Source organism: Mesoplodon densirostris, chromosome 5 (assembly GCF_025265405.1).
Source record: "Mesoplodon densirostris isolate mMesDen1 chromosome 5, mMesDen1 primary haplotype, whole genome shotgun sequence".
Classification (NCBI taxonomy): domain Eukaryota; kingdom Metazoa; phylum Chordata; class Mammalia; order Artiodactyla; family Ziphiidae; genus Mesoplodon; species Mesoplodon densirostris.
In genome coordinates, this window is record NC_082665.1 from 101,780,288 (window position 1) to 101,921,020 (window position 140,733).

The window sequence follows — 140,733 nt, forward strand, 5'->3', positions numbered from 1 at the left end:
GGATTCTTGAAAAAGATAAATAAACTCCCAGGGAAAAGGAGGACAATGGCAAATGATATCAGCAAATTTTGGGAAGATGGAAAACAAATAGAAATGATAACAGAAGAGAAGAGGATGCAATAAGGTAAGCTGCCTATCAAAGAGAAGCATGTTGATTTACCTCACTGAATCCCTGACAAGCTCAAAATATGGATGGGTCAAACCCTAGTTGCAAGGATGAGAGGCAGGGATGAAAATAGAGAAATTCGTCAAAAGTTTGTATGCAAAATGACTGGAATAACAGGTTCTCTCCTCAATTCAGCACAGCCAAATCACTATCCTCTTTGAAGAAACTGAAATCAGAAAGGCTCTATGCTTAGACAAAACAGGCACAGCAAAGAGTAGGAGAGAAAGTACGTTGTAAAAACCTGAATTCTGAGTAGTGACGAGCTAGGATCCTCCCTTCATCCTAGGAATCCCAATGATCAGACACATATCTCACAAGCAGAAGACTAGAGGATCATTTTTTAAAAAGAAACTGAGCGGCTCTGGGACAATTACTTACTAGCATCTAATACTAATGTCTAGGCATTCTAACAGCTGAATCACCCTACCGTGAAGCCTACCACTCAGCCTTTTTAGTACCTCATTCTAAAATATAAATGGATAGTCTGGGTCACCAAACATTTGAGGAAAGTCTCTAACATGTAATACTGAAACAAACAAAACAGGGGTGGAGAGTGAGTGAGGGGGAAGGAACCCCAATCCAGAAGCAAGAAAATATACAAATGAAAACATCCAGACATTTTGTTATGCTCATTGGCTGGGTACAGGGACAACATTTTTTTTAAGGACAGGATTTTATTTTAAGTAACAATCAGAGAATAAGAAATAGCTCTGGAAATTTTGGAACATAATCATAAAAACTAAAAATTCAATAGAGGGATCAGATTGATATGTTCCATATGGTACAGCAAAGGAAAGGTTAAAGAGACAGACTATAGTGCAGATAATATTAACAAAAACCAAAAGAAGAATGGTACAGGAGGTATAAATATATGACTAAAAAGAATTCCAAAAGAAGAAAATGGAAGAAAGAAAACAATCAAAATAAGTTTTTCCAAAAGACAAGAATTCCCAGATTAAAAGAATCTACTGAGTATCCAGGAATATGAATAAAGAAAAACTACACCAGTATCATTAAACCCTAGTACCAAAAATCATAAAATTATGGTACACTTAGAATAGAGAGTTTAGAACTCTCAGAGAGAAAAACAGATCACTTAAAACTAAATGTGGACTTCCCTGGAGGTGCAGTGGTTAAGAATCCACCTGCCAATGCAGGGGACACGGGTTCGAGCCCTGGTCCAGGAAGATCCCACATGCCGCAGAGCAACTAAGCCCGTGTGCCACAACTACTGAAGCCCACGCACCTAGAGCCTGTGAGCCACAACAAGAGAAGCCACTGCAATAAGAAGCCCATGTACCGCAACAGAGTAGCCCCCACTCTCCATAACTGGAGAAAGCCCGCGTGCAGCAACAAGTCCCAACTCAGCCAAAAGTTAATTAATTAATTAATTAATTTTTTTAAAGTAAATGCAACAATTAATTTAGATCATTTTAAAATGGTGACAATTGAGCCAGGCAAGAATCGACAAAAATTCTAAAACTGGTAGGTGAAGTAGTTTGAGAACAGAATAATTATATAGTCAAGAATTTCCACATATTTATTTATTAATTATAAAAGGAAAAATAGTAAGTTATAGTGGAGCAATTTGACAGATACCATTCTAACCAAGTGATCAAAGTTAGTATTACATGGTGGTTGCCAAGGGGAGGCGGGGGTTGGGGGAGGGATGGAGTGGGAGGCTGGGGTTAGCAGATGTGAGCTTTTATATAGAGAATGGATAATCAACAAGGTCCTACTGTATAGCACAGAGAACTATACTCAATATCCTATGATAAACCATAATGGAAAAGAATATAAAAAAAGAATGTGTATATATATGTATGTATGTATAACTGAATCACTGCTGTTCAGCAGTAATTAACACAACATTGTAGATCAACTATACTTCAATAAAAAAGTTAATATCACAAATAATAGGGCAAATTGACATCATGTACCTCCTGATAAAATGTATTGAAAAGAACACAACAACATTTATGCAGTATTCCTGCCAAAAATGTATAACCTGAATCTAAGCATGACAAAACATCAGACAACCCCAAATTGAGGCACATTCTACAAAATAACTGGCCTGTTTTTTTCAAAAATGTCAATGTCATAAAAGACAAAGAAAGTCTGAGGAACTGTTCAATATTACAGAGACATAAAAACTTGGAAACTGAATGCAGTGCGTGACCCTGGATTGGATCCTGGTCATTTTTTAAATGTTACAAAGGACATTATTAGGATAAATGGTGAACTTTTAATAAAATCTGTGGATAAAAGTATTATAACAAAGTTAAATTTCCAGATTTTTATAATTTCACTGTTGTTATTTAAGTGGATGTCTCTGTTCTTATGAAATACACACTTGAATATTTAATGGTAAAGGGATGTGTTCTGTGAAATTTACTCACAAATGGCTCCAAAAAGATGGGGATTAGAATGGTATCTTATTTCATGATAGCAACATAGTTACAAGCCAATGGAGCAATGCTCCTAAAGTTTATAGGGAACATGATTTCCCTCCCAGAATACTATACTCAGCTGTATTATCAGTTTTCTATTGCTATAGAGCAAATTACCATAATCTCAGTCACCCATTTATTATCTCATAGTTTCTGTGGGTTAGAAGTCTGAGCACAGAGTAGCTGGGTTTCTTGTTCAGGGTCTTACAAAGCTACAGTGTCAGCTGAAGCTGTGCTGTCATCTGGAACTTAAAGTCCTCTTCCGATCTCATCTGAGTTGTTGGCAGAAGTCAGTTCCTTGAAGCAATATGACAGAAGACCTTGTTTTCTTGCTGTCAGCCTGAGACTGCTCTCAGCTCCTAATGGCTTCCCCTCATGTCATTGCCATATGGCTCCCTCCTCTCCCAACATAGCAATTTGCTTCGTCTTCAAGGCCAACAGGAGAACATCTCTCTGATGTTTTACCTTCTCTTGAAGGATTCACCTAATAACATTAAGAGCCAGTCAGGATAATCCCTCTTTTTATTAACTCAGAGTCAACTTATTAGTAAGTTATTCATGGAATAATACCCCATCATATGTACTAGTACCATCCACACTTAACAGAAGTGTATTATGCATCAGGGAAAGGAAATCTTGAGGACCATGTTAGAATTTGGCCTGCCACATCCAGCTAAACCTTCATTTCGAGTTTGAGAAAATCTGGTTTTCAACCCCAGCATCACATTAGAATCTCCTGGAGAACTATTAAATCCTGGTATCAGAATTCTCATTTAGTTGGTTTAAGGCAGGATCTGAGAAGATTTTGCTTTTGTTTTTGCTTTTAAGGCTCTCCCATGTAATTCCAATATGCAACCAGGGTTGAAAACCACTAGAATACAATGAAAACCTTTTCAGATATACAAGATCTCAAAGAATTTACTTCTCATTCACCCTTTCTCAGGAAGCTACTGGAGGAGTACTCCTCTGAAATGAGGAGGTAATCAAGGAAGAGGAAAGCACAGGATCCGGAAAACGACTCTAGAATAGGGAATAGCAGAGGGATGTCCCAGATGACAGACTGCAGGAGCTGAGGAAGTAACCATTCTGGACTGGAACAGGAGGATAAAGGGCTCCAGGATGAGGGTCTCTGAGAAAAAGCAAGTGGAATTAATAGACTAGCTGATATTTCTGAGCATTGGATGAAGAGAACTAGTATTAGGCACATGACAGAATTGATATGTAATTGGAAAAAATAGTAAGAATAGGTACATAGAAAAATACACATTTGATACATGATGCAATTATTTTCTTAAGGAAAATTAAAAGCTCTTCAAGACAGAAAAGCACACACTACTTGGCTATGAAGTTAACAATATTAATATAGTCATAACGTAAGTACTGATCCTTAACTGAAAATTATAATTACACTGAGTCTATAAAAGGAGGGGAAGCAAGGGTGTATATGTGTCTATGTAAAAGAGCTAAATCAATAAATTGCAAAATAGAGCTTTAATACAAATTATAGGATAGAAGGAATGGGGAACTACTGTTTTCTATATAATCTTTTCAGTATTATATTTTTTAACTATGTGCATGTATTAACTGTGTTAAAATTTTAAAAAAAGAGCAAAAGGAAGCTCATGAGTAATACTGTTAAAAGAAAATAAATTGATAACGGAATGTCAGGTTTTTTTTTTTACCAAATATTCATTTTTATTTATTTATTTATGGCTGTGTTGGGTCTTCGTTTCTGTGCGAGGGCTTTCTCCAGTTGCGGCAAGCGGGGGCCACTCTTCATCACGGTGCGCGGGCCTCTCACTATCGTGGCCTCTCTTGTTGCGGTGCACAGGCTCCAGACGCGCAGGCTCAGTAGTTGTGGCTCAGGGGCCTAGTTGCTCCGCAGCATGTGGGATCTTCCCAGACCAGGGCTCAAACCCGTGTCCCCTGCATCGGAAGGCAGATTCTCAACCACTGCACCACCAGGGAAGCCCGGAATGTCAGTTTTTACTCAACAGATTAGAAAAGTTAAAAATTCTTACATGATAAATTGCTACAAAAGATAAGGGGAAACTCACAACTAGTAGGATGGTAAATTGGAATAGCAACTGGGGAAAGCAATTTAGCAGTTCAACAAAATTGAAAACATGGGCACGCTACTACCTAGAAATTCACATTCATGCATGAGCCATACAAGGATATCCAATGCAGTATTGCTTGTAATCTGGAAAAATTGAAAATAACCTGACCATTGATTGGCATATCACTAAAATGCATTGGTTCATTCAATAAATATTTATTGACTGGCTGCTATGTGCCAAGCACTGTTCTGACAACTGGAAACATAGCAGTTACTAATACACACAAAAATCCTTGCCTTCATGTAGTTTACATTCTTGTAGAAGGAGATATATAATAAACAAACAAAGAAGTACACAGTATGTTTGATGGTAATAGGAGCTATGGAGAAAAACAAAGCTGGGAAGGGCTAATAGGAGCCCTGGGAGAGAGTGTGTGTGTGTGATTTTTAAAGGATGGTCAGGGGGCTTCCCTGGTGGCGCAGTGGTTGAGAGTCTGCCTGCCGATGCAGGGGACACGGGTTCGTGCCCCAGTCCGGGAAGATCCCACATGCCGCGGAGCGGCTGGGCCCGTGAGCCATGGCTGCTGGGCCTGCATGTCCAAAGCCTGTGCTCCGCAACGGGAGAGGCCACAACAGTGAGAGGCCCATGTACCGCTAAATAAATAAATAAATAAATAAAAGGATGGTCAGGGAAATCCATACTGACATTTGAATAAAGACTTGAAAGAAGTAAGCAAGCAAGCCAAGTGAATACAGGAGTTGGGAGTGGAGAGAAGAGTGTGCCAGGCCTTTAAAATAAATAAACTAGATCAACATATACCAACATAGATAGATCTCAAAAAGATAAAGTTGAGTAAAAAAAGGCTAAAAATGTACCAAAACACTATTTTTAAAAATAATTTTAAAATACTACTACTACTTCTTGTTCCTAGATATAGGTAGGTAAAGTATGAAAATGCAGAACTTTAGAATAAAACTAAGAAGGAAAAATACCAAATTAAAAATAGTGGTTGGTTCTGGGGAAGAAAGAATTAGAATGCAGCTTGGGTATGGGGTCAGATAATACTTAGCTTTACTGTAGTATTTTATTTATTTGATGTGAAACAATAAGTGTCACTCAGACATAACAGACTGCTAGATAATTGTTAATTCTGGGTAGAAGGAAAATGGGTGTTATATAATTTTTTGTACTTTTCTGAATTTAAAATTTCTCAAAAAGATTAGCCGATACATTTTTAAAAAATTATTTATTTATTTATTTGGTTGTGCCAGGTCTTAGTTGTGGCAGATGGGCTCCTTAGTTGCGGCATGCATGTGGGATCTAGTTCCCTGACCAGGGATCAAACCCAGCCCCCTGCATTGGGAGCACGGAGTCTTAACCACTGTGACACCGGGGAAGTCCCTAGCCAATACATTTCTGAAGAGAATAATGGGAGCAAAATTGATCTATCAGATATCAAAATGAATAATAAAGCTACCATGATTCAAATACTGCCATGCTAGCATAGTCAGAGAGATTAATGGAACCGAGTAAAGTTCAGAAATAGATTCAGAGGTAAATAGGAATTTATTACGTGATAAATATGGCATTTCAAGTAAGTGAAGAGACTAGAAACATGGCAAAGAGGTAGAATAAGTCATTTACTAAAGAAGATGAATCTCAATCTTCATCCAAGTTGTGTGTATCAGCAGTTTGTCCTTTTTTACTGCTGAGTAGTATTACATGTCATGGGTGTACCAGTTTCTTTAACTATTCATTTATTGAAGGACATCTAAGGTAGTTGTAATTATTGACTATTTTGTAAAATAATTTTTGTGTGTATATATATCAGGGAAAAAAGACTAGAAGATGTATACCAAAGTAAAAATAACCATCTTTTACCTTTTGGGAGACTTTATTTTTTTCCTTTAAACATTTCTTTAATGTCATTTTTGTTTGTTTGTTTGTTTGTTTTTTGGCCATGCCACACGGCAGGCATGTGGGATCTTAGTTCCCAGACCAGGGATCAAACCCGTGCCCCCTGCAGTGGAAGTGCAGAGTCTTAACCACTGGACCGCCAGGGAAGTCCTATTGTCATGTATTATTTTTAAAGAGTAAAAATAACATTTGAGTGAAGCAGCTTTTATAAAATTACATTTGCCAACATTTAAATGAGAACAGTGGTTTTTGCCTTATTATCATATAACACCCACTAACTATTAGGATGATGTCATTGAAATGGATACTCTTACTACAAAATCAAATCTCCTTCTACAATTTGTCTTTATTGCAGCACAAAGTAAAATTTTTGTTTCACATGAGAATCGTACACCAAAGTGAAGAAGAAAATGAACTGCATGTTTTTCAACATTCAGGTATCCCTGAGCTAGGGTGCACTGAAAATCACTTAGCTATATTAAAAGATTTGTTTTACCCAACATTGAAATGTCCCTTCTATTAGAACCTCATGATCCTACCCTTCTAACACCCTGATATTTAACTAATATAAGGGGTTCCAAACACAAATATTCCTGTTGTTTCTTAGGCAGAAATATTTGAACAAAATGGTATGTAAATCCTTAGACTATACAATGGCACTGAAAATATATTTGGCAACCATAGAATTAGTTTTAACCATAGCTACTGAGTATAAGAAAATGGTTCTTTCTTGTGGTCTACATGCAAAATTTTTTTAACAATGTTGAATTTTTTAAAATGCAGTAAAACTGATTATTTTTCCCTTAAGAGCTGTTTCTCCCAATTGAACTTCATAAAAATACCTGCAAGGTATATTAGTAGCTATGCTTCCTGAGGTATGGAAATGAATGGGAAAATACAGGTTCTTAGCAGAGAACTAGAAACCATAAAAAAGAGCCAATTAGAAAATTACAAATTGAAAAATACAATATCTGAAATTTTAAAATTCCCTTGGTGGGCTCAAAAGCAGAAACGGATAAAAAAGATAAAAGTAAGTGAACTGGAAGACAGATCAATAGAAATTATCCAATACAAACAAGAGAGAGAAAAAAGATAGAAACAATGAACAGAGCCTTAGAGAGATGGAGTACAATATCAAAATGTCTTAACATTCTTGTCGTTGGATTCCCAGAAAAGGAGAAGGAAATTGGGCAGGAAAATATATGAAGAAACAACTGCTGAAAACTTCCCAAATTTAGTGAATTACATAAGTTTTCAAATTCAGGCCCTCAGCAAACCCAAACAGAATAAACTCAAAGAAAAACAAAACAAACAAACAAAAAACCCTCAACACATAATCAAACCATTCAAACAAAAAATGTCAAAATTTGAAATAATCTAGAGAGAATTTTCAAGACAAATTACATACAGGGAAAAAACTATTTGAATGATCATAGATAGGGAAGAGAGTAGAACAACATCTTTAAAGCCATAGGGGAAAAACCCTGTTAACTCAGAATTCTATGACCAATGAATATATCCCTTAGGAATAAAAACAAAATAAAAATATTCTCAAATGAAGGAAAACTAAGAGAACGTGTCAACAGCAGACTTGCTCTAAAAGAAATACTAATTGAAATTCTTTAGGCTAAAAGGAAATGATACCAGAATGAAACATGGGTTTTCAGGTATGAAAGTAGAGAAATGGAAATGGAAAATGGATGAGTATATTTAAAAGATTAGTTTTTTCCACTTAGGTTCTCTAAAATATGTACAGGAATACCTTAGAGATATTGCAGATTCAGTTACAGACCACCTCAATAAAGCAAATATCACAATAAAGCAAGTCAAATAATTTTGTTGGTTTCCCAGTGCATATAAAAGTTATGTTTACACTATATTGTAGTCTATTAAATGTGCAATAGCATTATGTCAAAAAATGTAATTAACTTAATTTTAAAATACTTTATTGCTAAAAAATGCTAACCATTATCTGAGCCTTCAACAAGTCATAGTAGCAACAAGAAAGATCACTTATTACAGATCACCAGAGCAAATATAATAATATTGAAAAGTTTGAAATATCATGAGAATTACCAAATGGGACACAGAGACATGAAGTAAGCAAATGCTGTTGTAAAAATGGCACCAATATACGTGTTTGACTCAGGGTTGTCACAAACCTTCCATCTGCAAAAAGAATGAAATGTCTGCAAAGTGCAATAAAGTGAAACATGATAAAATAAGGTATGCCTGTATAACTGTTGAAAGCAAAAATTATAAAATTGTCTAATGGGGATTCCATATATATCAATATAATACATATACTAACTATACCATAAAGGTCAGTGTGTGGTGGGGAGAGGGACCTATATGGCTGCAAGGTGTCTTTCCACATTTTACTTGAAGTGATGTAATACACTCAGTAGCCTGTGAAAGTTTATGTATATATATTGTAAGCCATAGAGGAACTATAAAAAAATAGAAAGATATAACCAAAAAGATAATACATAAATTAATTAAAATGTAATATTAAAATACTCAAATAATCTGCAAGAAGGCAGGAAAGTAGGAACAAAAAAATTTTTTTTTAAACATAGGGAACAGAAAATAAATAATAAAATAGTAGGCCTAAAGGCAATCATATCAATAATTACATTAAAAGTAAATAATCTAAACACAGTGATTAAAAAAAGAGAACATCAGATTGGATTAAAAAAGAGAGACCTTGGACTTCCCCGGTGGTCCAGTGGTTAGGAATTCGCCTTCCAATACCGGGGAAGTGGGTTTGATCCCTGGTCAGGGAACTAAGATCCCACATGCAGCAGGGCAACCAAGCCCACGCGCTGCAACTACGGAGTCTGCACACCACAACTACAGAGAAGCACGCATGCTGCTATGAAGAGCCTATGCACCACAACTAAGACCCGATGCAGCCAAAAATAAATAAATAAGTAAATAAACATTTAAAAATAAAAAAGACAGACCTATGTATTGTCTACAAGTAACCCATTTTTAGTATAACAATATAGATAGATAAATAAAAAGATAGGAAAATATATATCATACAAATACTAATTAAAGAAAGGTGGAGTAACTACATTAATATTAGAAAAAATAGATTTCAGAACAGGGATATTACAAGGGACAAAGACAGTCCATAATGATAAAAAGAGGCAATTCATCAAAAACACATAACTCTAAATGTGTTTACAGCTAACAAGAGAGCTTCAAGATACATAAAGCAAAACTACACAGGAATGAAAGGAAATATAGACAAGTCCACAATTATAGTTGGAGACACCAATGCTCCTCTCCCAGAAATGGACAGAACTACTGGAGAAAACCAGTAAGGATATAGAAGATCTAACATTATCAACCAAATTCATATGATTAACATAAAACATTCCACCCAATAACACACATGAAATGTTCTATTATAGGGGCACATAGGACATTTACCAAGATATTCTGGGGCAAAATAAACCTTAACAAATGGAAAAGAACTGAAATCTTAAAAGTATGTTTCCTGGGACTTCCGTGGTGGCACAGTGGTTAAGAATCTGTCTGCCATGAATTCTATCAAACATTTAGAGAAGAGCTAACACCTATCCTTCTCAAACTCTTCCAAAATATAGAAGAGGGAGGAATACTCCCAAACTCATTCTACAAGGCCAGAATCCCCGATACCAAAACCAGACAAAGATGTCACAAAAAAAGAAAACTACAGACCAACATCACTGAAGAACATAGACGCAAGAATCCTCAACAAAATACTAGCAAACAGAATCCACCAGCACATTAAAAGGATCATAAAACATGATCAAGTGGGGTTTATCCCAGGAATGCAAGGATTCTTCAAAATATGCAAATCATCAATGTGATAAACTATATTAACAAATTGAAAGAGAAAAACCATATGATCATCTCAATAGATGCAGAAAAAGCTTTTTTTAAAAAACATCTTTATTGGAGTATAACTGTTTTACAATGATGTGTTAGTTTCTGCAAAACTAAGAAAGTGAATCAACTACACATATACATATATCCCCATATCGCCTCCCTCTTGCGTCTCCCTCCCACCAGAAGAAGCTTTTGACAAAATTCAACACCCATTTATGATAAAAACTATCCAGAAATTAGGCATAGAGGGAACTTACCTCAACATAATAAAGGCCAAATATGACAAACCCACAGATAACATCACTGCCAATGGTGAAAAACTGAAAACATTTCCTCTAAAATCAGGAACAGGAAAAGGATGTCCACTCTCACCCATATTATTCAACATAGCTTTGGAAGTTTTAGCCACAGCAATCAGAGAAGAAAAAGAAATGAAAGGAATCCAGATCGGAAAAGAAGTAAAGCTGTCACTGTTTGCAGATGACATGCTACTACACATACAGTATCCTAAAGATACTACCAGAAAACTACTAGAGCTAATCAATGAATTTGGTAAAGTAACAGGATACAAAATTAATGCACAGAAATCTCTTGCATTCCTACACACTAACGATGAAAAATCTGAAAGAGAAATTAAGGAAACACTCCCATTTACCATTGTAACAAATAGAATAAAATATCTAGGAATAAACCTGCCTAAGGAGACAAAAGACCTGTATGCAGAACACTATAAGACACTGATGAAAGAAATTAAAGATGATACACACAGATGGAGAGATACACCATGTTCTTGGATTGGAAGAATTAACATTGTGAAAATGACTATACTACCCAAAGCAATCTTCAGATTCAATGCAATCCCTATCAAACTACCAATAGCATTTTTCACAGACCTAGAACAAAAACTTTCACAATTTGTATGGAAACACAAAAGACCCCGAGTAGTCAAAGCAATCTTGAGAAACAAAAACGGAGCTGGAGGTCAGGCTCCCTGACTTCAGACTATACTACAAAGCTACAGTAGTCAAGAGAATATGGGACCGGCATAAAAACAGAAATATAGATCAATGGAACAGGATAGAAAGCCCAGAAATAAACCCACACACATACGGTCACCTTATCTTTGATAAAAGAGGCAAGAATATACAATGGAGAAAAGACAACCTCTTCAATAAGTGGTGCTGGGAAAAGTGGACAGCTACATGTAAAAGAATGAAATTAGAACACTTCAAACACCATACACAAAAATAAACTGAAAATGGATTAAAGACCTAAATGTAAGGCCAGACACTATCAAACTCTTAGAGGAAGACATACGCAGAACACTCTATGACATAAATCACAGCAAGATCCTTTTTGACCCACCTCCTAAAGAAATGGAAATAAAACCAAAAATAAACAAATGGGACCTAATGAAACTTAAAAGCTTTTGCACAGCAAAGGAAACCATAAACAAGACGAAAGGACAACCCTTAGAATGGGAGAAAATATTTGCAAATGAAGCAACTGACAAGGGATTAATCTCTAAGATTTACAAGCAGCTCATGCAGCTCAATATCAAACAAACAAACAAACAAACAACCCAATCCACAAAAGGGCAGAAGATCTAAATAGACATTTCTCCAAAGAAGATATACAGATTTCCAACAAACACATGAAAGGATGCTCAACATCACTAATCATTAGAGAAATGCAAATCAAAACTACAATGAGGTATCACCTCACAGCAGTCAGAATGGCCATCATCAAAAAATCTACAAACAATAAATGCTGGAAAGGGTGTGGAGAAAAGGGAACCCTCTTGCACTGTTGGTGGGAATGTGAATTGGTACAGCCACTATGGAGAACAGTATGGAGGTTCCATTAAAAACTAAAAACAGAACTACCATATGACCCAGCAATCCCACTACTGGGCATATACCCTGAAAAAACTATAATTCAAAAAGAGGCAGGTACCACAATTGTCATTGCAGCTCTATTTACAATAGCCAGGACATGGAAGCAACCTAAGTGTCCATCGACAGATGAATGGATAAAGAAGATGTGGCACATATATACAATGGAATATTACTCAGCCATAAAAAGAAACGAAATTGAGTTATTTGTAGTGAGGTGGATGGACCCAGAGACTGTCATATAGAGCGAAGTAAGTCGGAGAGAGAAAAACAAATACTGTATGCTAACCCATATATATGGAATCTAAAAAAAAAAAAGGTTCTGAAGAACATAGGGGCAGGACAGGAATAAAGATGCAGACATAGAGAATGCACTTGAGGACACGGGGAGGGGGAAGGGTAAGCTGGGACGAAGTGAGAGAGTGGTGTGGTCTTATTACACTACAAAATGTAAAATAGATAGCTAATGGGAAGCAGCCGCATAACACAGGGAGATCAGCTCGGTGCTTTGTGACCACTTGGGGGGGGGCTAGGGAGGGTGGAAGGGAGACGCAAGAGGGAGGAGATATGGGGATATATGTATATGTATAGCTGATTCACTTTGTTATACAGCAGAAACTAACACACCATTGTAAAGCAATTATACTCCAATAAAGATGTAAAAAAAAAAAGTATGTTTGAGACAACTTCAAATTTCCATACTTTCTGGATTAAAGTCAAGGCAGAATAGCCTGAGACTGCCTGAAAAGCCTGATTCCATTTCCAACATCCTATCTTTGTGAAACAGGGTTTTCTGCAGTGACAGCAACCAAAACGAGATTATGGGGTTGACTGGACATAAGCAGCACACTTCGGGTGTCACTGTCTCCCATCACCCCCAGATGGGACCATCTAGTTGCAAGAAAACAAGCTCAGGGCCTCCCACTGATTCTGCATTATGGTGAGTTGTATAATTATTTCATTATATATTGCAATGTAATACTAATAAAAATAAAGTGCACAGTAAATGTTATGTGCTTGAATCACCCTGAAACCATCCCCCTCGCCCTGGTCCATGGAAAAATTGTCTTCCATGAAACCCATCCCTGGTACCAAAAAGGTTGGGGACTGCTGATACAGATGCCTAACATAGTCTAAACACTGCATTACAGGGTAAACACCTTCGGAAGCAAGATAAAACACATGACAGATCAATGGTCACCAAATAAACCAAATACACCAATCGTGAATTGGGCAGTAAATGCTAATCCTGCATCTCTGAGTAATCATACATTCAAGTACCAGTTATGGCATTTTCTGCTGTGACACATGGTTTCTTAAAGGCAGATTATCACATAACAAAAATCATATAATTAGCATTTTTCTATTAAAAATTAATTTTAGGAAAATTATATACCTAGCATAATTTTTCCTCACTAAGGACTATCTATTAATATCTCACTAAACTCTGGGCCTGGAAACACAATATGGGAAATGCTGCCTTACGCTTGCTTTTTTTTTTTTTTTTTTAAATTCCCTGCTCTTGAGTAACACAGTGTTTTGAAAGTGCTGAAAAACACTGGTTCAAGAAAAATATTTATAAACTTAGACCCCTGAAATGTGAGATGAAAACCAGAGCTTAAGAAAAGAGAGAAAGCACAGGAAATACAGAAATACAGTCAAATGAAACTATGACCACATATAGGAATGGATCTTATTTAAGATTGGGTATGGATGTGTGCTCCAGCAAAAACTGGTTATTGGTTAGCTTTTGCTCTGGATGACAAGTTGGACTGTAACATCTCTAGAGTGGGTCACTTCCAAGCCCTCTGCTCCTTAAAATTCAAGGGAGAGCCCTAGTTTGAGGACTTGTATCACAGATTTCTACTAATCACCGTTCCTACGCCTTTTCAATACAGTGAAAGGCCACTAGGGGGAGAAACACGCAGAAAAGCGCATCCTTATCAGTAGTGCTCTCAAAAGGCAACAGATCCTATTACTCTCAAGCAAAGAGAGGTTTCTATGGTACGCAGTACCAAAACACCTTGCATCTAATCTGCAACCGAAATGGCTTTTCTGCAGTCTCCGTGGGCGCTACGCGAAAAAAGCACGTATTCTGAATAGTCAGAAATGAATCCTACAAGCTGACTCAAATCTGAAAAAAAGGACATTGCAAAAGGTCTCCCCGAGTGAGTCAAAGAATTGCAGTGGGATGTGGCAGTGCATTCCTCTTTCCGGATGGGCTATAACTTAACCTTACGTTGGCAGAAGGACGCGTAGCAACGTTTTGTAAAAGACCTTGTTTCTAGTATTGATATCCAATTCTGGTTAGCCACTGACAGAGGCGGTTAGCCACCACATCCCCTTCCCTCGCCCCTAAACGAGAGGAAAAGTGAATGGACCCGCTTCCTCCCAATACTCCTTTCTGTATCTCTCGCTCGTAGAAACAGATGTACGACACATATGCCGCCATAGGATGACGAAACAGCCTCAATACTGCAAAAGACAACAGCATTAAATACCAGCGCGCCAGAAAAGCACCCATAACGCCACCCCAACTTCAGGAACACCACCAAAGCGCAAGCGCACTGGCACACTGTTACCCGATTTGCCCACTTCCCACTCCTGGTCTCCTCAGTTTCACTTCCCCTCATTTGCACATCTGCTTCCGGGGCATAGTAGCCTCGGCCCCTCCTCAGCTCTTACCCTCCTCTGCCCGAGGAGGGGGGAGTCGAGGGGGTGGGGAAGAGTTCGTTGTTTGTTTACACGATGTGAGCGGAAAAAGAGACCAATAAAGTTTATTCTGGAAACAAAAGGAAAAAAACAGGGGTGACAGAGAAAGGAGACGGGGGCGGGGGCGTGTGGCTGGGGCTAGCGAGGAGAGGCAACGAGAAGGAGAAAGCAGCAGTTCCGGTGCCGCCGCTGCGGCCGCTGAGGTCTCGGGCTGCTGCCGCCGGGCCGCTGGGGCTGGGGCCGCCGGCGAGGCAGGGCTCGGGCCCGGCCGGGCAGCTCCGGAGCGGCGGGGGAGAGGGGCCGGGAGGCGGGGGCTGTGCCGCCCGCTCTCCTCTCCCTCGGCGCCGCCGCCGCCGCCGCCGCCCGCGGGGCTGGGACCCGATGCGGTTAGAGCCGCGGAGCCTCGAGGAGCCCCAAGCGTGAGTAGAACGCGGACTGGCCGGGAGCGGGCGCGGTCGGGACGGGGCCGGGTGGGTGCTTGTCTTGGGCGGGGGCTGCCTGCCGGTCGTTTCTCCGAGCGTCGGCCCGCATCGGAGTTCGCCTGCGATCGCCGCTCCCTCTCCCCCGCCTGCTGCTGGCCTCACCCTGATGGAGAGGCGAGGGTTCGCCGCTCCCTCTTTTCTCCCTCTGGCCGCCGCCTCGCTCCTCGTTTCCTTCCTCTCCCATTTTTGGGGATGGGGCGGCTAGGACTGAGGAAGTGCGCCCAGGGCCGCCGCCCCGGCCGCGGTGGCTCGGTCCCCCTCGCCCTTGCACATCCACCCGGCCCGCGAGCACCGCGGCGTGAGGGATCCCGGCGCCGAGCCGCGAGCTGTTCCTGAGGGGCTGTCACGCCCGAGGACTCCGGCCCCGCCAGCCCGGCGACCCTGCGTTTGCCTCATACTGGGTTTAAATCGCCCGGCTGGGGCTTGGAAGGAAAACCTCCCCCCACCCTGCACTTCTCCTCCCACCCTTCCTCTCGAAGTTGTTGTTTTCGTCTTAACCGAGACAGTCAAACGTATTGGATCTTTCATTCATAGACCTGAGACGTTGTCTCGTGATTTGTGCCTTTACCAATTCTATTATGTGGTGCCTGCTTCATAGCTCCTAAGTGGCTCGGAAAGGTAGGGTAGCGCCCAGGATTGGGCTGTGTCAACACCAGACGTTCGTCCAGTGTGTTTTGATCGCGGCTTGAGGGGTTTATTTTAGGATGCAAAAGGAATAATGGTGATGGTGGCTAGTTACCAGACTTAGGAATCGAAAGCTCTTTTCTTGGATGTCAGTAATTGGGGAGCTGTTTACGTAGTTATATAAAGGGTAAGGGGAGCGCAACAAGAGGGGGCTCTGTAAAAACAGCCTACATATTCTTTAGTGAAGTAGAGTTGTGATTTTGTTTGGTGAAGCTTCCTCATTCCAGCACTGCGCCTTTGTGCACATGCAGGGCATGGGTTTGCGAGATGATGTTTTGAATCGTAGTTTGTGAGGCCTGGGAGAACCCCTAGAAAACTTGGGTAGGTGAACTCCTGGTAACTCAAGTCGTCGGTAGTTACTGCGGCCACATTTGAACCACTGTGGGCAGTACTGATCGCATGTTTTCCTGCTCAGAAGATGGGTTCTCTGGGTATTTGCTTACATTGCACTGTACAAAATTTGTTTATTTGCTGGATTGCGTGTTGTTAAGGAAAGACCTGCAAAATACTTAAGATACCATGTTGCTAATTTAATTTGTATAAATCAGAACACGTCTTTATTAATGGACTCCAGAAGCAATTGCAGTGTAAGAATTTGTTAATATGTCTATGTATTCAAGTTTTAACATTTTTTAACTGAAGCATTGAATTCTGGCTGACAGCATAGATCTCTATCTAACCATCACATGTTCTGGAAAATTTTAATTATCAGATTAACTGTTCTGCAGTGTCATCAGCCAAAATTATCTGAAGAGGGCCCAGTGTTTGTGTGTGTGTGTGCGTGTGCGTGTGCATGTGTGTGTGTGTGTGTGTTGGTGTTTTGTTTGGTTTTCTAAGTTTTCTCATTTCACGTTTTGGATAAAATTAAATTTCATCCATAACTTTTTTCAGAAGTTTCTTGTGGGTTTTTCATCATTGTAAGATGGAGTGTTTTCCTATTAAAATCACAAAATAGGTCATTGAAAGAAGTGATAGCACATCGTAATAGTAATAGCATCATGAAATGCAAGTGAATGAATACTAACTTAATAGTTTATCATTGACTATGAATATAAAGTTTGAAAGGCATTCCTATCAGTTTCAGTTGAAGAGTTAAAAATGAACCACATATAAATGCAGAACAGTGTTTTTATATGTCTAAAGTTTTTGTTTTTCAATTTTAAGTAAATTGGGTAGAAAATTAAAGAGATATCACTAAATACAAATGCTGTACTTAAACCCAAAAATTACCACGTGAAAGTGTATATTATCATGGGCAAGATATATGTGAAAGTGAGACTATAAAAGAGCAGTGGCTTTGCCTGGCTCTGAATGGAACAACCCTTCTTGAGGCAGAGCTTCCTTCCTGTCAGGGGAAGATCCTCTCCATCCCAAATAAGTATTCCCTTAAAAAAAAAAAGTAAATTTATAAATTAAATACATATATGATAAGGTAGATCATACGTTTCCTAAAACAGTTTACTTTGTGTATAGCTTTCCTTATTAGTGCCCTTTAGTGAATAAAGAATTTTTAACATTAGCTATTACCATTTAAAGGGCATTTGCTCTGTTGATCTGTTTATTTGAAAAGGGCTAGCTTAATCCCGTTTGATCTCTTTAGAAACTAAAATAGTATTAAAAGGATCAGTTCTCTATTTTATTATTTAAATATCTTGAACTTCAAGGTAGGGGTGATTCTTTAAATGAAATGTGTTTCTTAAGCATCATAAAAGATTTTATCTCTGGTGAAAATATTTGTAATCTTTAAAATTGTGCAACTTTAGAAGCATAAATCTTGGAAAACTATGGTTTATATTTTATTAGCATAGTTATTGAGCTATTTTATTAAATATATTTATCTTGAGCTACACAACAGCCCTGTAGAGAAGGCAGTATTACTGTCTCTGAGAAATGACATTTTAATCTAAGGTCAGACAGGTGTCAGGTGACAACTCATTGACAAAACTAATGCTTTGTGACTCCTTTCATTTTATCATGCTACCTCTAACCTGCTCCAGCCTGCTTTTTAATAGGTAAAGAAACTAGGGCCCAGAGATACTAAGATCACCTTTTCCCTTATTTACAGTAATAATGTATATATTTAATTCCCCATATAGCTTAAACAGTGGTTTTTGATCCTGGCCACATATTAGAATCATCTAGTTAGCTTTTTAAAAATATCAGTGCCGGGGTCTCATTCCTAGAGATTCTGATTTAATTGGTCTGAGAGGGAGCCCAGACATGTGTTTATTTGTTTTTAAGTTCCCCAGGTAATTCTAATAGACACAATTGTAAAGCCCTTGCTTTCTAAGACTTATATGATTTGTTTCTTGCTTCTCTCTCTAGGTTCATCTCTTCCTCCTCCTCCTACAGCTCCCTTGGCCTTTTCCTGCTTCATGTGCAAATGCTGTTTGCTTTTCCTGAAACATTTGCATATTTCATACCCTTTCCTTAACTGGCTGACTCCTACTCATCTTTCATATCAACTCCTTTGAAAAGTCTAGTCTGGGTTAGGTGCCCTTGCTTCCTGTTCCCATAATATCTTGTACTCCTCTGTCATAGCATTGACTCACTGCATTGGTAATTGCCAATTTATTTGTTGGTATCCTCCACCAAGATGTAAATCATGAGAAGGATAGGGGCTCTATCTTATATACAGTTGTATTCTCATTGCCAAGCACAGTAGCCAGTACATAATAGGCAGTTATTCACTGAATAAATAAATATATTGACAACAGACTTCTTTACAACATGTAATAATTTATAAATGCCAATTAAGCTTTTATTCTTGCCAAACACATTTATTATTTTTGGTCACTATGTACATCCCTGCACCTGCCACACATATGAATTTTATTTGGAGACAGTTGAGATGTTCTAAATTACATATAAATTATATCAAGAGTGATACTCAACCCCAAACACACACACACACACACACAAATAATTATACACAGAACTGTACTGGAAATCAGGAGATATGAATTCAAGTCCCAGCCTCGCCACAAGTGTGTCCCTTGGGCAAGTCTCAGTCTTTTGGGGCCTCAGTTTCCTCATCTGTAACATAGAGGAATTGTACTGAATGTTCTACATGGTAGAACATGGTGATCGTGCCTTAAAATCCTATGAGTACTAAAAATATTGACTTTGGAAAATCTGAACCTGCTTGGATCAAAACCTGGCTTCTATACTTACTGGCAGGATTACTTTGGACAGATTTCCTAATGTGTATAATGGGAGTAATTACTACTCAACAGAGTTGTTGTTGTTTTTGTTTTTGTTGAATTAAATGAGATAATGTAGATCCAAGAAAGTTTTTGTCCTGGATCAGATGTTTAATACATGTTCATTTCCTTTCCCCTTAAAAGGTGTTAGACCTCATGATTGGACTTATCTGAGATAAGAAAAAAGACACAGTTTATGTAATAAATCCTGTTTTCCACTTTGCTGACTGCTAGCTTTACAGATGTGACTAGGGACCAAAAACCACGTGGCTTTTAGTTTCATTTTCTTAGAACCTATTCCACTGTCAAACATCCAGGTGTTAGTCAACCTGCTTGGGAAAGAATTATACCTAGAAGTTTGAACCATGACAGGATAGCAAGTGTCAAGCTATCTATACATCCATAATACATAATATGGAGGAAGGGAGAATCTAAACTGATGACCTGATGCCATCTCCAAAGAGAAGTAAAATCAGACTTGACCATTCCAGAAGAATGGGCAGATTAAAACTAAGGATGATTTACAAAAGAAGACCCAGAGATTTTGGTGAAATCTCTGTTTGCCAGACCTTAAAATTCAGGAACATTTATTTAGTAATTTCTAGGAGATACAGGGAATATACCTCTGGTCAGGACCAATTTCAGAATATTGTTCTCAATATCAGAAGTGGTTACAGATATCAGTTAGCAGACTGAAGTTATTGATATCTTTCTCCATTTGGAAGCCATGTATCTTAATTTTATATGGTTATTTTAACCTTCATTTATTTGGTAATAGAGTTACCTTACACACAATGTAAAAGTATCTCTGCTGAAGTTTCTGGATACCAGTCTTATTTATTTATTTATTTATTTTTGCGGTACGCGGGCCTCTCACTGCTGTGGCCCCTGCGGAGCACAGGCTCCGGACGCGCAGGCCCAGCAGCCATGGCTCACGGGCCCAGCCGCTTCGCGGCGTGTGGGATCCTCCCGGACCGGACCGGGGCACGAACCCATGTCCCCTGCATCAGCAGGCGGACTCTCAACCACTGCACCACCAGGGAAGCCCGACCAGTCTTATTTTTGTATAAAGCAAATTGACTTGTCTGAGTTCTCCCTTAAGTTTATATTTAAAGTGAAGTTTATTATCTTTTTAGAAAAAGTACTGTAATAAAAATTTAAAATAGCGGGTAGGAGAAACTGAAGTCTTAAGGGTGTAAAAAAAGAAGCATGAGGCAACACACAGTGGAGTCTGAGGATTCGACTTAAAGGCTGGAGATTTCCATCATTCATAAAGGTTATTCAACCTTAGATATACTGATAACGTTTTATAGACATTTATATTATTCACATTTAATCCTTTATTAACATGAATCAATTGATGCTGGTTAAGGAAGTTTTAGATGTTCTCTCTCCCTCTCCTCAACTATACAGTTTGGGGAGTTTAAAATTAAAATGCTTCAACAGAAAGTTTATAAATTTATAGTAAGAGTGGTGGCTTAGAGTTTTTTCTTCAAGTTTAATATTTCTTACAGTGAAACTGTATTTAGTATAGATTATGGTGCTGTGGTCTGGATGGCTGAAAAGACTAAATTCCAATCCCAAACTGCTACTTTGTATTAGTGTAAGGGGGAGAGGAGGCAGACTGTATCACATCTTTGCCTCTCTTTCTGCAATGATACAATAGGAATTATAATATGTTGCTTGCTAATAATTCATATAATTAATGATGTAATTTAAATGATCCAAATTGCATAAAATTATTTATGGGAAAATGTATACATATTAATCATTATTTTAAATTTATACCTAGTACAAGAATAACATGTTTCATATTTGATCTGACAATTAAACACTCATTTCTTCTGTATCATTTTGCTAGTTAGCTTGATAGTTTATCTAAATTGCACTCATTTATAAGAGGTTAAGTTTTAGTAACTTTTAGTATATAATTGGAATTGTTACAAAGGAGTCTCTGTATCAGGGCCAGCATTGCCATTTGAAATAAGTGTGGGATTTAAAAAGAAAAAAAAAGTAAGAATTTTTACAGGCCATACTTATCTGCTACACTTCAGATTTTAAATATTTGTGTAGTGGAAGCCAAAGAAGTCAGTGTTGTGATGTGAAAAAAGCTACATTAGGATAGAATCATTCTGTTCTGATCATAACTCTCTTGCCAAACTCACCAAGAGTTAGTAAGATTCAGTGGAGAGATACATCTTATAAAGTACTGTAGAGATTTAAAGCAATATTATGAAGATAATTTTAAGCATAAATTTTTTAACAGGAGGAGACCATGTTTGTGTTCATTCTTATATCCTCAGCACATAGCATAGTACCCAAAAGTAGGTGATCAGTAAGTGATATTTTTGCAGTAGAATCATAATTGGGAATCAAAACACTTTTCTTATCTTTCTATCAATTAGTAGCTATATATTTTAAACTATCTGAAAAGTATATAAATTGCTGTGCCAGTCTTAGTTGATCATTTACTGAGTATACATTTGAAGTAGATAGGAAACACATTTCTATAAGTTGTTAACTAGTGCATATTTCTACTGATGTTTGTAGACATTTTAAACAAAGATTGATAGATTAGGAGAAGCTGTGTCCTAAAAGAACATTGGGTCAAGAGTCTGAAAATCTAGTTTCTATATTGAACTATTAACTAACTCTTTGGCGTTAGATCTTTACCTTTTAGCACTTTTCTTTACCTGAAAAATTTCTAAGGTTCTTTACAATTCCAAAATGCTATGAGATTCCTAGCATTTTAAAGTCTCTTTTTTTTTACTTTAATTAATTAATTAATTAATTTTTTTGGCTGTGTGGGGTCTTTGTTGCTGCACGTGGGCTTTCTCTAGTTGCAGAGAGCGGGGGCTACTCTTTGTTGCAGTGCACGGGCTTCTCATTGCAGTGGCTTCTTTTGTTGTGGAGCACGGGCCCTAGGCGCACGGGCTTCAGTAGTTGCGGCACGTGGGCTCGGTAGGTGTGGATTGCGGGCTCTAGAGCGCAGGCTCAGTAGATGTGGCGCACGGGCTTAGTTGCTCCGCGGCATGTGGGATCTTCCCGGACCAGGGATTGAACCCGTGTCCCCTGCATTGGCAGGCAGATTCTTAACCACTGCGCCACCAGGGAAGTCCTAAAGCCTATTTCTTATTTCAGGGAAGAGTAAGTTAAGCCACTCCCTAGAGGGAAGATGGTCCTATCTCAGTTTGTTGTATCTTCAGAAGCAAAAATCTTTTTTTTCTGCCTTTTTATAAATTTGCACATATTTGAAGGCCCTTTGTGAAATTCTGTGACAGAGAAAAGCTGCCATCAGAAAAGAATGGACTGGGGGCTTCCCTGGTGGCACAGTGGTTGAGAGTCCGCCTGCCGATGCAGGGGACACGGGTTCGTGCCCCGGTCCGGGAAGATCCCACATGCCGCGGAGTGGCTGGGCCCGTGAGCCATGGCCGCTGAGCCTGCGCGTCCGGAGCCTGTGCTCCACAATGGGAGAGGCCACAACAGTGAGAGGCCTGCGTACCGCAAAAAAAAAAAAAAAAAAAAAAAAAAAAAGAAAAGAATGGACTGGAAAGATTTTCTTTCTTTCTTTCTGAAACCTTCAGTGACTTTGGAGGATCAGAGTTGTACAGGCATGGCCATTTTGGTTACTGGCAAAGGCATTGCCAGTAAGCGACTGACAGACATTGAGAGTAGATCATCCATTGCACACCAGTTGCCAGGGTTATGAAGGCCAGAAAACCTGTCACAGCACCCTTAATAGCCATTGGCAACCATCTTTACTTTAGTTAAAGACTTCTAGGAAAATATGTTCCATACTTTCCTTTGGTAACCCATCCCACTAGATGGTTTTCAGAAAATATGTTCTAATCTTAGAAACATAATTCCAGAGGCATAGTAACCCTCTTTTTTCTAGATGTATCCTCTGTTGTGCAGACAGATATATGAAAAGATGACAAAAATAATTGTCCTTGTCAGAAAGCAATGGTGTGTATGCTATTGATTTGTTGTTTCTATGAGAATGTTCAAATTACCTTCAACTTTTGAATAGTTTTTAACCAGCAAACTGTTCAGGTAATGAGATATTATTTAGAGTTATTTTGAGTATGTACTCATTTTTCAACAAGCTAAGCAGATTTCTGTGGCTTTTCTTTGACAGATCATGCTTTTCCAAGTACTTTTCTGATGGACTTACTGCAGGTCTAGACCTGAAAGTACTATTGCATTTTGAAACAATTGACTGCCTTTAGCCTAAAAGCAAGTGAATTGTGTGTGTGTGTTTTGGGTTTTTCCTTAGGAGGTTAACTTCTTGACAAGTACAAAAACCTTGGAGTTTTCTGCTAAATAAGCTGCTTTTCTGGAATATAGATTTATGGGGCATGTCATCAAAAGTAAAGCAGCATTAATGGGAAAAATTGTCAGGAAAAAGATTGAAAGTAGACACAACTATAAAGTCAATCTGAAATCAAATCATATATGACAGCAAAGAAAGGAAAAATTGTATTTTCACACTGTTGTTTTTATACTTATTGTAAATATTAGCAGTAGCATCATTTTAAAGTTATTTTTCCTATGAAGATTTCCTTAAAATCTAATGGCTATTATTTGCAGTTGAGACCTTGATAGGCAGCATCTTAAAGTATTTGTGAAAGTGATATTCGTACTCTTTTTCTCTAAGTATATACCAGTTGTAAAAGTTGAACATGACTTTATCAAAGCAGTTTCTGTACTAGTCTTGATCATTACAATGGTAGTAAAATCCAAAGCAATTTATAATATTAGTGATTTTATGGTTCGGAGACTGGTAGTTTGTTTTCACTAGAAGTGACCAACTTTCAAATTTCTTAGTGATATTGTAGGACTTAAGATTTCCTCAAAATCACTGTGAATAATTTTGACTATTTCTATGCAGTGAAATGGCTCTTTTTAGAGCCATGTGTTGTTCACAGACACTACTAATATACAGCTAAATGATTACTAATGAACAACGACTGAAGCACAGCTAAATGTATCATGCGATGGTGTTTTGTTAGAGTTTAAATATCAGATATATAAATTTGTTATGTACATTCCTCCTGCAAATAATTTTTTTCCCCAGCCAAAATGGGAGCAAGTAATCTGACAACGGTTGGAATATTTGAAGTCAGAACAGTCTTAGAAAATACACAAAATATGGTCAGTATATGTAGGCTTCTTTAATTTTTCTTTTCCTAAATGTATGTCACAATGGCTAAGAGTATGTGTTCTGAAGCCAGACTGTCAAAATTTCTAGTTTTGTAATTGAGGGCAAATTATTTAACCTGTCTGGGTTAAATATTCTCTGGGTTAATACGTATTTCCTCATTTGTAGAAAAGGGATAATAGCAATACCTACATCATAATATTATAATGAAGGTTAAATGCCGAATACATGAAAGCATTTAGAATAGTGCCTAGTACATAGTAAGCACTTAATAAATATCTGTATGCTACTTGAGAGCACTAACCATGTCATATTCATCGATTTATTTGGGGGCTTTAACATTTTGTAGTGAATTGGATCCTGTACATTTTGAGGATTTTCTAATGAATCCTTTCTCTGGAGCGTGAACAGTAAGGTTCCTTTCTAACAAGCTTCTTGACATTACTGCTTGCTTTTTGTTCTATTACAGTTTTTTAAAGTTTCATTCTCACTCTGGGAATTTGAATTCTATTTCATACCTAGTCCTAAGAGAAGTTAGCATATAGAGATTTAGCATGATCGGAATGAAGGTTTAGTGGACAGAAAGGAATTAAGTAAGTGGACGTACATTTTTCACACCTAGTCTGAGCTTCCTATGGATTGTTTTTCCCCGTCCATTCCTGGAATCTCAGAATCCTCAGCAGATGTCCTTTTTCTTTTTTGTTGAAGTATGGTTGATTTATGATATTAAATTAGTTTCAGGTGTACAACATAGTGATTCAGTATTTTTCTAGACTATACTCCATTTAAAGTTATTATAAAATATTGGCTATCTCCCATGTGCTGTACAACATATCCTTGTAGCCTATTTATTTTATACTTATTAATTTGTACCTCTTAATCTCCTACCTCTATATTTTCCCTCCACTTCCCTCTCCCCACTGGTAACCACTAGTTTGTTCTCAATATTTGTGAGTCTGTTTTTGTTCTGTTATATTCACTCATTTATTTTTTAGATTCCACATGTAAGTGATAACATACAGTATTTGTCTTTCTCTGTCTGACTTATTTTGCTAAGCATAATACTCTTGAGGTTCATCAGTTTTGTTGCAGATGGCAAAATTTCATTCTTTTTTATGGCTGAGTAATATTCCATTGTATACATATATACCACATCTTCTTTATCTGTTTATCTGTTGGTGGACACTTAGGTTGCTTCCATATCTTGGCAATTGTAAATAATGCTGCTATGAACGTTAGGGTGCTTGTATCTTTTTGAACTAGTGTTTTTGTTTTCTTTGGCTATATATCTAGGAGTGGAATTGCTGGATCATATGGTAGTTCTATTTTTAGTTTTTTGAGGAACCTCCATACTGTTTTCCACAGTGGCTGCACCAGTTAACATTCCCACCAAGAGTGTACAAGGGTTCCCTTTACTCCACATCCTCACCAACATTTGTTATTTATGGTCTTTTTTATGATAGCCATTCTGACAGTTGTGAGGTGGTATCTTATTGTGGTTTTAATTCACATTTCTCAGGTGATTAACAAGCTTGAGCATCTTTTTGTGTGCCTGTTGGCTGTCTGTATGTCTTCTTTGGGAAAGTGTCTATTTAGTCTAATGCACACTTTTTAATTGAGTTGTTTGTTTTTTGGCGTTGAGTTGTGTGATCTCTTTATATATTTTGGATATTACTCCTTATCAGTCATATCATTTGCTGATATTTTCTCCCATTCTTTAGGTTGTCTTTTCGTTTTCTTGATGGTTACCTTTGCTGTGTAAAAGCTTTTAAGTTTAATTAGGTCTCATTTGTTTATTTTTGCTTTTGTTTCCTTTGCCTTAGGAGACAGAGCCAAAAAAAACATTGCTAAGATTTATGTCAGAGAGTGTTCTGCTTATGTTTTCTTCTAGGAGTTTTATGTTTTCCAGTCTTAGTTAGGTCTTTAATTTATTTTGAGTTTATTTTTGTATCTGGTATGAGAAAATGTTCTAATTCCAGTCTTTTACATGCAACTGTCCAGTTTTCCCAGCACCGCTTATTGAAGAGACTGTCTTTTCTCCATTGTATATTCTTGCCTCCTTTGTCAAGATGAATAATTGACCATAGGTGCAAGGGTTTATTTCTGGGCTTTCTATTCTGTCCAAGGATCTGTCTGTTTTTGTGCCAATGCCATAGTGTTTTGGTATCTGTAGCTTTGTAATGTAGTCTGAAGTCAGGGAATGTGATACCTCCAGTTTTGTTCTTTTTTCTCAAGATTGTTTGGCTATTTGAGGTCTTTTGTGGTTCCATATAAATTTTAGGATTGTTTGTTCTAGTTCTATGGAAGATGTCATGGGTATTTTGGTAGGGATTGCCTTAAATCTGTAGATTGCTTTGGGTAGTATGGACATTTTAACAACATTAATTCTTCTAGTCCATGAATACAAGATATCTTTCCATTTCTTTGTGTCATCTTCAATGTTCTTCATCACTGTTTTAGAGTTTTCAAAGTATAGGTCTTTCACATCCTTGGTTAAGTGTATTTCTAGGTATTTTATTCTTTTTGATGTGATTTTAAATGGGATTGTTTTCTTACTTTCTCTTTCTGGTAGTTCATTATTAGTGTATAAAAAAAGCAGTAGATTCCTGTAAACTAATCTTGTATCCTGCAGCTTTCCTGAATTCATTTATTAGTTCTAATAGTTTTGGTGTGGAGACTAGGGTTTTCTATATACAGTATCACATCATCTGCAAATAGTGACAGTTTTACTTCTTCCCTTCTAATTTGGATGCCTTTTATTTCTTTCTCTTGTCTGATTTCTGTGGCTAGAATTTCCAGTACTGTGTTAAATAGAAGTGGCAAGAGTGGGCATCCTTGTCTTGTTCCTGGTTTTAGAGGAAAAACTTTCAGCATTTCACCATTGAGTATGATATTAGCTGTGGGTTTGTCATAAATGGCCTTTATTATGTTGAGATATGTTCCCTCTATACCAACTTTACTGAGGGTTTTTATCATGAATGGATGTCAAATTTTGTCAAATGCTTTTTCTGCATCTATTGAGATGATCATGTAGTTTTTATCCTTCCTTTTGTTAATGTGGTGTTTCACATTGATTTGCAGATACTGAATCGTCTTTGCATCCCTGGAATAAATCCCACTTGATCATGGTATATGATCCTTTTTATATATTGATGAATTCTGTTTGCTAATATTTTGTCAAGGATTTTTGCATCTATATTCATCAGAGATATTGGCCTGTAATTTTCTTTTTTTGTAGTGTCTTTGTCTGATTTTACTATCAGGGTAGTGGTGGCCTCATAGAACGAATTTGAGGGTTTTCTGTCCTCTTCAATTTTTTGGAATAGTCTGAGAAGGATGGGTGTTAGCTCTCCTTTATATGTTTGGTAGAATTCCTCTGTGAAGCCCTCTGGTCCTGGACTTCTGTTTGCCTCCAGCAGCTGTCTTAATAGCACTCTGCCATTGAAGCAGTACTTGTTTCATGCTACTAGGTATTTCCTTTCCCTGTCTTTCTTTATGCACTAAGTGGTAATAGTGTCATATTGTCACATAGTTGCTATGTTACATGGCTTATGTAGAATTCTCATGTCATGTTGTAAAGCTGCTTGTATTTCACTTCTCTGTTATACTTGCTATGAAGTCTTAATGAATACAGATTTAACTCTTTTGTGTATCATTCTGTTTGTTATGTAGTTTACACTGACTGGGCATTGTATAAACCTTACAAGTTATTTACATGAAAATAAGGAAAGCAGCCATGTATGCTGAATATTTTCATCAGTTCAGTCTCTTAAGTCTTTGCCTTAATCACTAATGATGCTACCTGGCATCATTGATGCAAGTTTCTGTGGCATCATCTACAATAAGTCCCCTACACACGAACCTTCAAGTTGCAAACTTTCAAACGTGAGAACGTGCATTCGCACGTCCAATCACATAAGTTAGTTCACATGTCTGGCATACATTGTCATGTGCGTGTGGTTGTGCTTTTGTGTACTTTACTGTACAGTACTATATAGGGTACAGCAGTACAGTATCTTTATTTCAAGCCCAGGATGTCTGGAAGCAAGCGTAAAAGCAGCGGTGATGTAGCTGGTACTATACTGTACTTTCAAGGTACTGTACTGTAAGATTAAAAATATTTTCTTCATTTTTTGTTTGTTTTTTACACACTATTTGTGTGAAAAGTATTATAAACCTAATACAGTACAATACTATATAGCCGATTGTGTTAGTTGGGTACCTAGGCTGCCTTTGTTGGACTTACTCTCAGAACAGAACTCGTTTGTATAGAGGGGACTTACTGTACCTGGTTTCAGTACTGTGGTTGGCACCTTATATAAATGAGACTATTAGTGCATATTTAAGTTTTTGATAACTATATGTAAATTTATGTCTTCTTACCTCTTACTTTTTAACAGTTTTCACCAGACTGCTCTTGATGGTCATACAAGGTAACTTATTTTTCTCAAGTTGATGATCCCATAGTCTATATCTCTCATGTACCAGGTTAATAATAACAATAAAACCCACACACCTTTTATGTTTTTCTTTTTTTTAACGTCTTTATTAGAGTATAATTGCTTTACAATGGTGTGTTAGTTTCTGCTTTAAAACAAACTGAATCAGTTATACATATATATATGTCCCCATATCTCTTCCCTCTTGCATCTCCCTCCCTGCCACCCTCCCTATCCCACCCCTCTAGGTGGACACAAAGCTGATCTCCCTGTGCTATGCGGCTGCTTCCCATTAGCTATCTATTTTATGTTTGGTAGTGTATATATGTCCATGCCACTCTCTCAATTAGTCCCAGCTTACATGTCCCCCTCCCCATATCCTCAAGTCCATTCCCTAGTAGGTCTGCATCTTTATTTCCGTCTTGCCCCTAGGTTCTTCTGACATTTCTTTTCTTTTCTTTTTTTTAGATTCGATATATATGTGTTAACATATGGTATTTGTTTTTCTGTTTCTGACTTACTTCACTCTGTATGACAGTCTCTAGGTCCATCCACCTCACTACAAATAACTCACTTTCATTCCTTTTTATGACTGAGTAATATTCCATTGTATATATGTGCCACATCTTCTTTATTCATTCATCTGTTGATGGACACTTAGGTTGTTTCCATGTCCTGGCTATTGTAAATAGAGCTGCAATGACAATTGTGGTACATGACTCTTTTTGAATTATGGTTTTCTCAGGGTATATGCCCAGTAGTGGGATTGGTGGGTCGTATGGTAGTTCTGTTTTTAGTTTTTAAAGAAACCTTTATACTGTTCTCCATAGTAGTTGTATCAATTTACATTCCCACCAACAGTGCAAGAGGGTTCCCTTTTCTCCACACCCTCTCCAGCATTTATTGTTTCTAGATATTTTGATGATAGCCATTCTGACCGGTGTGGGATGATATCTCATTGTAGTTTTGACTTGCATTTCTCTAATGATTAATGATGTTGAGCATTCTTTCATGTGTTTGTTGGCAATCTGTATATGTTCTTTGGAGAAATGTCTGTTTCGGTTTTATGCCCATTTTTGGATTGGTTTGTTTGTTTTTTTATTATTGAGCTGCATGAGTTGCTTGTATGTTTTGGAGATTAATCCTTTGTCAGTTGCTTCATTTGCAAATATTTTCTCCCATTCTGAGGGTTGTCTTTTCATCTTGTTTATGGTTTCCTTTGCTGTGCAAAAGCTTTTAAGTTTCATTAGGTCCCATTTGTTTATTTTTATTTTTATTTCCATTCCTCTAGGAGGTGGGTCCAAAAGGATCTTGCTGTGATTTATGTCATAGAGTGTTCTGCCTATGTTTTCCTCTAAGAGTTTGATGGTGTCTGGCCTTATATTTAGGTCTTTAATCCATTTGGAATTTATTTTTGTGTATGGTGTTAGGGAGTGTTCTAATTTCATTCTTTTACATATAGCTGTCCAGTTTAACCAGCACCACTTATTGAAGAGGCTGTCTTTTCTCCACTGTATATTCTTGCCTCTTTTATCAAAGGTAAGGTGACCATATGTGCGTGGGTTTATCTCTGGGCTTCCTATCCTGTTCCATTGATCTATATTTCTGTTTTTGTGCCAGTACCATACTGTCTTGATTACTTTAGCTTTGTAGTATAGTCTGAAGTCAGGGAGCCTGATTCCTCCAGCTCCGTTTTTCTTTCGCAAGATTGCTTTGACTATTCGGGGTCTTTAGTGTTTCCATTCAAATTGTGAAATTTTTTATTCTACTTCTGTGAAAAATCCGACTCGTAATTTGATAGGGACTGCATTGAGTCTGTAGATTGCTTTGGGTAGTAGAGTCATTTTCACGATGTTGATTTTTCCAATCCAAGAACATGGTATATCTCTCCATCTGTTTGTATCATGTTTAAATTCTTTCATCAGTGTCTTATAATTTTCTGCATACATGTCTTTTGTCTCTTTAGGTAGGTTTATTCCTAGATATTTTATTCTTTTTCTTGCAAGGGTAAATGGGAGTGTTTTCTTAATTTCACTTTCAGATTTTTCATCATTAGTGTATAGGAATACAAGAGATTTCTGAGCATTAATTTTGTATCTGGCTACTTTACCAAATTCATTGATTAGCTCTAGTAGTTTTCTGATAGCATCTTTAGGATTCTCTATGTATAGTATCATGTCATCTGCAAACAGTGACAGCTTTACTTGTTCTTTTCCAATTTGGATTCCTTTTATTTCTTTTTCTTCTCTGATTGCTGTGGCTAAAACTTCCAAAACTATGTTGAATAATAGTGCTGAGAGTGGACAACCTTGTCTTGTTCCTGATCTTAGTGGAAATGCTTTCAGTTTTTCACCATTGAGGATGATGTTGGCTGTGGGTTTGTCATATATGGCCTTTATTATGTTAAGGAAAGTTCCCTCTATGCCTACTTTCTGAAGGGTTTTTATCATAAATGGGTGTTGAATTTTTCGAAAGCTTTCTCTGTGTCTATTGAGATGATCATATGGTTTTTCTCCTTCAGTTTGTTAATATGGTGTATCACGTTGATTGATTTGCATATGTTGAAGAATCCTTGCATTCCTGGGATAAACCCCACTTGATCATAGTGTATGATCCTTTTAATGTGCTGTTGGATTCTGTTTGCTAGTATTTTGTTGAGGATCTTTGCATCTATGTTCATCAGTGATATTGGCCTGTAGTTTTCTTTGTTTGTGACATCTTGTCTGGTTTTGATATCAGAGTGATGGTGGCCTCTTAGAATGAGTTTGGGAGTGTTCCTCCCTCTGCTATATTTTGGAAGAGTTTGAGAAGGATGGGTGTTAGCTCTTCTCTAAATGTTGGATAGAATTTGCCTGTGAAGCCATCAGGTCCTGGGCTTTTGTTTGTTGGAAGATTTTTAATCACAGTTTCAATTTCAGTGCTTGTGATTGGTTGGTTCATATTTTCTATTTCTTCCTGGTCAGTCTCAGAAGGTTGTGCTTTTCTAAGAATTCGTCCATTTCTTCCAGGTTGTCCCTTTTATTGTCATATACTTGCTTGTAGTAATCTCTCATTATCCTTTGTATTTCTGCAGTGTCAGTTGTTACTTTTCCTTTTTCATTTCTAATTCTGTTGATTTGAGTCTTCTCCCTTTTTTCCTTGATAAGTCTGGCTAATGGTTTATCAATTTTGTTTATCTTCTCAGAGAACCAACTTTTAGTTTTATTGACCTTTGGTTTTGTTTCCTTCATTTCTTTTTCATTTATTTCTGATCTGATCTTTATGATTTTTTCACTTCTGCTAACTTTGGGGTTTTTTTGTTCTTCTTTCTCTAATTGCTTTAGGTGTAAGGTTAGCTTTTTTATTTGAGATGTTTCTTGTTTCTTAAGGTAGGATTGTATTGCTATATAACTTCCCTATTAGAACTGCTTTTGTTGCATCCCGTAGGTTTTGGGTCATTGTGGTTTCATTGTCATTTGTTTCTAGGTCACTTTAAATATGTCCTGCCACTCCCTTCTGGCTTGCAGAGTTTCTGCTGAAAGATCAGCTGTTAACCTTATGGGGATTCCCTTGTGTGTTATTTGTTGTTTTTCCCTTGCTGCTTTTAATATATTTTCTTTGTATTTAGTTTTTGATAGTTTGATTAATATGTGTCTTGGCATGTTTCTCCTTGCATTTATCCTGTATGGGACTCTCTGTGCTTCCTGGACTTGATTAACTATTTCCTTTCCTATATTAGGGAAGTTTTCAACTATAATGTCTTCAAATATTTTCTCAGTCCCTTTCTTTTTCTCTTCTGCTTCTGGGACCCCTATAATTCGAATGTTGGTGCATTTAATGTTGTCCCAGAGGTCTCTGAGACTATCCTCAATTCTTTTCACTCTTTTTTTTTATTCTGCTGTGCAGTAGTTATTTCCGCTATTTTATCTTCCAGGTCACTTATCCGTTTTTCTGCCTCAGTTACTGTGCTATTGATCCCTTCTAGAGAATTTTAAATTTCATTTATTGTGTTGTTCGTCACTGTTTTTTTGCTCTTTAGTTCTTCTAGGTCCTTGTTAAGCATTTCTTGTATTTTCTGCATTCTGTTTCCAAGGTTTTGGATCATTTTTACTATCATTTTGAATTCTTTTTCAGGTAGACTGCCTATTTCCTCTTCATTTGTTAGGTCTGGTGGGTTTTTGCCTTGTTCCTTCATCTGCTGTGTTTTTCTCTGTCTTCTCATTTTGCTTAACTTACTGTGTCTGGGGTCTCCTCTTCACAGGCTACAGGTTCGTAGTTTCCGTTGTTTTTGGTGTCTGCCCCCACTGGCTAAGGTTGGTTCAGTGGGTTGTGTAGGCTTCCTGGTGGAGGGGACTAGTGCCTGCGTTCTGGTGGATGAGGCTGGATTTTGTCTTTCTGGTGGGGAGGTCCACGTCTGGTAGTGTGTTTTGGGGTGTCTCTGGCCTTATTATGATCTTAGGCAGCCTCTGTGCTAATGGATGGAGTTGTGTTCCTGTTTTGCTTGTTGTTTGGCATAGGGTGTCCTGCACAGTAGCTTGCTGGTCATTGAGTGGAGCTGGGTCTTGGCGTTGAGATGGAGATCTCTGGGAGATTTTTGCCGTTTGATATTACGTGGATCTGGGAAGTCTCTTTTGGACCAGTGTCCTGAATTTGGCTCTCCCACCTCAGTGGCACAGCCCTGGCGCCCAGCTGGAGCACCAAGAGGCTGTCCTCCACACGGCCAGGTATGTGAGGAGTTTCTTGCCTTTTGGGAGGTCTGAGGACTTCTGCCAGTGTTCAGTAGGTGTTCTGTAGGAGTTGTTCCACATGTAGATGTATTTCTGATGTATTTGTGGGGAGGAAGGTGATCTCCCTGTCTTACTTTTCCGCCATCTTGAAGCTCCTCTCCCCCACACACTTTTAAATACATATATTATTGTAATTAATTTATACGGAGATTGCTTTAGAAGGTATCTAATTTTTGGCATAATTGTTCAACATTTTTCATTTTTACTTGCTTTTAAATAATTGTTATCATACTCCCAAACATTTTTTAATAGATCTTCATTGGAGTATAATTGCATCACAAAAATGTGTTAGTTTCTGTTGTACAACAAAGTGAATCAACCGTATGCATACATATATCCCCATATCCCTTCCCTCTTGAGCCTCCCTCCCACCCTCCCTATCTCACATCTCTAGGTCATTGCAAAGCACCCAGATGATCTCCCTGTGCTATGCTGCTGCTCTGTGTTAGCATATGGTATTTGTTTTTCTCTTTTTGACTTACTTCACTCTGTATGACAGACTCTAGGTCCATCCATCTCACTACAAATAACTCAATTTCGTTTCTTTTTATGGCTGAGTAATATTCCATTGTATATATGTGCCACATCTTCTTTATCCATTCATCTGTCGTTGGACATTTAGGTTGGTTTCATGTCCTGGCTATTGTAAATAGTACTGCAGTGAACATTGTGGTACATGTCTCTTTTTGAATTATGGCGAAACATTTTTTTAAACTAATGAATTAATTATTTTAATTTTTGGCTGCATTGAGTCTTCGTTGCTGCACGCAGGCTTTCTCTAGTTGCGGAGAGCGGGGGCTACTCTTTGTTGAGGTGCGTGGGCTTCTCATTGCGGTGGCTTCTCTTGTTGCGGGGCACAGGCTCTGGGGCACGTGGGCTTCAGTAGATGTGGCGCACGGGCTCAGTGGTTGTGGCTCGCGGACTCTAGTGTGCAGGCTCAGTAGTTAATGGCACAAGGACTTAGTTGCTCCGCAGCATGTGGGATCTTCCCAGACCAGGGATTGAACCCGTGTCCCCTGCATTGGCAGGCAGATTCTCAACCACTGCGCCACCAGGGAAGCCCCCAAACATTTCTTATGCATGTAAAACTGTATAGAATTTTGTATCTTTTGGGTGGAGGGATGATATCCATAATGAAAAAAAAATAACACAACAGTGGACTGTCCTTGAACTGACAAAGAATTTATTGACAGAATGTGAGAGAAAATTTCCTCGATTTTCTAAGTGTACCTGTTAGCGTGTGTGTGTGTATACATATATATATGTATGTATATATATATATATATTTTGAGTTACCTCAAAACCAAACTTTAAATCTCATGAATTTGGGAAAGGGGAATGTTACAGACTTTGTATATGTTATATCCCTTAATCTTCACAGTAACACTTCAATACGCATCACCTCTCCATCTCACAGTTTAGGAAATTGAAGTTCCACATGTATTCAGTACAATGGAGTCCCATCACATTTAATTTACAAGAATTCAGTTACATATACCCTGCCAAAAGTAAAAACATGGCAAAAGTAATCATTTAAATATTGCAATCACATCCCACTACTGAGCATTTGCTTTAAAGTAGATGTGAGATTAAAGATGTGGATTTGCTGTCACCTCAACAGGTCTCAGTGTGTAGATATGAACTCACTGTGTTGAGTATGATTCTGTTATTCAGACATATGTAATGTTCATACAACATGGCCTCCAATACCAATTCTCTAGTGCTGAACTAAGGAAATAGCAATTTGTTCCTGTGTTGGAAGAAAAACTGCTGTTTTAGACTGGTTGAGCAATTGTGGTGATTTCCAAGGTGGCTTTGCAGTTGTGCCCACAAGAATCTATGCATGTGCATTCTCTCTGGTACATGCCTGCACCTGCATAAATCCACACCATTTTAAATACAACATATATTTTATATATCCCATATATAAATTTATTGTTTTCTAGATTGCTGTATATATTATATCTTTACACAAAATATATTCCTGTACAAGGTGGTATACAAAAATTGTACATTGTAATTTATGGGAGATTTAAGAGATTTTTTTCAAGGAAAATGTTGACTCTGTAAATCTGCAGACTATGTATGTGTTGTTTGCCACTATATACCCAGAGTCTAGCATGTAACCAAGTATAAGGTTTATTGAATAAATGGGCAAAAAAATTTTAATCATTCAGCTAATATATTTTTTTAAATACAAATGTACATATGGTGATCACATTTTCTAAGCCCAGATTTTGAAGGCACTTTTGAAAAATCTGCTTTATTCCCCAGATGGATTAATCTTAAGTCATATTAGAACAATACAGAAAAAAGAATATTAGAAATAACAACTATCTCACATTTGGTCCTAATGTGACCACTAGACTTACTGTTATTTATGTTTCTTTCCTTTCTCCTTTCTGTTCTTTTATATGTATATGGATTTGCTAAAGGAAATACAATTATACTAGGCAAAATTTATTTTATGAAAACTCTGAATGGGTTTCTGCTCTTTCACCTAAAGAACTGGAAAGACTGAAGGATAGAAAATGTAAATAAGGTGACAAATCTACATGTTATTTTCACCTCCTTATGTAATATTGATTCCCTTTGTACAAATACTTTTTGAATTCCTATCTGATTTGTGTAGGGAAAGAGAACTTCCCCTAGGTCCCTGGAAAGAGCTGAGCTGCCATGTGGTGGGGGAGGAAAGGTTTGATGCAGTGAAACAGGTCATTTGCTTATAATTCTAGATCAGAACCAGAATATCTAACCTGCCTGCTAACTACGTGACACTGAATGAGCCACTTATGTTTTATAAGCCTGAAAAGTTGATACTGGATGGCTAGTGACTGAAAGAGATGTTTCCAGGGTGCTGTGTTCCAGAAATGAGCTTATGCAAACAAACTTTAAGAATGTAGAACTCAAATAAGAATGTAGAATTCAAGTAAAATAGCAACTCTAAATAAAATAGGAGCAAGAGTAATTCAACAGTATATTAAGTCTATTTTATGATTACCAAGTAAGAACTATTCTAAGAATGCAAAGATGGCTTAATATGAAATTTTATAATGCATAAATCAATAAATCCAATAAGGGAAATAAAGATCATATCAGTAAATACGGAAAAGAAATTAATAATTGCCTTTTGTCTCTTTAAAACCAGGAACAAAGAGAATTTTCTTAAAAAGTATATCAAACTGAAAGCTAAAATAATGGTTAATGGTGAAAAAGTGACCATTTTTTAAAATTTGGAAACCCATTATCACTATATTACATAGCATTGTTCTGGAAGTTCTGACCAATAAAATAAGACATGAATTAGAAAGAAGAGGAATAAATACTGATAAAGAAGTTACACAGTCCCATTTTCAGTGTTACATAATTGCATTCATAGGAAAACCAACTGAGAAATTACTAGAATTAATAAGAATATAGAGTAACTAGATTTAAGACAAATGGTTTAAAATCAGTAGTTCTCCTTTATGGTAGCAATAATTGTTTAGCAAATATAATAGAAAAGAAATAATTTTTAACAGTATACAGAAAAAGGTTAAATTATGTTCATAAGAAATGTGTGAACCCATGTGAAGAAACCTAAAAACTATTAGGATATGGACAGAGTACGGGTGTAATGAGGACAATGTCATGTTCCTATGAGGAAAGTCCAACTATTACAAATACCAGTTTTTCTCAAGTTAACTTACAGATTTAACACAGTCCTAACTTGTAAAAAATGTGTTTGAGAAATTAACAAGATAATTCTTGATTTTGTCCAAGAGACTAAACAGGTAAAATGGGATAACTGTTAAGCAAAAAATCAACAACAGTGTCAGAGAGCTAACCCTGTAGCCCTATCAGATATCAGAACGTACTATAAAATTATAGTAAATCAAGGAGTTGGATATTGGTAAAAGCATTGATAGGAAAGTCAGTAAAAGGGAATAGAGATCCCAGAAACAGACATTCTAAATATAAAAAAGGAGTTCAGAAATCAGTAGAAAAAGGAAGACATTCAATAAATGTTTTTGAGAGCATTAAATAGTTACAAAAACAAAATCAATTTGATATTTAGCTCATCTCTGTACCAAAATAAATTCTGGATAAATTGAAGAGTTAAGTGGAATAGAGTATTCTTATACTAATCTCATTTAAGAAATATGTTTATCTGGATGGGGAAATAACTTCCAAACATAAAAGAATTGGCAGGGGCAAGTTTATTACATTTGACTCTCAAATAAAACATTGGCATTTATTCTGTCTATTTCTCCCACCTCCCCTCCTACTCCACTTCCCAATACAAGTGAACAAACTGAAAGATGTGCAAACCAGGATTATAAATTTGCAAGAATGTAATATACAGATGTTTAAGTTTTAAGGTGTTCATACAAATACTTCTAAAAACACCATGATCCATGTAAATGAATGAGCAAAGAACTTGAAAAAACAGGTTCGTTTACTAAAGAAAAAATAAAAACATATGGGAAAACGTTTTTCCCAGAAAGATAAAGAAGTGAAACTGTAAGATACAGTGATATATTTTTACTTTCTGAGTTAGCAAGAAATTTTTTCTCACGTTGTTGCTGGTTAAGGTGCTGTGAAACGTCCTTGCTTGTGTATTTCTATTGGCAGTCTAAATTGATTCAACCCTTCTGGAAAGCCAGTTAGCGATTTTTTTTGCCATTAAAATTAACATACCTTTTGAGCTCTTAATTCCATTTGTGTCATTAATAATGTAAATTTTATTTTTAATTTATTTTTTTAAACAACTTTATTGGAGTATAATTGCTTTACAATGGTGCGTTAGTTTCTGCTTTATAACAGAGTGAATTACCTATACATACACATATATCCCCATATCTCCTCCCTCTTGTGTCTCCGTCCCACCCACCCTATCCCACCCCTCTAGGTGGACACAAAGCTGATCTCCCTGTGCTATGTGGCTGCTTCCCACTAGCTATCTATTTTACATTTGGTAGTATATCTATGTCCATGCCACTCTCTCACTTTGTCACAGCTTACCCTTCCCACTCCCCATATCCTCAAGTCCATTCTCTAGTAGGTCTGTGTCTTTATACCCGTCTTACCCCTAGGTTCTTCATGACCTTTTTTTTTTTTTTCTTAGATTCCATATATATGTGTTAGCATACAGCATTTGTTTTTCTCTTTCTGACTTACTTCACTCTGTATGACAGACTCTAGGTCCATCCACCTCACTACAAATATCTCAATTTCATTTCTTTTTATGGCTGAGTAATATTCCATTGTATATATATGCTATATCTTCTTTATCCATTCATACAATTATGGACACTTAGGTTGCTTCCATGTCCTGGCTATTGTAACTAGAGCTGCAGTGAACATTTTGGTACATGACTCTTTTTGATTTATGGTTTTCTCAGGGTATATGCCCAGGAGTGGGATTGCTGGGTCGTATGGTAGTTCTATTTGTAGTTTTTTAGGAACCTCCATGCTGTTCTCCATAGTGGCTGTATCCATTAACATTCCCACCAACAGTTCAAGAGTGTTTCCTTTTCTCCACACCCTCTCCAGCATTTATTGTTTCTAGATTTTTTGATGATGGCCATTCTGACTGGTGTGAGATGATATCTCATTGTAGTTTTGATTTGCATTTCTCTAATGATTAATGATGTTGAGCATTCTTTCATGTGTTTGTTGGCAATCTGTATATTTTCTTTGGAGAAATGTCTATTTAGGTCTTCTGCCCATTTTGGGGTTGGGTTGTTTGTTTTTTTGTTATTGAGCTGCATGAGCTGCTTGTAAATCTTAGAGATTAATCCTTTGTCAGTTGCTTCATTTGCAAATATCTTCTCCCATTCTGAGGGTTGTCTTTTCGTCTTGTTTATGGTTTCCTTTGCTGTGCAAAAGCTTTTAAGTTTCATTAGGTCCCATTTGTTTATTTTTATTTTTATTTCCATTTCTCTAGGAGGTGGGTCAAAGAGGATCTTGCTGTGATTTATGTCATAGAGTGTTCTGCCTATGTTTTCCTCTAAGAGTTTGATGGTGTCTGGCCTTACATTTAGGTCTTTAACCCACTTGGAATTTATTTTTGTGTATGGTGTTAGGGAGTGTTCTAATTTCACTCTTTTACATGTAGCTGTCCAGTTTTGCCAGCACCACTTATTGAAGAGGTTGTCTTTTCTCCATTGTATATTCTTGCCTCTTTTATCAAAGATAAGGTGACCGTATGTGTGTGGGTTTATTTCTGGGCTTTCTATCCTGTTCCATTGATCTATATTTCTGTTTTTATGCCAGTACCATATTCTCTTGACTACTGTAGCTTTGTAGTATAGTCTGAAGTCAGGGAGCCTGACCTCCAGCTCCGTTTTTGTTTCTCAAGATTGCTTTGACTATTCGGGGTCTTTTGTGTTTCCATACAAATTGTGAAAGTTTTTGTTCTAGGTCTGTGAAAAATGCCATTGGTAGTTTGATAGGGATTGCATTGAATCTGAAGATTGCTTTGGGTAGTATAGTCATTTTCACAATGTTAATTCTTCCAATCCAAGAACATGGTGTATCTCTCCATCTGTTTGTATCATCTTTAATTTCTTTCATCAGTGTCTTATAGTGTTCTGCATACAGGTCTTTTGTCTCCTTAGGTAGGTTTATTCCTAGGTATTTTATTCTATTTGTTACAATGGTAAATGGGAGTGTTTCCTTAATTTCTCTTTCAGATTTTTCATCGTTAGTGTGTAGGAATGCAAGAGATTTCTGTGCATTAATTTTGTATCCTGTTACTTTACCAAATTCATTGATTAGCTCTAGTAGTTTTCTGGTAGCATCTTTAGGATACTGTATGTGTAGTAACATGTCATCTGCAAACAGTGACAGCTTTACTTCTTTTCCGATTTGGATTCCTTTCATTTCTTTTTCTTCTATGACTCCTGTGGCTAGAACTTCCAGAAGTATGTTGAATAATAGTGGTGAGAGTGGACCACCTTGTCTTGTTCCTGATCTTCGAGGAAATGGTTTCAGTCTTTCACCATTGAGAATGATGTTGTCTGTTGGTTTGTCATATATGGCCTTATTATGTGAGGTAAGTTCCCTCTGTGCCTACTTTCTGGAGGGTTTTTGTCCTCAGTGGGTGTTGAATTTTGTCAACAGCCTTTTCTGCATCTATTGAGATGATCATATAGGGTTTTTCTTCTTCAATTTGTTAATATGTTTTATCACATTGATTGATTTGCGTATATTGAAGAATCCTTGCATTCCTGGGATGAATCCCACTTGATCATGGTGTATGATCCTCTTAATATGCTTTTGGATTCTGTTTGCTAGTATTTTGTTGAGGATTTTTGCATCTATGTTCATCAGTTATGTTGGCCTATAGTTTTATTTCTTTGAGACATCTTCTTCTGATTTTGGTATCAGGGTGATGGTGGCCTCGTAGAGTGAGTTTTGGTGTGTTCCTCCCTCTTCTATATTTTGGAAGAGTTTGAGAAGGATAGGTGTTAGCTCTTCTCTAAATGTTTGATAGAATTCCCCCTGAAGCCATCTGTTCCTGGGCTCTTGTTTGTTGGAAGAGTTTTAATCATGGTCTGAATTTCAGTCCTTGTGATTGGTCTGTTTATATTTTCTATTTCTTCCTGGTTCAGTCTCAGAAGGTTGTGCTTTTTAAAGAATTTGTCCATTTCTTCCAGATTGTCCATTTTATTGGCATAGAGTTGCTTGTAGTAATCTCTCATGATCCTTTGTATTTCTGTAATGTCAGTTGTTACTTCTCTTTCATTTCTAATTCTGTTGATTTGAGTCTTCTCCCTTTTTTTCTTCATGAGTCTGGCTAATGGTTTATCAATTTTGTCTTCTCAGAGAACCAGCTTTTAGTTTTATTGATCTTTGCTATCATTTCTTTCATTTCTTTTTCATTTATTTCTGATTTGATTTTCATGATTTTTTTCCTTCTGCTAACTTTGGCGTTTTTTTGTTCTTCTTTCTCTAATTGCTTTAGGTGTAAGGTTAACTTGTTTATTTGAGATGTTTCTTGTTTCTTAAGGTAGGGTTGTATTGCTATAAACTTCCCTCTTAGAACTGCTTTTGCTGCATCCCATAGGTTTTGGTCGTCATGTTTTCATTCTCATTTGTTTCTAGGTTTTTTTTATTTCCTCTTTTATTTCTTCAGTGGTCTCTTGGTTATTTAGTAGCATATTGTTTAGCCTCCATGTGTTTGTATTTTTTACTGATTTTTTCCTGTAATTGATATCTAGTCTCATAGCGTTGTGGTCGGAAAAGATCCTTGATATGATTTCAGTTTTCTTAAATTTACCAAGCCTTGATTTATGACCCAAGATACTATCTATCCTGGAGAATATTCCATGAGCACTTGAGAAGAAAGTGTATTCTGTTGTTTTTGGATGTAATGTCCTATAAATATCAATTAAGTCCATCTTGTTTAATGTATCATTTAAAGCTTGTGTTTCCTTATTTATTTTCATTTTGGATGATCTGTCCATTGGTAAAGGTGGGGTGTTAACGTCCCCTACTATGATTGTGTTACTGTATGTAGATCTACCCTTTTATGGTCATTAGTATTTGCTTTATGTATTGAGGTGCTCCTATGTTGGGTGCATAAATATTTACAATTGTTTTATCTTTTTCTTGGATTGATCCCTTGCTCATTATATAGTGTCCTTCTTTGTCTCTAGTAGTAGTCTTTATTTTAAAGTGTATTTTGTCTGATAGAATTGTTACTACAGCTTTCTTTTGATTTCCATTTGTATGGAATATGTTTTTCCATCCCCTCACTTTCAGTCATATGTATGTGTCCCTAGGTCTGAAATGGGTCTCTGGTAGACAGTAGCTTGTTTTTGTATCCATTCAGCCAGTCTGTGTCTTTTGGTTGGAGCATGTAATCCATTTACATTTAAGGTAGTTATCGACATGTATGATCGTATTACCATTTTCTTAATTGTTTTGGGATTGTTATTGTAGGTCTTTTCCTTCTCTTATGTTTCCTGTCTCGAGAAGTTCCTTTAGCATTTGTTGTAAAGCTGGTTTGGTGGTGCTGAGTTCTCTTAGCTTTTGCTTGTCTCTAAAGGTTTTAATTTCTCTGTCAAATCTGAATGAGATCCTTGCTGGGTAGAGTAATCTTGGTTGTAAGTTTTTCACTTTCATCACTTTAAATATGTCCTGCCACTCCCTTCTGGCTTGCAGAGTTTCTGCTGAAAGGTCAGCTGTTAATCTTAATGGGGATTCCCTTGTATGTTATTTGTTGTTTTTCCCTTGCGGCTTTTAATATTTTTTCTTTGTATTTAATTTTTGATAGTTTGATTAATATGTGTCTTGGCATGTTTCTCCTTGGATTTATCCTGTATTGGACTCTCTGCACTTCCTTGACTTGATTTACTGTTTCCTTTCCCATGTTAGGAAAGTTTTCAACAATAATCTCTTCAAATATTTTCTCAGTCCATTTCTTTTTCTCTTCTTCTTCTGGGACCCCTATAATTCCAGTGTTGGTGTGTTTAGTGTTGTCGTAGAGGTCTCTGAGACTGTCCTCAATTCTTTTCATTCTTTTTTCTGTATTCTGCTTTGCTGTAGTTATTTTCCACTATTTTATCTTCCCGGTTACTCTTCCGTTCTTCTACCTCAGGTATTCTGCTATTAATTCCTTCTAGAGAATTTTTAATTTCATTTTTTGTGTTGTTCATCATTGTTTGTTTGCTGTTTAGTTCCTCTAGGTTCTTGTTAAACGTTTCTTCTGTTTTCTCCAGTCTGTTTTCACGATTTTGGATCATCTTTACTATCATTACTCTGAATTCTTTTTCACGTAGACTGTCTGTTTCCTCTTCATTTGTTTGGTCTGGTGGTTTTTTACCTTGCTCCTTCATCTGGTCTGTGTTTCTCTGTCTTCTCATTTTGCTTAACTTACTGTGTTTGGGGTCTCCTTTTTTCAGCCTGCAGGTTCCTAATTCCCATTGTTTTTTGGGTCTGCCCCCAGTGGCTAAGGTTGTGTGTTTCAGTGGGTTGTGTAGGCTTTCTGGTGGAGGGGACTGTTTCCTGTATTCTGGTGGATGAGGCTGGATCTTGTCTTTCTGGTGGGCAGGACCACGTCCGGTGGTGTGTTTTGGGGTGTCTGTGACCTTGTTATGATTTTAGGCAGCCTCTCTGCTAATGGGTGAGATTGTGTTCCTTTCTTGCTAGTTGCTTGCCATAGGGTGTCCTGCACTGTAACTTGCTGGTCGTTGAGTGGAGCTGGCTCTTAGCGTTGAGATGGAGATCTCTGCAAGAGCTTTTGCCATTTGATATTACCTGGAGCCGGGAGGTCTCTGGTGGACCAATGTCCTGTACTCGGCTCTCCCACCTCATAAGCACAGGCCTGACACCCGGCCGGAGCACCAAGACTGTGTCAGACACACGGCTCAGAAGAAAAGGAAGAAAGAAAGAAGGAAAAAAAGGAAGGAAGGAAGGAAGAAAAGAAAGAAAAGAAAATAAAGTTATTAAGATAAGAAGTTAAAAAATTATTTAAAATAAAAAACATTAGAAAGTAATTTAAAAAAAAAGAAAAAAAGAAAGAAGAGAGCAACCAAACCAAAAATCAAATCCACCAATTATAACGAGTGCTAAATACTAAGAAAACGGACAGACAGAACCGTAGGACAAATGGTAAAAGCAAAGCTATACAGACAAAATCACACAATGTCCCCCGCCTCAATTTTGGGATGATTCATTGTCTATTCAGGTATTCCAAGATGCAGGGTACATCAAGTTGATTGTCTAGATTTAATCTGCTGCTCCTGAGGCTGCCAGGAGAGATTTCCCTTTCTCTTCTTTGTTTGCACAGCTCCTGGGGTTCAGCTTTGGATTTGGCCGCGCCTCTGCATGTAGGTCACCTGAGGGTGTCTGTTCCCGCTCAGACAGGACAGGGTTAAAGTAGCAGCTGAGGGCCTCCCTGGTGGCGCAAGTGGTTGAGAGTCCGCCTGCCGATGCAGGGGATACGGGTTCGTGCCCCGGTCTGGGAGGATCCCATATGCCGCGGAGCGGCTGGGCCCGTGAGCCATGGCCGCTGGGCCTGCGCGTCCGGAGCCTGCGCGTCCGGAGCCTGTGCTCCGCAACGGGGGAGGCCACAACAGTGAGAGGCCCGCATACCGCAAAAAAAAAAAAAAAAAAAAAAGTAGCAGCTGATTAGGGGGCTCTGGCTCACTCAAGCTGGGGGGAGCGAGGGGTATGGAATGAGGGGCGCGCCTGCAGCGACAGAGGCCAGAATGATGTTGCACCAGCCTGAGGCGCGCCGTGTGTTCTCCTGGGGAAGTTGTCCCTGGATCACGGGACCCTGCCAGTGGCGGGCCGCACAGGCTCCCAGGAAGGGGGGTGTGGATAGTGACCTGTGCTTGCACACAGGCTTCTTGGTGGCTGCAGCAGCAGCCTTAGTGTTTCATGCCTGTCTCTGGGGTCCACACTGATAGCTGCGGCTCACGCCCATCTCTGGAGCTCGTTGAGGCAGTGCTCTGAATCCCCTCTCCTTGTGTACCCCTAAACAATGGTCTCTTGCCTCTTAGGCAGGTCCAGATTTTTTCCCGGCCTTCCTCCCGGCTAGCTGTGGTGCACTAGCCCCCTTCAGGCTGTGTTCATGCAGCCAACCCCTGTCCTCTCCCTGGGATCTGACCTCCAAAGCCAGAGCCTCAGCTCCCAGCCCCCACCCGCCCTGGCGGGTGAGCAGACAAGCCTCTCAGGCTGGTGAGTGCTGGTCGGCACTGATCCTCTGTGCGGGAATCTCTCCGCTTTGCCCTCTGCACCCCTGTTGCTGCCCTCTCCTTCATGACTCCAGAGCTTCCCCCCCTGCCACCTGCTGTCTCCGTCAGTGAAGGGGCTTCCTATTCTGTGGATACTTTTCCTCCTTCACGGCTCCCTCCCAGAAGTGCAGGTCCCATGCATATTCTTTTGTCTCTGTTTTTCCTTTTTTCTTTTTGCCCTACCCAGGGACGTGGGGAGTTTCTTGCCTTTTGAGAAGTCTGAGGTCTTCTGCCTGCGTTCAGTAGGTGTTCTGTAGGAGTTGTTCCATGTGTAGATGTATTTCTGGTGTATTCGTGGGGAGGAAGGTGATATCCAGGTCTTACTCCTCTGCCATCTTGAAGGTCTCTTAGTAATGTAAATTTAAAAACAGCTGAAGTATACAAGTAAACTGTGCTATATCTTTCATGGAAATGGGCAGTCAGAAGGCTATTGTTTATGAAGAATTTTTAAAAATTTGAGGAAATTTTTTGAAGTGAAAAAAGCAAGATACAAAATCATATGAGCACGACTATATAAACCAATGAAGTAAACTAAAAATATGCATATTAAAAATCTGGGGCTTCCCTGGTGGTGCAGTGGTTGAGAGTCCGCCTGCCGATGCAGGGGACACGGGTTCATGCCCTGGTCTGGGAAGATCCCACATGCCGCGGAGCGGCTGGGCCTGTGAGCCATGGCCACTGAGCCTGCATGTCCAGAGCCTGTGCTCTGCAGCGGGAGAGGCCACAACAGTGAGAGGCCCACGTACCACAAAAAAAAAAAAAAAAAAAAATCTGTAAGAGACTACATCGAAAAATGGTAATAATAGCTGTCTTAGGTACATTTTTCACTGTTTTGTTATCCTCATTCGTTCATGTACCACTGTAGTTCAAGTATGTACGGAGCACAGTCCCAGGTTCTTAATAGACACTTCAGTCAGTATTTAAGTGAATGAAATTCTATAATAAGCATGAGTTACTTTTACTTTGAAAGAAATATGAATACAACCCACATCTAAGTTAAGGAGAGTGTGGGAAGTGTTCTAAAAAGGAACCTGGTTCTATTTTATGTGATCCTTTTCTGTTAATAACATCACTACTTGCCTAAGTTAGAAATTTCTGTTAACCTTGGACTCTGACGTATCAAATCCAACTGATCACCAAATCTTGGATATTTTTCTTCATAATGCCTCTTGATTTCACCTCTATCTGTTCTCATAGTCACTGCCTTAGTTTAGTCCTTTCCTGTGTCACTGAAGTATCCCAACAAGTCTCTTCACTTTTCTACTTCTCTCTGTTTTACTTTCCACACTGCTGCCAGAATTATCAGACATGTAAATAATCAGCAGAATTTTGTATATGTGCTATAATAAATAGATTTTATGGAAGTAAGCAGGGGAGAGATTGACACTGCCAAAATATCACCCTAAAATACAAAATTGATCTGCTTAAAGCTTAGTAATTCCTTGTGACCTACATTGCTGCTCTTTCAGCTTTAGGTGTATTAGAATCACCAGGGGGAACTTGTTAAAATGTGAATTACCGAAAGCCTAGAAATTCTGATTGGGTGGATCCGTGGGCCTGGGAACATGCATTTTAACAAGGCTTTCTGCTCTTGAGCCTCCTGCATGTGATCCCAAGACAAGATTTTAAGGAACGCCGACCTCAAAATAAAGTGCAGTCTCATTCATTTACTGTAATTCTCACAATTTGTCACCATCCCACTTTTCGTACACATTTTCTACACTGTCCCTCGTGAACATCTTGCAGTCTAGCCATTTGGAACTGCCTCAGAGTCACCTAGGCCTTTCTGGACTCCTGTGCTTGTGCTCATGCCGTTCCTCCTACTCAGAGCTCCTTTTGCTATGGTTGCTTCTACCCAATAACTTGTTGACCTGGCACACTCTCTCCAGCTTCTGTGTAAAGTATTCCTGGGCTCAACACTCCTAGGCAGAGTAGACCTCTCCCTCCTTTGTACTTCCATAGCCTCTACTCACTGCAACACACACATATTAAGTTATGCTTATTTATTTACATATCTGTCTTCCTCAATAGACTATGAGCCTCTTGAGGTCAGAGATGTCATTTTATTATTTATTTATTTTTGGCTGCATTGGGTCTTCATTGCTGCGTGTGGGCTTTCACTAGTTGCGGCGAGCAGGGGCTACTCTTCGTTGTGGTGTGCGGGCTTCTCATTGTGGTGGCTTTTCTTGCTGCGGAGCATGGGCTCTAGGCACACAGCCTTCAGTAGTTGCAGTACGTGGGCTCAGTAGTTGTGGTACACAGGCTCTAGGGCACATGGGGTTCAGTAGTTGTGGTGCACGGGCTCAGTAGTTGTGGCTTGTGGGCTCTAGAGCTCAGGCTCAGTAGTTGTGGCACACGGGCTAAGTTGCTCCACGGCATGTGGGATCTTCCTGGACCAGGGATTGAACCCGTGTCCCGTGCATTGGCAGGCGGGTTCTTAACCACTGCACCACCAAGGATGTCCCAAAGGGATATCATTTTATTTATCTTGTATCTCTAGCATAAGCCTGGCACATAATTGTTTAATAAATGTTTGTCATTTGAGTAACAGTCCAGTAAAGAAGGCAGGGGAGGAATGATTAGTCTCACTTTTCAGTGAGAAAAATGAGGTCTCAAAAAGTTAAATATTTGCTTACAATTATCCAGCTTGTTAGTACTATAGACTTGAGATTTGCCCCCAAGATATTTGGCTGCTTTTCTGGTTTTAGCTTTACAGGAAAGTTAGACAGACTGTCACTGTAAAATTACACACACACACACACACACACACACACAACCTTTTAAGCATTTTTTCCTGCTTATGTATTAGTTGATCTTTTATCATGTTTGGGGGAGAAGGTATTTTAATAAACTTTTTCATCATATGTCACAATTTATAAATAGTATCTATTCCTCTAGGGCAAGAACTGATTACTGGATATTAAGCTATTGTCTCTCAGTGTTACGTCCAATCTCCTATCCTCTGCTTTGTGATGCTTTGTACCCCTTTCAGAAACTATATTATAGTACCTAATGGGGTGTCCACAAATACTTGTTTAATTAAATGCAGCTGACATTTATGTAGTTAGCATTTTATTCTGCAGTAATTAAGACAAAAAACTATATATATAAATAAATACATACACACATATATAGTACATAGATAAGTATTCAAGTGGGTTTGCGTTGTATTTTTTAAAGTTCAATTTCCAAAGTTTAGTTGTGTTTAGCCTTGCTATAGATATCCGTCTTGATGTGTTGATGGAAATCAACGACCAGCTGCAAAGTTCAGATCCAGTACGGCATAGAATACATCTAGCTATGGCTTAAACCAAATGTTAGCAATGAAATATTTAGTAGCAACTGTTCTTTTAAAAGAAACATTTTAGATAATTAGAATCATCTTGTAATATCCTTACACCCAGCTGTCATCTTTTTACTTTTTCTGCCAATATTTCTGGAACTGAAATCAAGAAAATGGAAATTAGGGTACCACATTTTGAAATACACTAAACACTTGAAAAACGGTTATATCTTATAAAGATTTCCGAGTTCCTCAGTCAGTGTCTCAAAACATTTTATAGAAAGGAAGAATGTATAATAACCTCCAAAATTAAGCTGAAATACAATACATTAGTAAATCATAGCATTTGAGAAATTGAAGATTGTCTTTCTTAATAGTCACTGGACATGAAGATTACTAAAGTAAATTTGAGCATTTTAATTTCATTAAAAAAATTTCTTGCTACTGTTAATTTTGTTACCTGTTTAATCAGCATCTCACTATCCTTCCATTCTCTCTTTCTTTAGTTTTTGTTGTTACTTTCTGCTTTTAATATACTCAAATGTCCATTTTCTATCATATCAACTTTTAATATTCCTGATATCCCACCATTAGACAGTGGTAATAGTACCCTATTTTCCTTTCAAGTTTTGTCCTACTCTTCCACAGCACATTATATATACAGTTACTTATATTGTCAAGTAATGGTAACTTTTACATTCTATTCTAACAGTATGACCATACTTAAATCCTCTTCTGTTTTGACTATAGGAGGATTTTAATAGCTTATGCTAGTAGTATTTACATTAATATGATTATTTTAAAATGTTTCACTCCATGACCATGTAGAGTACTAGGATTAGATTTCTTCATATGTTCAACATCATGAACCACACAGAGAATATTCTTAGCATTTAGATCACATGGTTACTCTTTTTATACACTCCACAATTTGCTGAAAATTGTGGTGTTTTGCTTCATATTTTGAGCGTGATTTTATTATACATTTTTGTTGTTTTTTCCCCTAAAGTTTCAAATTGCCTGTTTTTTTTCCTGTTGTGAAAATAAGCATGTACATTATTCAGCATGCCATTAATACTTCGTGACTCCTCAGTTCCTTTATCTGCTGCTTAGAAGCTGTTGTATTCTTTTTTCTGAATACTTTTTACTTTGGCCACACAGATTTCATTCTGGTTTGGGCTTATTACTTTCTATGATTGATGTAAAACTTTTCCTAGGATTGCTTTTTCTTATAATAAATAAGATTTATTTATTTATGTGATTTGGCCTCTGAGTCAGTTCTGCCATCTCTAGCATATATCTTCCTCTTTCTTGACCTCCATTTTTGGTTGGCTTGAGTAATAACTCACATGCCTTAGAATTGGTTCATGGGAGGTAAAACCTATGGAAATACTTTATATTTTCTTTACCTATGATAATTTGCTGGGTATAAAATTCCTGGTGAAAACACTTTTCAACAGATTCTAATTACTGCCTAATTTTTCACTCCTATTGTTGATGAGAAGAGTTGTCAGTCAGATAATCGTTCCTTTCTATATTACCTATTTTCCCCCTTCTGAAAGCCTTTAGGCTCTTATCTTTATCTTTTATTGTCTAGTATAGTTTTTTTTTTTACACCTATTCTGCTCAGTTGTCCCTTTTAATCTGGATATGTAAGTCTCTCCAGCCCAGAAATATTTTTCTTTTATTTTTTAATTTCCTTTCTTCCATTTTTCTCTTATTCTAAAATAAGAAGTATTTGGTTATTGGACATCTCATGTCTTCCCCCTCCCCCCGCACCTTGTTTTCAATGTATGTATTTTCGCTGTATGTTCTAGCAGTTTTTTTAAATTTTGAAATTCCAGTGTTTTATCATTTAATTTGCATTTTATTATGAATAAAGATGAGTAATTTTCATAAGTTTATTAACTATTTGTGTTTGTTTTTCTATGAACTCTCAGTTCATATCTTTTGTCCATTTTATATTGAATTGTTTTTATTTATACAGTAGGGATCTCTCCCTTTGTCAGTTATATGAATAGCAGATAGTTTTTACTACTTTTTCTTTTGTCTTTGCCTCTGGTGTTTTTTTCCTACATACAGGAATTTTTGTTTCTTATATAGTTGCATTTATCAGTCTTTTCTTTTTATGGCATCTCTATTTTACTGAGAAAAAACTTACACATATTAAAAATGATCATCTCATATTTTCTTATACTTTTATGGTTTTATATTGTTTGTTATTCTAAGTAGAATTTATTTAATGTAAGTTGTAAATTGGAAACCCACTCTTACTTTTTTTCAAGTTTCCAGATACTTGTACCAAATTGTCTTTTCCCTATTAATTTGAAATGACACCTTTATTGTATAATACATTCTTTGTCTATTTTAAAATTTTCTCTTCTTTGTTTTTTAATTTTATTTATTTTTGGCTGGGTTGGGTCTTCATTGCTGCATGCAGGCTTTCTCTAGTTGTGGCAAGCAGGGGCTAATCTTTGTTGCGGTGCACAGGCTTCTCCTTGCAGTGGCTTCTCTTGTTGCGGAGCACGGGCTCTAGGCATGCAGGCTTCAGTAGTTGTGGCGTGCTGGCTCAGTAGCTGTGGCTCTCGGGCTCTAGAGCACAGGCTCAGTAGTTGTGGCACACAGGCTTAGTTGCTTCGTGGCGTGTGAGATCTTCCTGGACCAGGGATTGAACCTGGGTCCCCTGCATTGGCAGGTGGATCCTTATCCAGTGCACCACCAGGGAAGTCCCTTCTGTTCTGTTCTATTAATCTGACTCTTCATGAGCTGTATCTTACCATTTTAATTATTGTAGTTTTATTATATGTTTTAATGTCTGGCAGGGCTAGACCCTTCTCTCCCCCTGATTTTTCCCGTCTGCAAATATTTCCTGGGTTTCCTGCTGTTTTTATTTTTTTTTTACATTATAGTCTGCATGATTAATTCTGTACATATGAATCATATTGATACTTTATTGGTATCATGTTCAGTGTACAGATTATTTAAGCGACAATTGACATCTTTATGAATTTGAGTCTTCTTTACTAAGTATATGGTATTTTTTTTCCATTTCTCCAAGTCTTTTATGTTTCTCAGGAACATTTTAAAGTTTTCTTTATATATCTTAAAGTAAGGCAGTAAACATTCAACTTTTTTTTTCCATCCAAGTGGCTGGTCACTTCTACCAGGACCATTTATTAAGTAATTTGTCCTAGTACCCTAATTAGAGATTCTGGGTTCTTTCCTATATAAAATTGCAGCAATGACTTGGGTTCATTTCTGAACTCAGTTCTGTTCCTTGGGTTTACATAGGCCAATAGTATATATACTATTTTTGTTATTGAGGCTTTGATTTCTATTAAGGCTAGTCTCTTCTCATTATACTTCTTTCAAATATTCAGTATATTAAAAGCTATCGTAAAATTTGTTAAACTGTTTTGGAGCCACACACACACACGAAGAAAATTACAGACCATTCTCATTTCAAGTATTTATTCTAAATAAAGTATTAGCTAACAGATTCAAAGTTTGTTAAAACATACACATACATGTACACATGCACTCACACCCCACAATCAAATGACATTTATTCTAGAAATACAGGCATCATTTTAATGTTAGGAAATCTGTAACACTTATAAACACACATATTCTTTCCTTTTCTCTCCCTCCCTCCCTCCCTTCCTCTCTCTCTCTCTCTCTGTCACACACACACACACCTTAGTAAAATAGTAATAGAAAGCTCTTCCTTGATGTATTAAATAATAGCTGTCCCAAGCCAGAAGCTTTGCTCAAGCTCAGTAATGAAAGATTCACATTCCATTCATGTTATGAATAACATAAGGAACAATCAGCTATTTTCTCACCTTTTTTTGTGTTGGTGTACAATACTGGTACAGTTAAATGAGGGAAAGAAAACAAGTATAATGAAAGGAGAAGACAAATTATTATTTGCAAATTTTACTTTCTGTATTCATTTCTGTCTGTCCTCACTGCCCACTCATATCCTGCTCCTCAAAGTGTAACCAGTGTTAATAACGTGGTTAATTTTATGGGGAGACATGGGAGGGGATATAGGAATATATATTTATGTAAAATACTTTTTAATCCAGATTTTTAGTTTTATTAGTATACAATTATAATCAACATTTCTTTTTCAAATATCTTCTGAGTCTGTCATTGTATTCCCCTTTTATTTATTTATTTATTTTTGTTTATTTTATTTTTGGCTGTGTTGGGTCTTCATTGCTGCGTGCTGGCTTTCTCTAGTTGCGGCATGTGAGGGCTACTCTTCGTTGTGGTGTGTGGGCTTCTCATTGCAGTGGCTTCTCTTGTTGCGGAGCATGGGCTCTAGGTGCTCAGGCTTCAGTAGTTGTGGCTCGCAGGCTCTAGAGCACAGGCTCAGTAGTTGTGGCGCATGGGCGTAGTTGCTCTGCGCATGTGGGATCTTCCCGGACCAGGGCTTGAACCCGTGTCCCCTGCCTTGGCAGGCGGATTCTTAACCACTGCCCCACCAGGGAAGCCCTGTATTCCCCTTTTAAGTTTTTAATTTTCATCATCAAAATAAATGTATCTTCCAGTAATGACAGTGTGAAGAGGTTTGGTGATTCCCCTTCGTAGAAAATAAGTATAAGATTTCTGGAGTAACTGTATTAATATCAGCCAATATATTTTAAAACAAAGAGTAATACTAGAGATAAATTATAAAATGAACACAGCAGAAAAATATGAAATTCTAAATATATGTGCACTTGACAACAGAGACACAAAATCCATGTAGTAAAAAACTGCCAGAATCAAAAATAGAAATAGGCAGTTATACATTTAGAGTTGCAGGTTTCAGTGCTCTTCTCTCAACAATTGGTAGATTAAATAGGCAGAAAAACAGGATACATAGAAGACTTGAATAAGGCAGTCAACCAGTTTTACCTAACTGACATCTACAGAATACCACACCCAACAACACAAAGTGCATATGAAGCATTCATCAGGATGAGCCATATAATGGCCCACAAACATAAAATTTGTTGGTAAATATGAAAGGATTGAAATTACAGTGTGTTGAAATTATGCAGTGTGAATTAAATTAAAGGAATTAAATTAAAAGTCAATACAGAAAGAAATAAGGAAAATTCCCAAATATGGGGAAATTGAATCATGTGTTTCTAAGTAAGCTATGGGTGAAAGAAGAATTCACAGGGGAAGTTAGAAAATATTTTTAACTGAATGAAGAAAATATTTTAAGCTGAATGAAAATAAAAATACAGCATATCAAAATATTTGGTATGTAGCTAAAGCAGTGCTAGGAAATTAATTTATAGCTTTAAATGCTTATATACTAGAAAAGAAGAAAGGTGTAAAATCAGTTATCTAAGCTCTTGCCTTAAAAAGCTAGAAAAGAAATAGTAAGTTAAGCCCAAAGTAAATAGAAGAAAGGAAATAATAAAGATCAGAGCAGAACTCAGGTAAGTAGAAAATAGAGAAAACCAATGAGATGAAAATCTCATTCTTAGAAAGTTCAGTAAAATTGATAAACCTTTAACTAGAATAATGAAGAAAAAAGATGTAAATTAACAATATTAGGAATGAAAGAAAAGATGTTATTACAGATACATAAATACTTGACAAGATAATAAAAGAATATTATGAACAACTTTACACCAACCAGTTTGACAACTTAGGTGAAATGGACAAATTCCCTGAAAAATACAAATGATGAAAAACTGACTCAAGAAGAAATAGAAAATCTAAATAGACCTATATAGAATAAGGAAATTCAGTTAGTAATTAAAAACCTTCCAACAACAAAAAAATTCAGGCCAGTGGCATAATTGGTAATTCTGTCAAACACTGAAGAAAGAAAAAATATAATTCCTACCCAAATTTTCAGAAAATATAGGTGTAAGGGGAACATCACAACTCATTTTATGAGGCCAGTATTACCTGGATACCAAAGCCAAAGAAAGACATCACAAGAAAAGAAAACTAGCAGGGAATATTCCTCATTGAACATAGACACAGAAATCCTTAACAAAATATTAGCATATTAAATCTAGCAATATATGAAAAGGATAATACATCATGGCCATGTGGGATTTATCCCAACAATGAAAGACTGGTTTAACTTCCAAAAATCAATTCAGTGTAATACATAACGCTAATAAGATAAAGTTGAAAAATTGTATGATCAACTCAGTGGATGCAGAAAAAGTATTTGATAAAATTCAACATAAACACATAATAAAGTCAGCAAACTGGGATGAAGGCAACTTTTTCAACTTGATAAAGAATATCTATGAAAACACAACTAAAATCATACCTCATGGTGAATGATTTTGTTTTTCCAATTAAGATCAAGAACAAGGCAAGGATGTTGCTCTCACCACTTTTATTCAACATTATGCTAGAGGTCCTAGCTGATGCAATAAGAAAAAGAAATGAAAGGACATACAGAATAGAAAGGAAGAAGTAAAACTGTTTTATTCACAGCTGGCACATGTGTAGAAAGTTCTAAGGGATCTGCATTAAAAAAATTATAGAACTAATGCATCAATTTAGCAAGGCTGTAGGATACAAGATAATTAACAAGGATTAATTATATTCCTATATACTAGTAATGAACAATCCAAAAATGAAATTAAAAAACAAAACCACATTAGCATTATGTAATTACTTAGAAATAAATTTAACAAAAGATATGCAAAACCTGTGCACTACAAATTTTTGCTGACAGAAATTAAAGAAGATCTAAATTAACTGAGAGTTACATCATGTTCTTGAATTGGAAGACTGAATATTGTTAGGATGGCAGTTCTTACGAAATTGATCTATAGAGTCAATGCAGTTTCAATCAAAATCTTGTCAGTCTTTCATAGAAATTGAAAACCTGGTTCCAAAATTTATATGGAAGTGCAAGGATATAAAGCAGCCAAAAATAATTTTTTAAAGTATGAAATCTGAGGACTTACAGTACCTGACTTTTTGGACTTGCTGTAAAGCTACAGTAGTCAATATAGTAACAGTATCGGCATAAGGATTGACATATAGATGGATGAGGAGAAAATGAGAGTCTAGAAATAGGACCATGCTTAATGTAATTGATTTTTTACAAAGACACCAAGGTAATTCAAGGAGGAAGGAATAATCTTTTCAGAAAATGGTGCTAGGATGATTAGATATCCATATGGAGGAATTTTAACAATTCTTAACATATCTTCACACTAAACCCAAAAATTTATTCGAAATGGATCCTAGACCTAAACATAAATGATAAAAAAATAATGATGCTAAGCGAAAGAAGCTAGACACAAAAGATTCCATACTGTATGATTCCATTTATATAAATCTCTAGAATAAGCAAAGCTATTGTGACAGAAACCAGGTTAGTAGTTACCGAGGACCTGGGGTAGGAGTGGAGATGGGCTGTAAAGTAAGAAAACTTTTCGGGATAAGTAATTGAAATGTTTTTAACTTGATTGTGGTGGTAGTTTTCGCAACTGTGTACATTTGCCAAGACTCCTCGAATTGAATTTTAAGTTACACCTCAAATAAAGCTGAAATAAAAGTAATACAATCATGTATTTTTAAAATACTATGAAAAGTTAATAAAAGCAGCAGTTTACTACCCCTCGTTTCTCCTGTCCTGTCCCCCTAACCTGTCTTGTCCTGTGTCATTCTTCAGAAAAACCATTTTCAACTATTTTATCTACTTTTTCTATTTACCACGTTATAATAATGGGGTATATATACTCCTATCTCTTGGTCCACCAATATTTAACATACATTGATTTCCTCTTATAACTTGATTTTAACTCTCAATACCTTCCTTCACCTTATTTTGTCATCCTGATGTATTTAATTATTACTGGTTAACCATACTTAGTGTTTTCATTATTATGACCATAAAAGTATTGTTCAACAGTGAAGCAAACAGCGCATATGGTTATGTCTTTTCTGATACAACTTTTGTTGTTGTTGCTGTTTTAATAATTACCTCAGTTTAAAATTTTGCTTAGTTAAGGTTGCATCTGAGTCTGTCTTCCTAGAGGCTTCAAACCATCTTTGTAATAATAACTCACCTGTAGGGTAATTAGTTTGGTATTTTCCTAAGATACATTCCTAGAGCCTTCAATTTTTCTGATTTAATCTTCACTGCCCTCTAGGTCTGTTTCACAGCTGTTGTCTTATGACTTCTCTTTGCTCTTATCCTGGAAATTCCCTACCCCTGCTTCCTGTGTTGGAGGCTTGATTTCCCATGTCCCATACCTTCATGGTGTACCCTCTCATTTACAGGAGCATACCCTCTAGTGGCTTCCTGAAAAGGGATAACTGAGGGGTAAATTGTTTGAGATTTTACATACCTGAATATGTCATAGTCTACTTCTGTAGTTATGTGGATACTTTTGGTGAGTGTAGAATTCTAGATTGAAAATCATTTTTACTCAGAATGTTTAAAGTATTGCTGCTGTAATGTATTCTGGCTTCCCATTTTGCTATTGCATGATCTAGTGCCATTCTGGCTCCTGATCTTTTATTTGGCTTGTGTGGGGGGTTGGGGGGTGGGTGGGTGTCTTTAGAAGTTAAATTATCTTCCCTTCAGACCTGGTGTTCTGAAATTTTATGGCACTGTATACTGGTGTGGGTCTCTTCCTTTATTGTGCTATGCATTCAGTAGGTCCTTGCTTTCTGCATACTTACATCCTTCAGTTCTTGGACATTTTCTTGCCTTTCTTTTTTGATATTTTCTCTCTTCTGTTTTCATTGTTGTTTCTGGAATTCCTACAAGTCAGATATTAGACTTCCTGAATTGCTCTTTCTAGTTTTTTACCTTTCCCCCCTATTACTCATCTCCTTCTTTTTATTCTGCCTTCTGGAAAATTGCCTTGACTTTAAACTTTTATTGAATTTTTTTTCAGCTCTTATTCTCTGATTCTTCTTTTCTTACTGGTTCTTCTTCCGGTTAATGATGCAATATCTTCTCTTATCTGAGAATATTTTAATTAGTTTCTTTGACATTTTCTTCTGTCCCATCATTCTCTTTGTTTCTCAGCACTCCTGTTTTGTTTTGGTCTCTGTCTTTAATATTGGAGGCTTCCTCAAAAGCATAAAGATCCTTGGCTGTCATTCATATTTAAAAAGTATTAAAAGCTGATAAAAAGCCCTGAGTTTGAGGGCAGAGCTCTTGTCTGTTAGTGGACTGTGCTGTAGGAAATCCTTAAATGTCATGATCTTTCTCTATGTTAGTCAGTTTTGGCTTCTTTCCTGGAGAAAAATCTACCATCTCTTATGTGGGGCTGCTTATATGTTCTAGAGATTTACTGAAGAAAGGGGCTTTGAATCTCATTAGACTTTAAAACAATCCTCTGGTTTCAGTCACAACTTTACCCTTAGCTATTTCTGTGTCTATTTAAGTCCAAAGACGTTGGGGTTTAGTTTTTCCAGAAACTATGCCTTCTGATTTCCGAAGGATTGGAAAGCCATTGACTACACTAAGAGGAGTTGGAGACCTGAAGTTCTAATAGTTCCAGGTATTTCCTTGTCCTGGACCTTTCTTTCTTTCTTTTTTTAATAGATCTTTATTGGAGTATAATTGCTTCACAATACTGTGTTAGTTTCTGTTGTACAACAAAGTGAATCAGCCATATGCATATATATATGCACATATCCCCTCCCTCTTGAGCCTCCCTCCCACCCTCCTTATCCCATCCTTCTAGGTCATCACAAAGCACCAAGCTGATCTCTCTGTGCTATGCTGCTGCTTCACACTAGCTAACTATTTTACATTCAGTAGTGTATATATGTCGATGCTACTCTCACTTCACTCCAGCTTCCCCCTCCCACCCCGTGTCCTCAAGTCCATTATCTATGTCTACGTCTTTATTCCTGCCCTGCCACTAGGTTCATCAGTACCTTTTTCTTTTTTTAATTCCATATATATGTGTTAGCATACGTTACTTGTTTTCCTCTTTCTGACTTACTTCACTCTGTGTGACAGTCTCTAGGTCCATCCACCTCACTACAAATAACTCAGTTTTGTTTCTTTTCATGGCTGAGTAATATTCCATTGTATATATGTGCCATATCTTCTTTATCCATTCGTCTGTCGATGGACACTTAGGTTGCTTCCATGTCCTGGCTATTGTAAATAGAGCTGCAATGAACATTGTAGTACCTGACTCCTTTTGAATTATGGTTTTCTCAGGATATATGCCCAGGAGTGGGATTGCTGGGTCATATGGTAGTTCTATTTTTAGTTTTTTAAGGAACCTCCATACTGTTCTCCTTAGTGGCTGTATCAATTTACATTCCCACCAACAGTGCAAGAGGGTTCCCTTTTCCCCACACGCTTTCCATTTATTGTTTGTAGATATTTTGATAATGGCCATTCTGACCAGTGTGAGGTGATGCCTTATTGTAGTTTTGATTTTCATTTCTCTAATAATTAGTGATGTTGAGCATCTTTTCATGTGCCTCTTGGCCATCTGTATGTCTTCCTCGGTGAAATGTCTATTTAGGTCTTCTGCCCATTTTTTAATTGAATTGTTTGTTTTTTTTTATATTGAGCTCCATGAGCTGTTTGTATATTTTGGAGATTAATCTTTTGTCCATTGTTTCATTTGCAAATATTTTCTCCCATTCTGAGGGTTGTCTTTTCGTCTTGTTAATGGTTTCCTTTGCTGTGCCAAAGCTTTTAAGTTTAATTAGGTCTCATTTGTTTCTTTTTGTTTTATTTCCAGTACTCTAGGAGGTGGGTCAAAAAAGATCTTGCTGTGGTTTATGTCAAAGAGTGTTTTTCCTCTAAGAGTTTTATAGTATCTGGTCTTACATTTAGGTCTTTAATCCATTTTGAGTTTATTTTTGTGTATGGTGTTAGAGAGTCTTCTGATTTCATTCATTTACATGTAGCTGTCCAGTTTGCCCAGCACCACTTATTGAAGAGGCTGTCTTTTCTGCATTGTATGTTCTTGCCTCCTTTGTCATAAATTAGGTCACCATATGTGTGTGGGTTTACCTCTGGGTTTTCTATCCTGTACCATTGATCTGTATTTCTGTTTTTGTGCCAGTACCATACTGTCTTGATTACTGTAGCTTTGTAGTATAGTTTGAAGTTGGGGAGCCTGATTCCTCCAGCTCCATTTTTCTTTCTCAAGATTGCTTTGGCTATTTGGGGTCTTTTGTGTTTCCATATGAATTGTAAAATTTTTTGTTGTAATTCTGTGAAGAATGTCATTGGTAGCTTGATAGGGATTGTATTGAATCTGTAGATTGCTTTGGGTAGTATAGTCATTTTCACAGTATTGATTCTTCCAATCCAATAACATGGTATATTTCTCCACCTGTTTATATCATCTTTGCTTTCTTTCATCAGTGTTTTATAGTTTTCTGAGTACAAGTCTTTCGCCTCCTTAGGTAGGTTTATTCCTAGGTATTTTATTCTTTTTGTTGCGATGGTAAATGGGATTGTTTCCATAATTTCTATTTCTTATTTTTTGTTTTTAGTGTATAGGAATGCCAGAGATTCCTGGCATTAATTTTGAATCTTGCAACCGTACCAAATTCATTGATTAGGTCTAGTAGTTTTCTGGTGGCATCTTTAGGAATTTCTATGTAAAGTATCATGTCATTTGCAAACAGGACAGTTTTACTTCTTCTTTTCCAATTTGTATTCCTTTTATTTTTTTTTCTCTGATTGCCATGGCTAGGACTTCCAGAAATATGTTGAATAAGAGTGGCGAGAGTGGACATCCTTGTCTTGTTCCTGATTTTAGTGGAAATGCTTTCAGTTTTTCACCATTGAGTATGATGTTTGCTGTGGGTTTGTCATATATGGCCTTTATTATGTTGAGGTAGGTTCTCTCTATGCCCAACTTCTGGAGAGTTTTTATCATAAATGGGTGTTGAATTTTGTCAAAAGCTTTTTCTGTGTCTATTGAGATAATCATATATGGTTTCTATTCCTTAATTTGTTAATGTGGTGTATCACATTTATTGATTTGTGTGTACTGAAGAATGCTTGCATCCCTGGGATAAACCCCACTTTATCATGCTGTATGATCCTTTTAATATGCTGTTGGATTCTGTTTGCTATTATTTTGTTCAGGAATTTTGCATCTATGTTCATCAGTGATATGGGTCTATAATTTTCTTTTTTTGTGATTTTTTTTCTGGTTTTGGTATCAGGGTGATGGTGGCTTCATAGAATGAATTTGGGAGTGTTCTTTCCTCTGCAGTTTTTTGGAAGAGCTTGAGAAGGATGGGTGTTAACTCTTCTCGAAATGGTTGATAGAATTCGCCTGTTAAGCCATCTGGTCCTGGACTTCGGTTTGTTGGAAGATTTTAAATTACAGTTTCAATTTCATTACTTGTGATAGGCCTGTTTATATTTTCTACTTCTTCCTGGTTCAGTCTTGGAAAATTGTAACTTTCCAAGATTTGTCCTTTTCTTTGTGGTTGCCATTTTATTGGCATATAGTTGTTTGTGGTAGTTTCTTATAATCCTTTGTATTTCTGTGGTGTCAGTTGTGATTTCTCCTTTTTCATTTCTAATTTTATTGATTTGCGTCCTCTCCCTTTTTTTCTTGATGAGTCTGGATAAGGGTTTACCAGTTTTGTGTATCTTCTCAAAAAAACAGCTTTTAATTTTATTATTGACCTTTGCTGTTGTTTTCTTCATTACTATTGCATTTATTTCTGCTCTGATCTTTATGATATTTTTCCTTCTACTGACTTTGGGTTTTCTTTGTTCTTCTTTCTCTAGTTGCTTTAGGTGTAGGGTTAGATTGTTTTTTTGAGGTTTTTCTTGTTTCTTGAGGTGAGATTGATTGCTGTAAACTTCCCGCTTAGAACTGCTTTTGCTGTATCACATAGGTTTTGGGTCGTTGTGTTTTCCTTGTCATTTGTTTCTATGTATTTTTTAAATTTCTTTGATTTCTTCAGTGATCTCTTGGTTATTTAGTAGCACACTGTTTAGCCTCCATGTATTTGTGTTTTTTACAGGTTTTTTTTCCTGTAATTGATTTCCAATCTCATAACGTTGTGGTCAGAAAAGATGCTTGATACAATTCCAATTTTCTTAAATTTTCTGAGGCTTGATTTGTGACCCAAGATGTGATCTATCCTGGAGAATGTGCACTTGAGAAGAAAGTGTATTCTGCCACTTTCAGGTGGAATGTTCTATAAATATCAATTAAATCTATCTGGTCTATTGTGTCATTTAAAGCTTGTGTTTCCTTATTATTTTCTGTTTGGATGATCTGTCCATTGGTGTAAGTGGGGTGTTAAAGCCCCCTACTATGATTGGGTTACTGTTGATTTCCCCTTTCATGTTTGTTAGCATTTGCCTTATGTATTGAGGTGCTCCTATGTTGGGTGCATAAACATTTGTAATTGTTATCTCTTCTTCTTGGATTGATGCCTTGATCATTATGTAGTGTCCTTCCTTATCTTTTGTAACAGTCTTTATTTGAAAGTTTATTTTATCTGATATGACTATTGCTACTCTAGCTCTCTTGATTTCCATTTGCATGAAATATCTTTTTCCATCCCTTCATTTCAGTCTGTATGTGTCCCTAGGTCTGAAGTGGGTCTCTTGTAGACAGTATATATATGGGTCTTATTTTTGTATCCATTCCCCCAGTCTGTGTCTTTTGGTTGTGGCATTTAATCCATTTACATTCAAGGTTATTATCAACATGTATGTTCCTATTACCATTTTCTTAATTGTTTTGTTTTTGTTTTTTTTTTGTGGGGGTCTTTTTCTTCTCTTGTGTTTCTCGCCTAGAGAAGTTTCTTTAGCATTTGTTGTAAAGCTGATTTGGTGGTGCTGAATTCTCTTCGCTTTTGTTTGTCTGAAAAGCTTTTGATTTCTCCTTCGAATCTGAATGAGCTCCTTGCTAAGTAGAGTAATCTTGGTTGTAGGTTTTTCTCTTTCATCACTTTAAGTATATCCTGCGACTCCCTTCTGGCCTGCAGAGTTTCTGCTGAAAAATCAGCTGATAACCTTATGGGGATTCCTTTGTATGTTATTTTTTGCTTTTCCCTTGCTGCTTTTAATATTTTTTCTTGGAATTTAATTTTTGTTAGTTTGATTAATATGTGTCTTTGTGTGTTTCTCATAGGGTTTATCCTGTATGGGACTCTGTGCTTCCTGGACTTGGGTGACTCTTTCCTTTCCCGTGTTAGAGTTTTCCACTATAATCTGTTCAAATATTTTCTCAGACCCCTTCTTTTTTCTCTTCTGCTTCCAGGACCCCTATAATTCGAATGTTGGTGCATTTAGTGTTGTCCCATAGGTCTCTGAGATTGTCTTCAATTCTTTTCATTCTTTTTTCTTTATTCTGCTCTTCTACAGTTATTTCCACCATTTTGTCTTCCAGCTCACTTATTCATTCTTCTGTCTCATTAATTATGTTATTGATTCCTTCTAATGCGTTTTTCATTGCAGTTATTGTATTGTTCATCTCTGTCTCTTTGTTCTTTAGTTCTTCTAGATCTTTGTTAAACATTTTTTGTATTTTCTCAATCCATGCCTCCATTCTATTTCCGAGATTCTGGATCATCTTTACTCTCATTACTCTGAATTCTTTTTCAGGTAGATTGCCTATTTCCTCTTCATTTATTTGGTCTTGTAGGTTTTTACCCTGTTCCTTCACCTGTGACATACTTTTTTGCCATCTCACTTTTTTTTCCTTTTTTTAATGAGTGGGATTGTGTTCCTGTCTTACTGGTTGTTTGGCCTGAGGCTTACAACACTGCAGTTCGTAGGCTGTTGGGTATAGCTGGGTCTTGGTGCTGAGATGAGGACCTCCAGGAGACCTCACTCCGATGACTATTCCCTGGGGTCTGAGGTTCTCTGTTAGTCCAGTGGTTCAGACTCGGAGCTCCCACTGCAGGAGCTTCGGCCTGACCACTGGCTTGTGAACCAAGATCCCACAGGCTGCGTGGGGTGGTTTGCTTGGGGTTTCTTCCTATCTCCTTGGGCGTCGGGGTCCCCCACCAGCATCCAGTAGGCGCCCTAGTTGTGGGGAGATGTGAACTCTGCGTCTTTCCACACTGCCATCTTGACTCCGCCCCTCCCTGGTCCTGAACCTTTCTGAGGTTCTGTGAGAATTGGCTTGCTTATTATCTATAGACAGTTAAACTTAATATTCCTTACTTGACTTACCCTTTTTCTCCCCCTGTCTGAGCTATTTGTAAATCACACACACACACAAAAATTAGCCCTTTGTCATATATTTTGCAAATATGTCTTCCCAGTTTGCCAGTGGTCTTACAATTTGGTTTATGGTACTTTTGCCAAAAAATCTTTGACTTTTTAGTCATATTTCTCTATCTTTTTCTGTATGACTTTTCGGTATTGTAGCATTAATATATAAATCATAGTTTTCCTTTATATGAACAATAACCAATTATATAATGGAAAAGAAGAACCCATTCACAAAATTAACAAAAAGATCACTTATCTGCAAACAGTTATCTGTTATCTGTAACACTTACCTGTTAATAAGCCGTAACAGAACTTACATAAAGAAATATTTTAAAATTCTACTGAGAAGGCAAAAATTTCTTGGACAGGATACAAAAAGCACTAATCATAAAAGAAAATAGAGAAATAGGACTATCAAAGTTAACATTTTTTGCTCATCAAAAGACAACAGGGATGGGGCTTCAGTGGTGGCGCAGTGGTTGAGGGTCTGCCTGCTGATGCAGGGGACACAGGTTCGTGCCCCGGTCTGGGAGGATCCCGCGTACCGCAGAGCGGCTGGGCCCGTGAGCCGTGGCCGCTGGGCCTGTGCGTCCGGAGCCTGTGCTCCGCAACGGGAGAGGCCACAACAGTGAGAGGCCTGCGTACTGCAAAAAAAGACAACAGGAAGATGAGTAGACATGCCACAGAATCAAAAAAAATATTCTTAGTACTTATAAGTGACAAAAAACTTATTTCCAGAATATATAAAGAACCTGAAATCAACATTTAAAAAAATCAACCACATGGTGCTTCCCTGGTGGCGCAGTGGTTGAGAGTCCGCCTGCTGATGCAGGGGACACGGGTTCGTGCCCCGGTCCAGGAAGATCCCACATGCCGCGGAGTGCTAGGCCCGTGAGCCATGGCTGCTGATCCTGTGCGTCCGGAGCCTGTGCTCCGCAACAGGAGAGGCCACAACAGTGAGAGGCCCGCGTACTGCAAAAAAAAAAAAAAAAAAAATCAACTACTAAGTAAAAATGGGTAAAAGACACAAATAGACATTTCACAGAAGATATACAAATGGCCAATAACACATGAAAAGATTTTCAACATCATTAGTCATTAGTAAATGCAAATTAAAACAATAGTGTTTTAATTTGTAGAGCTATCACTACCTACCCAGTAGAATAGCTAAAATTAAAAGCTGATACCACTAAATAGTTATGAGGATGTAGGGCAGCTGGAACTCTCTTTTATTGCTGGTGGAATACAAAATGATCAACCACTTTGGAGAAGTGGTAGACAGTTTCTTATAAAGTTAAACATAACATTTACCTTATGTGTCAGGAGTTTACTAAGACCAGGTTCGATGGTTTGCTAGGAGGACTCACAGGACTCAGCATGTAGTCGTACTCATTGCTGTGATTTATTACAGCAAAGGATACAAAGCTCAATCAGCAAACGGAAAAGGTTCGTTGGGAGAAACCCAGGGGAGACCAGGTGCAAGCTTCCAAGGGTCCTCTCCCAGTATAGTCATGCAAGGTACATTTAATTTCCCCAGCAAGGAGTTGTGACAACATGTGAAATGTAGCCAATCAGGAAAGCTTGTTAGAGATTCAGTGCTGCACAAGTATAGCTTTAGAGGCTGATCCCTCTGCCCAGCACATACCCAAATTTCAGAAGGAAAGCAGGCATTAGACATAAACCATATTGTTTCCAATGAACAGTTCAGGTACAGTGAGCCACTCTTATCAGTTAGGGGGTGGGAATCCTCCCAGTATCCAACATCCAAATTCCCAGACACTAACCAAGGGCTAGCTTTGCAAGAAGAACTTTTTAAGGATAAGCAGTCAGTCTATACTCTGTAGAACCCAGCATTTCACTCCTAAGTATTCACCAAGAGAAATAAAATTATATGTCCACTAAAACAAAAACAATAAAAACTGATGTAAGAACGTCCATAGCCAAAACTGGGAATAGCTCCAACAACTGGAGAATAGATAAACAAGTTGTAGTATATTTTGGAATGCTACTTGGTGATTTAAAGGAACTGATTAGTGATACATTAACAACATGGATAAATCTCAAAAATAATGAAGGAGGGCCTCCCTGGTGGCGCAGTGGTTAAGAGTCCGCCTGCCGATGCAGGGGATACGGGTTCGTGCCCCGGTCTGGGAGGATCCCATATGCCGCGGAGCGGCTGGGCCCGTGAGCCATGGCCGCTGGGCCTGCGCATCCGGAGCCTGTGCTCCGCAACGGGAGAGGCCACAACAGTGAGAGGCCCGCATACAGCAAAAAGAAAAAAAAAAAAAAAAGAAAGAAAAAAAATAATGAAGGAAAGGAAGCCAAATACAAAAGAGTATATACTGTGTGATTTGATTTACATGAAGTCAAGAACCAGAAATACTAATACAGAAGTCAAAATGTGATTGGGGCATAGAGAGAAGTTAATTGGAAAAGAGCATGAGAGGACATTCTGGGGTAATAGAAATGTTCTGTATCTTGTGTGGTGGTTACACAGGCGTAAAAAGCTATTAAAAATCATCAAACAACATTTACGATATAAGCAGTTCATCGTATGTTAATTATAATTCAATTTAAAAATAACTACTGAGGAACATTGAAAACTAGATGTGGAAATACATACTTGAATAGGAAGATTATTTTGTAAAAATGTCAGTTCTATCTCAGCATAAATCAGGTGTTCTTAATCAAAATATGACCAAGTTTTACTTTGAGCTGTTTTTGAACTTTAAAAAATGATTCTAAAGTTCATCTGGAATTGAAAGTCAAGTTTAATGAGACTGTGAGGGACTAGAGGGAAGGCATTTGGGTTGAATTTAAAGAATGATTGAAATGGCAATGAATAGGAATGGAGATTGAAGAAAGATCATGGACCCTATTTACAAATGCAAAGAAGACTGAAGATAAAAGATTGATCCAATAGGATTAGAGTTTGGAGTGTGGGTCAGGAGGGGGAGAGTAAAGGCAGACCATGGTTGTGATGGTTCATGAGGCTTTGAGTTTCAGCTATATTTTATAGATACTAGAGATTCATCATATTATTTTAATTGAGTAACGGTATAATTAGATGTGTGTTTTAGGTAGCCACTTCTAGTGACACTGTGGATAATGAATTGGGAAGGGGAAAAATTAAATAGTGTATGCTTTCAGGGCTTTTTGCCTTAGTTTATACTGCCTACTTAACCTGCTGTGCCCTCTGTACCTGTCAGAAATCCTTTTCATTTCATCTTATAGAAAGCAATTGCTTAATGAATGCTCGTTGAATTATAAACAAGTCGTTGTTCCATGTGAGAATTCTTTAAGGCCTAATAGTGATAGAGAAGATGGCCAAAAAAAAAAAAAAAAGATGAATTTGAGGGCATTTTAGTGGGTGGAAGTGACGTCATGCAAGAGGAGTTGAGAATTCCAAAGGTTCTAACCTTGGAGATTGAGAGAGTGGTGATGTCATGAAAAATCCCCACATTTGACTAATAAGCAGAGTAAGAGGTACCAACAAAAGAAGCAATTAAAGGAGGCCAGAAAAATATCACAGAAAGATGATTTTGACTTTTTATTGAGGAAACTTTGGGGAAAAACTTTAAATCATTTATAATATTAATAGTTCCTTACCTTTGTAATTTTAATTTTTTAATTTTGAAGGTATTTTAACATGAGATATAACATATGAACCTGAGAACTTTTTGACATTTACCACTGTAGGAATATCCACTTTTAGGATGTTCTCTATGTATACTGTATTGTAGTGACTTTGTAATAGATGCTCAAATAGCGAGAGAGAAGTAGAGAATGTGTGAGTGAACACATGTGTGTATGTGTCTGTATTTTGTCCTGGGAAAATGACATCCTGACAGGACAGAAGAACAAAAGAACAGTATTGAAAATAGTTAGAGTAAAGGTTGTTTTTCTGTCACCACACAGCAGTTATGGAGAGTAGTAAAAGCAGACAGATGGACAGCTGTGCTAGTTTTGGAGTGTTCTAATAGAGAAAAGAAACATTCTGTTCCTTTTATTCAGAAAATGAATTTCTAGGCTAAATTACTAGTTTCAGTAATAAGTTTCATATTCTGACCAAAGAAACATTTTTTTTTTTTACCCTGGGGATAATGACTCATGCTCTTCTCAGAGTTTTGCTTTTGTGGAAACTAAAGTGCAGTCATAAATACAGCACTGTTATTTGGATCTTAGTGTTAATGATACTATTGTGAGTAGACTAGTGATGGGTAAGAACACTAGTATTGTAAGGCCAGTTGTAACAAAGGAACCAAGCACAGGCTTTAATTAGCTGATTCCTAGAGATGTAAAAGTCGATTAAAAATAAAAACTAATAAGCTAGTTATCATGATTTTGTTGATTCTGCAATAAAAATAGAACATACTTTTATCTTTTTTTAAAAAAATACTTCATTATTTTAAAGACTTTGTGACAGAAGGTAAATTTCTGACTTCCAGTAGTGACAGTGGAGATACTTTATTTTCTTCTGTGCATTCTTTTCTTATATGACTCAAAATTGGTATGAGAGTATCAAATTATAATCACATAGACCATAAAGCAACTATCAAATAATAGAGATTATTAGTATTGACTAGATAAGTTAAAAGTTTATGTTCCAGTTTTAGTTTAACCTTAATCTTGCAATTTAAGAAATAGAGGTTTAAACGTGCTCTTTATGTGCCGTAATAGAAGCTCTCATGATGAATTTTCACCACATCAGGATTCTCCAATGTGTCCATTACTGTAATAACCATTACTGAGCACATACACAAAAGTCTCTGTTAATGACCCCCACAGTGTCTCTCTTCAACCTAGGAACTGTCCCGTATCTCTTCACTTTAATCTTTGCAATCATTCTCTTCCTTGAGGTACTACTCCCTAGTGAAGGTTTAGAATTTTAGCTCTTTAAGTTCGCTTTTTCAAACTTTCTTATGGCTCCCTCTGTGCATTTATTTTAATTTCAGCAAAATTAACTAATGAATCATAATGTGTGAAGCAGTTGTAGGGATAATAATTTAATGACTTACATTCAGTAACCAGTTTTAAAGTTTTGTCAGTTGATACATATTAAAGAAGCACTTTAACTTATTGAATTATAGGTAATTTATTGTTTAACTTTATGCCTTAGGTGGTCAACTGATGACATATTAAGCAGCAATGGATAAAATGGAAATATTCTACTTACTGATCACTTATTTTGCTGTTTATACACAGTTACACCCAATTTTAGTTTGTCATTCTCATTGCTCTCATGTTAAGGTATGATAACCATGATTTCCCAGATACTTGGTACATTGTACTATATCAAGTATACATGAATAGTAAGTGTTTGAAAAGGCAAAGTGAAACCCATCTACTAATATTTCTCTTCCATCATTAAATGGATTCTAAAGTATCTTACCCATATTGTGTTGGCTAAAAAATTGAGTTTTTAAAAAAATATCTATGCTTACATGACTCCACATTGGTGTTGTCATCATTCGTAGGACTGCTTCTCTTCACATCTTGACCAGGTGATGTTTGTGCTGCAGTTAAGCTACCCTATCTCTGATTGCACTTCTGGGAGATCTGTATTCCTTTGCTTGCCAGACAGCTATCCTGTATTACTCCAAATTTTGCTTTAGTGAAGTAGCCCTTTTTACCAGATATCAAATACTGAAGTATGATAAATCACTATTAAATTTGGTCAATAATTGCTTGCAGGGGAGTTTTTCACTATTACTTGTATAATACTAAATATTCTGTTATTGCCAGAAAATGGAGCAGATGGCAAGGTGTTACATCAGAATATAATATTACTGTTTGGTCTTTATCATTGAAAAAAGCAAAAATTTTAAATCAAGTTTCTACAGTATTTCATGTCTTTCATCCAGTGTTGTAGCATCCCTCTTGAACTGTATTGTTACCTGTAGATAGACTTGGGTGGCACTCATTGAACAAATAATACAATATCTTACATTTATTAGAGTATAGTTTGAAGAAAATGGAACATATTTTCAAGTAGCTCTCTATAGGTTTATTTGATTAAGTTCAGTAAAACTAGGGACTGCTTGTTTTGGCCAATAAATTTGGCATGTGAAATAACCAGATTAAAAATAGACATTATATGATCATCTTAAGTGAAATTTAATGAAGTAAAATGTGAGTGCCCTATGCATTCTATGCTTTGTATCTATTCATAGAATGCCAGTAATATATCAATAGATATGACATAAAAGAAAGAATACTTGAAGAGATTACTATAATGGCCTCTAAGAAAGGTAACCAGTTCAAGGAAAAGGGTGAGACTGTGATATTGGGACAAAAGGTTAATAGCAAGGGTAGATAAAATAACTAGACAAAAATGTCAGGGACCTATGTATTGATATGATAACCAAGGTTGTGCAGTACATCTTCGGCCAGATTTCCGCAGTCTAATCTAAATTAAAAACTAAAATATATTTTCATGACACTGTATTATACTGATGCTTAATTTTGTTATACAGCCATTGGGGACTATGCCTTAGGATGAATGAAACTAAAGGTAAGGCCCTTCTAGTATTTTTAGTAAAAGTTCATTGGATAGTACCTGTTTCCACAGAAAATATACTAAAATTAGAATGACAACAGAAGACTAGCATGGTTCCTGTGTAAGGCTGATACACACATTCAAGAAGTACTCCAGGGCTTCCCTGGTGGCGCAGTGGTTGAGAGTCCGCCTGCCGATGCAGGGGATACAGGTTCGTGCCCCGGTCTGGGAAGATCCCACATTCCGCGGAGCGGCTGGGCCCGTGAGCCATGGCCGCTGGGCCTGTGCGTCCGGAGCCTGTGCTCCGCAATGGGGGAGGCCACAACAGTGAGAGGCCCGCGTACAACAAAAAAAAAAAAAAAAAAAAAAAAAAAAAGAAGTACTCCATATTTTTAAGTTAATGTTTTCATTTGACTCACCAGCAGGCTGTTTTCCTGCCATAAAGGAAATTGGTGGAGTCCAGTTGTACTTTCTCCTTAGCCTGTGAGTATTCCCAGAATCACCACAATGATCATTGCAGCACATTCCAGACCTTGTCATTCAATTTTGAAAATATTGTCCTTGCAGCAGCCAGTTACAGCAATGATATATAAATATATGCTTTGTTCATTATTTGTGTGTGGTAGTATGTAATAATAGTTACAGACACCATAGCTTAAGTTTAATGACACTGCATAAAACTCAGGAAGTAGAGAAATCCATTGGAAACTGTAGACCATAATGAAGCTTTATGATTGGCCCCTCATTCTCTCTCCTAGATAAGTTTGGCCTTGTGGCAGATAGTACAATCTATAAAATTTGGAATGTTAAGTTGGTCAAAAATGAAAATAATACTACCAAAGTAAAGAGACTTTCTATGAAATATATCTGGATGCAATTAGGTGAATATATTATGTCTGCTAGTACCCCTAGTCAAAGTTGCTAGCTCCAACTTTATTGGATCAAACTAGAGTGAAAATTTACTATTTTGGTATTTAGGGTGTTTTTTTCCTTTCTCTATGGATACTAACTACTTGTTCTGTACAAGGAGGATAGAGCAACTCATTCTACTGAGAAATCTGTAGCTGACACAAGTTTCACTTTGTTTATAATGATAGCATAAGACTTGTTATGCAGGACTCATCTTTTCATCATTGTCAGGAAATACCATAAGGTTAATCAGTGGGGTGCAGACAAGTTTCAATACATCTAGACACTAGAGAGGTACCACCAGAAGGAATAGTAATTGACTAGAAGTCCCAATAGTGACCAAATTATGTCTTCATCCTATGACATAACGAAATAAGGTAGCTGTTCATTCTTGATAAAGAGAAGAAAAGACAAAGAACAGTGTGAAGCAAATGTTTTCCAAAAGTTCATCTGCCCTCACCCATAGTAGCAGGAGAGCTTGAAAGATGACTGTTGAGATATTCAAAGCCATGGAAAGGCTTATGAGGGCATTATGCTAAACCAGAAAGAAACAAATAAAAGAGGAAAAGCCATTTGTAAACTTCAGGAAGAGAAGTTCTCATTCCTGATGACTTATGGAAACATCTTGCCTTCAACTTATTACAGGTCTTTAAAAGAATCAAGTCAAGTGAGCTAGAAGACACATTGCTAGTGTTACCTTTTTCTAGATGTTTTAATTTAATTAAGATGTTTACTCAAGATATTCTTAAACTCTTTAATGCATTTATCTAGATGGGCCCTGGATGATGTACTCTTTTGTCTCTTCAAAAGAGTACATCCAAGTCCCGGATAGGTGTTAGCTTCATTAGTGTAATAAAGAGTGAAGTTATGTTTTTTGAAGCCCCCAGACTTTTGAAAGAAAAAGAGGGGAGAATTAATTTTAATACTGACTTTAATTTGGAAAGTAGATCCCTTTTATACTTTTTAAAATGAACCCATCAATCAAGAAAGGAGCAGTGTGTAGTTAGCATCATCTGTATAACTCCAAGTAATAAATAGTAGTAAATAGACTTTCTTTCTGAAATATATGGGACATGAGTCTCATTTGTAAAGGGGAATTAGAAAGGACTGTGAGCCCTATTTTTTGGTTATCATCAGTAATAAGTTTGGTTATAAACTTTGACTTCTAAGAGATTAAGCTTTCAGGACCTTTTCTCTTCATCTTCCATGGGAGCTAAAATTTTTGCTTAGCAGGAAATTGGAGTAACATTTCAAGAACTCCATATTTTGCATTTCTTTGTAGTAGGCCATGCTTTCTTACGGGGCTGTTCTCTTCATTGATCTTATATTGGTTAAATTTTCATGGAGGCAGTCAGGTGCATAATTAGGCTTCTGTTTTCACTGTTGTGTTGAAGTATACTCTTGACCCTTAAATGTAAATACAGCTGCCAGAGTTAAATCATAGAGTTGTTTCTCTCCGTATATAAAAGATACTACTTTGTAACCATTTTTTCAAGGAAAGTATCTTTTTCTCAATAAAAAATTACCCTTTACATTATACCAAGTTTCCTTTAAGTATTGCTTCCGTGAACTAAATAGTATCTTACTAAATGTACATGAGCTTTGTTGTTGGTTTTTAGCCCAAAAAGATCATCGATCATCACTGCTTATTTCCAGTCAATCCAGATATGACTAAAAGGCATTTATTTTAACATGAAGAGAAAGTCGGTAGTATGGTCTATTTCATTCCCCTTTACTTCTTGGTTTTCCTCACCGGTCGTTATTTTTTTTCAGTCCAAAGAGCCAAAAATACTTGTTACCATGACTTTGAATTTTTATTTCTATTATTCATTGCAATTTTCCCCCTTTTTCTTTAAATGAGAAAAACCAGTAGAATCTCATGTGTAAACTTAAAGTAGATTTTACAAATTATGTATAGCATAATTCTAAAATAAGAATTTTTATATTTCCATCTGCTTTTGTCTTATGTTTCTTGTGTTTTATCATTATTGAAATATGTTAGATGACCATTTGATGCTTATGCTTTGCTGAGAATGTACGGACTGAGTTAAACAGACACAGGCCTCATCCTTTAGGAATTTCATGTTTCAGTAAGAATACAGAGACAAATACAAATATGAGGACAGAGACATCTGTACAGATATCAAATATATCAATAAAATATTCTGCATCAAAAATATTTTTTAAAATCATTTTAAAAAATATCTTTCATCTCCTTACAATAGGCCTGAAACAATAAAGTTGTGTCCCTTTCTGGACACATGGATCTAGATAGCATTGATCCAATAGATAAGAGAGAGGGAACCTTTATTGAATTTTTATGCTCCAAGCACTATACTAAGGATTTTTTTACACGTATTATCTCATTTAATTCTTATAACATCACTATGAGGTAGTAACTTTTTTTTCCACTTTGTGCAAATAAGGAAACTGCCTGAAATTTCCTCTCCTGGGGAAGTCTTAATAATTGCAGAGTTCTTCATAGGGTCAGCAGAGCTGAGGGGATGGAGCAAGCAGTGATCTGAACCAAAGCAAAACCCTCAGGTTAGACCATTTCTGCTCTGCCATTAAAATAAGACTTTTCATATATGCTACTAAATACTGAATAATACCATAATTGAAAAAACGTAGAGGTTTCTAAAACGTTTTCAGGTCCCTTGGTTATTCATTTGTTACAGGTGTTAAGATGTTAAAGCTTAAGTCACCTGGTTAGATTCTCTTTATGGAATGGTTAGCGTTGTTCGTTTCTTTGGGCAGAAGGAGGCACCCTTAACCGTGTCCACCTGTGTTACCAATGCTTGCTATTAGTCACAAGGTGGCCTGGTTAATAAAGAGGAATCAAAGAATTGGAATTTACTACTCTTTTCTACAAATAGAAAAACAAGGCAAACTATTAATGTATTTTTTATTTGAAGTATTGCTCATTAAGTAAATGGGAATTCTAGAGTTACCTGATTTACAGTTTACTTCTGACTGCCTGCTGCCTGTTTTACATGAAGCGGTGATAATCTGTCTTGACTCCCTCACAAAGATGAGAAAAATATTTTCTGGAAAACTATGTCAGTGTGGAATCATTTGTCCTATTAAGTTGTGTGCTACTATGAAAGAGCTCTTATTGTATTTTCCACATTGTTTAACTATATTTACTTCATAATCCTGTCCTTCCAGTTTACACTGTACTCTTTTAATATTTAGGCCCCTTTGAGTTTAAATTTTAAGAAATTTTAATTTATCCTATCACACAGTAAAATTTGAATTTTTATAAGTTCAAATTGGGAAAATTAGTGACTATATTTTGAGATTTGGTATGTTTTCTTTATGTATCTATATAAAATATGAAAATTATAATTTAATAATCTAAGATCAAATATTTATTAATCTGTATTTCACCTTATTAATGACTTATGTTTGTTTACCACATTTTCTTTAGTTAAGCGTTTATTTATTTATTTATTTGGCTGCGGCGGGTCTTAGTTGCGGCACGTGAACTCTTCGTTGTGGCGCTCAGGGTTCTCTTCTAGTTGTGGCATGCAGGCTCTAGAGTGCACGGGCTCAGTAGTTGCAGCACGGACTTAGTTGCCCCATGGCATGTGGGATCTTAGTTCCCCGACCAGGGATCGAACCTGTGTCCCCTGCATTGGAAGGTGGATTCTTAACTGTTGGACCATTAGGGAAGTCCCTGTTTACCACATTTGATTGTGCTACACATTTGTTCACATTTATTGATAATCAAAAATCTGTCAGTAGAGGGACTTCCCTGGTGGTTCAGTGGTTAAGAATCCACCTGCCAATGCAGGGGACACGGGTTTGAGCCCTGGTCCGGGAAGATCCCACATGCCGTGGAGCAGCTAAGCCCGTGTGCCACAACTACTGAGCCTGAAATCTAAAGCCCGCGAACCACAACTGCTGAGCCTGCGTGTCACAACTACTGAGCCCAAGAGCCACAATTACTGAGGCTGCGTCCCACAATTACTGAGGCTGCGTCCCACAACTACTGAAGCCCGCATGCCTAAAGCCCATGCTCCGCAACAAGAGAAGCCACCGCAATGAGAAGCCCACGCACCACAACAAAGAGTACCCCCCGCTCTCTGCAACTAGAGAAAGCCTGCATGCAGCAATGAAAACCCAACGCAGCCAAAAATAAATAAATAAATAAATTTACTTTTTAAAAAAACCCATCAGTATAAACATTGCTGACCTAGACCTTAATTGTCGTTATTTTAAAAATCCATTAGCAAGACCCTTCCTAAGCCCATCTATGGACCTCATGTTAGGGAACACTTATGTTATATAATGCATTAAATCTCTGAAATGTATTTTCATAACACCTTTTTTATAGCACTACAAATTTAATAGTGAAAATGAAGTGCATCACCTTCTAAAGGAATTTAAATTTTCTATATCCTAGTCATGAGAACTTGATTTTCCAACCAGAAGTTGTTAAGGTCTGTCTGAATCACTAAAAGAATGAGTTAAATCTGTTTTCTCATGATCTGCTTGTAAAGGTTAGTGAAGGACAGCACTTTGAAAGAAATGGATAATACGCATCCTTCCAGAGCTCGCGTATATTACAGCTGTCTGGACTCACTCCAACAACAGCTCAGTGACTTAGAGGAAGAGAATTTTAGAGGCCCTAACTGGGGCTCAGAATAATTGTACTGAAAGACACTTGCTTCCCATGCATAACCACTGAAGTGAAATTTGTTTAAAATGGTTTCTTATCCCTTAAATCCAATTGGTCTCTCAGTGCTTTTGATTTTCCTTTACAAGGTATCTTGTCTATCTCTTTTCTTGCTTATTACTGTTGCTACCACTCTTTTGTTCAGGGCCTTGTTACATTTTCCCTGGGATGATTTCAACAAATTAGTTTTCCTACTTACTCATTTATGCTGTAGGATTATAGTCACCCAAATAAAGACCCTATCTTGGAAAAGTTCACAGTCTATCATGAAGTCAAACATGGATGTAGATAATATAATAGTAATGTATTAAGGTATAATTATAGAAATACATATAAGAGGCTGGGTAACATTAAGAAAGGAAGTAATTAACTCTGGAAATAAATATTAAAGAGATTAATCAGACCGTGGAATTATTGAGATTTAAATCATGTTATTTCTGTAGTAAGTGTAGAGGCAAGTTTTTGTTCTCTTGTTCTAAATAAACTAAAGATTCATTTGTAATTATTTAAAAAAACAGAAAAGTTTATTTTCTAGTTAATGAGCAAATAGATGCAGCTGAGATGCAATGGTGGCAACTGAGTTAGCCACAAAACGAATGTTTTCCTGTTGACCTATCTGAGAATGAGGGTAGAAAATATCTTGTCAACATATGTCTAAATAGATACACATTTGTAAATGTGTCAGTGAAATCAGATAACATTTGCTAAATGTATCAGTTAAATTAAAAAATGGTGTTTGTAAAACCTTTGGTCATTCAACAAACATTTATGCAGCTTCTATATTTGTGGGACATATATATCTAGAAAATACAAGGTGCTTATTTTAGCAAATTGTGGCTGTTTGGGGTGATTAAGCTGCAATCGAGTCAGTATAGATATCCCCTCAGTTTGCAAGTGTGCACTTAAAAATAGCTTTCTTATTTTTAATGACTTCCTGATGCAGATGTAATATTGATATTTTGAAACAAATAACTATTTTAAACATAATATACTTCTGAAATTAAAATCTGAATTAAAAATATATAAGATATGCTTTATGTATATTTTAAAGTAATCAAGTTAGAAAAGGTCTCTGCTGTCTTAGCCTGTGTTTATAGAGACTCATAATCCACAGTCAACTAATAGTTTTCTGTACTCTGCCTTGGTGATATTGACTCTAGAGTATTGTACTAGATTTTGGTTGCTGCATTTTGAGATGAATATTATTAGCAAAAGAACACATCCAGTGATGACAATAAACTATCTCACCTGAATTATGGTTAAAGGAATTGGGATTAAAAGACCTAGGGAAAATTCTAATCTCTGTCAGTATGTGAAGAGATAGAGAAGGCAGAACTGTTGGAATAAAGAAGGTTTAGGAATAACAACCTTTAGGAGTAACTTTAGAAGTGCTTCACAAAAACTTCTACATCAGATAGTGAGCTCCTAACACTGAAAATATTTAAGTGACTTATGAGATACTTTAGCATTTCAAGATTTTAACTTCACTGGCTTAAAATTAATGTCTTTGTTTTTGTTTTCAGAGTACTTAGATTGAAAGTATAGGGTTGTGGTTGTAAAGGTAGGGTTGGGATGACTTATTAGCCATTGTGCATTTAGAAAATTCTCCAATTGCTATCAAGTAATTCTGAAACCTTTTCAGAGGTAGCAAACTTATTCTGTAAAAAGCCAGATAGTAAATATTTTAGGTTTTGCAGGCCACATGGGCTCTGTAGCACCTGCTCAACTCTACTGTTGTAGTGCAAAAGCATCGTTGACAATATGTAAACATGGTTTATTGGCTGTGTTCCAATTAAACTTTATTTACAAAAGCAGGTGGTGAGTTGGATTTGGCCTGTGGGCCATAGTTTGACAACCCTTGCCTTAAATGATGAAATCTGGAAATAACAGTTTAATATAAATGGAGAAAGGCTTTCAATTTAGCAGTTAAAAACAAATTGTCAAAATGTCATTGTCTTTTTGGGCTGAAAGTGCACACTAAGTGTTCAAAATACTGAATTGCCCATTGAAGTAAGAAGCCTTTCACTATAAAAGTCAAGTGACAGTGGACAGTCTGAGACTATTTTCTGCTGTTCATTTCTGCTGCATATTTTGTCCTTAAAGGTGTGTTTACTCCTGCTGAGCAATATCATCCATCGCGCATGGACTGCTAATGCAGACAGACCCAACCCCTACCAAGACATAAATGCAGGTTCAGGCCTTCTAAGAACAAAAAAGACTTTCAGTGCCTCCTGCCCAAGCACAGTAATTTTTAACAGTAATTTTAATACCAGAACAAGGAAGTAAACAGAAGTCCCTGATCAGCAAGTTATCTGTTACATGTTTTGTTCTAACCTCATAAAGCAGAGGTTCTCATATCATCATTTGGTCTGTTGGCCTTTAGCTAATAGACTGTTAGAAAACGATGGTCAAATATGGATGCTGACTAGAAATGAATAACAGAAGAACAGGAGGCTACTCTCATAAGGCAGTCTGGCCACAGCTGAGAAGTGACCATTGACTGCTAGAAAACCAGGGGATGAGAGCGTTTTTAAATCACAGTCTCCAACCTGGGGTCATTGGTTTTAGGGTCAGAAATACCCTCAGACTCCTCAGTAATACTGAAAAGCTTTGCTTTTGATTTTTGATTTTTGATCTTGTGTTTTAGTATAGCACAGTAGTTCATTTTATAATGAGGACTGTAATTCATCAAGAAAAGGGTAAGCTGTAAAATATATTTATATATACTCTTTTAGGAAAACAGAACTGCCCCAGTTGAAATAACTTATTATTAGATATATTTAAAAATTAGGATAAGCAAAACCAATTTATTTCCTAACAGTTCTGAATAATTGTGATTTGTCAGTATGTGACTATTTAGTCCTGGCATTCTAAACTCAAAAGCCAATAGAGTAGTTCCTTGACTCTTAAAGTGTTTTCTTTTTAGCAAATACATTTTTGTCACCTCAGACCTCCAAATTGCATAGATTCATATTTTAAATATTCATCTTAGAGTGATTTATCCCCCTCTACTGCTTTTCAAATAAGTTTTTCTTTGTAAATAGGTTATGCCCTTAAGTTTGGATAATTCCACCTTCTTTATCAACATTTAATTTTTTTCTATAGTGTAAAGGCCGTTTATTTAAAACGTTACTTACTCTGATTTCTTAACTTTAGGGATTTTCCTCCAAATTTGGGAAATGGAGAAGATTAAGTTTTTACACCTTGGTTTAATGTTTATTTGATTATATCCTATATTTAAAAACAAATTTTTTAAGAAATCTGAATTTAAAAATCATGAAAAAAATGTCATGTCATTCTTGTGTTCAAAATACTTCAGAGACTCCCTTTTACTTAGAGTGTACTACATAAAATTCAAACTCCTTAAAATGGAGTCTGCTCACCTTTCTGGCCCCTGCCTACCTCTCATCCCTCCTTCTTTATCACATATCCTACCTATTCTCATGCACTTCATACTCAAGTAATAAAAACAACTTGTATTGCTGGTAAAATGTGCATTCTTTCATGGTCTGTGACTTTGCACACATACTCTTGTGGCAATCTAAAACACCCTCCTCATCTAGCTCTCCCATGTCCAAGCCACCTCTTCTCTGCAAAATCCCTACTAATCTGTAATACTCAGACTTTACATCTGTGATGCCTTCCCTAGCCTCCTCAGGCAGTTGGAGATTTCCTGTGACTTTTTCCAAAGTTCATATTCTGTCTTATAACAATTTTCCATTGTTAAAGTTGTTCCTGTGTCTTGTCTTTCCCCAGTAAACTCAACAACCAGAGAAAGCATCTATTTACCATTGTTTTCATACTATTTAACCTAGAACCTGGCACAAGCAAGTATTTCTCCAAAAAGGAGGATTCCTCACACCTAAGCCATAAATAGCTGTACCAATTAAATAGGGATACTAGGGGTTTGGGGAACTAGAAGCAGCTGCAAAAGTACCAGCATCTGAGCCACATTCTAAACTCATCTGTGAGCCTTGCAATACCAGTGCTACCTTCAAGTTTCAGCACTTGACACTGGCGCTGCTTTATGAAGCTGAAGCTCCTTATTTACTTGCCTCCCTATGTAAAAGAACCCAAGCCCCTTTTTCCCATCCCTAACTGATGCTAGTCCTGAATAATTCATAATAGCTTGAAAAGATAATATGGGTATACTTAACAGGTTTATTAATAATATTTAACATTTTTGAGTGCTTACAGTGTGCCAGTCTCTTTGCTTACATGTTTTTCATATATTACCTCATCTAATACCACAGTCTGATGAAGTATATGCCATTATCCCAACTTAACAAATTGGGGCAGGGGGCGGCAGGGGTGGGGAGTGATATAAGGTTCCGTGAGATGAATTAAACTGCTCAAGGCCATACAACTATTAACTAAGGCAGACAGAATGTGAATCCAGTGTAACTTCAGAGCCCATTCTCTTATTTACCACCAGTGAATATTCCTGCCATAACTGAAGCCCAAATAGCAGCATGGTTATAATGTACACTTTGAAATCATCTAGACCTGGATTCAAAATCCGTATCTAACATTTACTGGTGGCAAATAACTTTACTTCTCTGACCTTCGTTTTTCTCATACGTAAAATGGTTATTACCTACACCAAAAGGGTTATTGCCTGCGTAAGTGCAAGATGCATACTAAATACTAAGTGTTAGCTCCATTTGCCTCTTCTACACTTCTGTTCTTGTGAGCTCTGAGGTAATGGTTTGAACAGAATAAGGCCTGGCAGAAGAAGACAAAGTTAGCTTCCTCTCTTCTGTATAGTACTACCAGAGTGTCGACCAGTGCCTGCCTTCCAAGATCACCAAGTGTTTTATAGCTGTGATTGCATTTATTCTCTTAATGAGAAGGGCATGTCTTGAATATTTACTAGTTGTTAATTGCCCATAAATATACTATAGTAGAATAAGGATTAGAATCAGTGATCTCCTGTTGTACTAGACTTCTCTTTTGCTAATTCTTAGGAAACATATGGGACTCTGGGGGTTGTTATTTATTATATATAAAATAGTTGCCCGCATGATTCCGTAACATAGATCAGTTAGTGCCATTCAACAAAGAACACTATAAACACAGCTGCCGTTTTAGTGTGGTTTGTGGTTTGGTTTTGTTTTTGTTTGAACTTTTTTGTGCAGGCAGATCATCATTTAAAAGTAGTCATTTGGCATTTTCCCTTGCATTCTTCAAATTTTTTTGTATGTTTTTAAAAAGCTTAGCTTAAGTCACTTTATAATTATGCACTCAGATTGATCCATCTGGTCTTTTTGCTAGCCAGTGAATTTTCTTTTAAAAGTATAGAAAATAGGATAATTATATTTTAAATCCTATAACTTCAGTGAGTCCCTTTTATAAATTTGAAGAAAATATTTTCAAGTATTAAAAAATAATTTTTTATTCCTTATTGTCTTTCAATTGATTTCTGTATTTCCAGAGGTAGGGAGAGGGCTTGAAATTTCTCCTATTTCTACTCCTCACCTCCTTCGTATGTTATAACTCTGAAGCATACCATAAACACTTGTTTGCAACTGAGAATGGGTACAGCAGAAATGTCTGATCAAAATAGGTCCTATTGTTCTCTCTAGGTTGCACTGGCTGTGAGGAGAAAGATGGATTGTAGGGGGCAAATGTAGATGTAGTAAGACCATTTAGGCCTTTGCAGTGGTCCAGACAAGAAATAGTAGTGGCCCGACCCAAGGTACTAAGAGATTCAGGATATAGAATTAACAGAATTGGTTGATGGATTAGATGTTGGCGAGCATGACATAAAGGAGTCAGAGATAGGTTTCTGGATTAGATAATATTGTGCTCCTCACCTCTTTCTCACTGTGTTTGTTCAGCTCCTGCTTATCCCTGAAGAATTTAGTTTATATGTTACCTCCTATGGAAAACTTTCCCACTCCAACTTCCATTAAGTTAGGTGACCACTCAATGTGCTTTTATAGCACCTGACACTTCATGAGAACATTTTTTTTCCATTTTGTACCTGTGAATTTATTATCCCACACCCATATACACATAACCTTCACACTCTTGACTTTGTCTTGTGAGGGCAAGGGCCATGCCTGTCTTACTTATCATCATATTCCCAGCACCTAACATGGTCCTGGGGACAATACCAATACATTTTTGGTGAATAAACAAAGTGTCATTTATAGCTATTGTCTACAGTGCCTGATAGAGTAATTGAATACGTAAGTTATCTGGGCTCTTTTTTGATTCATTCTTCTTGCTTAACTTTTATTTCTTTTTTATTTTCTTAACATCTCAGACCTTATTTTTTCTTATATCTTTACAGTTTAGCTTACTGAATAAAAGAAAATATAGACAGCAAGAAATAAAATTTTGCTTTGTGGGTTTTGACAGTATCTTCCAAAGGAACCCCTAAGGTTGTTGACATCTAAAATAAATGAGGGCTTCAGATTGTAATAATACTTAATATTTTTCAAAATATTATAAGTGCTTAACACAGTTTGTTGGAACATTATACTGACAAAAAGAGTCATTGGATATGTAGATCAGTTCATTTCAATCAGAAGTATTAGGACTGGGTTATTTGATAAAAGGGATGGATCATTGCAAATTCATAATCATATCTCAAGGAAAATGCATTGATGACACTTTACATTATAGTGAATATATAACTAAATTATACTTAAAAGCTTATTATACTTAAGCTTTATACTTAAGTAAATTTAATTATACTTAAAATACTTAAATATGGTCTAAGATATCACTTAGACAATAATCAATACAAAAAAGGAAATTACAGTGATTTTTCTTTCTTTTCTTAAGAAAGAAAAAAAGACTAAGCTATGTAAATTCTCGTTACCACAGGGTGGAAGTAGGGGTGTAAAAGCAAAAGGATTTGACTTCTCTAGCCTTTACTTTACTCATCTTTAAAATAAAAACAATGGACCCGTGATCTAAAAGAGCCTTTCCAGCCCAAATTCTGTTGCTCCATAAAATAGAAAAGAATGATATATTACGGGAATTTTGGTTTTGGTTGCAACTTACTATTTATTCTCTCCATAGCCCCAGCTCTGTCTTGTTAAGAACTGACTTTAAAAGTCCATTTAAATAAAACTTTTTTTTATTGAATGAATTTATTAAATACAAGTGATTTTTTTTTCTAATTTCTGCTTTGGAATCAATTCTTCTAGCCTAATTAGGAGCAACAATCTAAGATGAATTGTAATTACTTACCCTAATCATTTCAAACTACAGAAAATGAATTTTTGCATTTAGTAATGCCATAAATGTATTCTTTGATGGTTGTTTCTCTTTTAACATATGTTTTCTTTCTTTGGTTTAGATTTCTGCTTTGGGACAGCCACGCATCTAATTCCTTAAAGTACTTTTATATGTAAAACTTGTAAAGGATCAGAACAATGCCTCCAAGACCATCATCAGGTGAACTGTGGGGCATCCACTTGATGCCCCCAAGAATCCTAGTAGAATGTTTACTACCAAATGGGATGATAGTGACTTTAGAATGCCTCCGTGAGGCTACATTAATAACTATAAAGCATGAACTATTTAAAGAAGCGAGAAAATACCCTCTCCATCAACTTCTTCAAGATGAATCTTCTTACATTTTCGTAAGTGTTACCCAAGAAGCAGAAAGGGAAGAATTTTTTGATGAAACAAGACGACTTTGTGACCTTCGGCTTTTTCAACCCTTTTTAAAAGTAATTGAACCAGTAGGCAACCGTGAAGAAAAGATCCTCAATCGAGAAATTGGTATGATAAAACTTTGAAATGGCCTTGTCATCCCATTCTAAATGCAAATAACTATGAAGCTTAACTATTTTCTCATTAGTAAAATATTTTGTCTGAACTGGTTAATTACCTTTGTAATCTTAAATAAATAGATTTCAAAATAAAAATCATTACAAATCTAAAGCATTTTTGACTGTTAGGCTGAGGAACTATTTTTAACACCTTGGTATTTTTCTGTAAAGTTTTCTTTAAGAAGTATCATTTGTAGGGATGATTTATATTTGTTATAGCCCAGTTTTGTTTTGTCTTTTAAAAAATAATTGATATGAATAATGTTTGCTACCTTTGCTCCAAATTGCCGAACAGATCATATTTTATATATTAAAAATATTTGAGATCTTATCAATTCTTACTATATGTATTCATCAAAAATTTTATTAACAAAGAGAAACTTCTTTATTGTGATCTTCCATATCTACCAAACTCCCTATTTACAATAAACATGGTCTTACTGTGTGTTTAACAGAATGTTATATTCTCTATATAATTTTCTTAAGGTTTTGCTATTGGCATGCCAGTGTGTGAATTCGATATGGTTAAAGATCCAGAAGTACAGGACTTCCGAAGAAATATTCTCAATGTTTGTAAAGAAGCTGTGGATCTTAGGGATCTCAATTCACCGCATAGTAGAGCAATGTATGTCTATCCTCCAAATGTAGAATCTTCACCAGAACTGCCAAAGCACATATATAATAAATTGGATAAAGGTAAGAAAATTGTAAATCTACCATAGTTGGTCACTGTAGTGAAAACTTTTATCTGTGCATATATCTTTGTACAGTCTTTTTTTGGGGGGGGGCCCAGCCGCTCCGTGGCATGTGGGATCCTCCCGGACCGGGGCACAAACCCATGTCCCCTGCTTTGGCAGGCGGACTCTCAACCACTGTGCCACCAGGGAAGCCCTGTGCAGTCTTTTTATCCTAGCTAGATGATAAGCTTCTTGAAGGCAGGGAATGCTTTACTGACAAGATATAGTTGAGTGCCAAGCACACAACTTTTTTTTTTTAATCTTGAATTATTTTATTTGTGTGTATCCTCATGAGATGTGTAATACTTTGTGTGCTGTATTTGCTTTATAATTGAATTTATTTACTTATTTATTTTTTATTGGGGTATAGTTGTTTTACAATGTTTTGTTAGTTTCTGTTGTACAGCGAAGTGGAGTTCCCTGTGCTATACAGCAGGTTCTTATTAGTTATCTATTTTATACATATTAGTGTATATATGTCAATCCCAATCTCCCAGTTCATCCCACCCTCATCCCCCACTTTCCCCCCTTGGCATCCATACATTTGTTCTCTACATCTGTGTCTCTATTTCTGCCTTGCAAACTGGTTCTTCGGTACCATTTTTCTAGATTCTGCATATATGCGTTAATATACAATATTTGTGGGGCTTCCCTGGTGGCGCAGTGGTTGGGAGTCCGCCTGCTGATGCAGGGGACGTGGGTTCATGCCCCGGTCTGGGAGGATCCCGCATGCCGGGGAGCGGCTGAGCCCGTGGGCCGTGGCCGCTGGGCCTGCGCGTCCGGAGCCTGTGCTCTGCGGCGGGAGAGGCCGCAGCAGTGAGAGGCCCGTGTACCGCAAAAAAAAAAAAAATATATATATATATATATATACATATATATATACAATATTTGTTTTTCTCTTTCTGACTTACTTCACCCTGTATGACAGTCTCTAGGTCCATCCAGGTCTCTACAAATGACCCAGTTTCATTCCTTTTTATGGCTGAGTAATATTCCATTGTATATATATACCACATCTTCTTTATCCATTCGTCTGTTGATGGACATTTAGGTTGCTTCCATGACCTGGCTATTGTAAATAGTGCTGCTATGAACATTGGGGCACGTGTGTCTTTTTGAATTATTGTTTTCTCTGGGTATATGCCTAGTAGTGGGATTGCTGGGACACATGGTAATTCTTTCTTTAGTTTTTTAAGGAACCTCCATACTGTTCTCCATAGTAGCTGTATCATCAGTGCAAGAGGATTCCCTTTTCTCCACACTCTCTCCAGCATTTATTGTTTGTTGATTTTCTGATGATGCCCATTCTAACCAGTGTGAGGTGATACCTCATTGTAGTTTTGATTTGCATTTCTCTAATAATTAGTGATGTTGAGCATCTTTTCATGTGCCTCTTGGCCATCTGTATGTCTTCTTTGGTGAAATGTCTATTTAGGTCTTCCGCCCATTTTTGGATGGGGTTGTTTGCTTTTTTTATGTTGAGCTGCATGAGCTGTTTGTATATTTTGGAGATTAATCCTTTCTCCGTTGATTCGTTTGCAAATATTTTCTCCCATTCTGAGGGTTATCTCTTTCTTCAGGTACACAACTTGTGTGCAGTAAGTAGTGATTGATTGAATGAATGTGTGCATATGGTGCTGATCCCTTGGTGAATTGTTTATCTCAGAATAAAACTGAAAAAAAAAAAGCATTGAGTTTGAAATTCACTGTTACAGAATTATAGCTGATTATCTTTTTACAAATAAAAATAAGTATAAAAAGAAATATTTTATGAAATTTTGGGGAAACTTCACACATTCTTACTATATACAAAGAGAAAGTAAATTTCCTAATCTTAATGTTAGATGCAGTATTTAACTCTGATCATAGTGAGTGATAATATATAAGTCGACTTTTGACAATATATCAATTTCTAGAGTTAAGGGTACATGAAAATATATAAACTAATTGTTTTAGAAATGAAAATATCATTGTGTCAGATAAATATTTGTATTTTTCAGAATAACAAAGTGAAGTTTTTAATTGAAAGTTATAGAATAGGTTAACTTAATACACTATTAAATATAATATTCTCTCAGTAGAATAAGTTAAGACATCTTATTACTATTTTAGCCATATTTTTCAAAGTAGTTTAATGCTTATATAGCATAAGGTCTTCATTAAAAGTTCATTTCTGAGGGGGCTTCCCTGGTGGCGCAGTGATTGGGAGTCCGCCTGCCGATGCAGGGGACATGGGTTCGTGCCCCAGTCCGGGAGGATCCCGCATGCTATGGAGCGGCTGGGCCCATGAGCCATGGCCGCTGGGGCTGCGCGTCCAGAGCCTGTGCTCCGCAACGGGAGAGGCCACAACAGTGAGAGGCCTGCGTACCGCAAAAAAAAAAAAAAAAAAAAAAAAGTTCATTTCTGGGCTTCCCTGGTGGTGCAGTCGTTGAGAGCTGCAAGTGCTGAAGCCTGTGTGCCTGGAGCCTGTGCTCCATGAGAGGGGCCACTGCAGTGAGAGGCTCGCGCACCGCAATGAAGAGTGGGCCCCCACTCGCCGCAACTATAGAAAGCCTGCACACAGAGCAAAGACCCAACGCAGCCAAAAATAAATAAATAAAATAAATAAATTTTTAAAAAATTCATTTCTACTTTAGCATACTTTTTAAAATGGAATGCTCTTTTTATTTTTTCCCACTACTCTTTATGAAATATTTCCAACATATAGAAAGTTTGAAAGAATTTTATTATGGATACCTACACCACTCTAACATAGTTTTAATCTTTTCATTTTCATTATTATTATTTTTTGGTCCCCCAGCTTAAAGCTTAATTATTCTTCTTAAAAGGAAAAAAAATAGAAAATTTATTTTTTTCTCCTTCCTCCCCCATCTTTTCTCTCATTCTGATTCAGCATCTTTCTTTAAGTCTCCATGATTCTTTCCCACAGTTCCCAGAAACTCTTCTACATAAGGTACTATTGAACCTTTGATGCCGTCATGAGTCACTCTTCACAGGGATTGTATCTATGAAGTATGTCATGTAGTTTAGAATGGAAATTAGCTTGGTCTCAGGTAATTGAGACACACAGTAGTCACAGTTTTGTGTGCTTGCCTTAAAACATGAGGTTTGGGCATGGTTTGGCAGCCCTATCAGATTTGAAGATTTGGTCGTTCTACCTGATATTTACCTGTATTTAATTAAAGTTGACTATAAGTCATTATGGTTAGTGCATACTTTTTGAAATTTGTCCCTTGAAAAATGAAATATATGTGGTGACTGCATCTAATATTATTTTCCTATTATAGGGCAAATAATAGTGGTGATTTGGGTAATAGTTTCTCCAAATAATGACAAGCAGAAGTATACTCTGAAAATCAACCATGACTGTGTGCCAGAACAAGTAATTGCTGAAGCAATCAGGAAAAAAACTCGAAGTATGTTGCTATCATCTGAACAACTAAAACTCTGTGTTTTAGAATATCAGGGCAAGTATATTTTAAAAGTGTGTGGATGTGACGAATACTTCCTAGAAAAATATCCTCTGAGTCAGTATAAGGTGAGTAACAAGTTTCAAAGATCTTACTTTTAAATTTAAAAGGTAATCACATTGGGAACTGGTATCTGTATTTAGGACATAGTTTGTGAAAATTAAAAAAAAAATTTTTTTGGCCGTGCTGCACAGCTTACGGGATCTTAGTTCCCCCATCAGGGACTGAACCCGCACTCCAGCAGTGAAAGTGCCAGGTCCTAACCGCTGGACTGCCAGGGAATTCCCAAAATTAAATAATTAATATTAGTAAATAGATTAATAAGTTTAGTTTTTACACTATATTTAATTTGAGAGACTGATGAATTTGAGACGACAGATGCTATTCTTTTAGATTTTACATAATTAATATTTGGGGACCTGACTACATATATGGGTAAGCTGATTAATGTTTTACAATTGTAACAATAGTTATATCATTATTCAGATACAAACATTTGATTTGGTGACTGTTTAATTGTGCCATGAGGTAGGATATAATAATGCTTCAGGTATTCTACATGCAAAAAATGTATCGTGTGCTTTTCTGGATAGGTCCAGTTCTATAGTGGAAATACTTTTATAGCCAATAGGAATTTTAAATAACACGGAACTTGCCCAAAAGGCTTTTCATGTGCCTTACTTTTTTAAAAAAGGGTTTGTTGTATTCATTTGAATAGGCAGTGTAAGCAATAAGGTAAATGTGTTCTTTGTCAAAAAAAAAAAAAGTTGGCAGTTATACTAATCCCCAAATATGGGGTATTTAATGATTTTTATCCCCTCCCAAGCAGTGGCACTAGAAGGAATTAAAATAAATATTTCAAAAAATCCATGATCTATAGTTAATTAAGGTGTACTATAAATACTTCCCTACTCTCTATTTCTATTCATTAAATAAATACCTATAAGAAGCAACTGTATTTGTACCAAGCATATGTCAAGTACTGATTTACAATACCAAGCAAGAGATGGTTCTGGCTTTTAGGTTGCTTACAGTATAGTAGGGCTTATGGGTAAGAAAATAGGTTTTTGTAATATGTATACAGTTGCTTTAAAATCTCTATCCTAACTACCATTTCAGAGTTCAAACCAATGCATTTTAGTATTTTTTAAAACATATTCCATAATTTTATTAGTCTCCTCTCTTTGTGGTTTTTGGGGTTTTTTGTTCCGTTTTTTTTTTTTAACAAAACAAATATTTCTCAAGAAATGTTGGGACAGAAGAACAAGTGGGCAGCAACTCTTGGATTTGACATCAGTATGACTTAATAGATCGAATGGCAGAGGCTTTCTAAATGATGTTGCTTTTCCTTTAACAAGCACCTGCAGTATGTTTTCAGTTGGCTAGAAAACATCTACCTCAGCTTATAGTCCTTTTCTGTAATTCTAATATCTAGTGTTTTCATAATGAGTATCTTCTTATCCTTATTTTTAATTCCTTTTTTCTTTTCTTTCTTTTTCCTTCCAGTTAAAGGTAGAACTACAGTCTAAACAGCTGACCTTTGTTTTTCTTTTCTTTTATACAATTTATATTCCAAGATGTGTTCGGTTTATCTGTGCTATAACCTAACTCCCAAATGTTAGTTTTTTAAATGTTATAAATGTAGCAACTGCTAAGAAGTGTGTCTATAATGTTTGATTTTTTAATTACCTTTGCAGATTAGTATGTAAATTCTCATAGTACTCTTATATGTTGCCTTTAAAATGAAAAACCTTACAAGAAATGGCTTCTCTCCTCCCACCTTAATCTCTTACAGTATATAAGAAGCTGTATAATGCTTGGGAGGATGCCCAATTTGATGCTGATGGCTAAAGAAAGCCTCTACTCTCAACTGCCAATGGACTGTTTTACAATGCCATCTTATTCCAGACGCATCTCCACAGCTACACCATATATGAATGGAGAAACATCTACAAAATCCCTTTGGGTTATAAATAGTGCACTTAGAATAAAAATTCTTTGTGCAACCTATGTGAATGTAAATATTCGAGACATTGACAAGGTAAGGTCAAGTGTTGATGTTTATTATTGTATATAAATTATTTTATAATAAAAAATAATAATAAAAAAAGATTTCAAAAATCTTTTTTATTGAAGTATATAATTGTTGACCTGCAGTATGTTTTCAGCTGGCTAGAAAACATCTACCTCAACTTATAGTCATTTTCTGTAATTCTAATATCCCTAATTCTAATAATTCTAATACCCATAATTCTAAGCTCTTAAAACCAAACTTTTACAGAATTCATTTGGCAGGAAAACCTGACCTAACCTGAAGCGAGGTTTTTTACAGTCTTTATTTATCCCACTTAGTGTAAATATCCATATGTTTTATTGCAGAAATATTAATTTCTTTATGGAGTGCTGCTTTAACTGCTAAGAGTACTAAGTAATATTTAGTATATGTACCAATTTATCTTTCTAAAATATGAAAAACTCTGAATTACATACCTGGCCTAAAGGGGTTGTAGGCCTATCTTGATTTTTAATAATGTAATGTCCGCCTGAAGGCAGCAGTACATTTTGGTGAAGAATCTGCATCAGTATTAATTTACTATACATGTGATGAAAAAGAGAACAGAAAAGCTACATCTGAACAGAAACTTTAGTTGATTCTCTCATTCATATCAGTTACATTGTTTTGATAATGTTTAATATTGGTCTGGTCTAGTATGTATGTGTGCATGTGTATATATACATATATGTATGTATGTGTATACACATAACTTTTTATTTTCCTTAGATCTATGTTCGAACAGGTATCTACCATGGAGGAGAACCCTTATGTGATAATGTGAACACTCAAAGAGTACCTTGTTCCAATCCTAGGTAAGGAAGTATATATGAGTTTATATTTCCAAAAGTCATATTAGTGTTTAGCAGTATAATAAATAAAAGTATAGTTTACATCATTAGTTTTATACAAGTCATATATAATTACCAGACATTTACATATAGAACATGAGGACATTCCGTCTAATGAGTATCAATCACAGGATCACTTTATTGATTCTCCCTAAAATGTTATCAGAAGGGTTTTTCTGATCCTCTCTTCTCATTGTATCAAGGAGAGAACAGAATGTGGTTATAGTTTTGTGCTGATGATTCCTTACATTAGATCCATAAACCTAGCATTTTATTCCTTTTTTATCTCCATTTGCATTTCCATTAAGAAGTGAGAGTTGGCAAACAACTTTAGAGCTGGACTACTCTGAGGCAGTTTCCTTTACAGTACTCCCAAGAATACATATTTATGACATTCAAATAAAGAATATTGGGGAACAAACCAGTTTCTTAGTGGGAGGGGGTGTTATTGGGAACATTTTTAAATGATTACTGCCTAGATAAAATGAAGAAATAAAAGGTAGTATAATTCAACAGATTGACATCCTGTCATTTCTTTGCTTCTCTGTATAGAATCATTTGGGGATAAAAGTTTATTCCTGAAATTAATAGTAATATTTTAAGAGAACTCAAATTGGAACTAAATGTTAAAGATGGACTTTTTAGACTAGCAATAGAGCTAACTAGTGGATCTTCCAGAGATAAATTTCATAATCAATTCAGACTGAGTTCTAGGAGAGTCAAGAAAAAGTTATGGTGTTGTAATTAAATTGATAGAGGTGAGAGAGCCTACGTAAAGTTCAAAGAGATGGTAACCTTCTCTACCAGGAAGAAGGGAAATAGTTCCCCTCCCTGCCTGAACCATCATAGGTCAGAAAGTATCAATACATCATTCGGGTTAGAAGTTATGCAGTGGCAACAGACCATACCAGAATCTTCTGAATTTTTTGTGAGAACAACAAATGTTTATTTCCCACTCACACAGCATATCTGTCACAGGTTAGGTGGGTGGTGTGCAAGGAGCAGAAAAACAATATTTGAGGAAATTATAGCCAAAATCTTCCAAATTTGGTGAAAACTATAAAACCAACAATCTAAGGAATTGAACAAGCCCCAAGCAAAGACCCCAAAATAATGTTGGATAGATTTATCCTAGTTCTTTCAAGTACCAAGAATAAACAGACTTTAGAAAAGTAAAAGTTAAATTTATTTAATAATATAAGATTAAACTGTCAAAATTTTAATATCTTAAAGTAGCTATTCATAAAGGACTTATATTTTATTGTCTTTCCTTTAAGAATATCTGTAAGGTAAAATCCCTGTGGTAGTAGTATAAAGATTTAAGTAAATTTTAAAACTTTTCTGCATTTACAAAAAAGATCACAGGTAAAAGTGTATGAAGTTATTAGAAAGATAGAATCTTAAAAATTCTTACTGAGATTAAGTGATTGTTCTAAATCTGTTCCTTCTATATGCTAAATAAATTAGATACTTTATGATTTCCTTATAAATGTCACCAGTTATCTCCCAGTGTCAAAATCAATTTGGAATATATATATAAAACCATTGCCAAAATAAAGAACTTAATTGGGTATGGGTGGGGTGTGTGTGTGAAAGGAACATGCTTTATTCGGTTAGCATAATACTGAACTACATTAATAAGACACAGTTCTCTTAGAAAGTGTGTAGAAAATTTCTCACTAATTATGAGCAATTCTAAAAATTTCAGAGTAGTAAAAAGTACTAGGTACATTTGAGATACATCTTCTAATTTTTCTTGAATTACTGTGGACTTATCAAATCTCACAGTATTTCTTTTCCCTGCACTTGTTGTCTCCTTTCCCTTTCGATTTCCTTCTAGCTAAGTTCCCCCATTTTAAATGTAAGTCTTCTCTGTATAAAAGGACAATATATTGCTTTTTATCTTTGCCCACACTCAAGCAAAGATACTAGAATAAATAGAATTTATTTTACTGATGGTTTTATAACTTAGTCTGACTAATTAAAAATAGAATTCTTATAGTTTTGTTAATTAAGTCTTGTTTTATTTATAATCAGAAAACAGAACAGAATTATAAAGAAGCCATTTGAAAAGTTTTCAAAGTTAATATCTAGCACTTGAGCTTTTAACATGGACCAGTTACTGTTCTAAGTGCTTTACTTATGTTATCTCATTTAATATTCAAAACAACTCTCTGAGAGTAGGTACTATTATTAGTCCCATTTCACACATGAAAAAACAAAGCGAGGGTTACACATATAGTAAAATAGTAGAAACAAGATTTTACTCCAGGTAGTCTGACTTCTGAGTCCAAGCTTTTAGCCATTACTATAATGTTTTTTAATTAAAAAAAAAAAGACTACTTATTATACTTGGCTCTTTACCAGTATGTTTACCAAATATAGACATAATTTCGCATGTAACATCCAGTAAATTGAAGGGAATTTATCATAAAAATTTGAATAATTTTTATCATCACTTGGTGTAGTAGCTTCTTATGCTTTCCTTATTATGAATGTCAAGTTTTATTACCTCTTGTGAAGTAGTTAATTGCTCTAAAATTTACATACTTTCTCCTTACGTATCCTTTATTTACATACTGACTTATTTAAATTTACGGGCTCTTCTGGATGAAACTGCATCATATATAAAAGTAATTAAATATAATTTTAATCATAATAGGAAATCTAATTTTATCTTATTTAGTTTTCCTTTTCTCTTTGCCTCTTCTATAAGCTAATTTGTTTTTTATTTTTACTGAAATATAGCACAAATGCATAAATCATAATTGCACAGTTCAGTGAATTATCACAAGGTGAATACCTGTATAGCCACTGTGCTGGTCAAGAATTAGAACCTGGGCTTCCCTGGTGGCGCAGTGGTTAAGAGTCCGCCTGCCGATGCAGGGGACACAGGTTCGTGCCCCCGTCCGGGAAGATCCCACATGCCGCGGAGCGGCTAGGCCCGTGAGCCATGGCTGCTGAGCCTGCGCGTCCGGAGCCTGTGCTCCGCAACGGGAGAGGCCACAACAGTGGGAGGCCCGCGTGCCGCAAAAAAAAAAAAAAAAAAAAAAAAAAAGAGAACATTTACCAGCATTCCAGAAACCCCTCCTCACACTACTTCCCAGTCCATTCATCTTCTCTCCTCCCCAAAGATAACTACTATCTTGATTTCTTTTTTTTTTTTTTTTTTTTTTCCTTTCTCCTTGCGGTATGTGGGCCTCTCACTGTTGTGGCCTCTCCCGTTGCGGAGCACAGGCTCCGGATGCGCAGGCCCAGCGGCCATGGCTCACGGGCCCAGCCGCTCCGCGGCACATGGGATCCTCCCAGACCGGGGCACGAACCCGTATCCCCTGCATCGGCAGGCGGACTCTCAACCACTTGCGCCACCAGGGAGGCCCTACTATCTTGATTTCTAACACTATTGGTTAGTTTTGGTTGTTCCTGAATTTTATATAAATGGACTGAAGGGGTAGATATTCTTTTGTGTCTAGCTTCTTACACTCAATATTATGTTTGTAAGATTTCATCCATATTGTAAATAACTGGTGTTCATTTCTGTTGATATATAGTGTGCCATTATGTGAATATACTACCATTTATTCTACTGTTGGTCATTTGAATTTTTTGAAGTTTGGGGATACTGTAAATAATTGTATTAATATTCTGTGCAAAAATGCATACATTTCTGTGGTTTTATACCTAGAGATGGAGCTGAGTCATGGTTCAGTTTTAATAGATTATGCTTTCCAAATTGGTTGTACAAATTACACCTCCCCTAGCATGTATGAGATTTCCTGTTACTGCACCTCCTTTACCACCCCTTGGTATCATCAGTCTTTATAGTTTCAGCCATTCTCTTTTATAGTGATATCTTTTATTTTGCATTTTTTGAATGACATGATATTGACTACTTTCTTTTTTAAAAAGATTTATTTATTTATTTGTTTGTTTATTTATTTTTGGCTGTGTCAGGTCTTAGTTGTAGCACACAGGTTTCTCTCTAGTCATGTCGTGAGGGTCTTCTCTTCTCTAGTTGTGGCGCGCAGGCTTAGTTGCCCTGCGGCATGTGGGATCCTAGTTCCCTGACCAGGGTTCAAACCCACATCCCCTTCATTGTAAGGCATATTCTTTACCGCTGGACCACCAGGGAAGTCCTGATATTGGCTACTTTTTCATGTGTATTAGCCATTTAAATATGACCTTGTGAACTCTTTATTCCAGTCAATCTCTGGCTTGGTTTTCATTTGATTTATCTTTTTCTTGATGATTTGTAGGAGTCATTTATATACTCTAGATAAAGTCTTTCTTGGTAAATTATTTTTTTCTTAATTTTTCATAGGTGGAATGAATGGCTGAATTACGATATATACATTCCTGATCTTCCTCGTGCTGCTCGACTTTGCCTTTCTATTTGTTCTGTTAAAGGCCGAAAGGGTGCTAAAGAGGTAAAGTATTTCAAAAGGAACAATCATTAACCTCTGAAAACGCCTAATTATACTGCTGATTGAATTTTTTCAAGGAATGGATATTATTTTTTCTTTTTTAAAAAAATTAATAAGCATTTTAAAATAATATATTTATTTAAAGAAGAATAGCTTGGTAGAGCTTCCAGAATTTATTTTATGATGAATATGTCCTGAGTTCATACTGATAAAATGTTTAAACTTGCAGAGTGACTACATACAAATATCTGTCTTTCTTGCTTTGGTTCATATTTCCTATTTATAATTTTAAAATACATGTAATTTCAAATGGGAAAAAGGAAAGAAACTATACTTTGAAAAAACTAATATGACTTGTTATAGATACCATGAAAAAGACAGTTGTTGATTTCTCCTTTCTGGGAAAGAAGAGTATCAATATTTTGAAATGCGTTTTATAATTTAATCTACAGAGTAGTGAACATTTTTCTGTTTTTTTAAGGAACACTGTCCATTGGCCTGGGGAAATATAAACTTGTTTGATTACACAGATACTCTAGTATCTGGAAAAATGGCTTTGAATCTTTGGCCAGTACCTCATGGACTAGAAGATTTGCTGAACCCTATTGGTGTTACTGGATCAAATCCAAATAAAGTAAGCTTTTTATTATCATAAATTAGATTTTTTTTCTTTTTTGTGTGTGTGATAGTCAAGTGTAATATGTATAATAACTTTTATTCCATCTCTTAGGAAACTCCATGTTTAGAGTTGGAGTTTGACTGGTTCAGCAGTGTGGTTAAGTTTCCAGATATGTCAGTGATTGAAGAGCATGCCAATTGGTCTGTATCCCGAGAAGCAGGATTTAGTTATTCCCATGCAGGACTGGTAAGGCAAATCACTGAGTCTTCCTTAAGTATCAGTCATAATCAGTGCTTTTGGCTACATACTGTTACTCTTTGTATAGAGAAGGTTTCATGTGTTTTAGTCATACTGGCATAGATACTTCAGGCTCTAGAACAGTATTGCAATAAAATAAAATTCTGTATGCTAATATTTTTACTGCAGCTCTGCCTTTTCTTAGTTTAGCCTGCCTCATTTAACAAATATTTATTGAATACTGACTATATGTATATATTTATTATACGATAGGTACCAGGTAATAAAGTTGTGACCTAAAGAGACCTCCACTGATTATACAGTCTAATGGTGAAAATAGGCCTGAAACTGGTAAAAGCAGAAATATAAGATCATAAATCATGGTGAGTGCCATGAAGGAAACAATAGTGTGTCAAGAATGACTAACATAGGGTTTTGGGGAGAAAGGCTAATGTATTTTGGGTTCAGGAAAGACCTCTCTGGGATAATAACCTTGAACTTGAAATCAAGGTATAAGTATGTTGTTAGTTGAGCAAGGGAGCAGAGGAAATAACATACCAGTATAGTCCAGACATGCTAGAAAAGAATATATGTAAAATGGAGTTTAAATATTGATCTATTTGTCTGATCTTGGCTGTAACTTTTGAACCGCAGTATAACTGCGTTCAAAGATCATAAACTGTCCTCGGTGCTTTGTGTCCACCTAGAGGGGTGGGATAGGTAGGGTGGGAGGGAGACACAAGAGGGAGGAGATATGGGGATATATGTTTATGTATAGCTGATTCACTTTGTTATACAGCAGAAACTAACACACCATTGTAAATCAATGCTGCTCCAATAAAGATGTTAAAAAAATAAATAAGATCATAAACTCTCTCTTATTTCTCAAGGGCAAAAGTGTCAGTACTGAGAGAAGAGGGTACTTTTGTTCTTTGCTGTCTCTTTCCCCAGTTTTCTAATTTATCACCATTTTCTCTGGCCTAATTGAAGGTTATAGATAGACCATTCAGTGAATGTGGGTCCTGAGATAGGCCTACCCCCAGTAACAGTAATAGTAGCACCCTGGGGTAGCCTGGAATCTTATGCTTAGGAACTTTATTAGTTTAACTTTATTAGTTGTATTCTCAGTAAGGAGTTTACCAATCCCTTTTGTAAATAGAATAATAATAATAGTAATAATAATCTTCCTGCCTGTGTACTTTCAGAACTATGTAGAAGATATTTTGTTAAGTAGAAATTAATTTAAAATCATTACTGAATTCTGTCATTTACTGAAGGAACAATTAGCTTTTTTGACATTAAAAAGGGATTCTCTTTCTTGAAAAACCCTACTCTGTAAGTTTAATTCTTTGAATATACCTAACATTTATTAAGTGCTTACCATATACCAAATGCTATACCAATTACTTTTCACGTATTACCTCATTTAATCTTAAAAGCAGTCTCTATGAGGGTAGGTGCTATTATAATTCATATTTTACCAGTAAGGAAAAGGCTTAAGGAGTTCAAATAAGTTATCCAGTGTCACTGTTTAATTAGTATTAAGGCTTTTACTCTTAACCATTCTAACTAGACAGGAATTCCTTACTTTTGAAATTGGGGGTAAAATACTGATGAGCATTTCCATAAAATGTCCATAACCCTATCCAACTAGTTATACCTTTAAACTAACTGCATTACAAGAGTCAAGTCACATACTTGGAAACTCATTTATTTCCTATTTTATTCATACATTCAGCCATTGAACTCAGTTTGCCATCAGGGCTTGTTGGAGCCAATTTTAGCTTTTGAGTTTCCTTTTTGAGCAGTTCTAACTCTGTAAGGATTGATATTTTATGACTTTTTCTTCCTTAGAAGAATTTTTTTTATTTCAAAAATAAAAAAGAAAAACTTTTTGTTTTAAATAACAAGTGTTGGTGAGGATGTGGAGAAATTGGAACCCTTATCCTTTTTTTTTTAATTTTATTTATATTTAGGCTGCGTTGGGTCTTTGTTGCTGCATGCTGGCTTTCTCTAGTTGCAGTGAGCGGGGGCTACTCTTCGTTGTGGTGCGTGGGCTTCTCATTGTAGTGGCTTCTCTTGTGGAGCACGGGCTCTAGGCACGTGGGCTTCAGTAGTTGTGGCACACGGGCTCAGTAGTTGTGGCGCACAGGCTTAGTTGCTCCATGGCATGTGGGATCTTCCCAGACCAGGGCTCAAACCCATGTCCCCTGCATTGGCAGGAAGATTCATAACCACTGCACCACCAGGGAAGTCCCTGTTTATTTTTATAATAGAATAAAACTGACTATTTTTCAGTTACCTTTGGACCTATTGAAAACTCTTATAACTCTTAGAAACAATAACAGGATTTTAGTTTTCCTATATCTTAAAACATTTTACTATTTCATCATTATTCATTAATTCCAACTATGCTAAAAAAAGACTAAAATCATATAAAAATATAAAAGGATAAAATAACCTAGAAGGATGATACAGTAGTGAGATAAATCATCACTATTACATCATCCTTCAGTCTTCTCATTGCATAGCCCAGTGTTTTGCATCATCTTTCCAGATATATAAAGAAGTCTGCAAACACCATCTTTGTAGTGTTTTGTTGCTGTTATTTTTTAGGCTTTAATTGAACACTGTTAATAATTCGGAATTTTTCCCTTTCCACTGATAATGCCAAAGAGAAGAATATTGACAGAGGAAAATATTTCACAATTATTAGCAAATCAGAGTATGAATACAAAGAGACAGATAATAGCACTTAAAAGCAAAGTTTCTCAGCCTTGACATTGCTGACATTTGGGGCCAAAAACTCCTTTGTTGTAGGGGCTGTTGTGTGCATTACAGGATGTTTAGCAGCATCCCTGGCCTCCACCCTCTAGATGCCAGCACCACCACCACCACAAGCTGTGATGATCAAAAATGTGTCCAGGGCCTCCCTGGTGGCGCAAGTGGTTGAGAGTCCGCCTGCCGATGCAGGGGATACGGGTTCGTGCCCCGGTCTGGGAGGATCCCATATGCCGCGGAGCGGCTGGGCCCGTGAGCCATGGCCGCTGAGCCTGCGCGTCCGGAGCCTGCGCGTCCGGAGCCTGTGCTCCGCAGCGGGAGAGGCCACAACAGTGAGAGGCCCGCATACCGCAAAAAAAAAAAAAAAAAAAAAAAAAAAAAATGTGTCCAAACAGTATCAGAGGTTCCTCTTAGAAGGGACAGAATCACCCCATTTGAGAACCACTATTCCAGGCTTGAATGATGATGTTAAAATTGATCATGTAAGTGAAATATCAGATGACAATATCCTAGATGAATTTTTCTCAAACTCAGGAAACGATGAGTGAACAGTATATCTCCAAGGACAAAAAATGACTAACATCAGTTAGTCATTCTGCAGGAATGACTTTATCACACAGTATTTCTTTTTTTTTTTTTTTTTTAATTTTATTTATTTATTTATTTTAAGATACAAAACATTTCCGTTTTATTCTTTTTTTTTTACATCTTTATTGGAGTATAATTTCTTAACAATGGTGTGTTAGTTTCTGCTTTATAACAAATTTAATCAGTTATACATATACATATGTTCCCATATCCCCTCCCTTTTGTGTCTCCCTCCCACCCTCCCTATCCCACCCCTCCAGGCGGTCACAAAGCACCGAGCTGATCTCCCTGTGCTATTCGGCAGCTTCCCACTAGCTATCTACCTTACGTTTGGTAGTGTACATATGTCCATGCCTCTCTTTCGCTTTGTCACAGCTTACCCTTCCCCCTCCCCATATCCTCAAGTCCATTCACTAGTAGGTCTGCACACAGTATTTCTTAACAAGAACCCAGCCCACACCTCATCTTTTGCAGTATTCTTTCCATCTTTTATGATGTTGTGCATCGGAATTTACTTAGTAAGTAGATAGCTGCAGCCAGTTATGTATAAAAATGACTGGAAGGAAAAAGGTGATGTAGAAATTTAAATCCTTGGATTCATTATTCTGATTGATATCTTTAAGTATAAAAAATAGAAATGTTTTGCAGTTATGAAGCAAAGAAGATGGTTGTCCTTTCTTCAATAAAATTATGAGTCATCAAAGTTTCCAAAAGTATTTTGACAATGCAAGTGTGAGAAGAAAAACCAGAAGTAATGATAAACTAGAACTTATTAGATATGTATTTGAAATCTGGAATCAGTATTCACAAGATGGATATATTCAGGCTCACACATGACAGTTGATGAGCAAGTTTGTTGCATTCAACGTATGTTGCCCGTTTTGGATTATAAATTTGGTTTTACTGTGTTTATATTCTTATTAAGATGTCTAATAAAATTGTTTTTCACCATCACTTTATTCTTCTTTAAATTATTTTGTATTAAAAATATAAAGAAAAATCAGTAAGTAAAAGAACTAAGAGTCCATTGGAACCCAGATGATAAGTTTTAATGACTACTTTTTCTGATGAGTTGAGGGTTAAGTATTCTCTTACCTGGACTATTGCAGTAGCCTCCTAACTGGTCTCCTGCTTTCCCCAAAGCAACCAGAATAATATTTATAAAAGGTAAAACAAGTAATAGTATTCATCCTTTAAATAGCTTCGCTAAAAGTAAAATCCAGACCTTTTACCCTGACCTGCAAATTTTACATGCTCTGAACATGACCTCCTGTCACTCCTCTCCCTCATCTGTTGGACTTCAGATGCCCTGGTCTTCTTCCTGTTCCTCCTTCACACCAAACTCATTCTTTCCTTGGGGCACTTTCACTGTTTCCTTCATCTGCAGTAGTCTTTCCCTGGTCTTAGTGTGGATGGTTCTTTCTTGTCATTTGGATAACAAATTAATATTACCTTCTCAAAGGTCATTCCTGAAGACCCAGTCTAAAGTAGCCACTCAGGGCCTCCCTGGTGGCGCAGTGGTTAAGAGTCCGCCTGCCGATGCAGGGGATACGGGTTCGTGCCCCGGTCTGGGAGGATCCCATATGCCGCGGAGCGGCTGGGCCCGTGAGCCATGGCCGCTGGGCCTGCGCATCCGGAGCCTGTGCTCCACGATGGGAGAGGCCACAACAGTGAGAGGCCCGCATACCGCAAAAAAGAAAAAAAATAAAAATAAAAAATAAAAAAAATAAAGTAGCCACTCAGTCCTTCTCTGTCACAGTACCCAGAGTATCTTATCTATATCTACTCCAGTATTTTTATTTGTTCGTTTAATTTCCCACTGTAATAGAGGCTCTGTTAATACAGGGTGTTTTACTATTTTCTGAGCCCAACAGTAAGAACAGGACAAGGTACACAGTACATGTATTAATAAAGATTTGTTGAGTGAATATGTGCCAGTAATATTTCTTTATGCTGTTGGATAAATTAACAATATTTAAATGTATAAAAACCAAGTAGCATGGATGTCTGCTTTCATTTTTAGCCAATAGGAATATGTGTAACTCATCCTAAGGGGTGTGTGTTTTGCATGATACATTAATATGCGTTCATAATTATTCACTATGCGGTTAATACATTTGTATTTAAAGGGAATAAATACATTACTTGGAATCTTGGAATTACACCAAAAGTTATGGTATTTTCTTTTTCGTTTCCAAACATTCAATGTGCAGTGTTTTAATGTGGATGGGTTTTTTTCTCCTTTTTTCCCTTATTTTTACTTTTAAAATTAGAAAGCCTTGCAAGTGATTATAAGGATATTTTCAGGGAAGGATTATGAAAGAATTTATATTTTTATTTTATTATTTTACTTTTTAATTTTCTCTCTTATTCCAGAAACATTAGCAGATTAGTTAATAGGATACTAGGAAGGGTCCTCATCAGGAAGAGAAGTAAATTGTTCACTACCACCCCCTAGTATCCAAATCTAGCCTTATCCCTGACTGATTTTAGCACTTAACTGTTTTTTGGTTGGTGGTAATGTTAACCAAGTAAATTACTGGATTTGTTCCACAAGTAACTGTCTTAAGTTTGTTCTCCCCATCCCTGAAAATAAAGTCTTACAATGAGAATAAACTTTTTTAACAGTTAATAAGCAATGTAAAGTTTATTGAAAATTAATTTTCTTTTTTTGCAGATCACTCATGAGTCGGGGGGTGGGGAGGTATGGCAAAGAAAATTATATAAGATATTACTTTATTTTACAGAGTAACAGACTAGCTAGAGACAATGAATTAAGAGAAAATGATAAAGAACAGCTCAGAGCAATTTGTACACGAGATCCTCTATCTGAAATCACTGAGCAAGAGAAAGATTTTCTGTGGAGCCACAGGTAAGTGTTAAGATACAGTCTCTGTTCCTTCTATTTCAGAAGAAATAACTGACTTTGGCTGATATTGCCATGCTTCTGCCATTACCTATTAGAGTAAATAAAGCATAATTTACATGATTTTTAATTACAAACATTATCCTTTTTTGAACTGTGGGTATCGATCAGTATTTCTAGAAAATCATGCTGCATTGGTAATAACCATGCAGATTGAAGGCTTTTTTAAAATTCTGAATCCTTAACATGACATTTTTTAGGATTTGGTTTTTTGGTTTGTTTTCAAATAAAATTTAAAAAAAAAAAATCCGTAGTTTTAGATCAGTTTAGTTGTGATTTAATTGGTCTAGATATTTTCATTTTTAGGAGTTCCTTCCATTTTTCATTTTTTCTTACACTTCCTTAAAGTAATACTGTAATGCCTTATTTTCACTTCTGAAGAAATTATCCTGCAACTTGGTAAGTGTACCCTGGTTTATTTAAATAAGGCAGTTGCAGTGCATTTCTGCAGAAAGTTCATTTAAACATAAATTTTGTCCAGTGACCACAGTAGAAGTGGTAACTCTTCTCATGGTTCATGCCGAATAAGTAGATGAATAATAGGAGCTATATAGTGTTATAACATAAATTCATAATTTTCCCTAAGTACCTGTCCTCCATTTGGATTTTCCTTTAGTCTTCCATGCCATTATAACTGTATCTATGTACATATATGTGCAGCTATAGAGTTAAACACAGGTTTGTTTTGATTTTAAAGAAGGCTAGTAATGGTAAGAAGTTTTAAAAGTGTTTGGAACTTCTTAAAGATTGCATAGTCACAAATTTAGACATCTAGGCCCTTTGAATAATATGTAAGAATGTTTTTTTTGTTTTGTTTTGTCTTTTCCACACAGACACTATTGTGTAACTATCCCTGAAATTCTACCCAAATTGCTTCTGTCTGTTAAATGGAATTCTAGAGATGAAGTAGCTCAGGTAAATGCATGTTTGAGATTACTGAATAACTGTTGCACAAATTTGGTATGTCATTCAAATTGTTTTTTCTCAGAAAGTCTGCATAAGTATAAGAAATGAAATAGACTATGTTTTAAATTAATTAATAATGATAATACAGATGGTCCTCGACTTACCATGATTTACCTTAAGATATTATTACTTTACAATGGTGAGAAAGTGAGATGCATTCAGTAGAAACTATACTTCAAATTTCGAATTTTGATCTTTTCTCAGGCTAGCAATATGTGGTAAAATAGTCTCTCCTGATACTGGGCAGCAGTAGTGAGCCACAGCTCCCAGTCAGTCGGATGATCGTGAGGGTAAACAACCAGTATCCTTACAACTATTCTGTACCCATACAGCCATTCTCCTTTTCACTGTCAGTACAGTGTTCAACAAATTGCATGGATATTCAACACTTTATTATAAAATTGGCTTTGTGTTAAATGATTTTGCCCAGCTGTGGGCTAAAGTAAGTGTTTTGAGCATGTTTAAGGTAGTCTAGGCTAAGCTATGATGTTCAGTAGATTATGTGTATTAAGTGCATTTTTGACTTGAGATATTTTCAACTTATGATAGGCTTATCAATACATAAGCCCATTGTAAGTCGAGGAAGATCTGTATAGTAGAGAAAAATACTGTTTACATAACTTCCACTGATAAAATTAATTAGAACTAAACATTTTAAGCACTGAATTCATAAGGGGAGCTTTTATCTAATTTTAAAATAAGAAATTAAGACAGTGTCTTAAGAGCGTTCATTCACAACTCTCTTTGGTTTTTAAATATGATCTATTATCTCACTCATACACAGATGTACTGCTTGGTAAAAGATTGGCCTCCAATCAAACCTGAACAGGCTATGGAGCTTCTGGACTGCAATTACCCAGATCCTATGGTTCGAGGTTTTGCTGTTCGATGCTTAGAAAAATATTTAACAGATGACAAACTTTCTCAGTACCTAATTCAGCTAGTACAGGTAAAATAGAAAAATAATGTTTTACTCTAAATCCATGCACCTTCCAACACCTACTGTATTAGCTGGTTTTATGCATTTTTAAAAGTCAGTTTTATTACCAGTAGTATTTATTTTCTTCCTAAAAATTTTTTCTTTAAATCCAACCATGCAGAAACTGACCTTGATTGATGTAGAGTTGTTTTTATTTTTGTTTGTTTGTTTGTTTTTAATCACATAGGTCCTAAAATATGAACAGTATTTGGATAACCTACTTGTGAGGTTTTTACTCAAAAAAGCATTGACTAATCAAAGGATTGGGCACTTTTTCTTTTGGCATTTAAAGTAAGTCAAATTATTTTCCCATTTAATTCTTTATATATATATTACTTGTATTCTCAGTTGATGTATAAATATGTATTACTTATATACTGTTGTTTTTGTTTGTCTAGAAGAGTTTTCCATACTGAAAGTATATTGTACCAGTGATGAACTTCCCTCAGCCTTTTCTCTTTAACATTAAGTAAGCAGTAAAATTAAAACTAAATTTTATACAAGAATGAGAGCTGAAATATTTTTAAAGATTTTGATTCTACTTTAAGCAAAGTAAAATTTGCTAGGTCCAGATTAATGTTGCAATTGATTTCACCATATGTGTGGATTAAGATATCCCCCCACCCCCAAAAAATCTTGCCTTGGAATTCAGAACAATAATGACAAAATCCCAAGTTTCTTCCTAGAAAATAAGCTAATTAAGAATAAAAAATAGGGCCTCCCTGGTGGCGCAGTGGTTGAGAGTCCGCCTGCCGATGCAGGGGAGATGGGTTCGTGCCCCGGTCTGGGAGGATCCCATATGCCGCGGAGCGGCTGGGCCCGTGAGCCATGGCCGCTGGGCCTGCGCGTCCGGAGCCTGTGCTCCGCAACGGGAGAGGCCACAACAGTGAGAGGCCCGCATATAGCAAAAAGAAAAAAAAAAAAAAAAAAAAAGAATAAAAAATATTTTGCAGAATATGCTATATCTAATACACAAAGTTAGAGGTCATAAACCATGCACTTTTTTATAAATTTAGAAACAGATTTGTAATTAACATGATTTTTTAAATGTTAAAATAAATTTAAAATGGAATGTAGAAACTAAGTTTAAAATAACTTAAATTCAGGGACTTCCCTGGTGGTGCAGTGATTAAGAATCCGCCTGCCAATGCAGGGGACACGGGTTCGATCCCTGCTCTGGGAAGATCCCACATGCCATGGAGCAACTAAGCCGTGTGCCACAACTATTGAGCCTGTGCTCTAGAGCCCAAGAGCCACAACTACTGAGCCCTCGTGCCACAACTACTGAAACCCACGCGTCTAGAGCCCGTGCTCTGCAACAGAGAAGCCACCGCAATGAGAAGCATGCCTACTGCAATGAAGAGTAGCCCCCGCTCTCCACAACTAGAGAAAGCCCGTGCACAGCAACAAAGACCCAATGCAGCCAAAAATAAATAAATAAAATAAATTTAAGAATAACTTAAATTCAGACACAGTACAGAAAAGGGACATGTATGCCAGAAGAGTCAAATAGTGCTCACTGAGCTCTTCACTCCCTCTCTGTTCATTGTATTATTTTTGTGCCTAATTTCCTTTTTTCATGTTTATGTATTTTGTGCTAAGATTAGTAAATGAAAAGTAGTTGAAATAAACCTAAAATCTAGTTTTTTTAAAATTTATATTTCCAGGAACTGCCTGAAACTCTTAATTGTTTTGCTTCTAAATGATAGGTTTTATATGATTTAAAACCTATCATTCGTTAGTATGATTGTATTAGTTAGTATTAGTTACATGATTATAACATTTTTTGAATTTAGAAAATGGGTTTCTTAAAAAAGGTTATGTGTATACTCATTTAAATCTCTCTCTCTCTCTCTCTCTCTCTCTCTCTCTCTCTCTCTCTCTCTCTCTCCCTCCCTCCCTCTCTCCCTCCCTCCCTCCTTCTCTCTCTCTCCCTCTCCCACTGACCTTTTAGATCTGAGATGCACAATAAAACAGTTAGTCAGAGGTTTGGCCTGCTTTTGGAGTCCTATTGCCGTGCATGTGGGATGTATTTGAAGCACCTGAATAGGCAGGTTGAGGCTATGGAAAAGCTCATTAACTTAACTGACATTCTCAAACAAGAGAAGAAGGATGAAACACAAAAGGTATGTGACTCTTCAGTTTTTTTTTCATACTCCTTCATTGCAGTGGGGCAGGGTTATTTGAGAGCTCAGTATATATGCAGATCACGGGCCTTAGAATTAGGCAGATTAAGATTTGGATCCAAGCAATGTAATGTTAGACACATTATTTAGTCTCTTGAGATTCATTTTCCTCATCTGTAAAATGGGAATAATACTTTCCTCATAGGGTTGATGTGAGAATTAAATCATACAAGATATGCAAAGCACCTCTCATAGTCCCTAGAACATGGGAGGTGCCCAGTAAATGTTAGTTCCCTCCTCTTTCCCTTCCTTTCTCTTTTATATAGCCCTAAGTCTTTTTTAAAAATTTTTTTATTGAAGTATAGTTGATTTACAATATTGTGCTAATCTCTGCTGTATAGCAAAGTGACTCAGTTATATACATATATACATTCTTTTTTTATATTCTTTTCCATTATGGTTTATCACAGGATATTGAATATAGTTCCCGTGCTATACATTAGGACCTTGTTGTTTAGCCCTAAGTCTTTTTTTGGCTGTGTTGGGTCTTCGTTGCTGCGCACGGGCTTTCTCTAGTTGCGGCGAGCAGGGGCTACTCTTTGTTGTGGTCTTTGTTGTGGTATGTGGGCTTCTCATTGCAGTGGCTTCTCTTGTTGCGGAGCATGGGCTCTAGGCACACAGGCTCAGTAGTTGTGGCTCGCGAGCTCTAGAGTGCAGGCTCAGTAGTTGTGGTGCATGGGCTTAGTTGCACCGCGGCATGTGGGATCTTTCCAGACCAGGGCTCAAACCCGTGTCCCTTGCATTGGCAGGCAGATTCTTAACCACTGCGCTACCAGGGAAGTCCCAGCCCTAAGTCTTAAAAATGATTTTTCCTTACTCTGTGTCATTTCTTTTTTTTTAGTAATGACCCTGAAAATGAGTGGAAAGAAATTAGTTTCTATATTTCTAAGTTTAAAATGGACTCTTAGTCACACAGTAAATATATCACACACTTGAGTCACCTGCAGTCTTGCTTAGTGTACCTGAGGAACATGAAATGTAAAGGTTTTCATGACCTTTTCCTACTCCTTATCCTTTATTCAGTCCAACACACCCTACAGTAAAAAGTGAGATCATTCCTCACCTCTAGTGAAATGAAAAATGAAAATCCCAGTTTATTAGTGAGTCCCCAAAGGACAGACAATGTAAATTAGTAGTACTGAATAAAATTTTTCAACGTTTTCATTAATGTTGCTTGAAGAAAAAAACAACTTTAAAAGAAAGTTACTGTATTAATCTAAATGTCATACAGTATGTGACTGACTTGATTTTATTGAAATTGTGGTATGTAAGTTCAAATACAGGTTATTAGAAAGTAATTGTATTGTTTCTGCTGCTGGAATTGTGAGCAAGAAGAAATTAGACTGCTTTGAAATAATAAAATTTATTATATTGTAACTAAGGTAAGAAAAAAGAAATTAGATATTAGTTAAATTTTTAAATATAAGCATTTCTTCTAAAGTGAAGTTTTCATATCACAGATTGGCTGTGATACAGTGGATTAAAAAAGTGATTAAAAAAGGATGTTTCTTTACACTTATGTACTAGAACCTTGAGTATAGTATGAGACTTTTCTCAACAATTTCTTTTAGACTCACTAGACCTTTTTTATTGAACAGAGAATGTGGTGTTTTCTGAAAAGCTTAGAAGTAAGGTTATTAAGCTAACGTGATGTCTCCACAGTTTTTCCTCTAGAACAAAGGTCAGCAAACTTTTTCTTAAAAAGCTAGATTGTAAATATTTTAGACTTGGTAGGCCATGCAGTTTGTTGTAACTACTCAGCTCTGCTATTCTAGTGTGAAAGCACCAATATATAAGTGAATGGGCATGACTATATTCCAAGGCAATTTGACTTAAAAAACTGGCAACTGACTTACAAGCCATAGTTGACCAAGCCCTGCTCTAGAGCCAGAACACTGCCTCTGTCAGCATGCAGAGCTTTTCTCACAGGAAGGTACACAGTACTGTCACTCTCACCTCTCTGTCTGAGTTGTGCAGCTCTGTGTTAGAGAAACCCTTCTAATTAGAATGCGGCCAATCCAGGATATGGATTGAAAGACTACACAACAATGAGGTTCCAGTGTATAAAAGAGATTAGCAATTAGTTTTACCTTTATCAAATCAACTTCTAACCATGATTATGCTCATTTATCAGGTACAGATGAAATTTTTAGTTGAGCAAATGCGGCGACCAGATTTCATGGATGCTCTACAGGGCTTTCTATCGCCTCTCAACCCTGCTCATCAGCTGGGAAATCTCAGGTAAGGTACTTTATTGGAAGTTTTATTGATACATTTAAACAAGTACTTTCTCTGGAGAAAATCTTGAAAAAGTCAAAATGTCATTGTGTTTAATAATATATGCTTGTCTCTCCCTTTTTCCTACCCTGCAAAATAAGAATAGTAAAATTTTCTTAAGTTCAGACCTGCATTTATTCAGAATGAGTTTTTACTACTTTAATAATAGAATTTAGGGCTTCCATGGTGGCGCAGTGGTTGAGAGTCCGCCTGCCGATGCAGGGGACACGGGTTCGTGCCCCGATCCCGGAAGATCCCACATGCCGCGGAGCGGCTGGGCCCGCGAGCCATGGCCGCGGAGCCTGTGTGTCCGGAGCCTGTGCTCCGCAACGGGAGAGGCCACAGCAGTGAGAGGCCCGCGTACAGCAAAAAAAAAAAATAATAATAATAATAGAATTTAAAACTTTTTATGGCCAGAATTTCTGGTATCATTGGATAAGAAATGGAATGTAATATCTGTAAAACAAATAAGATGTTCCTATATTTGTGGAAAATTCATATTCCATTTATAAGAAATTTTTAAGCTTAATATGTAGTTTTTCTTTATACTACCTCAGAAATTAATTAATAAATAAAACTGAGGAGAAAGTTTAAAATTGTTATAACACTTCAAAAAGCTGTATAGTATATATATTTTAAAATAAATTGAGGCTACAAGGAATAACAAAGCTAAGGTGCCTAGTAAATTTTTCAACTATTTTAAAGGCTTGAAGAGTGTCGAATTATGTCCTCTGCAAAAAGACCACTGTGGTTGAATTGGGAGAACCCAGACATCATGTCAGAATTACTCTTTCAGAACAATGAGATCATCTTTAAAAATGGGGATGGTAAGGAAGAATATTAATGGACTTATGATGCATGAATTTAGTTATATTTTTATACACAGGATATTTATGAACCATGAAGATTATTGAAAGCCATTTAAGGAATATGCATGTGGTAAAATATATAATATTAAGCAAATGTCTTAACCTTTAGAATATGTATTTACAATTATTGAAAAGGAAAGAAGTACTAGGTTTAGAATCAGAAGGCCTGAAAATCATTTTGTTCAGCTGTGTGTCCATTCACTCCATAAATACTTAACATGCTAGGCCCTGAAGTTGTAAGAATACACAGAACAGAATCCCTGCCCTCTTACAGAGTTTACAGTCTAGCAGGGAAAAGAGACATTAAACAAATAACTACAAAAACAGAATTACAACCCTGGTACAAAGGAAAAGTGTAGTCTGCTAAGGAATCATAAAAGAAGGTCCTAATTTATTTGGAGAACAGGGTGTGGGGGAATACATTTTTATATACTAAACAAATGTATCATTGATGGGTTTTCATTAGGAAATGACCTTTCAGCACTGAATTCTGTTAATCCAAATATTTTAATGTAAACATGTTCAAGTTTAAGGATTCAGAAAAATAAGTAATTCAAATATTTTAATTTTTTTGTGAAATACATGCCACCTTATCCTACATTGTTATACAGATGTGTTTATGCAGATACTTTAGAAAGGGGTTAAAGACTAAGATTATTGCTTCCTTACAGATTATTTTGAAGAGCAAACAGAGTTCTGTATATTTTCTGTTTGAAAACATTGTGATGATGTGATACTCAAATTTGTGCTTGTGGCATTAAGTGTTGGTATACATATTCTTTGAATTTCAGATTTACGGCAAGATATGCTAACACTTCAAATTATTCGCATTATGGAAAATATTTGGCAAAATCAAGGTCTTGATCTTCGGTAGGTAACCAATAAGACAACATGTATGCTGAAAGTTATCCTGAAAAAGTAAACCATTAGTAAATTTTAATTGTAAAATATATTAATTATAAACAGTATAGAGGCATATATCTATAAATAAATGTATGGAGTAATAATTAACACTAGTTGATTACACTGTGGTACTTTCTATTTGTCCTCTTCTTCCTTGGCTTAGAATAGCTAATGAGATTCAGCTAGGTAAGAAGAGCTATCTCCAATAAGCTGATAAAGACTCTGCAACTGGTCACTAGCAATCTTCCCTTGGTATCTGCAGGGGATTGGTTCCAGGACCCCCGCCAATACCAGAGTCCATGGATGCTCAAGTCCCTTATATAAAATGGCATAGTATTTGCATATAAGCTATGCACATCCTTCTGTATACTTTGTCATCTCTAGGTTACTTATAATACGTAGTGCAATGTAAAGGCTATGTAAATAGTTGCCAGTGCACAGCAAATCCAAGTTTTGCTTTTTGGAACTTTCTGGACTTTTTTCCCCAAATATTTTCCATCTGCAGTTGGTTGAATCCGAGTATCCAGAACCCTCAGTTATAGAGGGCCAACTGTATTTAGGAACAGGACATAGGAGACGAGACACAAAAGGCCCCATTTTTCATTCAGAAGTTAAAGAGTTTAAAAGAAGGTTTCTTTCATTATATAAGTTTTCTAATTCTAAAACTTTATAAATTCTCTAATCTTGAGTCAGTTTTTCAGCAAAATTTATGAAAGCAACTAATCTTAAAGTTTTTGCCATTTTGTTGGTTTCTGCCCAACCTTCCCAGTTATCAGCATCATCTCCAAGTTTTCTATCCTGCCACATCTTCTCCTAGTCATTTTTGTATCTAATATTTTATCCTTCTCTTACTTGTCCCTTTGCAAATTCAGAGTTATTCAGGCAAAGCCCACCCTCTTCAAAAGTACTTTTGTCTGTAACTCTGGTAATTACAATATTTAATTGTAAATTAGTGGCTATGCAAAAAACCATCTAAAGTTAAACGAGCTAGATCATTGGAAAGTAAGTTGTATCTTTGGAAAGTTGTTACGTTTTTTAACTTAAGTAAATTTAAATTAAAATTTTATCTAAAGTTTAATTTTTTTTTAATAATAAGCCTGTAGGACTGTGTAACGCTTTAAACTATGAGCATGTTCAACAGTAATAAAATTAAGAGAAAATGCTCAGGAGTACCACCTTAAGAAATTCCTTTATTTACCAGAGCAGATAGAAGAAAAGATTCCACAAGGAAAATGGTCAAAAGTGTAGGAAGACCAGAGTAAGTGATTCACAGAACCCAGAAAAGGGGAGAGATTCACAAACAGTTTACAGTATCAGGTGCTTCAGGAGTTTAAGAGCATAAGGACTATGAAAAAGGCCTTGGATTTGATGATTCATGGTTAGCTTTAAGAAGAGTTGAGGGCCTCCCTGGTGGCGCAGTGGTTAAGAGTCCGCCTGCCGATGCAGGGGATACGGGTTCGTGCCCCGGTCTGGGAGGATCCCATATGCCGCGGAGCGGCTGGGCCCGTGAGCCATGGCCGCTGGGCCTGCGCATCCGGAGCCTGTGCTCCGCAACGGGAGAGGCCACAACAGTGAGAGGCCCGCATACCGCAAAAAGAAAAAAAAAAGAAGAGTTGAGTCAGTAGAGTGATAGAAATTAAGCTACAAGGAATTACGTGAGAAAATAAAAATGAGTTTAGACTGTTACTCTTTTAGGAATTTAGGAAGTAAAGGAAAGGTGGAAAGAATGGACAGTAGCATATGAGAACAGGAGAGCAAGAAAAAGCATACTTCAGTACTTATGTGCCAATGGGCGTATTAGGTCCTTTTTTTTCATTGTCTCTTTAAATCCTCACATCTCTACCCTTGACTACATGTCCTTTTTAATATTACATGTGATGAATGGGAAATACCCATAAAGCACTTCGACTGCACACCAAAGTATGGTTGTATCAAGGAAAAAGCATTGGTGGGTTATTTGAGTTGTGGGCTAAACTAACTGCTTTTATCATGGAACATCATTTTTACTTAAAGAATAACTAACAGACAAGCTATGATTATTCAGACATGGATATTTGGTAGATATTTTCTTGAAAATGAACAATATGAGACTCTTCAGGGAGAACAACTGACAGTATTTGTTGTCAAAAATCAAATTTAAGCTTTCAAGTAAAAATTAGAATTTTGAAAAGCTTGTATCTACTGCTATGAGCTTCCCCAAAATTAAAGACTTTTCTGATGAGATCAGTGATAATGTTAACAATTGTGATTTTTTTTAATTTATTTTTTATTCATTTATTTAATTTTTGGCTGCATTGGGTCTTTGTTGCTGCGCACGGGCTTTCTCTAGTTGCTGAGAGCGGGGTCTACTCTTCATTGCGATGCATGGCCTTCTCATTGCGGTGGCTTCTCTTGTTGTGGAGCACTGGCTCTAGGTGCGTGAGCTTCAGTAGTTGTGGCATGTGGGCTCAGTAGTTGTGGCTTGCGGGCTCCAGAGCGCAGGCTCAGTAGTTGTGGCGCACAGGCCCAGTTGCTCAGCGGCATGTGGGATCTTCCCGGACCAGGGCTCAAACCTGTGTCCCCTGCATTGGCAGGCAGACTCCCAACCAGTGCACCACCAGGGAAGCCCCAATTGTGATTTTTTTTAGTTGGTATAATGAAAAGGAGATCAACATTTGGAAGATCTCCATAACTCAGTGAACTAATATCTTCCAAATGACCAATATAGGATATTATAAAGTCATATATGGGTAGAAATTCCATTCAGAGGCAAGATAAACAAATGGGTCTTCATGTAACAGAGTATGAAAAGTTTACTGTTATGGTTTCACATTCCACACTGCAACTTAAGAAACTATCTCTTGTCAAGTTTTGGAACAGTAGGAAAGAAAAATATGTACAATTATCTGAAAAGGCTATTACTCCCTTTTCCAAATACATACCTGTGCGAGGCCAGATTTTCTTCATATGCTTCAGTCAAAACATTGCATTAGATTGGATACAAAAGCATTCATGAGAAGCCAGCTCCATACTATTAAGCCAGACATTAAAGAAGTTTGAAAAAATGGGAAACAGTGTCACTCTTCTAAGTTTTTTGTTTGTTTGTTTTTAGGGTTTTTGTTTTGTAAAAGATAGTATTTTTTATATAAATGAGTATAAATATTACTTTAAATGAATTGATAGATATTTTAATTTTCTCCATTTTAATTTCTAATGTCAATAGATCTAACCCACATAAATAAAAGCTCTTTGGTATCCTTGATAATTTTTAAGAGTTTAAAGGAGTCCTGAAACCAAAAACTTGAGAACTGCTACCCTAAGGTATTGTTTAGATGTCAGTTAAACATCTTTAAATTCACCCATTGGGCTTCCCTGGTGGCGCAGTGGTTGAGAGTCCGCCTGCCGATGCGGGGGACACGGGTTCGTGCCCCAGTCTGGGAGGATCCCACGTGCCACGGAGCGGCTGGGCCCGTGGGCCATGGCCACTGGGCCTGCGCGTCCAGAGCCTGTGCTCCGCAACGGGAGAGGCCACGGCAGTGAGAGGCCCGCGTACCGCAATAAATAAATAAATAAATAAATAAATAAAATATAAATTCACCCATTATTTTTAAAGTCATAAATGTTTATAAACTTTGAATTGCCACAATAATTTTCTTCATGCTTTTCTCATGTACAATTAAATGCTTTCACAGTTGGAGGTTATAATAAATGATGGCAGATAATTTGATGATTTTTCTAGGAATGTTTGTCATGTTGTAATAAAAGAAAAGTAAAACTAGGTTAAAGGAGTAAAGGTCATGCATGAAAAATTTGCAAATAGAATATTCCTGTATTAGCCTATTAAAATACTTGCTATTTTAGGGAGTGCCCTTCAAGTTGCTAGATGGAATGATGCTCGATTCATGAATCTCCTAATAAAACTGATTAGATCTTCACATTAAAAAAAAGATAAAATATTTGCTGTTTTAAAATCCCATCATTTAACTGCAGTCTTGTTCCTTTTTCAGAATGTTACCTTATGGTTGTCTGTCCATTGGTGACTGTGTGGGACTTATTGAGGTGGTGAGAAATTCTCACACTATTATGCAAATTCAGTGTAAAGGAGGCCTGAAAGGTGCCCTGCAGTTCAACAGCCACACACTACATCAGTGGCTCAAAGACAAGAACAAGGGAGAAATGTGAGTTTATTATTCTTTTCTTTTTATGCTAGTAGAAGTTTGTATCTGATAGACAAGATTTTTAATGGTTGTGTATATTTCTTTGAGTTAGACCAGAAAAGAAAAAAATAACAAACTGTATTTACTTTGGAAAAAGATATGTTCAACCTTTGAAATATTTGAGATTATTGAGTTTAAATGATCAGAATTGCTTATAATTTGGTGAAATCCTGTACATTCACCTTAAGAATCTAAAATGTGTTTTTCTTAATGCTTATTCTTTTTTTAAAAGTTAAGGTTAAATTAATAAAAATTAAAATTAAAAATTTTACTCCTAATTCATTGTTAAAATGATTAGAAAAAATTTATGTTAATGACATAAGTATTTTTTCACTATAATAAGAATTATGCTTTGGTCAGAGAATATCTAGAAATTTTCTTAGAAACCTTTGAACACTTGAGAATCCCAAAGTTCCTCAGATCTTCAAACATAATTACTTCCTCCCCCTAATGTCAGTGATGGTTTTCATTGTTTTAATACAGACTTTACTAAAAGACTTTGACCATCTTTTCCCAGTTTAGACTGGATCATTCTGTATTTCCATACTAACTCCAAGGTGTTTACTTCTTCTTTGTAGATATGATGCAGCCATCGACCTGTTTACACGATCATGTGCTGGATATTGTGTTGCTACCTTCATTTTGGGAATTGGAGATCGTCACAATAGTAACATCATGGTTAAAGATGATGGACAAGTAATAGCTTCCTCTTTTAAATGTGTCAACATTCTTTTTTTTAATATTTATTTTTTTACTTATTTATTTGGCTGCACTGGGTCTTAGTTGTGGCATGCGGGATCTTCGTTGCGGCATGTGGGATCTTCAGTTGTGGCACGTGGGATCCTTAGTTGTGGCATGCAGGATCTTTAGTTGCAGCATGAGGGATCTTTTAGTTGTGGCATGTGGGATCTAGTTCCTTGACCAGGGATCAAACCCGAGTCCCCTGCATTAGGAGCACGGAGTCTTAGCCACTGGACCACCAGGGAAGTCCCTCGACATTCTTAAATTTACTAATTCAGGACATTATGTTTCTGCATTTGTCAAACTATAACATAATTTCTTATTTTTGAAAGCTGTTTCATATAGATTTTGGACACTTTTTGGATCACAAGAAGAAAAAATTTGGTTATAAACGAGAGCGTGTGCCATTTGTTTTGACACAAGATTTCTTAATAGTGATTAGTAAAGGAGCCCAAGAATGCACAAAGACAAGAGAATTTGAGAGGTAAGTTCAAGAAATCAAAAGCACAAAATAAAGAATTCTTGCTGCTCTACCAAAACAATCGATATTTTTCAAGCAATTTAAAAATAAATGTTTTATTAACATTGTAGCATAAACTGGATATTTTAATGTTTATTTTTATTTATTTATTGTATAATGCTATGAAGGAAATGGAAAGAAAAACCAGTTTAATTTATTGAGTTAGTTAAAGCCTAAAAAGAAAGTGATCCTTAAACTTCACAGTACATTAAAAGTTTTTGTTCACTGCCGTTTAAAAATTGGATTCCACCTTCTCTTTATTAACAAATCATGTATAGTGTTTCAAACAACACTTTTTAGTCATACAATCTGAGGAATGCAGTCAACCATTAATACCATGTTTATTCATAATTTTTCTTAACCACCATATGGGGTATCATTAGTCTATCTTAAACCTTTAAGTACTTTTAAAAACCTTTTATAAAATTCTCTTTTATCTATAACTCAGTCCTGGTCCTAACCTAATCCCTAGAGGCTTTACTATGGACCAGTTCATACATTTAATAAATCCTTATTAAATTGCTAATGTGCCAGGCATTCTTTTAGGGGCTGATGATAGAGCAGTAAACAAAGTGCTTATGGATTCACAGAGTTCACATTCTGGTGTCAGGTAAAGGGAATAGAAAGTGTTGGTAAGAGGAGTAGGGAGAAGAATGCTGTATTTTATAGTTTTGTCCAAGAAGGCCTCTCTAACTTTGTGACATTTGAGCAGAGACCTGAAGGTATTAACGCATTTTACTCCATACTAACCAAACTGTTCTTATTACTTGTAGGTTTCAGGAGATGTGTTACAAGGCTTATCTAGCTATTCGGCAGCATGCCAATCTCTTCATAAATCTTTTCTCAATGATGCTTGGCTCTGGAATGCCAGAACTACAATCTTTTGATGATATTGCATACATTCGAAAGACCCTAGCTTTAGATAAAACTGAGCAGGAGGCTTTGGAATATTTCATGAAACAAATGAATGATGCACATCATGGTGGCTGGACAACAAAAATGGATTGGATCTTCCACACAATTAAGCAGCATGCTTTGAACTGAAATGATTAAGAAACTGAAAGCTCAGTATCTGGATTCTATACTGCACTGTTAATAACTGTCAACAGGCAAAGACTGATTGCATAGGAATTGCACAATCCATGAACAGCATTAGAATTTACAACAGGAACAGAAATAAAATACTATATAATTTAAGTAATGTAAACGCAAACAGGGTTCGATAGCACTAAACTAGTTCATTTCAAAATTAAGCTTTAGAATAATGCGCAATTTCATGTTATGCCTTAAGTCCAAAAAAGGTAAACTTTAAAGATTGTTTGTATCTTTTTTTAAAAAACAAAACAAAACAAAAAAAAACCCAAAATATATAGAAATGATGGAGAAGGAAAAAGAATGATGTTCTTTTTTTGTCTTGCAAATGTTTTATGTTTTGAAATGTGGACACAACAAAATCTATTATTGCATTAGGTCCAAGTAAACTGGAGTTTGATGTTAAATTACACTAAGATTGGAAAATAATGAAAATTTTTATTTTTCCATTGCTGTTCAATTTATAGTTTGAAGTGGGTTTTTGACTCCTTGTTTGATGAAGAAAAATGCTTGGGGTGTAAGGGACTCTTGAGATTTCATCAGAGACTTTTCCTTTTTAATAAATCAAACCTTTCGATGATTTGGGGTCTTATCTGCAAAGTTTGGGAAGCAGTCACAAATGAGACCTGTTATAAGGTGGTGTTTTGGGGTTTTTTTCTGGACAGTATTTACAAGAATCTGATTCTTATTTCCCAGGGAAATTCTGGGCTCCCACAAAGTAAATAATCATCATAGAGAAAGAACGAGCAGGAATAATTCTTGCTCCAGAATTGTACAGTATTCACCTTAGATTGATTTTTTTTCTCCTTTTGCAATGAATTGAATACATTTTTCATGCATGTTTTCCAGAAAATAGAAGTGAGTATTAATGTTATTAAAAAGATTATTTTTTTTATTAAAGGCTATTTATATTATAGAAACTATCATTAATATATATTCTTTATTTACATGATCTGTCCCATAGTCATGCATTGTTTTGCACCCCAAATTTTTTATTGTTTGTAGCAGCATGGTCAGCTTTTCTCTTGATCTGTGGGTGAGGCTCAGGCACTATCCCATTTATACCAATGACTAGTGTATAACTACTTAAGGAAAACAGATGAAAGTTCCTCCTCTTTCCTTTTATTTTCTTCTGTTTTCACTTGAATCCCCCATCTTCCATCCTCTTTTATAGTGGAGAATGCCTCAACCATATGAAATTAGTTACCAAAATTAACACAATTTAGACTATCTTCCTGATTTCTTAACCCCTCTACCAAGGTATGTTCATGAATAATACTTTATAAAAGGGGAATAGAAACCATGAACTTTTTACCTTTTTAGCCTATTTATTCAGTATCTCCATAATAAAATTAGGGCCTTAAACCATTTTAAGATCATGTCCCATTTCTGAGTTGTCAGGGCTCACTCTCCAACTTTATTAAATTGCATTTGAGCACAGGTTACATTCTTAAACATTTTGAAAAACATTAACCCAAGACGTAGGGGCTAAGGCTAGTTATCACTCTACAATCTGATATTTTACTCAGTATTTGAAATGAATGATTAATGCCCTAGGACATAACTTTAGCAAATGTCCAGGTGCCACACCATAAAAAGTGCAATAATTTACTGACAGTTTTCTAGACTAGGCATATTATTGGAGTACAACTTTATGAAGAGTGCACATTTTATACAGCATCACTTAAAAAATATTCATTTATGAAATCAGTTACCTATAGTAGAAGTCTTGAATAGTGAACGGGACTCTAATACAAATACTCTTAATATTTGACTATTTTAGAACCCTTAAAGGGCATAATTATTGGAGATTTAGGTACCTCACTAAAGCATGTACATAATATTGCCAACAAGAAAAATAAATTTGGGAACTTATTTAGGGAACTTACTTCCCTAAACTGTCTTAGAATAGTTACAAGAATTTAAACTTTGTTTTAAGCAGGAGACCAGATAGATTCTTTTGCAGATATAGATTTCATAACATTAAAATTTCATGATTAACAATTTGTGTCTTTTAGATTTATTCACTTAATACATACTAACATCCCAGTATTTTCTATATCAGGGATTAATTACAGGAGAACTCAGTGAAATGGTACAAATCTGAAGCTTTGATGGTGGAAACTGAAGTTTTTAACAGAGAACTGTGTTTTACTGAGTGCCAAAAAAGCTTTGAGCTTCCTTGCACCAAGTTTATACAATTTTTGCATTTTTCACATCAGTCCAGATAGTCCCCCTTCCCCTAGGACCTCTCCACCATTAAAACACAAGCCACATAACTTATTTTATCATTTACATTTATTTTTAAGTTATTACAACCAAATTAATTCCGTTTGAAGAAATGTAGACAAATTCTATAAAGAATATACATTAAATGAACTAGCTAAATGCAAAGTACATTTCAAACAAATCCAAGCAGAGTTTATGTAAACAACCTTAAAAATAAGGGAAAAGGGATAGGTAGTACTCAGAAGGCAAGGAACCAGAAATTGAATTAAATGCTACATGGGGTGACTAGGATATGTTTCAAGTCAGTGATAATATAGCTACTTCCAGGTACTTCAGTATCAGAGATCAATTCCAATTGGTCAGTTTCTATGGCTGACCATCGTCATTGAATGTGGTATAACTGAGTATTGGCTCAACAATTTCATTTGGTCACTTGAGCAATATTTCCTTCAATGACTATTTTTGGAGAAAAGAAAATCAGGTTTAAAGAAAATAAAACCTAATTTAAACATTCTAGCAAGAAATAATCAACTATTTGAAAATCATGCTTTAACTTTTTATCATTCTCAGCTATATAAAATCATTTATTTTGAAGATTTTTAGAATGCTGTTAATTTAAAATCTGTTACTTATGTTGTGGAATTTGGTTTTTTAAAAAGATGTTTCTAATTGGGTTTTTTAAAGAAGAATGGAATTTGGTCACTATTTTACGATAGAACCTAAGCTTTTTGTGGTTCTTAGTGTCCTCTGTAAAACTTAGTGTCAAAGTCATCAACTTTGAGGTTTTCCCTTCTAATCTGCTTTATATTACAAGCCCTTTAGGAAATGGGAACCTGGTGAATATACAATGAATTGTAAAATATTTTAATGTGTAACTTTTTCAACTGTGAAACTATGACTATTGGTTTTTTGAAGAAAACAGCTGCTGATAAAGTATTTTGTGTAAAGTGTAGTTCTTATTAATCAGGAAAATAATTACTTGATTAGAATGTATATACCCTCTTGGATTTTATTTTAAATGGATTGGTGATTTTCAAATAGGTAAAACACAGTCCATCTGTATTTATTTTTCCATCAAAAATCTAGTGATTTGGCATTTATTAATTATGAGCAGCCTATTTTAAAGGCACCATGGAAATTTCACAGTACATAAACTTGGGTTTCTTAATGATTTGTAAATCCATTTAATTCATATCATGACCAATAGCTCATGCTTGCCAACTTTTGAAGAAATTTAATTTCCAGCATTATTTTAAAATCAGCAAGTTAACTTTTTCTGAATGTTGTAAGTTCCTTTTGTTTCTATATCTGCACAAACTGCAGACCTGGGCTGGACCCACACATTCAAAATCCACCTTAAAAATTGATTTTGATGTCCAAGACATCACTAAAATACTTCAGTTTAAAGACCATATGTGGTGTTACGGATTGTGGTGCTTCTACCATTTAAAAACAACTTTCATACTTCAGATGTTTTGAGAAGAGGGGAATGTGGAGGGAGGAGTTGCTTGAATGAATTACATCCTTCATATCCATCCTGCTCAGATCGGGCACTAAGAGATGGCTGCAAGTTGTGAGAGTATATTGTGCGTACCATGAGGGAATTAACTCTTCATCAAGGATGGGATTGTGAAGGCTGAACTATATAATTTAGCACTGATAGAATCCTCAGACAATATCAATAATTCTTGGTGACAGAATAATACAGCTGGGCTGTTTTTTAAAATATAAAGACAAACCATTTTTATTTTTTAACTATTACATTAAAAATTGTAAATGTATCTTATGTGCCATGGCCTGGGAAGCCTTTTTTCTTTTCTCTTAAAAGTTATTTTCACTTTCTGAAAAGAATATAGTGTTTAGCTCAAGATAACTATGGTCCTGATAAAATTGGATGGGTAACTCTACCTCAGAAGGTTAATAAGGAAAAAAAATAGATGAGTCAAAAATTCAGTACTTCCGGCTCTGATACGACAGAAATTTGCAGGGCACTGTATTTTAGATAAAGTCAGAGTTGGCATGCCTTGTTTTTAATGGCATTGGAGACATTAAGAAAAAATTTGTGTTAAAATTTAATCATTGCTCCAACCATTAGGAAAAGGCAGTAGTGCCAGGAGGTTCACGGTACTAGGTTCTTGAATTCGGCATTTGAAATTAGTTTTGTTTTCTTTATTATTAGTGAAATTGATGTGTGTATATTTGCAGACATTTCTATTTGTATACACAGTGTTTGCTAGCCCTAGTCAAGAGGCATCTTTTATAAAAGGTGTAAACATCAAGGTTCTAAAATTCAGAAGAGTTTAAAATTGATTAGGAGTTTCCCAAGTTGGGATATTAGTTTTTAAACAAGCTTATTTCCTTCAAGTACTCCACTTGAGTAAGGTTTTGCACTTTTTATCAATGCAGCGCATTCCTTTTGCTTGGTTTTAGATATGTTCATATTTCAGCCATGCTAGTTAGCATAAAGTGATAGTTACGAGCCATAAGAAAATCTTACAACTTAATTTTTACACAACTACATTTAAGAGTTTTAGCAGGGAAGAAAAAAGTAAAATCAGTCCACTGTACATATTAGTGTAGCTTGGTAGCTGATTTTCACTACCAACAGTAGACTCCAGTCCTCATGTTGGTAAGTATGGGGAGGGTAATGCATTTTGTAAGCATTAAATTAAGTTTATGAATCTATCTAAAACATTATTTAATCTCTCACTACAATAATTTTGTGGTTATGCTAAGAGCCATGTATACTTTTAGGTGATTCTTTTGTTAATCCTTCTAGGATAGCAAGGAGGCAGAAGACCTTCACTGTTTTATTATTTTCTCAGAATATCTTTAATAAGACTAAACTCCTTAATTCTAGTATAAATTTCCAAATGTGGTCACTATCCACTGATTTCATAAGAAAAATCCTCTTATCAGATTTATGTTCCTAAGAGTATTGGACAGCTTGGCCTTCATCTGATTTGTAGAAATGTTTTTGGCTATGGAACCAAAGTTTCAAATGCAGTTAATGGTTTCAATGTGACTCAGTCCTCAGACTTTATTGGATTGACTAAAATCTAAAAGAATGTATGCTTTTAGAACGTAACATCTTGGGAATGTGGCACTACCAAAATTAGACTACTGATACATCAAATGTTGACTTTGGAAGCTTCAAAAAGGAGTTCCCATCACCCTCCTTAGCCCGATTTATTGTAGCAAATCTATTTCACTATATTTTGTCATTCAATGAGTTGGAGTCCTGTGGTATACTGCATTAGTTAGGAGGAAAATGTTTTTAAATGTTCTTTTAATGATGGCCCAAGAAGTATTTGACACAGCAAGTGCATGTGTTATTGTACTGAGAATATAGAATAATACAGTGTCACTAAATTTAAGACCTCTCCCCAGTCTTGCTGTTCCTGGCAAGACGTTTGGCCTGTGACTGCACTTACTGTTCGTGCTCATCAGAAACTGTCAATGTCTGCTTTACTTTAACTTTGCAGTCTGTAACGTCACGCTGTTTATTAAAAAAAAATATTACTTTGACTTGTGTCCAAACAATCCTTAGTGTACTATATGTTAAACAAAAAACTGTGATAATTATATTTTGCCATTTCTTTTTAATACTTTTAACAACAAACCAGTGTTGCTAATAATCAAAATTTAGCTGAATTTGAGTTCTTGTCAATAATGACTAAGTATAGTTGACTAAAAACCTGAAACTATTATGCCTTAAAAGCCAATTTTTCTGTCCCAGTAAAGTGATGAATATTAGAGAAATACCTGTTTAAATATTAACTTCCTTTAAGCATGAAGAATTACGTGCTTGTATTTTAAGCAGAAATATATGTGTACACATACATGTATGAATGTGTTTGTATGTGTGGACAGACTTTTTCCCAAGTCAGTTGATGACTAGAACCTAAAAGTGAAGTTCAGCTAGAAGCAAGCTGGTTTGCATTCAGCTATCATAAACCTTGCAAAAGGTAAGTCTGGGCTTTTCTTGGACCAGTAATGCACATGGGCATTGATATTTAGTACTTCTAAGCAATTCACAGCAAATAATTGCTAAAATTTTGTTTATTTTCCAAATGGTTAGAGTGACTTTGAGTTAACATTGTTGTAAACTGACTTTGTTCTTCAGGCATGTCTCTCTTTCCTGAGATGGACCAAGTAGCCACTATATAAATGGAAAATTGTAGTATTTGAAACACTTTAGGTTTCACACTTTCATGCACTTCAGGTTTCAGACTGTTTTAAATTTGTTAGAAGAAAAATCCAAAGAACTGCATATTGTTAGATGGGTGTCAAACTTACTAAGAAATGGAATAGATCATGTGCCCTTAATTTAAGAAATCTAGAGAATCTCAATTTGCAGAATGATTTAAAATGTGTATGCATACATATATTTTATTATGGGGAAGTCTTTGGTGTACAAAATAATTTATTACAACCTTTTAAACAGCATGTTCTGGACCTTAAATGCATATGATATTTAGCCAAGAGAAGGTGGGGAGGAATCCTTTCCTGCAGCTCCCTACCCCAGCCCCTATACCCAGCTGTCCAACAAAAGTTACCAAGACCGATTGAATTTATTTTTAATAAGAATTGTGTATACTTAAGGTTTACAATATGATTTGATATACATAGTGAAATGATTGCTACAGTCAAGCCAATTAACGTTTCATCTCCTCACATAGTTACCTTTTGTGTGTGTGCGTGATGAGAGCACCTAAACTCTATTCTCTTAGCAAATTTCCAGCATTCGATACAGTATTATTAACTATAGTCATCATGCTGTACATTAGATCTCGAGATTTATTCATCTTATAACAAAGTTTGTACCCTTTAACCAACATCTCCCCAATTTCCCCCACCTCCCCGCCCCTGGTAACCAGCATTCTGCTCTCTGCTTTCTATGTATTTGACTTTTTTAGATTCTACATGTAAGTGAAATGCAGTTTTTTCTTTTCTGTCTGAATTATTTTACTTAGCACAACGCCCTCCAGGTTCATCCATGTTGTTGCAAATGGCAGGATCTCCTTTTTTTAAGGCTGAAAAATAGTCCATTGCATGTATTTATACATATATCTCACAATTTATTCATCTGTTGATGGACACTTAGGTTGTTTCCATATCTTGGCTGTTGTGAATAGAGCTGCAGTGAACATGGGAATGCAGAAATTTCTTGGAGGTATTGATTTCATTTCCTTTGGGTATATACCCAGAAGAGGGATAAGGCTGACTGAAAACTGAAACTTAGCAAAAGTTTTGTTATCTACTAACAAACATTTTTGAGCACCTCTACTACGTACCAGAAACTAAGCTAGGTGTTTTACATACTCTTCCTTTTTTCTTCCCTAAAAATAACCTCATGAAAGAAGAGATCATCCCCATTTTATAGATGAGAAGAGTGGCTCAAACAGTTCAGCTGAATTGCCCAAGGATACATATCTGAGAAGTTGTAATTATGGCCTACAAATTCAAAAAAATTGTACTCTGAGATAACATGTTCTCTCCACTATTCCACACTAGAAAGAGGAGAAAACACCAAAATTGTTCACTGCTGGTGAAGTCGATAGTGCTCTATTATTCAGTTTATTTAATAATGTGTGACTTGCACTTATTTGCTAAAAGGAATTAAATTGGCTTAGAGTCAAAGTTTCGTTTTGATTACATCTTCATATAAAAGTTTCAAAAGTCATTCTTTCTATTGTCCATGGTGTACAATTTTTTTAGTAAAATTGTAAAGATACTTTGAGGAACACTGGTTTCAGAACGAACTCTGTTTTCAACTCATATTCAGCTTAACCTGGAAAGCACTTGTTGGGAGAGTCTTGTGACAGTATTTAATAACCATGGTTGATTCATTAAAGTATGGACAGTTGTTGACTATCCATGTGGGACTTTTCTATGATGCGGATTACCTGAGATGAATGTTAAATTCCATCCACTACAGCTTCTCCCTACTTCATAACACGTTTCTAGCTATCTCTTACTCCCTCCAGAATGTACACAAAGAACAAAATGCGCTTACGGAAAGCATAATAGAAAAACTTGTTGCTCAAAGAAAAATCACAAGGTACACGGCAAGGTTAAGTACAAATAAGGCTAAGCTTAGTGAATTTCCTAGGCAGCGGCTTTCCTCCTTTCTCATGGATGGTGAGGTAAAACAGTAGGTCCACATTTTCTGAAATTATCAGATTATTATCTTCCTATAGTGAATGAACTGCTCTTCACTAAGACTTTTTTGAGAAATGTTTTAATGTGGACTATGTTGCATAGAACTAGACTGGCTGTTCAGTGCTCAATAGGTTAGAAACCCTCATCACTTATTTCCACAATGACAAGTTCTAGCTAGAGCTGATATTAGATGAAGCACAATGACTTTGAGCTCATTTTGCCCTGTGGAAACAAAAAGTGCTTCCCTGGCTGATGTGGAGAGATTTGGAGTGAAAAAAGATGGTGAATTTATATGTATTTATATAGAATAAATAAATACCTAATGAGACTTTTTAATGAGATTTTTCTTTCCCACATGAAATGTCATACCTTGCTTCTACACGGTTAGTTTGCAAGCAGGCATAATTAGGTCCTCAAGTGCAGAAATTGCAGGTATCTGAAGGCCCGGACTTTGGCCACCATCTTAAGATTTCTCTGCTCCTTCCTTTGCTCCTCCCAACACTCCACAGTTTGAACTGATGCTATGCCATGTAAGGAACTTTGCACTTACCTCGTCTCTGAGTGCAGTGCTGTATTTTTCACATAAGAGGGACAGGTATTGTGTTAATCTCACCATGCCAACTATCAGGGCGCCCTCTCTCAGTCATGAAGGCCAAAATAACCAGTGGAAGATAACCATTTGGTCATATTTTTTATGAGAATGACGTCTTCGGATTGGCTGGCTGGAGTGTGGAAGCATGAAAAGGGGGTCCCATTTTGTGATCAAAGAGTTCCTTTATGTTCAGAGCACTGTCGAGCAAATCATTTCTATCCCAGTAGCACTTAGGGGTATAGAAGCACTAGGAATATGGAGGAGGAAGAAAGGTGAGGGCATTGTCTCTGAAAACAAGCACTTAAACAAAAGCTTTAATTCTGAAATTGCTTCAGACTGAAGCTATGAGGAGTTTTAATCTCAGAGGTGATGAAACCTATTACATAGCTCATGGGGAAGGGTTGCCAGGAGGGCAAATAGTGAAATGGCCATTTCTGAGCACTAAACAGGATGTGGGAAAAAAGACACAGGTTTATCGCCATATGCACTAAGCACTCAGGACACTGTGCCAAGGGCCCACAAAACTGTTTGAGACCTTAAAGATTATTGCATCCAAAATAGAAAACCAAACTCATCAGATTGAAATTAGTGCTTAAGTAAACACAATGAAGTGTAAAATGTCAACTAATCTAATACAACTCAACTTTTATAGTTATGTGAAAATGTACCCTTTAAATCATATGAACTTGTTCAGTATCCTTTAAAGGATAATCTTTAAATTTCTTTGATAAGAAAAATTACTTGTTTGATTTAAGGTGGACTGTAAGTACATTTTAACATTTTCGATATGATGGGGAATGGGACTGCCAAAAATAAGAATGATAAATAATTCTGTTCATTGGCCCAGTCTTTAAATTCCAGACATCAGTATGACCTCTCTTTTCTATATACCCCATTTTTCCTCCAAGAATTCTTTTAGCTTCATTTATCCTGATTGGGTCATTGTCACAATGTTCACTGGAAGAAAACAGATTTATCTAGAGATGGCTACTGCACCTTGCTAGGGACAGTCTGCCATGGAAAAGTTGCTGTAATTAGAACTGTTTCATTACATGAACTTTACACTACCTTGGAATTTATCTGGACAGCCTCTTCATTATAATGTAGGAGCACTTTCTGACCTGAATGGGTGAGCTTCACAAACACCTGCAGACACGGGTACTTGCCCTGACATCGGCAGTCCACACCACAGGTGAAAGACAGTCCATCCAGTCGTCCAAGATGTGCGTGTGGATGATAGTGCTTAGATTCTTCTCTCTGAGTGCTTCAATTTGGAAAAAAATAAATGATTTTCACCCCTAGAAAAGTTAGTCCTATATTTCTAATGTGGTAACCCAAGGCATCTATTTCAAAGTAATGTAGGATGATTACAGAAGGCATCTAATGATTTGGGAGCATGGAGAACTTTGCAATGGGACAAACAGCAGCAAAGTGCCAAGTTCCATCTCAATTATGACCCTCCTTGCACATTTCTCACTATAGATCAATGGTTTTCAAACTTCAGAATCACCTGAGTGGGTTTCTTAGAATGAAGAATTTGTTAAAACATGGGTTCTATGACTTCACTCCCAGGGATTTGGGTTCAGTTGATCCAAGTTGAGGCCCAGGAATCTGTATATTTAATAGTATTTAAGTTGCAGGTATTTGGAGAACCACACTTTGAGCAATATTATCTTAAATACCGTAACCACAAATATTCACACTCAGAAATCTTATCTCTCCTGCCTCATCATCTCAAGATGCACCAACTGGCTTGTCCTGGTGAAAATGTGCCTTTGGAAGGAGTCCAACCACAGGGCTCTTAGACAACACAGCCTCCGAAAGTTGTGGTAACAAGGTACAATTCCACTCTACTTCCAAAGAGGCAAATGCAAATCATATGAGGAATCTCTCATTAGAAAACTTGCCATGTTTTTACTATTAGTAATTTCCTTAAGGTCAAGAACTATATCCTATTCGTCTTTATTTTGCTCAAAGCACAAAGCACAATGCCTCTCACGCAGTAGAGGCTCAATACGTGTTGTACTGAATTAAATTTTACTTGGAAAACATTCCTTGAGAATTTACACATGCACTGCATATACAGAATGTCACAGGTGCAATGAGACGGGGTAGACAAAATTCCTGCCCATGAAGACTTTGCGGTGGTGTTGAAGAGAAAGGACACTTGTGTATAAAATAATTAGAGAACAGGTCCAAGATAAAGTAAACGAGAGTGAGAGGAAAGGCTCTGATTGAATGCACAGGTCCACTTCCTCATGTATCCTCACACTCACATCTAGGTAAGTCTTTGTGTTTATCTCCCTGTGCCTTAAACACAAGAAGTTAGATTAGCAAATTCTAAAGCCAGAATGTTTGAAAAGCATTGTTTAGGTTCAGACTGCACTCTCATTAAGATCTTGGACTGTATGTAATCATTTTTCTTTATTAACATAACAAACCCGAGACACAGTGCATTTTAACATGATCTCAAGGCCCAGGGCATTAAAAAAAAAATCACTAGATATGGCCTTAGAAGAATAAAATACTGGGCAAGTGAAAATACAAAAATGGAAAAATAAGGTTCTTTCACAGGTTTAGCACTGGCCTGATTTTCACAAAATTAATTTCTCTACTTATTTAGACCAGGCATCTTAAAGTATTTAGAGTTGTCTGCCTTTCTGTATTAGAACTTAAAACTCTCTAAATCCTAATCAAGTTCCAAACAGAGTTTGATTTGAACCTTCCTTGAAGATTTCAGGAAGCTCCAATATAGAGAGTGGGATATTCTTTCCTATGTACAAGGGCCAGGCCAGAGGCTTTCAGGTAGAACCAGGAATGTATTTAAGGCTGAAACATTCAGCATGTTCTTTCAATAGTATTGTGCATCAATTTGTCTACAAATAGACAAATTCCATCGTTTGATTGAGGAATGAGGGTATAAGGGAGTGGGGAAAGGTATGAGCTACCCAAGCCTCTCAACTTTTATGAAGCAAAACTTTCATCTTTTATGAAGCAAAACTATTCTCTGGTGGCACAAGATCACAAGGCAAGAGAGATGAGAACTCACCACTCTTAAACATTCCCTTAATTACTTCCAAACTATTTCCAGAAATGCTTAGAAAAGTAAGTGGTGGGAGATGAATCTGATATCAGATTCTGATATTCTGATATCAGAATAACAAAAGCAGGCCACACAGTTCCTTTTCTATGACCCTTTTTCTTCACTGAACTCCTAGGCCTCCCTCTTCCCGTACCCCCTGGGCCTTCTGTTGCTCTTCGGCTAGCCAAAGGGGAGATATACCTTGCTTACCCCTTACCCAGTGCCACCCTCCTCCAAAGTACCCCATGTTGTGTGAGCCTGTCTCCAAAATTAAACAGCTCCTCTACAACCCTAATCAACACTCCCATCCTCCTCACTGCATCAAACTTCAGTTAAGTATCAGGAAGCAAAGAGTCTTATATCAGAATGAATAGGCAGATTCTTTACTGGCTATATGACCTTGGGTATTCTACTTGGCCTTTCTGAGCCTCAGCTTTCTCATTCATAAAATGAAAGTTAAGTAATAAAATAATTTTTCCATCATGGACTTGCCATAGGTTTAAATAGGATAAAATATAATATATATTTGACATATATATTTAATAAATGGTAACTTATTACATGTATTTACTAAGGAAACTACTTAAAAGGAAGAAAACTAATATTTATTGGCAACTACTATGTGCCAGGTAGACATTACCAAACTCAAAAAACTCAGACTCAAAAAACTTTTGTTACGCTCATGCAAAAGCTCATGCTCATCCCCTTCCCTGGGATATCTACATGTTAAAGAAAGACTTTACTACCTACAGAAATATCTAATATGTGGACCACTGTTGAAAGAATTTTGAGATTGGAGGAGGGGAGCGGCAAAGGAGTATCTTCCACTTTCTTACCACCTCTTCCTCCACACCCAGCTGCCTCCCAGCACTGAGAGAGGAACAGGGATTCTGGAGAAACCAAAGCCAGCCTCCCCTCCCCTCCTCTACCACTGTGCTTGTACCTGATTTGAACTGGAAATTCTAGGTCTCCTCTCTCTGTTTCTTACCTGAGCATGAAGGGCTTTAGGATGGTTATTCCAAGCAAGAAGAACATTAGGACAGAGAAGCCTATCATTGCAAACCCTAGCAGCATGGCTCAGTCCTCTGCAGCACTGGATGGCAGCTTCCTGTGCACATCTGGCGGGTCTCCGTCATTGTGGTCTATGTTTCTCTTCCTCCCTGAGGTAGAAAAGGCTGTCCTTTGTGGGAACAGGGAAGGAGATATTTCAGTAAGCTCATAAAGAATTGGGAACAGTGGTGATTATTCTGTGAAATATAGAAATATTGAATCACTATGTTGTGCACCTGGAACCAGCATAGTGTTGTAGGTCAATTATACTCCAATTTTAAAAATTAAACAAATGAACTATTTGTTTTTAAAAGCCTAAGTTTAAATTCTAACATTTCTAGAAGAAAACATAAAACAAATCCTTTATGATCTTGGTGTAGGCAAATATTTCTTAGATACAACACACAAGCACAATCTGAAAGAGAACAAACTGGTAAATTGGACTTCATCAAAATTTTAAATTTCTGCTCTTCAAAAGACACTGTTAAAAGAATGAAAATCGAGCCCAGACTGGAAGAAAATATTGGCAAATCATTTATCTGATAAAGGACTTGAATCCAGAACACATAAAGAACTCAGACTCAGTAATGTCACACAATCCAGTTAACGATTTCAACAGCCACTTCAAAGAAGTTATATAAAGAGCAAATAAGCATATAAAAAGATGCTCATTAGTAACTTGTACATTAAAACCACACGGAGATACCATATCACCCCCACTAGAATGGGTTTAACCAAAAAGACAGACAATACCAAGCGTTGGAGATGATGTGAGGAACTGGAACTCTCCTACACTACAGCCAGGGGAGGCTGGCTTTGGTTTCTCCAGAATCCCTGTTCCCCTCTCAGTGCTGATGGGCATACAAAACAGTATAACCACCTTGGAAAACAGTTGGTATTTCCTAAAAAAGTTAAACATATATGGGACCATATGACCCAGGGGTTCCATTCCTACGTATTTATTTACCAAGCAAAATGAAAGCGTATGATCATACAAAGACTTGTACACCAATGTTCATGGCACCCCATTTGTAAGGAGCCCAAAACTGAAAACAACCCAAATTTTTATCAACAAGTATAAACTCGTACATTCACACAATGGAATAATACTCAGCAACAGAACTGATAAACACAGTACTCATGATGAACCTCAAAATAATTACGCTGAGTGAAAAAAGCCAAACAAAAGAGGCCACGCTGTATGATTCCATTCCTACAAAATTCTAGAAAATTCAAACTTACCTTTAGTGACAGAAAGCAGATTAGCAGTTACCTGGGGTTGGAGGAGGATGCAAAAGGGCACAAGGAAACTTTCATGGTAGTAGGTGATGGATATGTTTTTTATCTTGATTGTGTGATGGTTTCACTGGTATACACATCAAAACTTACCAAATGGCACACTTTAAATATGTGCCATTTGTCATATTGCAGTCATAAAGCGTTTTTTGACAAATGTTAAAAAAAAAAGTGGGAACATTTACCAACCCATGGGGGATGGAGGGATGATCCCATTTGCCACCCACCTGAGGGTCGTAAGCAGGCTTGATGCAACACAATGAGATCTGATATTCAGGGCATGTTTAAAAGTCCATCTAAACAAGCTAAAATGATGTGTTATAATTTTTTTTTTCATGTAATAAAACTAAGGAATGTTGCCTGGGTTAAGTCTTTAGAGATCTGTTTAATCAATGACTAGGAAAGAATTACCTATAAGTAGCTTTCATTCATTTTATGTAAATAGTGTTATAAACTTACTTATCTTCCAGGGAAATTGCATATTTCCCTTGAAAATATTTTTTACATTCTCTTATGAATTCCATATGGAAAGAATGACTCCGCAAGCTCACATTTGGAATTAATAGCATCCTGAAGTAGGATCTGACTTGTTCTTTCATATCCAGCTGTTGAGAAGGCAGCACATCCACCACATGGCTTTCTGGCCCGGGGCCCAGTCCGTTCAGAACAGTGAGGGCCTCGCTGCTGGCGTCTCCTTCGCCCACCTCTCCTCTGTCCTCATACAGCTCCACACAAGTGGCCCTATGCCTCTTCTCTCCCTCTTTCTGTTCTGCTCTAGCAAAGGAGGTGATAAATTCTTTCACAAGGGGGCGTCCAGGGATCAAAGTCCAAAACAAAGGTTGCCAACTGGTGACCCATGGACAGTATCCAGCCCACAGATGTGTTCTGTTTGGCCTTTTCTGTGTGTGTGTGTGTGTTTTGTTTTTTTTTTTAAATGTGGGATTCGTTGCTAACACTTTAAAAATCATGAAATTTCTCACAAAAATGCTGATTTTTACTTTTTTTTAAATAAATTTATTTATTTATTTTTGGCTGTGTTGGGTCTTCATTGCTGCATGCAGTCTAGCTGCAGCGAGCGGGGGCTACTGTTCATTGCAGTGTGCGGGCTTCTCATTGCGGTGACTTCTCTTGATGCAGAGCATGGGCTCTAAGCACGCGGGCTCAGTAGTTGTGGCTCACAGGCTCTAGAGCGCAGGCTCCATAGTTGTGACGCACAGGCTTAGTTGCTCTGCAGCATGTGGGATCTTCCCAGACCAGGGATCGAACGCATGTCCCCTGCATTGGCAGGCGGATTCTTAACCACTGCACCACCGGGGAAGCCCACACAGCTATATTTTTATTGTTGTAATAATAATAGTCTTCTATTTCTCCAGCAAAATGGACTAGATACCCACTTTAACTGTAAACATAAAAATTCGGTCAAAACTTAAAAAAAGAGTTTGAAATACTCAAAGAACAAAAACTGTGTGAAAGTAGGAACCCAGAAGGGAAAGTAGACTGGAGTAAAATTTAACCTTGAGGACATTTGCAGAACTTGGTGACCTTGAGCTTCAGTCTCACAGTTTGGGGGTGGGGGGAGACACAGGGACAGGAGACAATGCCCAGGGCCTATCCAAGGTGTGGGAGGTAATGCTCTCAACAAGAGCTGGGACCCATAAGACCTCGTACTCAGTGTAAGGCTGAATTGGAAGTAGCCACCTCCCACACACAACTCCCTAGGAGACTGCAAGGAAAATGCCTTACTCTAACCTGACACTGAGTACAGGAGGAAAACTATAATCTCCCCTGAGATTTCATAACCTTAAGGTGATCCTTAAGAGAGTTTATAGCCAGAATTCACACTACCTGGGAAATCTAAAACCCTCAAGCTAAGAATTTCACTTAATCTTATCTCAAGTAGTTAGTGCCTTCTGGCAGCTGGCAGAAGCAAAGATATAAATTCTCTGGAGGAAATCACCTTCAACCTAGGTCTCAAAGGAATCCTATAAAGTTTCAAGGAGTATGTACTCTCATTCTAAAGTCATAAAGCACACAATAAGGACCTTGGAGTGAGAAAAAGCAACAGAATCAGATCCAAAAAAAAAACTTCAGATATTGGACAATATATAAAAATATATCTACAATATGCTTGAAGAAATAAAGGAGGGATTGGATATCAGAAAGAGCAAAAGACTCTAAAACATGACCAAGCCAATATTAAAAAGAACCAAATAGAATTTCTAGAAATGAAAAATAAAATAAATGACATAAAAAGCTCAGTGGACAACAAGGACCTACTGTAGAGCACAGGGAACTATATTCAATATCTTGTAATAACTTATAATGGAAAAGAATTTGAAAAAGAATATATACATATAATATATATTATATATGTGTGAATCACTCTGCTGTACACCTAAAACATTGTAAATCAATTATACTTCAATAAAAAAATCAATGGACGGATTTAACAGTTAGATTAGATACATCTGAAAAGAAAATTAGTAAATAGATGGACCTGCAAAATAAATATATTGCTAAATATACTTTAGCTAAAGTATAATACAGAGATTTCTTTAATGGAAAATATTGAAGAAAGGTTAAGAAGCTTGGAAGATAGATAGAAAGGGTCTAACATAAAGTCTGTTCAGAATTCCAGAAAAAGAAGAGAAGAAAGCAAAGCAATATTTTTTAAAAAAACAATAAAATTACAGAATTGATGAAGACCCAGTCCACAGATTCCAGAAGCCAAGTGGGATAAAATAAAATGAAACCCACTACTATATACATCACAGAGATATTGCACAGACACCAAGACAAGAGAAATTCTTAAAAGCAGCCAGAGAAAAAGACAGATTAACTTCAAAGGAATGACAATTAGGCTGAAAGCTTACTTCTCTATAACAAGAAAAGAAGCCAGAAGACAGGAATATTGTCAATATGCTGAGAAAAAACAGAACTCTATACTCAGTAAAAATCTCTCAAGAATAAGTATGAAATAAAGGCATTTCAGACACACATAAGGCTGAGTTTGCCATCAACAGACCCTCACTAAAGAAAAAGGTCAAGTATTTACTTCAGGCAGAGGGAGAACAATCCAGGTAGAAGAGCTGAGATTTAGTCAAAAATGAAGAGCAATTACAGGAGTAAATAGGTAAGTAAAGATACAAACCTTACAAAATAACAATAATAATAAAACTTCAATAGTTAAATATTTAAATTTTAAATTTTCTTCATTAAAATGATGATGATAATGGTGATGATGTCATCTTGTGGGGTTAAAAGAAAAGACAAATACATTATAAGAGCACGTACCTTACAGGAGGTGACAGTGTTACTGTGTTCTAAATTACTAATATTTTTGAGGAGATGATAAAGATATTGATTTCACTTTAATAAGTTCAAGTCTGCATGCTAAAATTGATGGAGTATCCACTAAAAGAGTACAAATAGATGATATAACTTCCAAACCAGTAGAGAGAGAAAGAATGAAAGGGGGAAAAAATCAATCCAAAAGAAAGCAAGGAAGAAGGGGAAAAAAAACTCATGGAAAAGACAGGACAAATAGAAATCACAAAAACATGATAAAATAAATCTAAGTACACCAGTAATTACAATAAATCTAAATGGATCAAATGATCCAGTTAAAAGATAAAGATTGTCCAACTGGATTTAAATATATGTTTTTACATCTAAAACACACAGACGGGGAGGATCTTCAAGATGGTGGAGGAGTAAGACATGGAGATCACCTACCTCTCCACAAATACATTAAAAATACATCTACATGTGGAACAACTCCTACAGAACACCTACTGAATGCTGGCAGAAGACTTCAGACTTCCCAAAAGGCAAGAAACTCCCCACGTACATGGACGTGTGGCTGACAGAGTTTTGGTGCTCTTGCCAGGTGTCAGGCCTGAGCCTCTGAGGTGCGAAAGCCAAGTTCAGGACACTGGACCACCAGAGACCTCCTGGCCCCACATAATATCAAACAGTGAAAGCTCTCCCAGAGATCTCAATCTCAACGCTAAGACCCAGCTCCACTCAATGACCAGCAAGCTCCAGTGCTGGACACCGCATGCCAAACAACTAGCAAGACAAGAACACAATTCCACCCATTAGCAGAGAGGCTGCCTAAAGTCATAATAAGTTCACAGACACCCCAAAACACACCACCAGACACAGTCCTGCCCACCAGAAAGACAATATCCAGCCTTGTCCACCAGAACACAGGCACCAGTCCCCTCCACTAGAAAGCCTACACAACCCACTAAACCAACCTTAGCCACTGGAGGCAGACACCAAAAACAAAGGGAACTACTAACCTGCAGCCTGCAAAAAGGAGACCCCAAACACAGTAAGTTAAAAAAAATGAGAAGACAGAAATACACAGCAGATGAAGGAGCAAGGTAAAAACCCACCAGACCAAACAAGAGGAAATAGGCAGTCTACCTGAAAAAGAATTCAGAGTAATGATAGTAAAGATGATCCAAAAACTTGTAAATACAATGGAGAAAATACAAGAAATGTTTAACAAGGGCCTAGAAGAACGAAAGAGCAAACAAACAATGATGAACAGCACAATAAATGAAATTAAAATTGTTCTAGAAGGAATCAATAGCAGAATAACTGACGCAGAAAAACGGAGCAGTGACCTGGAAGATAAAATAGTGGAAATAACTACCGCAGAAGAACAACAAAAAAAAACCCCAAAGTTAGCAGAAGGAAAGAAATCATAAAGATCAGATCAGAAATAAATGAAAAAGAAATGAAGGAAACAATAGCAAAGATCAATAAAGCTAAAAGCTGGGTCTTTGAGAAGATAAACAAAATTGATAAACCATTATCCAGACTCATTAACAAAAAAGGGGGGAAGACTCAAATCAACAGAATTAGAAATGAAAAAGGAGAAGTAACAACAGACACTGCAGAAATACAAAGAATCATAAGAGATTACTACAAGCAATTATATGCCAATAAAATGGACAACCTGTAAGAAATGGACAGATTCTTAGAAAAGCACAATCTTCCAAGACTGAACCAGGAAGAAATAGAAAATAAAAACAGACCAATCACAAGCACTGAAATTGAAACTGTGATTAAAAATCTTCCAACAAACAAAAGCCCAGGACCAGATGGCTTCACAGACGAATACTATCAATCATTTAGAGAAGAACTAACACCTATCCTTCGCAAACTCTTCCAAAATATAGCAGAAGGAGGAACACTCCCAAACTCATTCTATGAGGCCACCAACACCCTGATACCAAAGCCAGACAAAGATGTCACAAAGAAAGAAAACTACAGGCCAATATCACTGATGAACATAGATGCAAAAATCCTCAAAAAAACACTAGCAAACAGAATCCAACAACACATTTAAAGGATCATACACCATGATCAAGTGGGGTTTATCCCAGGAATGCAAGGATTCTTCAGTATATGCAAATCAATTAATGTGATACACCATATTAACAAATTGAAGGATAAAAACCATATGATAATCTCAGTAGATGCAGACAAAGCTTTCGACAAAACTCAACACCCATTTATGATAAAAACCCTCCAGAAAGTAGGCATAGAGGGAACTTATCTCAACATAATAAAGGCCGTATATGACAAACCCACAGACAACATCGTTCTCACTGGTGAAAAACTGAAATCATTTCTACTAAGATCAGGAACGAGACAAGGTTGCCCACTCTCACCACTATTATTCAACATAGTTTTGGAAGTTCTAGCCACAGCAATCAGAGAAGAAAAAGAAATAATAGGAATCCAAATCGGAAAAGAAGAAGTAAAACTGTCACTGTTTGCAGATGACATAATACTATATATACAGAATCCTAAATATGCCACCAGAAAACTACTAGGACTAATCAATGAATTTGGTAAAGTAGCAGGATACAAAATTAATGCACAGAAATCTCTTGCATTCCTATACACTAATGATGAAATATCTGAAAGAGAAATTAAGGAAACACTCTCATTTACCATTGCAACAAAAAGAATAAAATACCTAGGAATAAACCTACCTAAGGACACAAAAGATCTATATGCAGAAAACTGTAAGACACTGTTGAAAGAAATTAAAGATGACACAAACAGATGAAGAGATATATCATACTCTTGGATTGGAAGAATCAACTTTGTGAAAATGACTATACTACCCAAAGAAATCTACAGATTCATTGCAATCCCTATCAACTACCAATGGCATTTTTCACAGAAGTAGAAGAAAAAATTTCACAATTTGTATGTGAAACACAAAAGACCCCCAAATAGCCAAAGCAATCTTGAGAATGAAAAATGGAGCTGGAGGAATCAGGCTCCCGGACTTCAGACTATAATACAAAGCTACAGTAATCAAGACAGTATGGTACTGGCATAAAAAAAGAAATATAGATCAATGGAACAGGATAGAAAGCTCAGAGATAAACCCACGCACATATGGTCACCTTATCTTTGATAAAGGAGGCAAAAATATAAAATGGAGAAAAGACAGCCTCTTCAATAAGTGGTGCTGGGAAAACTGGACAGCTACATGTAAAAGAATGAAATCAGAACACTCCCTAACACCATACACAAAAATAAACTGAAAATGGATTAAAGACCTAAATGTAAGGCCAGACACTATCAAACTCTTAGAGGAAAACATAAGCAGAACACTCTATAACATAAATCACAGCAAGATCCTTTTTGGCCCACCTCCTAGAGAAAGGGAAATAAAAACAAAAATAAACAAATGGGACCTAATGAAACTTAAAAGCTTTTGCACAGCAACGGAAACCATAAACAAGACGAAAAAACAACCCTCAGAATAGGAGAAAATATCTGCAAATGAAGCAACTGACAAAGGATTGATCTCCAAAATATACAAGCAGCTCATGCAGCTCAATATCAAAAAAACAAACAACCCAATCCAAAAATGGGCAGAAGAACTAAATAGACATTTCTCCAAAGAAGATATACAGATTGTCCACAAACACATGAAAGGATGATCAACAACACTAATCATTAGAGAAATGCAAATCAAAACTACAATGAGGTATCACCTCACACTGGTCAGAATGGCCATCATCAAAAAGTCTACAAACAATAAATGCTGGAGAGGGTGTGGAGAAAAGGGAACACTCTTGCACTGCTGGTGGGAATGTGAATTGGTACAGCCACTATGGAGAACGGTATGGAGGTTCCTTAAAAAACTACAAATAGAACTACCATATGACCCAGCAATCCCACTACTGGGCATATACCCTGAGAAAACCATAATTCAAAAAGAGTCATGTACCAAAATGTTCACTGCAGCTCTATTTACAATAGCCCGGAGATGGAAACAACCTAAGTGCCCATCATCAGATGAATGGATAAAGAAGATGTGGCACATATATACAATGGAATATTACTCAGCCATAAAAAGAAATGAAATTGAGCTATTTGTAATGAGGTGGATAGACCTAGAGTCTGTCATACAGAGTGAAGTAAGTCAGAAAGAGAAAGACAAATACCATATGCTAACATATATATATGGAATCTGGAAAAAAGTGGTTCTGAAGAACCTAAGCACAGGACAGGAATAAAGACGCAGATGTAGAGAATGGACTTGAGGACACGGGGAGGGGGAAGGGTAAGCTGTGACGAAGTGAGAGAGTGGCATGGACATATATACACTACCAAATGTAAAATAGATAGCTAGTGGGAAGCAGCCGCATATCATAGGGAGATCAGCTCGGTGCTTTGTGACCACCTACATGGGTGGGATACGGAGGGTGGGAGGGAGACACAAGAGGGAGGAGATATGGGGATATATGTATAACTGATTCACTTTGTTACACAGCAGCAACTAACACAACAATGTAAAGCAATTATACTCCAATAAAGATGTTTAAAAAATAAATAAAACACACAGATATACAGAAAGGTTGAAATTTGTTAGGCAAAGCCTAATGAAAAGCAAGGTGATATGAACGTTAAGGTTAAAAAGCTTTATTAGAAGTAAAGAAGTAATGACATTGATTTAAGGTTCATTTCACCTGGAAGATATAATGATATTAATTTATACGTACCTGATAGCATTGCCTCACTGACAGAACGATAGGAAGAAATAGACAAAATCCACTATTAGACTGACATATTTTTACCTACTCCTCCAGTAATTGATAGCTCAACCAGACAAATCAGTAAGGAAATAGATTTGAGCAAAGCAATTAACAAGCTTTTTCTAAATGATAAAGGTAGAATATTGTCCCCTACAGAATATATATTCTTCTCAAACATACATGAAATATTTGAGACCTAACCACAAACTAAGCCGTAAAGAAAGCATCAATAAATGTCAAAGGATTTGTAACAGTAATGAACTTATTTTGTATGCTCATTTTATGAAACTTTGAAAATATGGGTAAGTCTAGAGAAGAGAATAAAAATCTCCTACAGTTCTACCACTCAGAGAGAATTATTATTCACTTACTGGGTTATTACCCTCGTCTATATTGTTTTAAATAGAATGAGATCACACTGGATATATATATTTTTTAAGCTTGTATTTTTCAGTTAACATAATAACCACTTTCCCATGTTGGTAGCAATTCTTTGTAACTCTTCTGTTGGCTACATAATATTCTATGAATTGGATATACCATAATTTCCTTAACCATTTCCTTACAGTTGAATATTAGGTTGTTTCCAGTTTTCTGAGGCCATAAACAGTCCTGTAATTAAGTTTGTGGTATTTACAAGCACCTTTCATCAAAGGACCTGAAAGTGCTTAAGAGTGATCTTATTTTATTCTCCAGCCAGTGAGATGAGTGAATAGCATTTTCATTCCTCTTTGCCAGCAATAATCTTCACTTCTAACCAATGTGTTACCTGGAGGCATTTTATTATAGTCAAGGCATTACCCACCCCTTCCTGCTGCTCCCCTGCAGAAAGAACTGACTTTCCCACCAGCCCTGACCACCGCAGTTGCTACAGGTGCCTTCTGGCTTAGCATGAGGCAAACTCAATTTCAAAGAGCTTGAACATGTT

At 36.5% G+C, this 140,733-nt stretch overlaps 1 protein-coding gene and 1 pseudogene across 1 annotated transcript; both read left to right on the top strand.

The window, feature by feature from the left end:
- The first annotated feature begins 15,034 nt into the window (after positions 1 to 15,034).
- Positions 15,035 to 119,411, top strand: PIK3CA (phosphatidylinositol-4,5-bisphosphate 3-kinase catalytic subunit alpha). The gene is made up of 21 exons (XM_060099154.1): positions 15,035 to 15,501; positions 83,418 to 83,845; positions 84,382 to 84,591; positions 87,920 to 88,170; positions 89,898 to 90,143; positions 90,885 to 90,970; positions 95,328 to 95,433; positions 95,912 to 96,064; positions 96,161 to 96,295; positions 102,403 to 102,527; positions 103,415 to 103,496; positions 104,332 to 104,496; positions 104,714 to 104,817; positions 106,481 to 106,652; positions 108,847 to 108,953; positions 109,695 to 109,816; positions 110,650 to 110,728; positions 114,748 to 114,918; positions 115,536 to 115,653; positions 116,031 to 116,182; positions 116,992 to 119,411. Exons 2-21 carry the CDS (start codon positions 83,494 to 83,496, stop codon positions 117,260 to 117,262), a joined length of 3,207 nt encoding a protein of 1,068 aa, XP_059955137.1. The 5' UTR covers positions 15,035 to 15,501; positions 83,418 to 83,493; the 3' UTR covers positions 117,263 to 119,411.
- On the top strand, positions 70,576 to 70,674 carry LOC132491460 (U6 spliceosomal RNA; annotated as a pseudogene).
- Positions 119,412 to 140,733: the final 21,322 nt, after the last annotated feature.

Coding starts and splice junctions, on each gene's coding strand:
- PIK3CA (XM_060099154.1), top strand. CDS start 83,494: ATGCCTCCAAGACCATCATCAGGTGAACTGTGGGGCATCCACTTGATG. Junction 83,846..84,381: donor GATCCTCAATCGAGAAATTG/GTATGATAAAAC, acceptor AATTTTCTTAAG/GTTTTGCTATTGGCATGCCA. Junction 90,144..90,884: donor ATATTCGAGACATTGACAAG/GTAAGGTCAAGT, acceptor TATTTTCCTTAG/ATCTATGTTCGAACAGGTAT.